This window comes from Seriola aureovittata, chromosome 11 (genome assembly GCF_021018895.1).
Source record: "Seriola aureovittata isolate HTS-2021-v1 ecotype China chromosome 11, ASM2101889v1, whole genome shotgun sequence".
NCBI lineage: Eukaryota > Metazoa > Chordata > Actinopteri > Carangiformes > Carangidae > Seriola > Seriola aureovittata.
The window spans coordinates 8,666,819-8,810,997 of NC_079374.1; the positions used below are offsets into that span (position 1 = coordinate 8,666,819).

Genomic DNA, 144,179 nt, shown 5'->3' on the forward strand with positions numbered 1-144,179 from the left:
GGCTGCGGTTATAGTTGGTTAACACTGAAAGACACTCTGTCAGGCTTTACTTTCGTCTGCAGAAATGTTTAGGAGTTATTTAGAGGAGAATTTGCCTCTGACAGAGCAGTTAAGACATTGCTGCCATCCTGTGACTTCCTGAAGTTACAACACAAGACTTTGCGTACTGTAAACAGGTGCCAAACACAAACCTTTGACCTCTTTTGTTCTCCATTACTCCAGTATGTGTGATCTGAACCTCACCAGCTGCAGTTCTCTTTTCTTGCCAGAAGAGAGAACTGTTCCTCTGAGAAGAAGTTTTAGATGATAATGTTTTTAAAATGTTATAAAAGGGGGGGGGAAGGATATTTTTGTCAATGTGATATTTTAAATGTCCAGATACAGTTTTGAACAAATTCTTATGGCGAGGCCCAGCAGCAATAAGTGGAATAATGGCAATAACATAATCATTACAACAACTCCTCTGCTGTAAGTGGAGCTAGTTTCCACTGATCCACAGTAAAAGGTCACTGCATTTACATGAACGCTGAGATGTTGACAGGGCAGTTGGAAAACTTTAGGACAGTGATATGTTTGTCATTGCTTAAGGTTTGTACACTGACACATTATGGAACCCTCATCAAGAGTATAAAGTGCTGATTTTAAGGGCTCTATTCTTACAGTCCAATGCGCATGGTCTAAAGCATGTGGCCCAAATGTCTGTCTCAAGATAGTAGATAGAATGCTGAAGATAGCAATGTGCCAACAATGCGCCTGACCACACCTCATTTTTAAGACCCACACACCCATGGGCACAAGTGTATTTGTTATTTAAACAATGTGGGTGCTGGATGGGAAAATGACAACTGTGTTGCTCTGAAACTAGCAAAGGCACGGGTAACACTTTCAGTGGTTTAGAGGAGAATTCATAGCTCTTTGTATAAAAGGGGCTAGATCTCTGCACAGTTCATCAGATGTAGATGTTGCCAATAACTTTCTATTTTTTTATTTTAAATATGCTGGAGTGCAGAGCCAGCACAACAACAATGTGTCACTGTCCTTACATTCTGTGTGTTGCATCATTTGGTCTGAATGTTTGCCCAAACCTGCTGCTAATAAGAATGAAAGTGGAACCCAAAGTAAAATATAGACAGAAAATATCATAAAACAGTTATTTAATATAATTGCAGTCCTAAAAGCAGAAACACTTGATGATGCATTCATTAATTAACTGATTTGCTGTAAACTGTTCTTTCAAATCCTATCAATAAAATCGAGCGACGTAAACTTCCATATGTCAGTAGTCTGATGTCAATTTTGTTACCCAACCAATGTTTTTCTAAAGAAGAACAACAGCCACAGAAGTTTCCTGTGCCACTGTTGCAATCTTATCTTAACTGTGTATTGAAAAACAGGACAGGCCTGTAATCACGCTATGTGATGCTGAGTTCATCAACATGAAGTCAGCACACAGTGGTACACCGTAAATACACTGCGTGACATTTAGAGGGTTTACTGCAACTTTGTGGTAGAGATTAATTCAGCCAGCAGAGTCACAGAGCGATCAGACTGGGAGTATTGACAGCAGCTGTAAAACCGTAGGCATATCAACCAACTATAAATGTACAGAAAATAAACAAACAAACAAAGGGCTACACAACAACACTACCACAAGAGCACTTCAGAACAGATCTCTTCCCTTCACCCACCTCCTATATAAACTACAGGCAAGCAGCATTAGCTAAAAGCTACAATAGTTCCAAAATATACCACATTTCAACGGGAACAGATAAAGAGGATTTCCTCTTGAAGTTTCTCTCTCACAATGTTCTTATACACAGGATGTATACGAAAAACTGATGAGTATCAAATGCTTTGCTGCAATGCCAGTATCTCACAGTCCAACCCACAGTCTTTAGTCTATGCAGTATCATTATTATTATTATTATTATTATTATCATTATTATTATTATTGGCTGATATCTCTGTTTGAGTAAATGTAAAGAGATTCTGAGTGTCTTTTCTTTGGTATTCAGGCCCATTGTCTTCTATGAATAGCCATGGCAGAATACCATGCCTGTTGTCTGTCAGCGATGGGTGTGATCAGGCCGACTGTAGCCCAGTGAGTCAGACCCACAAGGCCAGGCCATGAGGAAGTTACACTGCTTCCTCTGCTTGTTTTGAACAAAGGAGAGTTGTGGCCAATATCATACTTGTAAGTATACTTTATTTGTTATTTTGTTGCGTTTAACATGTGGGCACAAGTCTTCACATTCCTCTTACAGTAAGATTTCTCTTGTGTTTGTTGCACTGTCTTGATTTCAGCTGGGAAGTGGATACTGTGCATATCCATCCATTTAGATGAATGTGCAGGTAAATGTTTACACATGCCATCATGCTTGTGTTATCATAGTGTATATCCCAAAGCTGAAAATGCTTTCAAGTAGTGAGCAGTACCCGAAAGGGCGGGAGTTATTCAGTTGTGTGAAACCACAGGAAAAGAGTCCGTGTACAAATGTTATGTATGCATGTAGAAATTTCTGATGCAAATACTGTCAGGCTGCTTATTGGGTACATGATCATCTTTTCTTTTTTTCTTTTTTTTTACTTTTTAACTTAATAAAGTGAATGAGATTTTTGTATGTATGTATAATTTTTTCATAGTCACATTCTCTTTAGGTTTTTTTTTCTAGACCACAAATTATACCTAAATTTGTTTTTGATCTCCACTCCAAACGCTATTTCTGTTTTTACACAGTGGTTCTGCTCTTACATCTATAACCATGGCCTGTAGTAGGCCTTTTGACTGCGAGAAACTCTCACCACAGAAAGTAACTGTGGCGTTTGGGCAGCAAAATCTTAAGATAGATACCTAAAATCACCTCTGCTACGTCAGTGGCATGAATGGCACTCAGTAGTTCAAAGCAAATGATCATATAAGAACTCTTTGTTTGGAGCGGAATTAGTCAGAACTGAGCTCCAGGCAGCAAAACAAAAGGGGTTTCTGGAGCAAAGGGGGAGTTCCTGATTTTGGTCTTAAGGGAAATTTCAGAATAAAAAAAAAGAAAAATTTGAATTCTGGACGATCTGAGAGAATCTTGTGATGTTAATATTGAGCAAAAAATTAGCAACTGAGGCATTTGTAAAACTGGTCTGTTGTTAGAGGTGTCACCTGAAGCCACATCCTCCCATGAGTACACACATGGCACAGCATGGTGTATGAAACCTAGATTTTCTTTTACTGAAATATGTCACCGATGTCTCAACCCCCACCCCCACCCCCACAAATTTATCAATCACAAAGGCCAAATGAAATTTTACATACATCACATGACGATTTTGTTTTTTCCTTTTTTGGGTGCAATCAGTAGTTGTTTCAAAAGTGTGTGCTGAGAAATAGAGAGTTTGAAAAGGGTTAGCAAACAAAAGTGAGAGAGGTAGAGAGGCACAAACACATGCATGGGCAGAGAGAGAGAGAGAGAGAGAGAGAGAGAGAGAGAGAGAGAGAGCTACAACAGGATATTTTGTCACTATAGTTACCGGCAGTAGATACAGATCTTGATTTCTGTATGTCATACTGTTCTCAGTCAGTGCAGTGGGGTTGTAGTGCTGTCAGGGCAGCTCTTATAATTGAGATAAACTTTGCAAAAGAAGTTTGATGCCTTCTGGATCAATGTGGCTTCAGTAAATCTGAGGAAAAACATATTCTGTGAGGTAAGTGCTTCAAGCATTCTGATTACATATAAACGTGTGTGTGTGTGTGTGTGTGTGTGTGTGTGTGTGTGTGTGTGTGTGTGTCTGTGCGTGTGTTCTTTGACTTTTAACAAAAAGATAACTGTTCAGTTTTGCAGTTTACCTTGTGATGGATTTATGTTGTGAAAAATGTGCTTGTTCCAGAGTGAGAGTCAGACCAAGCCATTTTTCAACGGTACATCATCATCACACCTTTACTATAGTTTAAAGGCAACGAATACTGGAGTATGAAATAACATTGGTGCTTAAAGAGGGAAATTCAGTGCTAGACATACATATTAATACCAGAGTGAAAGAAATCAATCCCAGTTGTGACACCCACAGTTTGAAGGACATCACTCTGATACCTGTTTGTGTCTTATTGGAAAAGTATGTTACTGATTGATAAGAAACGTGTTTTGAAAAATACTGTTGTTGCATGTTTGAGCCAAATATCCCTTCACTTTTGCCGATAGGCCAGGAAATGTGTTTCTCCGCTGCGCAAGAAGGTTGCCAAAGCAGGAGAGGATTAGAATTTCGTTTCAAACAATATAACTTTCCAACTGCCTACCACTCTTAAGGCAGAGCACCCTGGGGAAGCAGACTTCCTCATTTCAAGGCCGTCTCTCAACACCACGTTGTTTTGCAGTATGAATGTGAGAGTGTTGCAGCTGCGTTCAGAATCACAGTAAAGCTGTTATTGTTCACAGACTTCCTTCATGTCACTTTAAGGTACAAACATCATCCAAAAAAAAAAAAAAAACTGAAAAATAACCCATCCATGTCCTGTGAGTCAGATATGAACACCTGTGTGTGAAGGTGCTAAGAGAACATTTTGAAGGATGGTTACTTTGTTTCTCCCAACACATCAACACTTTCTTTACTGTCGTCTTAAGTCAAGTTGGAAATTTAATCTCAGTGATCAAAATTATGATTTTGATTGAATCATGCTCTTTTTTTTCCTATGTCAAACTGCAGAAACAAAAAAGAGCTTCGTGCATGTTGCCCAATGATCAGTGACAAAAAAAAAAGTCTAGGTGCTTTACAGCTTCAGTCAGATGTCAGTGAATATCAGCTTTTTTTTCACTTTCACCTTCTGTTTTACTTGTTTTGCTTCACTTTGCAAACCCTGGTTGGTGAAACTAAGGCAAAAGTGAAGGTGGAGTGGTCTCTGCTGCGCTGTGCTTGAAAACCGCCACAAGGTGGAACCACACTCCACACAAACAACTTCTGCTTGACAGGACAGGATGTGTCACCTTATCCGACCGAGTTATTAATCATAAATGAGCTCAGAGTTCACCTGCATGACACACGAGTCAGGTTTGGTTAACAGAGGGTGAAAAAAAATAAAATTACAGTTACTGTTTCACTGTCACTGGCATCAAAACATGTTTTTCTTTTATTTGTTTGTTCGAATTATTTCATAATTAGTTTTAATTCAAAGAAATCATTTATGTTAGTAAAGGTCATGTTAATATTGTGATAATTTTTTAAAATGACATGTCACTTCTAACTATTACTATATTAGTTGAGATGAAAACACATTTAAGGGAACAGCTGTTAAACATCATATGTTGTCTGGAAAGGAGTAATGTGAAATACTGTAACTTTTTTACTTCCTTTTTGAAAGTAATGTCTAGTACAACTATGGCACAAGAGCATATGCAGGTTCAAGACAAGTTTCATTTCAACATAGACTAGACTTTTTTTTAAATTTCAAACAAAATGAGTTGTAAATCCCTGAGTTTAACCAAAGCATTGACACATTTTATTTTCCTTTTTGCAGTTACTGGTTTCTAAAATATCAAGATGGGTTCTACCACCGTGCCTATGACTTCAACCAACAACAATGTCTCTACCTGTGACAGCCTGTACAACCACCGGGACTACGCCAGGGTGCTCATGCCCCTTTTCTACTGCACTGTGTTCATCGTGGGGCTGCTCGGTAACTGCCTCGCCCTCCACGTCATCCGTCCCAATCTGAAGAAGATGAACTCCACCACCCTGTACTCTCTCAACCTGGTCATCTCTGATATCCTTTTCACGCTGTCCCTGCCTGTGAGGATTCTCTACTATGCTCTGGGCTTCCACTGGCCTCTGGGCGAGCCGCTCTGTAAGATCTCCGGCCTCATTTTCTACATCAACACCTACGCGGGGGTCAATTTCATGACCTGCCTCAGCGTAGACCGTTTCATCGCTGTGGTCTTGCCTCTGCGCTTTTCCCGTTTTAGGAGGGTTAGCAACGTGCGCTACATTTGTGTTGGTGTGTGGCTGCTGGTCCTGGCACAGACCCTCCCCCTCATCGGCATGCCTATGACCCACAGGGAAGACGATGACTCCATCACCTGTATGGAATACCCCAACTTTGAGAGTGTCGACCATATTGCTACTATACTGATCGGCGCAGTCGTCCTGGGTTATGTCATCCCTGTGGTCACCATCCTGGTGTGTTACTCCGTCTTGTGCTCCAAACTCCACTTAACAGCCAAGACCAACCATTTGATGGAAAAGTCCGGTCGCAGCCGCAAGGCCATTGGAGTGATCTGCTGCGTGTCCCTGGTGTTTGTTGTCTGTTACAGCCCCTATCACATCGACCTCCTGCAGTACATGATCCGCAAGCTGGTGTCGGACCCCGACTGCACTGAGCTCACAGCCTTTCAGGTGTCACTGCACATCACAGTGTGTCTGATGAACCTCAACTCCTGCCTGGATCCATTTATCTACTTCTTTGCCTGTAAGGGCTACAAGAGGAAACTCAGGAGGCTGCTGAAGCTGCAGGTCAGCATTTCCTTCTCCAGCGCAGTGAGGACGTCACCTGAAGGCTCCTCCAAGGATATAATTGATGGCAACAAGATCCAACTCAACAGTACTACTATAGGTACAACCAGTGAGAGACTCACAGACAGGAGATTACACAGGTATGAGCAAGCTCAGGAGTCACATTAGAAGTGAGAAACTTTTATGTCTCAGTGGGCCGACTTCAGTCAGGACAGTGTCCCCGACAAGCCGATCTGAATGTTGAAATGGACTCAGTCATGCCATCATGGACTCCAAGCAGCTACTCAGCATCTGGATCTATAGGAATTCAGTTCTATTGGACCAGATTAGTTTACATAAGGGAAGAACATAAACAAAAAAAAACAAAAAAGAAGGAAAATACAGCATCTTTTCTGTTTATGTTTTCTTATCAATTAGTGAAACGCTCAGGAACACAGAAATTATTACAACAAAAGAAAGAAAGGATGATCCTTTTTTTTTGATAAAGCATGTTTGTGTCCTGCCAATAAACTGATGAGGCACAGCACAAAGCAGAGACTGTCAGAAGTGGACAGTCAACGGATAAAGAGCTGAAAGAGACACTGATGAACATCTACAAGCCGACACATGAAGACTTATACTCACTTGAAAAAGAAAAAAACATCTTGAAACCAACAACTTAATATTTGCAGTCAGACATTAACCTCTCAACGTATCTCATCTACGCAGTGTTTCTTTAAGGAAGTGAGACGTTAAAGTGGAAGTAGAGACTCACAATCAGACTCACAATCTCAGTTTCAGTTCTGCACATAGTTGTAAAACTGATAAACTTCACACTCATTGTCTCAGCCATTTTAGCATTCATTGACTTATGCTAAAACTGGACATTAAAAATGATGTCATTTTATTTAATAGCTTGTTGATTGAGCTTTTTTTTTAAAGTTCTGTCAAAATAGAAATACTATCAAAACCAATTAAAAATTGTCAGTTTGAATTTTATATCAGTTAAGACGACTGTAGTGATATCAATATAGGCTATATTAAAAATCAGATGTCATTTCATTTGCCCAGAATGCTGGATAATATTGAATAATTTCTGTTTGTACAAAAGTACATCATGTGGGATTTTTTCTTTATTTTGGGAATTAGTTTTCATTGCTCTGTAATTCCACAAGTGATCGGCAGAGCAACACATGTGAAAGGTCGCGTGGAAAGCAGTCCTGACTGAACGTGTAAGTATGTAGTAATCCTCAAATAAAGAAAATAACATAACATACCAAAAATGTAAAGAAGCTCACAATGTCGATTGCAAACTGCAGTGAAATGGATTGAGCAGGATATAAATTCACACGTTTCTCTGATAGTTTACTGTGTGATGAGCTTTTATCCCCCCTGACATAGTTTAGACAGTGAAGGACCGTAATGCATCGTAAACGTATCCAGTACACATTTTTTGTTGCAGGATTGACAGTTCTTCACTGATCATCCCTCTCAACTCCTGTCACAAACATTTAGTCATTGTTGTTCAGCTCTGAGAGATGTTGAGGAATTTAAAATTATCTAAATGTTTAAAAACTTGTAGAAACTGTAAGTGAAACTTGCTTTGTTTTTTCCATATTTGTTCTAAAGTTTAAAGAAAAATTCTAAAAAAGAAAAAGAAAAATGAAAAAATTGAGAGAACTCAAAATTTTCAAGGCAACAAACTTAAGCAAAGTTCTGAGTTTGGCATTAATTTAATTTCTTAAGTTTATGCATTGAATGTTTACCTCTGTTAATTTATTCCAGACAAAACATTATTTTACATCAACACAACTCACAGTTTTTAGTTCTGTGAATCTGCTCGTCTAAAATCTAGACAGGTCTACATGTATAACAAGACACGCAACTGTCTCCATCATTTTTTTCATGTGAGAAAAAAAAGGATTTCTGGGGAAGTTTAACCTTAATGCAAAGCATGCTGGGAAGTAGGCCATATGCAAATATGCTAAACAGATTGCTGCTCTTAATTTCTGTTCTGAAAGTGATAATTACATGAATTAATAGAACTTTCTTGCTTTGTGATGAATCACAGGTCAAAATTCAAACTTTTCAGGTCTCAGGACTTTCAGGACCTCTTGACACTTTTATTTTAAATGTTGATAATAATTGTAATGAGGCATGGTTATTGTTACCCTGGTCATGCTTCAAGTGTCTATTCTGGGTCCTGTGCCATTCATCTAGTTAAGTCAATTCTACTGTGATCAGTGTAGGTAATGCAGGACGCATACATTTTTGTAACTTTAATTAAAACACACTACTGGTCCAAATTAAATTAAATAATATACAAGAATTACACAAAACTGTAGTATAGACAAAACTTTTGGCAGAATAGAATATTGGATGATTCCAACATTTTTAAGTTAAGTATTTATTTCTGCAAAACAGCTACTATAGGCATAGTTAAGGTGAAGTGCGAAATCATGGTTGTGAAATATTAAATATAGTTTAGGCACACATTTGGTCTGGGGTTAGTGGAAGTATGTGGTTATGGTTTAAAAGCCCGTTTGTTGGTCTTCGGCAGGGTGTAAACTTTTTTTTATCTACAGTAGACATCACAGACAGTACGTCCGTTCACTCTCCACCAATCATCTCAACCATCCAATATGAGCAGAATTGCCTGTAAAGTCCTAAACTGCCAAGAGAAATACTTACTGTCAGCCTTTACATTACATACAGAATTATATTTGTTTCTTCCCTATGTGAATGTCAGATACATCTTTATGCAGATGATACGGTTTATATCTATGTATTTAAATCAGGACATGGTGAAAATAAAATAACATTCTTTTTGTACTTGAAATCCAGAACTACAGGCCACACACAAATATATTGTCACATAAATAAATATATTGACTGGCTTTTATTGAAAGAGTCACAGAATATATTAAGCTTGAGATTAAATCTAAATCTAGACCACAATGTCAGCAAAGTTTAAGGAAGTCATTCATAGACATGACGCCGCCTCACGTTCATTGCAAAACTCACCATTGTGTTCTTTATGATACTGTTGATTTGTTTGTCTGAAGGATTCAGTCGTTTTCCATCAAATTACTCACAACACTTTAGAAAATGACTGGCAGGCAAAATAGAAACAATATTTGTATCAACCATTCTTCACACATCATCTGATTCATACATCCGGCAGGTCTCAACAACAGCAGCATTCATTTCATTCTGTTGCAGCATTATGCAACACTTCCAAGGCTTCAGCAAAACCACAGAGCAAACATGTGTTCACAGTGAACAAATGCAGTGCAGAGTGCACTCCGTTATATTCCTGGTAATAAAAGTTTGAACTGTACAACAACAGTTATTTCTCCTCATGTTTATTGTCCTTTTTGTTTGTTACATAACGATCTTATGATGAGAAGGTTATTAAACAAAATGAATTTAAGTCCTCAGTTTGCAGGAACTTTGTTGATGTGGCATTTGTGGAAATATGAGCATGATGCTAAAAACACAGTACACAAATACTGGGAATCTGAGGTGATCAGCTTTTTGATAATCAGATAATTGTCTGTGTCATTTTCTATTTACCCTTTTTCACTATTTTCTGACATTTTATGGAAAGTAATGGATTAATAGGAAGATTACACAGTAACTCCTCTGGCTGGTACTTTGTTTGTAAAGCTCTGGTCCATCACCCTTTGATACCCTTTTCTTTCTTGGCGAATTGGCCCATTTGGCTGAATGAATGCAGTTATTACTGAGAATAACTATTTGGCAAGCAGCCATAACTCATACATAACTTGATATTCTTTATTTTACACTTTATCACATTTTCACGATTTTATTTCACTGAAACATGTCCCTTGCTGATCGTGTAGCTACTTATATCGCAGTAAACACTGTATTTCACTCATAATTGCCTTCTGCTTTACATTGGCTTTTTTTTGTCACCCGATTTCTTGGGGATTTTTAAAAAAGTGCTTGTTTTAGAGGGATGGGCTCACTACTATGTATCCACATGTCTGAAACATGAATCACGGGCATAGATACATTCAAATTACCTCATTAAGACTTTGCGGCTTGGAAACGTTAAGTTACTGTCTGCAGCAGTTACTACAGATAAAATGTTATCCAATAAATTCATGTTTTTAATATCCTGGTATTATATGCAGTAACAAGCCACTAATAATTCCAAAGACAGAAATGGTTATTGGGCACAGATTCAGTTCTGTAGTGTTTCTTTTCAGCCTCTAGAGGACAGTGTAAAACAGGGAAAAGAGGTGATGGTGAAGAAAGTAAAATGGGCTTTTTACAGGCATCGTACACATAATCTCAATATTGACAGGCTTGATAAAAGGGATCAATTAATCCTTTTGTTGAAACTGTTCTTTTGACTGTTTGACATTGAAAAAGAATGTGTATCAAAGAGTATAAAATGTATTAAGGGAAGAGACAACAAAAGACAGAACCCAGCACTGTCTAGATATCTGTAAGCCAAACTGCACTTACACTGTTTATGGATACTGTTTAAAAGGGATTTATTATGGTGTGGGGAACTTACTGAGGCAACCACATGACAAGTATCAAGGAGAGGAAAACATCACACAGACTGTTGTCATAACAACATATTGCAATGAACACAAAGTACCATCTGGTATGAGATTTTTAAGACACATTGAGAGGACAAGGCGATAGATAATTATTTCCCGGGAATAAGAATTCGACTGAATGAGCAGCTGAAAATACAGGGGTAAAAATAACGTAGCCACCGTGGAAAAAGGCTTCAACATCAGAGATGACCAAATGGCAAATCTGCATCGTCAAAACAAAATATGTGACAAATAGATATAATCCTTTGCAGAGGTTGAAAAGATAGTCAGAAGGCACAAAGAAGAAATGCTATAAGTTGTGAGAAAGTATGATTCTCTTCCTGTTTCACAAGATCTATAATGAAAGTGAAAACCACCAGTTAGATCAGGTGGAAGAAGTTTTGATTGCACAATGTTCTTTGAGCCAAATGTCCTAATTCATAGTTGTTACCAGCTCACACACACATTAATCACACACATTCATCTGTATTCAATCCAGGTCCAGACTGACCTTGAGCGTTTCACCTGAGGTATGCGCTTTGCATCCATTAAGTCGACGTGGTGTAAAACCATCTCATAGCATCAGCGTGAAGTGTCTATTACCACCATCTTATTTCCTGTTTATATGGCAACTGCCTCAACATCCTGTTTTTAATTACTTCTCTCCAGCAGCAGATGCTTCTCACAGCAACCTGCTGTGGATTACTCCCCTGAGAACTAATGTGCTGTGACAGACCCCACTTTTCCAATCAATAACTCGCCCTAAATCTGCCATCTCTCTGCCTGCCAAACACACTCCCACTTCTAATGGCACATCATTTTCTTTAAGGGGGTGTAATTGCAGACAGTGGAAAGCTGTAGCCCTTTGTGTTCCAACTACGTAGATACTGTAAAGGAATCTAAAGAACAGAAACTACAGCCCACGGTCGACACAGGAAGTGATGGGGGCTTTACACTGCACCGAGTCTCGCCACCATTTCCATCACATTGCCCTATGAGAGAGCATTCACTTCCCTGTTTCGGCTGTTAGAGCAAAGTGCTCAGATAAATCGCTGTGCCGCTTCATAAACCTGTTGGTGCAAGCTTGACAAGATGTTTGTTTGATTTCTGTGGTAAGTGCAGTGTTTTATTGTCCAGGCAAGGCTACCCGATCACTTTGACCTTTAAGATGAAGGGAAAAAGTCAATTTGGCTGTCATGTTTTATAGCTACCTGCTGTACTTGTGTGTTGGCGCTGTGTTTTGGGACAAACTGTTTTAAAATCACCTTGATTGTTTTATTCCTCAGCTTCACAGTAATTGTTTTTTCTCTTAATGATCACCCACATTTCACATTATCTACAGTAGACATCACAGACAGTAGTGTAACAAGGGGGGAAAAAAAATCTTAATTGTGAAACACAGAAGTCACATGATTTCTTATCAAGAAATGGCATCAGAGTGTCTAGGATAACAATCTCATTTCCACATTTTACCCTCACAACAGATACTGTTTCTCTGTTCTTTCTACATTCTTTCTATATTGTAGTGGTTCACATTTTTTTGAACCAGCTATGTGACATTTATGTAATATGTAATAATGAAATGACAAATCTAGACCCATGCAGTCTATTTATCCTCCTCTGTATTTCACTGTGCAGCTGCGCAGCATTTAAAAATAAGTATTCAAATGATCAAGCAGCAGGTTCTGCAAAGTGTAAAACACAGACATGTCCATATTTAGAAGTTGCCTCTGGCTATTTCAACCCGTGTTGCTTCTGGAAACCTGGTTGTTTCAAACACAGGACTCTGCTTATGTTTTATCTTGCTGAAAGGAAAATCAGAATTTTATGGATTTTTGTTTGTTTGTTTGTTTTTTTTTTTCTAAGATTTGAAACTAACTTGGACCAATGAGGGATTATCTCCACATGATGTTCAAAAGTAAGTTGCATTACCTAATATTGCTCCTCACATCATTTGTAATTTGAAACTTGAAATCTTACAAGCCATTTCAGTCAAACATTTAATTAAAGCAGACATCTTTAACTTTTCTGTACTATTTTTGTACCTGACAGTGAGTTACATTTGCTCAGATTTGATTAATTGTCTTCCAAAGAGACACCATAGATGACCAAAAATACCCCTTTTTTCCTTGCTAAGACCTTCGTTGAAGCTCATGACCTTTCAAAATAAGTGACGTCAACTTCATGAAGACAAATGATCAATACTGAGGAGAAATTTGTAAAATAAAAAATTTTGTTTAATGGAAACAAACAGCAGTGACTCGCTGTATAATAATTCACCAAACAATGTTTTTTTTCTTTTTTAATTCCAGTATGAACTTGGATCTGAATATCTCCAACATGTCTGTGGAGTTTGGTGCTGAAAGGCCTAAGCAGGGACCGGTGGAGTACCGCATGTCAGGCCTGATCTTCTACTGCTTCGTCTTCATCATAGGAGTCATAGTCAATATCACTGCTCTGTGGGTGTTTGCTCTCACCACCAAGAAGAGGAACTCGGTCACTGTCTACATGATCAACGTGGCAGTGGTAGACCTAACCTTCATCCTGCTACTTCCCTTCAGGATGGTCTACCACCACCAGGACTACTGGCCCTTTGGAGATCTATTCTGCCGGATCATTGCTGCTCTCACCATTTTCTACCCCTGCATCGCTCTGTGGCTGTTTGCTCTGATCAGTGCTGACCGCTACATGGCTATCGTCCAGCCAAAGCACGCCAAGGAGCTGAGGAATGTCCCCAAGGCCGTGGTGGCGAGCTGTGGGGTGTGGTTCATGACTTTGGGCAGCACTGTGCCCCTGCTCTTCACTCAGCATGACCCTGATCGCATCTCCAACTTCACCACCTGCATCAAGATGCAAGACATCATCCACTTGCGTCATGACAACTCTGTTAACTTTGTGCGACTCATCTTCTTTTTCCTGGTTCCCATATTTATAATGATCGTCTGCTATATCGTCATAGTTGACAATCTGATCCACGGACGCACCTCTAAACTCAAACCTAAAGTCAAGCAGAAGTCTATCCGGATTATCATCACACTCATTATCCAAGTGTTAGTGTGTTTTGTGCCTTTTCACGTGTGTTTAGTGCTTCGTTTGGTGGGGGACGGCAGAGACGGGGGGTTTAGCACATGGGCAGTCTTCACCACATTCCTAATGAACATGAGCACAGTGTTAGACATTATTCTGTACTACATCGTCTCCAAACAGTTCCAAGACAGGGTGATCAGTGTGATTCTGTACAGGAACTATCTGCGAAGCGTGAGACGGAAGAGCAGGCACACACACACGGGCAGCGTCCGATCATTGAGCAACCTGACCAGTGCAATGATATGAAACAACCACCCAAAACTTTCATGTCAAACGACACACCTACATGTACTGTGCACAAAGTAACACTGGACGCATCACAGTGTACACGGTTCATTATCAAAAGGATCAAAACTTGCAATTAATTTCCGAGGTGTAATTTACACTCACAGTATGGGAGTGCTGCTGTTGTGGCAAAAACATCTGTGTTCAGAGCTGATTGACTCACCCATGAGACTTGAGATGTTTTCTGTGCATCTTTGCAACAGCACGGTTGTCTGTGGCTCAGGTGTAATACATGCAGGCGAAAATAAAGCGGCTAATCATTTAAAACATAGCCCACAGTATCTCCGCGTTTGGTTTGTTATTATGTAAAAATAGTGAAACTCTTCTCAGCCCTCTCACAAGGTCACCCAACAACCTTAAAGAATGCGGCAGCCTCAAGGAGGTGGGGTGGGGGGCTTACAGGAAACAACAGTGGTTTCTGAAACGTTGCTGCTTTCTTTTGGTCTGTAACATCGCCTCTGCAGCACATCAACGCTGCATCATCACCAAGTAAATATGACATAGGAAATATATAATTATAGCACACACTTCACAAGCGTCCTGAAAGTTGTTGAAAATTTATTGACCAGGTGATGGCAGCATGGCATAGCTAGATCACATCCACCTGCCCGAGCAATACAAAACAGAGCTTTCTTTAGTTTTCAAGTGGGTAGTGCTGGGTTTTTGTGTCTCTCCTGTAGAGCTCCTCATATATATATATATATATATATATACACACACATATGTACAAACATTTGCTTCTTCGTGTGATTACATTTCAGCTGGACTTACTAAAGCAAACTATTTCAGTTTTTATTCTGTGAAATAACCATTCCACCTCCTCGCAGAGAAGTTGTTAACTGCAGTCATAACAGCTTCCTCAACCAGGAATCAGACTGAAGTGTGTTTATGGTGCAGTGCGAATCATATTGATTAGATGTTAAATGATTCAGTCACTTGAAGTGCATTTACAGTAACATCCTCAAGATATGTCAAGCAGGCTATTTACTAGATTTAAAGCAACCTTAACCTTAAAAAGAGAGAACGTTTTCTGCTCAGGGATACTTTAATGTCAAGTCTCTGCTGCGAGTATAAGCACCACATTTCAAGATCCTGCAATTTATCCTCAATTTATTCCTCAAATGACAGACAAGTGATGAGTTAGAAGGTACTGAATGTGTGACAGTTCTATCTCTGTGAAGGGACTGTTTAATTTAAATGAAGGAAAAAAAAAAACACTCATGTTTGAATGTGACGGTTTTGATAGGTGTCCTGTACAAACATCACCCGAGCTACGAACTGATTTGGTGTTGCCAATCGCTAAAATAATCAAGTTAGTGTGTCTGTCACACCAACACAGTCTTAACTGGATTAGACAGTGAGTCAGTGTAGCTGAGTAACTATGTACTGCCTCATACAATTAGACAGGCAATGCACCCTGTGGTGTAACCACATCTATCATAGCAGTTCTCTGAATAGTTATCGTATGGCAAATCAATTGCAAACACAACTAAATAAACAGCATCATACTGCGCTATTCCTGTAAGAGATTCTGGTTTTATTCATGTTTTCTCGCATTTTCACAAGCACGCCCAGTTAAATTTCCACCGAGATGAGTTATTGAACCACAGTGGTAAAAGGATAAACTGCATTGAGAGTCCATATGGTTCTTGGTTGGGTTGTGTAGTGTTCATTTTCAAGAAATGGCCACACTGACATATAGAAGAGCTAGATTTACACTGTGTTTAACAAGAAGAGGCAGACTACAAGATTTCCATCTCACATGGAATTCTGGGAACTGCAGTTCATCACATGATGATAGCTTTATTGGTCGGTGGACTACAAGTGGATTTATAACCAAGAGGTCAAAGGTCAAATGAAACATCAGAGGGTCATCTATCTGTCCCACCTGTTAGACATCAAAGAAAAACCAGTCACGCTGCTCACAGCAACTGGCATTTAAAACAATTAAGTTTCCTGTCAAGTCCCTGTGATGAATTATCCGGAAGCTTTACCGGCTGTAATTCTAAATCTTCCCAACAAGTGCCTTTGTTGTAGAGAAATTAATGAAAACAAGATTGTCTTTCATAGGAGCTGATCTAACAGCGCGACAGCCAGCTGCTCTTCTTTGGGAATAAAAACAGTCAGCATTAAACACAGCTCAGACAAAATACTTCTTTTTTTTTTTTCTCCTACCACTCGTGTGGAAAACAAATCAGGCGACGAGCGCAGTGGCCATCTGTTTTGTTATTTGATATGTGTGAATACATGTTGTAATGACTTTGTTTGTGAATCACTCTGCGCGGCAGAACACACGAGAGCTCTCGAAGTGCTGGAGTGTTCAAAGCTAATCATATAATTGGACACAATAGTCGATGACAAATGGAGACGCTTGGAGCCAGCCAGCTGGGGAAGTGAATATGTAATCATTGTAAAATCATATCATTTTTGCATATTTGAAGACAGCTTAATAGAGTTTGCATGTCAGCACAGTATCAAATGATGATCAGAGACAGTGTTGCTGTATTTGTTTTTCTAAATTGCGTTCTGCCGGACTATTTATCTTTATCATGATTAAAAGTGTTTCTCAACAGTTTGTTTCTTATATGTTCATTTATGTTTCATGCTATTATGAATGTTGAACAAATTTGGGACAAATGACCCTTCTGAATATGAAAAAAAGGGAATATGGTACAGCAGTAAACAGCCTTTAGCTATGATTGCCAATTCGTACCCCAGCGGTATTTCTGCAGTTGCCAGGAGGTATGTGATGACTACTACATGCTGTAGTGACTGTTGAGAGAGAGAGAGACAGAGAGAGAGAGAGAGAGAAGACTAAATGGCTATATGAATAAATAAATGGTTGAAACTGATAACTGCCAGTAGTGAATAAACAGTTCAAATAGTAAAAGGTACAGTTGTGGATTAATGGTTGAAATAGACAGTCAAAAGTAATGGGTAAATGGTGAAAAGTAGTAGATAAATGATTTAAATAATTACCTAACGAATAAATAGTTGAAATAGTTAGCTAATTAATAAATGGTTGAAACATTTAGCTAAAAGTAATTACGGATTAATGGTTGGAATGTCCAGCTTCCGCCAAACCAAGTGATGCAAACTTGAAAAGATTGTATGAAAAAATTATTGTAACAATACAATTTTATATAATTAAAAGTGTTAAATGACACCCAGTTTAAAATCAGTTGATATGAACATACTCGGAACATTAGTGGCGATGACAATGGAGGGATACTTGAGTTAATTTGTCCGATCATAAAGGTAGGGAAGCACTGGTCTACAGTACAGAATACTGCCAAAGGTAATCTGCTACCTCAACACAACTGAATATCGATAATGCTTTATGTGACCTAATTGACCACACAGATTTATACTATAATGTCAAAAACACACACCTGAAGCAGTGTCTGCCACCCAGAGGTGTTGTTGTGTTTGAAACAACAGCAGAAATACAGTACCAGAAGCACAGTTTCCTACACTTTTACTATACCATTAGTCTTCATATTGTTCCCATTAGAGAGCACAAGGACATGAAAGAGAGCCTATAATGTTATATAGATACTGTACACATCCAGCCTCGCCTGGGCCTCTTCGTCTACTGTACGGCATTAGCAACAAGCAGCTGCCTGCATTTACATCGTTTAGCGTTCCTCTCTGGGCGCTTTAATACAGCGAACCTCTCCCCTGGTAAACTTTACAATAGGATGTTGAAGGATACTCCTGGACTGCCATAGGAAATGAGAGGCACATGTGTGTGGATGTAGCAGTGGGTCCCCCCCTGTGACGCTGAGCTTTAGGGCTGCACAATAAGACTAATGGATTCCTTTTGTGGACAAAACTAGGTTAAGCACATGAGCTATTGTTCTTATCTGTGGTAGATGTACAATGATATCTTATGTATGTTAGGAACAGTGTGAGGTATTCCCTTTGTACACATATTTAGCCGGGATAGCTTCACAGCGGTAATCTTTTCCTTTGGCAATGGCAATCTACTCCTGTATTGTCTTTCGTCTCCATTAAAAGGAGATAATCTACTGCAAGAGTTTCGAATGCTACTAAACTGACTCCAATTGACCCTGTAGTTAGCTGAGAACAGTGGAGGGAGCAGAAATGTATGGCCTTGATTACAGCTGTGTGTCTATTTTAGCAGATTGTTCTGTTGCTGATTCACACACACAGCCAACCACCATTAGCACGTATAAATAATGTAAGACCCTCATCTCTCTCTGTTTTTTTTTTTTTTTTCCAACTCTCTACTCAGCTAAGTGGCTGCATGGAAACCTTGGCCTCCTCCTTGTCAGGTTCTCCATAGATTAGTATAAGATTTATTTTAAGTCTGTAAAGCAGTATGTTCTCGACAAGTGTTCCGCTCAATGCATGTGGGAATGCTTTAAATTGTATCATGTGAAGTGGAATAGGAGCTCCGGTGGGGACTGTGTCAGGTTGTGTTAATATTTAATCCGGTCTCACTTCAGTTTCCTCATGATCCACACTATCGTAAGAGCAGAATAAGAAAGCAACATTACAAGACAGACAAAGAGACATGAGTAAAGACATCGTAGCTCCAGGCCGCTGTCTCACTCAGGATGTAGTGCCGTGAAAAGCTTGTGAAGACACTATTATGAGATTCCACGTGTGCCTCTCTTCTCTTTGCCAAGGCCTGGGCCGTACTGCAGTGTGCCCTGAACAGTCAGGGATATTATGGCAGCTAATGCTAATGCACTCATTTCAGCTGATGTGCATCTAAAGAGAGCTGACTGACAAATTTAATGTAAAAGCAGGTGGAGAGGAAGAGTGGAAGAGTTGTGCGTTTGATGGAAAAAAAAAAAAGCAGGACACAGCGTTAGCCTGTGTGTGCAGGAGACAGGGAGGGAAGAACGGAGGGAAAGACTGAGAGAAGGAGGGATGGAGGGAAGAGCGAGAGAGGCCTTTCACTTCCTCTGTGTGCACATCACGTCTGCTCTCCCTGAGCTCAATTACAGGATTGATACTCGGAGAGGAAACTTCATCATGTCGTACAGATGTCTTCACTGGGAGAAAGAGGGAGACGATGCATCTAGTCATTTAACGTGACATGGTCTGCGTTCGTTCAAAACAAACAGAAACAGTTGGACTATAGATTTCATTATAGGCTAATAATAAATATGGAGTACCAGTAAAGAGCGAGGACTCCTTACTGACGGAGGAATGAACTGGAAGTGGCCATGCCTGCCGGATAGAGAATTTAACAATTCTGCTGAGTGAATTAATCTAAAACAATAACCTGTAAATAATAATACTCTTTCAGTGAGCCATTCAGCTCCATCATAGTAAACATTTTTTATAACCCAGACAGCTCTATAAAGTGCTTTAGGCATCATTGGGCACAACCGTCATTAGTCAGTGCCTGTGTGTAAATCTGAATAAAACCACTGTGTTGGTGATGCTGCGCAGACACAAGCCCATATCTATTTTACAGTGTTTCATTTCAAACGTGACACAGGCAGAGAACACACTCCACAACAATGGCCATGTTTTGCTTTAATTTGATTAGGTTTTGTCTCAGCAAATGCCAAGTCCTGTTTTGCCTCAAGAACATATCTCTTAATCACGTTCCATCCAGGCTGTGTCTTTCATCTAAATCTCACGCGTGGCTCACACCCAACTTTATTTCGCTGAAAGGTAGAAAAAAAAAAAAAAAAAAAAAAAAAAAAAAAAGCACACACACGTATACACACACCAGCACACACACATCCAACAAGGGGGAATACAATGACAAAAGCCTAGCTCTCATCTCTGTCACATAAAGTGATGTTTTGTGTTTAGCTGTGTGCAACTGAGGTGTGCGTGCGTGTATGTGTGTGGTTGTGTGTGTATGTGTGTGTGTGTGTGTCTGTCTGCAGGGCTCAGATCCATGTTGTTTGGTTTGCTTCTCCATTAAGAGAGCTGTAAAGGAGAGGGAACAGATGGCTGCTGGCCCGCTCTGTCCTGCATCCTCTCACAACTGCCACACTTCCTGTGCGTCCATTAATCTTCTCTCACTACTCCTGCAGCACAACTTTATTAAAACAACTCAGGAGAGAGCGAACAACAAGCCCGTGCAGCTGTCAGGAGCAAAAGACAGAACCATTCGTCCACAGAAGAACGACCTCGGATTTCTAGACGCATCTGTAAAACAGCCCGAGTAGAATCCGGATGGCTTTGAAGCGGTCTCTGCAAAGCACTTGGTGTAGTGGAGATGCAATAAATGCTCATTAGAACGCAGCTGGAACTGCTGTTGTTGCAGAGTTCATAGCTACAGTTTGTCAAACTTAAACATGTGAGGCTCTAGCTCCCTGCCTGGGACAGACTACTGTTTCCTCCTGCTCTAAGAACATGTGGGGAATGCTGTGTAATAGTAAAGTTTGGCCTGAGTGATGGCTTTGAGTGCACAGAACCTCATAAACACTAAATCTACGAGCAGTCTGTCTGTTAAACAAACTGTTGAGATTATACATCTGAACTTTGTGATTTGGCGCTGTATAAATAAAAATATACTTGACTAGCTCTTAATGTGACAGAACAGGTTGGTTTATGCTTGTTTGTTCTCGAAAATAAATAAAATGGTTCCTCTAGTTAATTAGTGGGGACCTATTAAGGGAAGATCAGTAACACTACATAAAGTGAGAGATAAATACTTGATGCTACTGTCCTGTATAAACACAGGGACTGAATTTGTTGTCTTGCCTGTTCGTTCTCACAGGATGAAATATCTAACTATTTAGGTGGCCTGTGCAAATTTACATGTAGCGCCCTGTCATGACAAATATTCTAGGAACGTAGCTCTATTTGGCCCTGTGCTCTGTGTCCATAGCAGTCAGCGGGTACATTGAAAAATCAATTCCAATTTAAATTATTGGAATAAAGAACTCCAGGAGCCGCAGATAAAAAAAAGAAAAAGAAAAACCCTTCTTCTTCTAGATCCCCTTTAATTGGAAAGTCATTTCTTCAGGGTATTCTAATGGTTCTGAGGGAAGATTGCAAAATAAAGTTGATGAGCTGGGGGGAGGGGGGGGTGAAGGGGGGGGGGGTTAATAGCGCACGCTTGTGTTTGTGTGTGTTCGCCTGACCCTGTGTGTTTTCTTTGCTCTGCCACACAGTGCTCAGTCTTCGCCTCCCTTATGACAGAGGCACCAAATGAAGACTAATCCAGTGGGCTCACACACACTCAGACACACACTCCCTCACGCCTGTGGTCACTCGTCTCATCCATCTGCTATCTGGGGGAGTGTCTGGGGCTCTTGGGTCAAACTAAATTAACCATCCCTCGCTCACAATTGTAAAAATGTAATTGACTTAATATAACCAACCCTGGCGATTTGGATACTCTGGCTGTGAGTAATTTTACGAAAGCTTACAGAAGCAACTTCAAAGTCTAATATTGTACTGATGTATCATGACATAAAGTGGTTGATTAAAAATTCTCAAGTAAGCTTTGTGATTGCAGCTCATTTAAAAAAAAATGACAGGAGAATTATTGTAAGAGCACTCTCAGTAATTGATATTGAAACAGTGATTTTTGTTGGGATTTATTATGTGAATTTACTCGCTTTTCTGCTGTTTACTTTGATAACAGATTAATGCTAATTTTATATAACGAATAGCTTGTTGAAATCATCTTGTTTCTTGCTATGGAAATATAAAAAACTACAACTATAATCATCTATAATAAATTTTTATATTAAAAATGAATATAATGACCACAACCACCAGCTTGTAGTAATGAACCCACACTCAGAGCTGTCATCTGACTTGGCAGTTCTCCTTAGTTCTACTGAGAAAGATGAGGACATCTTTCATTAATATTTTTGTCATTTTTTTCACTGTACACTTACAGTGGCTTAAGAGCCAGATATTTCCCTTAGGAGTTGATAGAGACCAAATCAGAGGTAAAAGACAGTAATATGACAGAATATTGACCAGAAACACAACTTTGAATCAATGTTAATGTTGGTTTGTTTCTACCCAATTATCCAACTGCTTGCTACAAATTTGCCAGATAAACCTACAAAGGTGATAATACTGTGTTAGTGTTGGTTTTGCTGCCCTCGAGTGGCCAAAAAAGGTTGCACGTTTAAAGTTAATGTAGAAGATCGTCGCTGGCACAAGATGTCGCACTACACCACCAACATCTCAGACCAAAACAAATGCTTCGTCTGCCGTACTTCCGGCCTCCGTTCGGACCACAACTACCTCCTCCCTTCCCCTTCATTCACTCCCTACTCAGACAGCAAGAAGCCCGGTGAAAGTGGCCACTAAACGCACAACAAGAAGCAGACCCGACTAAAGTTACCCCGTGTACACGAGAGCCAACAAAAAACAATCTAGCCACAAACGTTAGCCCACGCTAACACATAGCAACATTTGCCTAGCAACATAATACCGATCACAGCAACTTAGCTAACAGTATCATGCCTGCTGTTTCCCGGTTACTAATGAAAACAGAGATGTAACATTATGTAGCCATCAGTTACCTACAGGTGAAGAAGAAAAGCCAGTTCTGAGTCACGCTGGAGCTCTTTGGCAGCACATAGGGATCTCCATCTTGGTAAAGCCAGACCAGCAAGATCGGACTGGGAGAGAAATTCAACCTTTGACCGCTGGTTCTGTTCACACGACTGACTAAGCTGGTAAAGACACTGATGGAGGCGGTAAAAAGTTAAAAAACTTATGGATGTTTTTAGGTCCACCAGCTGACCGGGGTTTTAGCCAGTAGTCCCAATGGCCAGTCCGCCTGTGCTCTGGTTTTATCTTTTACTCTGTCAGAGACCTTTTTAGACAACGGGTTCTTCAGTGTAGGAAGTTCTGGCAGGTCACTTTCACCTGAACACTGCCTACTGCTAGGTGCCATCTTGCGTGTGGGCGGGGGACATGCAGGGGCGCATGTTTGGAAAGGTGGGGAGGGCCAACAGTTTAACAGGATGGACTCACATGCACTAACGTTCTCACGCTGCCAAACCGGATACCAAAACAAAAAACAGAGAAGCTAAGATTATGACACATACAGAGGTACTGTGACTTCAATCTCTGCTCAGGATGCAATTACTCCACTATATCTTTGCATACAATAGAAAATAGTTGTTTGCAGCAATATCATTACCGTCGTCTACAGAACCTTTTGCAATGTGCACATTAGTTGTAGCCACAAGTGATTATGCAGCATAGTGGAGTGACATGTGAAAAAAACAAAAAAACAGAAGTGTTGTCTCATGACTTCCCTTAAGCCTCTGGCAGTTGAACAAGCTGTACTTTCGGTTTAACCCTCAAAATAAAAAATAGGTTTGATGAAGAAGCTAAACCGTGGCCAGAATTACAATATATAGGATTTTAATACAAAATAATATAGAATGTTCATCATGCAGTGAGGTCCAAAAGTCTGAGAGGTCTCATCGAAGTGGTGGGAAAAGTGGTGTAAAAGACCCTTATCACCTACATCATTCCTGCTGTTAAACCATTACCACTTCAGAGTATGTGTAAGCCTTGAATTGGCATGTTGCCCTCCACAGGGATCAACATTATGTCATATGCTTGCATTAAAATAAAATGAAAAAATTAGTTTAAACTTAGTTCAGTCTTGTATTGTATCAACAGGGTATTATAGTTCATACAATCTTGGGTAAATCAATCTACCTTTCTTTTGGCCCCTCTCATGCCAACCTGGTCCGAGACCTTTCTGCGCTGCCTTGTTGACATTACAGAAGCACTGTGCTGAGACATTTCCATTCAAGAAACTTGTTGACATAGTTATCAGACATCAAAGAGCCTTGTGTCATTTTGAAAAGGCCTTACACGAGTAATGGAGATGTTAAAGGGCGTGTTGGCCCCAAATATCACAAAAGGATGAGAGGATATGAACACGCTTTGACTGAAAGACTGAAAGCAGAGCGAGAGAGCATGATTAAAAAAAAACTAAAAAAACACTGAGATACATTCTCTAGAGAGAGAGAGAGAAAGAGAGAGAGAGAGAGAGAGGGAAGCGCTCGGCTCCATTTCCGCCTAAGAAGCGCAGAGTTAAAAGGTGGCCCCTGTACAAATGAAACTCAATTTCACGCCACATTATCCCTCCCTGTTCTCTTTCCTGGCTTTCATTTTCATTAAGACCAGAGACAATCATAAATTAATAATTACTGCCGAATGTCTAAGCGCAGGCCGCAGTCCTATAGCCCTCCCCTCGCCTCTGTGGTCTTCCATGTTCACGCTTGCAAAATGTTAATTTAGGTAATGTGGCCTGGCCCTTGTCAGATAAAACTGTTTTGTAGTTTCGCTAATACATAATGGTCTATCTGATTAGGTGACATTAGTCCTATCTTTCAGACAATCAGCCTGCACCTTCCTAATGTCTCTCCACAGACTCAGGGCACCACTGAGTTATCAAGAGACATGCAAAATTACTGCTTTCACTAAATGGCCATCTCCTGGTCGCGATGATGAGCAAAGAATTAGCTTGGTCGGGGTTAACACTGCAGTTCACACTACGCTGAAATATAAATACAACTTCATTTCTCTCTTGCGAAACTTTTTTTTATTTTTATCCTTAACGTGTTAAAAGAAATCTGTCAGCAGTGTGTGAGGATAAACACTTTTCTTTAGCTGGTCAAGCAAGCACAAAACAACAACAAATTGTGCAATGTGACATCAGGCAAGCAGTGACAGAAGAGACAGGATCATGCGGAATAATCACGTCTGGATGATGTCTTCATGAGCACATCTCCGCGTCAAGCCGAGTAAATAAAGCACACAGCTCACACGGCTTTCAATGCTTTGAATATGCAATCAGCACTGCGCTTTCCACACTACAGTGAAGTGAAATGCAACAACACAGCTATAATGCACATTTGGTATTTAAAGTCTTTGTGCCTTATGGTCATATTTGTACTGAATTGAATTTATTACAAAATGTGCAGTGATATGAAACATGTAGCTGCAGGGCCTCTTCTCTCAGATGCCAGTGCAGAAAAAGGCATCAGATAGAGAAATAAACAGAATATCTGAGTAATAGCAGTGAACAGCTCATGTCTCACAAGCTCATTGGAGGCAAGTGGAGTGAATCTTTCACTGCAGTAAGAAAAAGGAGGAACGATTGAGTCATTAGATGGATAAAGTGGACGTGATGTCACAGTTTCTTTCACTTCAGAGTGAGCTTAAGTTTCGAGAGGAGCTGCGACAGTCTGAACTCAACGAGAAGCATGGTTTCATGATTGATTGCCCATTGTGTGTCATATTGTTCTTTCAAGGTTGATTGAAACTTTAACCTCATTTTTAATAAAAAGAAGAAATGCTTGAAATATTTCAGGCCTTGAATTTTTACAATGCAGCATTGAATTATGCAGCAATCAGTCAATTATTCATCTCTGTGGCTGTGTTATGGCCATGCTTTAAAAAGCATGCAAAAAGGGAATGGGCCAAGCATGCTGTGTCAACACATTTCACTCAGAATTGCTTACTGAAGAAATTCTTCTCTCAATGTCGATTTCGTGTTTTTTTCTTTCTTTTATGTATTTGAAGAGCTTGTACCTGTTACAGTTATTCTGAAATGATACCTGTGCATAACCACTGTGTCATTAGAGCCAAATAAATAATGTCACTGAAGAACAGTCGGTGCAAATAATCAGGAGGAAATCTGTATGAAGTGCCACAATAACAGACAATGTCTCATTTGAAATAAACTATTTGAAAAACACACCATTTTCAACTCCCTCAAGGCCCCAGTGTTATTTGAAGTTAATATTATGATGCATGACCCCGCAGCATGTACAGCTGGTTAAGTTGTAAGTGTTGTTTATTTTATGGTGAGATATTATGAATTAGCGTCATACACGTGAAAGTACACATGAAATAATTTATTTACAGTGAGCTTGGTCACACCCTCATTTAAACATTTTTTTCTAGGAATAGCCGATGCAGTTAAAAAAAAAAAAACACTCACATGCAAGTCAAAGGGTTCTCACACACACTCGCATCCACACTCTTTGAAAAGAAAGGAAAAACTTACACAAGATATTCGCATCATTTGATTACGCATAGTTTTTTTTTTTTTTACTGCAATATAAAGGGAAGAACAATATGTTCATTTATTTTCTACAGCACAGAAACCTGCAATGTTTTTTTAGGCCATACATAATACATAGAAATGAGTTAAAAGACTGAGGGCTGATTGTAACGGTCTCAGAAACCAATACGCTGAAAACACAACAGTGATTTGCAAAGAAAGCAGCTGCCCCCCCCCCCCCCCCCCCCCCAAAAAAAAAAAACAAAAAAAAAAACCAAAAACAAAAACAATTGGCTACATTTCTTTCAGATCATCTTGAACTGTTATGTTGGGCTGTCTCAGTGGGTGACAATCTCCATGTTTATGTGTTAAATCAGTGTCATGTGGCGACGTCGGGCAACATAGTTAACTCACAGTTTATCATCAACATGTTAACTTTATTTGAATTTGAAATACAATGAAGAGATGATTCGAGAAGCTATATAAGTTATCAGTGACAACAGACCTAGACACGCCATTGAGAACAAAAAGAACAAACACATTGTGAACATGGGACACTCCCCCTCCTCCCCCCTCCTCCTCCTCCTCTCTCCTCCTGACTGTAACACATAAGGTCTAAACCGTTTTCAGTTAAAAGGACTGACATCAGCTGATGTCTAGAGAATATACACAGGTGTTTCAGCACCGAAATTCAGAAGTCTTTAGGGAAAGTAACAGGAAAATTATAAATTATGAGTTTTTTTTTTCTCATTAGGATATCATGAAACACTCTTTAAAAAAAGAAGAAGAGTGTGTTTGTGGAGTTTCAACAGGGATTTGAGCAATGTAATTAAATGGCATTCAGATCCGAAAACATTGTGTCATGACTGATTGTTTCTCAAGCTGACACGTGATCATATTTAGTCTGGATATTTTTTTTTTTTTTTTTTTTAAAAAAGGTATCGAGAGGTGCTGATTTTTGTGTGTCTCATGACAAATGTACAGTAAATTCCAAGAAATATTACCTCTGTTACAAAGATTACAGTACTATAGACAGCAAAAGTCTTCATTTTTGAAAGTGAAATGTTTGATAATTATGTTTTCAAAATCATCTGGGCTTGAGTGAGTCAACCCTAGTATTTGTTCAGCACAATATAGGATTTATTAAATATCATAATTCCAGGACAAACATTTACATGCCTGCATGCTTTCTCACCAAAATGGCAGCTATAGGAAAGAATGATGGCTCAGAAATAGAACAAAACAAAACTGTAGGTTTATATAAATGGTGGTATTGTTTGCCTAATAGCTCTACTGCATACACAATACCTCTTAACGTTATATACACATACCTTATCAATCCACTCGGGTTCGATAGAGTGAGTTTTCCTATCATTTATCATCAGATCTTGTATATACAACAATGGTAAAAAGGAAACTTGATTGTATTGTCATCTAATTTAGAAAACATTAAAATCAAACATCAGTCTTCTCTTTTGATGAACACATGGATAGATTCACATTTTTTTCTTCTTCACAAGGTTCATCTCCACGTGTCATTTTTAGCTTCTCAAAATTCAATTTGAAATACAAAACAAAACTTCAGTCGAATTTCTTTTTCGAAGCTTTCTCGCTGGCTGAGATACAGTATAAAAATCTTCAGTGCTGTGAATTTATGAGTTATTACCAACAGTGTACCATGGGTACATTTTTACTGTGCTCAATATATATGTTTATCCTTCACATTGGCCAACCCGTTAATGTGAAAACCTGCTTTATCAAACTATTTCATGTTGGCCTCTGTGATGAAAAAAGACTTCTTATTCTACATTCAGACACAACCTCCTCCAGCATTTGGGTGAACACAGCATTTCCATTGAACTCCTACAAGCAGCTTGACTTCTTCCACTACTAAATCAGCCTGGATAAGGGCTCTTGAGAATCTTCATGGGTTTTCTTTTCTTTCTTTCTTTCTCTCTTTCTTTTTTTTTTCTTTTCCTTTTTTTTCTGAAATTTTTATTTCCTCCAGCTCCTCTCGGCCTTATCAGTACATCACTGTGGTTTTCAGGAACAGTCTTCCATCTGCAACAGAGGACACACAGGAGCCAAGGATTAGCCAACAGCTAACATCCTGCTGACGCAAATGTACTATTCAGGATGTGAGTGTTGATGAAACGTTAACTTTGAAATGTTGCCCTCTAGTCTTTCAATTTCAGCAGCGTTATTATGGATTCATAAACTGATTTAAGGATAAGATAAAGTTAGCAACCATGACAAATATGATTAAATATCACGTACAGTAAAATACTTTCTTAGTAGCAACACAAATAAGAAATAATCATGTAGGAACTATGTCATTTAATAAGTTAATTCAAAGTAGTTTCAGCATTGTATTTAAGATCATACAGTACATCAGTCAGGACATACAAATATAATTACACTGTTACATGTATATTTTATTACCAACAAAGCACACACTGTAAAAGCAGCTATGATAACCACACTCAAAGCATCAGATCTGTGTGCTGCATGTGTTTGAGACATCTCTACTGATACGCTTGTTTGAACATATTACTGCACTGATGATGTAAAGCGTTCTCAAAGTGACATTTCCTGCATGGAAATAGTGTTTATTGAAAACAGCAGACATTCCTCTCCTGCGTTATCTCCAGACACCTCCAACCTAACGAGCTTTGTCCATTTCCAGCGAACACTCTTGTCTGAGTGTTCGCCTGAGCGAGCAGTGCTGCACCGACGCTGAGCTGGTAAAAGCATCTGTTAGGCACAGCTCAGGAGCATGTTTGACGTTTATTACCTCCACATTTCCTCTGCCGGAGAACGCTACGGTAATGCCTTTAAGAAGCACACCTCTCTGTGGCAGCGCGCCTAAATAATTCAATGTTAAAGAGAAACGCACACAAAGACATTTAGCAGCACAAGTTGTCAGACATGACACAAGCCGCGCAGGACATCAGAGAAGACGCTCGCGTCCTATTCTTCAGAGACATGGAGAATACACCTGTTACAGTCTGAGAGTATCACTGCTCTGTAACACACTGAAGCATCAGGTTATTTCTTATAATTAAAAAGACATTTTATTCCCTGATTTCCTCTACGTTTCAACTTGTTTTTGCTCCACTTATAATCGGTACTCATTACATTATCAATATTTTATCAATCAGTCCTTTTCTCTCTGTGTTTTTTTGTATAGTGCAGAGAGTGCGGAGACAACAAAGGCTTGTTGTGTGTGTGTGTGTGTGTGTACAATATGTGTGTGTGTTGGGGAGGAGGGGTAGGGGTGTACAAACACACAGGCTAATTACCCAGCACTGCCGTAGGTCTCAAAGGCATTGCACTCTGGCTGCCTCTATTCAAGCAACAACTACTGAGTTCTGTGTAAAAGTCATTACAGCATGAATGCAGTGCTATAAGAGAAGAGAAAGCAAGGGGGGTGGGGGGGTGGGGGAATTGGGGTGGGGGGGTGGGGGGGTGGGGCTGGGGGTGGGGGGTGCTGGCTGGAGAGAGCTAAGAGTGCGGGCCGGGATACACAACTTGATACACATGTGCATGCCTTTCATAACAAGAGCAGATGAAACATCACACACCCGCCTCACACCCTGCCTGCCCTGCTTCACAGTTGGAGCAGTTTATAGTTGTGTTAATGAAAACGAAGACGATCTGGTTATTTGACGGATGGCAACACTTAATGCGTTGTCAAGAGGATGTTAGATATTGCAGCGTTTTACTTGATACAATTATCATGAAAGATAGGGAATAAGTGAGCATAGGCTTGATGAGCAGATCTCGCTGCTTCAAATCCATTTTCAGACAAGTGCAAATGTTGAAACATCTGCTTCATATACGCCAATAGAAAAACTGGTGACGTCTTGACACACGGTTTTATGAAAGACTGTCTCATTAAAATATGTTAAAACTTTAGTATTTTTATATTCAAATCAAGATGAAAAGTTCATTAAAGAGAATAAATATTTCATTAGATGCTAAATAAAACAAAGGGAATTTTTGGCTTCTCTCAGCATAAAATTCCTTTGAAAGATTAATTAATACATGTAAATTATGCAAATTATGCCCATGCAAATATTTTATGAAGACAATTAAGGGATCCATTAATTACAGTCTTTTTTGCTTCAGTGACATTCATTCATTTAATTTTAATTTCACTTTAACTGTTTTGATGTTTAATCTTGCAACAAAGAACTTTATCTCTGTGCACAGGGTCGTGTAAACTTGCCGAACACATCGAGTGGGAAGCGGCAGGGAACCAGAGAAGATACTGGGGGAAGATATTCGCATGTGCACCGTTGCCAGGCAGTACTGGCGAGGTACAGTCCCAGTAGCTTGCCTGCCTGTGAAAAGAGCCACGTTCCCTCTTGGACCTGATTCAAAACACTGTAAAAGCAATTAATAAACACAGACTGTGTTAATATCGCAGAATTAGAGAAGTGTGACAAAAGACAAATAGAAATAATTAGTTCTCTAAAATTATGCCCTCATTATTTTTTTTTCCCCCTCTCTCTCTCTCTCTCTCTCTCCACTCGCCTCCCTGAGTTTGGAGTTGAGAAAATACCCACACATTTCTCTCGGCTTTCATGCGAGTGATAGGCTTGTTTTTTCCCCTTCTGCTTGTGTAATTTATCAACATCATTTTTTGCCATTTGAGGTTAATTATACAGCTAGGCTTGCAGAGTAGAGCAGAGGAGACATGGGTGGCAGACAAATGCTTCTCTAATTGAACAAAAACACAAAGTGCAGCCTGTTATTCAGTTTCCTCCTTCATTCTGCTCTTCAAGGCAACGATCAGAGTGATTGAGAGACCTTAAAAATGATTCCAAGCAGGGATCAGATTAAAAATAAAAAAAAATAAAAAATCTAATTCTGCTTCATTTCAACCTAAACTATACATTAACGCCGGCCAGTGGCTGCTGTTATTGTAAGTTTAAAGCTTTAACACATTTAATTTGATACAAATACACTACAAAGAGCCAGCTCTTCATATAAGTGTAAAATGTTAGAAATTAAAGTGGCTAAATATACTAATCTGGTATGAAATAGGGGGCTATAATTATGCCGTATCTGGAAGTTATCTTTGTATTTAAATGATGACATATGGATTTCCTTTTTTTGGACATCAAACTGTTTCAGATCCCCGCAGTGACTGAATGACATTTAATTAAGGAGGAGTCATCATTTCACTTAGTACATTTTCTTTCTTTTTTGCCCTTTTACAAAATATCAGTTCAAGTAGACTAATCAAACATTAAAGAATTAAAAGGGACCTAACTTATTCTTGCATACAAAGATGAATATTTTCCACTTTTCACAGCAAATTACATGGAGCATTTTCCCAGATAAATTGGGACCTCTCCCACTGATAAGGGCGGTTCTGAGCAGATGCAGCTGAGGCGTATTAAAGGAAGACGTTCGAGTAATAATGAGGATATTCAACCTCTGCAAGGTGTCTTGTATCTGGGTAAACACAGATAGCAGACAGTCTACAGAGGTTATCACGAGAGCGCCCTTCCCCAAACACATACTGCACCCCCAAGGCTAACAAACAAACAAACCATTAAAAATGTACAAGGCTTATTCATAAAATGGATTGATTTGCCGCGTTTATTACTATCAAAGGGGGGATTCCACTGCTTTTTGTGGTTTTATGACTCATTAATGCTTCCTGAGCTGTAAACAAACCACTTCTTTTATTCTTTCTCTCCATCCTTATAGCTTAGTTGTTGCACTGTTTTACTTACTGCATTGTTTTTTGTTTTTTTGTTTTTTTCTAAAAATGATCTGTTTCCTAAAGGGATCACAGCCACTAAAAGTCAAGTAAAAGAACAATATTATTTCAACAGAAAACCAATGATCTTGACCCAGTGCTGTGGCCCAGATGGTGAGTTGTATGCCTGAACAGCAGGCACAGAAACACTAATGTTCATAAACTGGAGCTGTGTGTGTGAGTGTGTGAGTGTGAGGGAGAGCGAGAAGAGGAGGGAGGGGGTGTGTGGGGGGGGGGGGGGGGGGGGATGTGGGGGGGTGTGTGGGGGGGGGGGGGCAGAGAGAAAGAGAGCAAGAGTGAGAGCCAGAGAAAGAGAGAGAGATTTATTGTCTCATCTGAGCCCCTGTACCTTGTATTGTCCTTTCAGCATCTGTTCTTCCACTGCTGCGGTCACTCTCCATCTCAGGGGTCAGAGAGTCTGAGAGAAGAGAGGGATCACCGCCGTTAAACATCCCTGACATCCACCTATCACAATGCCAGTTTCACAGCATCGTTCATTCAAAACAAGAGGCTTAGCCTTCAAGCTACGTCTCCTCTGCATGTGTGTGTTGGAGGAATTGTGCGATTATAATCAGTGGTGAATAACAAGATACTCAAATCCTTTGTGTTACACTTTGGAATAATTGTCCATTAAAAGTGTCACCTTGCATTCAATTGTTTGCTTAAATAAAAGTACAAATGTGTAGTAGTATGTATAAATGGTAGCAAAAGGTGTTACAGGTAAAATTGAACAAGTATTAAATATTCATAGTATTTTGATTTTGTACTGGCCTAATGATTCCATACTGCACTGTAAACTGCTTGTGGCAGACCTAACCAGTGAACTAATGATGAAACATCACTACAGTAAATGTAGGAGATGTTCCTGTAGTTTTAGATTTTATGTTTAGAAAATGATCTGCACAACCAACTACCATGTTAGAATGACATTTTCTTTGAAGTCAGCACATCTGGCTGGTTTGAAATAGAACAGTGGCAGTTATGGGCTCGTCTTGTTTTCTATGGAAATCCTCAACTTCGCAAACAAGTAACTTGAGCTGTCAGATTAAAGTAAGGAACAATAACTGTATTTAGTTTCAGTACTTGCTACTTATTTGTTTTGTACCTCTACCTGCAATTTAAAGTTCTTGTAAATATGTATTACATTGAATACTCTCTGCACATGACACCGTGATGTTTTGCAAAGAACACTGAACACTCAGCACTTAAGAGCTGAAACAATTAATCGATTTGTAGATTAGAAGGAAAGTTAATTACTTGGCAAGTATTTTTGATAACTAGCTAATTGTTTCCATGCAAACATGCCAATCATCTTGTGGTTCCTTCTTCCCAACTGTTTTACATCATTTTAACTGAAGCTTTGGACTGTTCTGTTTTTTTTGTTTTTTTTTACTAGTTTTAGACATGGCACAGACTAAACGATTAAAACAATCAACATCATAATCGGCAGATGAACTGATATGAATATAAAATTATTGTTAGTTGCAGCCTTTGAGCACAGGGTGAGAAAATTCATAGGACATAATGAGAACAGACAGCAAATGTGTATTTCAGCAGTGGGAAAGTTCAAATGAGATATGCATCATTTGACCAAAACACTGTTGTACTTGTTGCTGCTATTAATGCAATTAATAATATGGTTAAAGCTGTTTTATTAGCACTGTTTATAAAATAATTATTGAGGGGAGAGTCTCAATATTTCCTTCAGGTAACATTTACCTCCTGAAAAATCTTTGACCCATTTGCTTTTGTTCTCCTCATTTTGTCCCACTAAAACTCACCATGTGGCTGAAAGACCTGGAAAGGAAATGTAATAGTGTCTCACTGTGGAGCGCCTGACCGTTGAGTGAACGCATGCTGTCAGAGGGCGAGGGCTGCTTCAGAGTCTGCTCGGCCTGCTCTCTCCTCTTGGATTCGTACTCCAGAGCTTCTTGGAGTTTCCTCTTGGCCTTCTTCTCCTTCTTGAGACGCTTCTGAATGATTGCTAAGATGGGGAAAGATCACAGTTAACAATACATGAGCTCTGGGGCAAATTAGAGGAGACTTACTCTGACTACAATCTGATTATTGTAGAAATCACATTCTGGCAGCAAAAGACGATAATCACCTCATTTAAAAAAAAAAAAAAGCATACTGTTACAAACCAATTAAACTTAAATATTTTATAATACGTAAAGATCTTCCCTATAAAAGAAAATCTTACTGTGGTTTAGCAAACTGCTAGGGGGAATTAAAACAAATTGAAAAATTTATTGGGATATTTTTCATGAATTTCTCTCATTAAACATAAACGGCACAGTTAGCATATGAAGCTGATGCATTTAACATGAGATGGAGACTGAATTTCTCTAAGTTAATGTGTATTTCCAATTATGATAACTGACTATTAGCAAGAGAGCTGGGACTAAGCAGATTACTGTATGTGTAAGCAAGGAAATACACAGCGACTTATGTCAGTGTTTCAATAAGAAACATTAAACATGCAGAAACATGCAGAACTGTGTATGTTCATATCATGTTCAAATACACACATTTAAAACATGCCCCCCCCCACCGCCTCACTCACACGCGCACGCACACACACACACACCACACACACACACACACACACACACACACACACACACACACACACACACACACACACACACACACACACACACACACACACACACACACACACACACGGCTGACAGAGAGGATTCAGTGCCAGGTAGTCATCAGGCAGTACCTCTGTTCTTCTGCTCCATGGCGAGCTGCTTCTCCAGAGTCTCCCTGAGCTCCCTCTCTCTGAACAGCTCCATCTTCAGCTCCGTCTTCTCCAGCTGCACCTGCTTCTCCTGAGCCCGTGCGTTGTCAATTGCCACTTTGAGCAGGCCCTGCACACACACACACACACATACATACACACACATGAGTATATACACCAAGAGATATACAGAAAATGGGGGAGCAGAGAAAGAGAGAGTGATGCGGGCTATTTAAGAGCTTCAAGAAGAAGTGACGGCAAACCACACTGAAAGTATGTCACAGCAGTTCTTTGTACTGCCCACAGTAGTGAAGCAGAACAGGAGGCCAAAAGCTGACTGCTGCTATATAGTTCTTTTCAGGCGCGCTACCACCTTTGCTGGTCCTTTTATCTGTGAAGATGTCATTATCTGTCAGCTGCTCCACAGCTCGCACAAGATCCAGTAACATGAATTGATCAACAGAGTGTTAGTAATAATCTTCTTTTTTTTTTTTAAATAATGAATGATAATGATAGCTAATAAAGTGAGAGAGCTGGATATGTCTGACCCCTTTTGGTCAAAGCTGTGTAATACAAGTGGAGACAGACTGAACATGCTGGGGCTGTGGGAACCAAACCTAAAATAAGTTTGCTTGATTGGGAAAATTCAAGAAAGAAACAGGAAACACTTCAGCGCCTTCAAATTAAAAGTTGAGATGAAGTAGTAGAAGTTTTACATGGGCGAGATCAGCTTCTTCACGCTCCCTTTTTGTTGTATTTTTTTCATACTGCTCTCTGTCAACTCCACAGCTGACAACTGTAACTCGATTGGTATAAAAACACAATATCAGTCTCCGTGGCACATTTTCAAGCTCCTCGCAGCGCACAGCAGGAATGAATAATATGAATGACAAGTATCTCATCATGTATCAATTACATTAATGCCATTCCAAATACACTCCTGACAGCCCTAAACTGAGAGATACAGCATTCTCATGTGTGAGCTGTACAGTACTGTGGCCATTTTCATCACAATTATTCCCCATCCACACGCAATTATATCAAATGCACTGGGCTATATCTTACTAATTGTTGATTCTTCTGACCCCAATTTATTCTAAGTTGCTTTATCTTAATTTTCTGCTTGGTTTCATTTTGTTGATTTGTATATAAATATTCAACACGAAGATCATTATCAAAAATGACTTAGTGGAGTGGTGGGAGCCTGCGACGGGTTTACTTGTGGCTTTCTAATTACCACGCGGAGCCAAAGGAGAAGCAGGACTCTGATGCCAACGGTACAAGTGCAATGAGAAGGGCAGCAGTGTACACACATCATTACACTCAGACAGAAGGCGAATACATTCATCTTTCTGACTGAGGGTGTTTGAGCTGAAGACTTAATGGCAGGCCGAGTAGATGGGTATTGTTAAGGTATGCAGATTTACAAACTGAGTGTATCTGTTTAGTATCTTGGGAGGAGGATGTGGATGATGGTTACTTTTCTAGTGTTCAGAGCTCTGGTAAAAATAGCATTGAAGAAAATCAATAAATGAAGAATAAATTCATATATAATGACTTTGTTTTTTTAAATCATGAAGCCAGCATTCAACTGGCTGTAAAGACACCTGCTTAGTTTTTTTTTTCCTCTTTTTTTTCCTCTTTTTCTCAGTGGATTTGAAAATTACCCATATGAGCATTTTTGGCTCAGCCATATCTTTGGCGATGGTGCTGTTAAGTTTAGACGACTAAAACTACTTGGCCAAGTTTGACAAGCAAAGAAATGTTAAATCAATATTGTCTTGCTAGCTATTTCCAGAGCTTTCAATCGTCTGTCACAGTCTTTTTCACTGGCTGGAGTTCGCCCAGTTGTCAAGGACAACAGTGGTTGAACACCGGAAACAAGCTAGTAAGTGGACCTTGAGTTAAGATATTTTTGTCAAAGTACCATTTCCATGAACGTGCATGCTCTTCTTGGGTAATGTTTGGAAAAGATCCCGGTGATTGTCACATTAATGGAAAGTTCATCATTATGGTTAATGAAAACCAATGTTTACTGTCTTACTGTCAAATAGCAGCTTTAAACATTCAAAGTACAAAGGTTGATTCCTGGCTACATGAGGTGGAGTGTAAAACTGTTCTACTGTGTAAACCGTCAGAAGATGATGAAGTCACTTCTAGCAGTGAGCCTTTTGAGGAAGTTGTGTCAAAGTGTGTTAACTCTGTCTCGTTATGAGGACATAGGTCAGGTCGCAGGTCAGCTGACAATACCTGTATGTTGGTGAGGAGAGTCTCTATTGACGACAAGCCGTCTGGGAAGAGGAATGGTGAGGGGAAGCCAGGAGGTAGAGCCTGTCCAGCCAACGACAACCTCTCGTAGCTATCTCTTGCTGTTGGGGTACACAAGGGGTTATCATCTGCAAAAAAAAAAAGTAGCATTGGCAATTGATGAATCATTCATAAAATCTACTATTTGGGCAACAGGAAAACAAGCTAAGTAGCAGAATATGTGAACTGTTGTTGGCCAAGGTGACACATATTGACCCTTACTTGAACTGACAAAGTAGCAAACAGTATTGCAAATCCCAGCTCTCCCTTCTTCTTAGAAATATAGTAGACTAGCTTTTTGGAGATTCCTTTGTATCGCCTCTTCTCTAGGCCTGAGTGTGGGGTTAAACAATATCAACTAGGACATAAATCCAGCTTCCCCCATTTAAGAACTGTCATGTGGACTCCAAAATCAGAAGCAGGCCTGCAGTTCTACCCCAGAGGCTCGCGCTTCCTTTGTGTATGCACGCACGGGTGCCTGTCAAACCTAAGATGACATCATACTCCATTCATCACCGGCAGAGGGGTAGGGCCCTGCCATCTGCTGTCCAGCCTCTTCACCAGGCCTCAGAGGAGGAAAGAGGAGCAGAAGAGGGAGGGAGAGAAAGCAGGAGGCAGACCGACAGACACAGATACAGCCTGGTCAAACTAAAACAGTATGTCCGACACTGCCGTTTGCTGCCCCATCAGATCTGACACATGTTTTTGTCCAGTGAGCTTTTATCACGCCAACAATTTGTAAGTGCTACCATCTTGCAGAGAGACAGTTTATTAAACACATCCAGTCTAAAAAGGTCGCCACAGGAAGTCTGCACCATCAGCTGTTTAATTGTTAATTTAATGAAAGGGGGAAAAGTTTTATTTGTAATGTGGAGCCCTGGCTGTGTTGTGCACAGCACCTCTCTGCTCTCATCCAGTATTCATATCTGTTTATGTGGCAGGCTGAATCTTGTACAAACAGCGAGTGGAGCTGAACAGCCCTGCCTCTCCCTCCCATCAATATTCACCAACGCCAGCCAAGTGCTGGGAACAGCTGGTCTTACATTAATTAGTTTAAAGTATTTATTTCACCCATCCTCAGAGCAGATTGAGCAAAAACATTGGAGATTATTTCAAGCATCTGCAAATGCCCTGGAAACATCTCTGCGCCAAAAGTCGAGTGTTAGGATTCACAGTTTAGGTTTGTAATTTGGAGAACGTTTTTTTTTCTTTTTTTTTTTTTTTTTTTCTCTCTGAGAGGGGAAGATGGTGAAATATGCACCGCTGGTCCGTGGAGAGAGTAAACAACCTTTCTCCTTTTTCAGATGGAGTTCACTCCTGTTGATTAATTAGAATGGATGGTTGCCTAATGGATTAAAATTTGTTTATAATTTGACTTCATAAAAATAATGAATTGCCTACTTTTAAGAAGCCACTCCTGTGGTAATTTGTTTTGTTTGGTGCAGTCCTGTCTGCATTTTGAGGTGGGCGTCTGGGTGGAGATATAAAATGCACTCTCCTTATACAGTGGCATAACATGAAAGTCCCATTTTATCTCAATAAAATAACTAATCAAAGATCAAAAGCATTACAGTTGGCTCCAGCTCAGTTTGATATAGATGTATTGCATGCATTATATGCATGCATCACCCACCTCCAATAAAATCACCATAACAACTAGAGACGTTAGTAGACCTCGGGGAAAGGTCTGCTGTTGTAGCTTTGTAATTGATTTGTACTGTAGGCACTTTGTCCCTTATTTAGTGTTGGCATTAATCATAAATCATTGCTTTAACAAACTCCGGCTTCCCACTCAGCAGGCCTTCCCTCCAACACAATGTTGGATCACACAGAATATTTGATGGCTTTGTTGCAGGGGAAACAACCTGTCATGCTCTGGGAAAAGCAAACAGCGTGTTTTGTTCGACAGACTCCAACTACCGTACAGCACCTCTTGTCAGATAACATTTCCACCAGGAGCTATGCATAAGTAGCGGCATTTTGAAAAAAAAAAAAAAAGAAGAAACAAACGGGAAAGCTAATAAGTGACTAATTCAATCAATATAATCAAAACTGGCTTAATGAAACTCAAATGTAAATTCAAGCGAGCATGATCAAGATCTGTAGTTTCTCTGCTTCTAATGTTATCACCCAGCCAAACCCCCCCCCCCTTTTTCCCGGTGCCTGGCTGCAAATGCTGGCATGTGTTTGCATGTTTATTTCTCACCATCGCTCCAGAATCATTGACTTCAACTTAATTACAGCGACAGGCGTTGGAGTGATGGGGGCCGGTGGAATGGAGTACTCTGTTTCCAGGTGATATTTCTCCACTAGCAAGGCTGCCAACAGCAGCTGTGACAGCCTCTTGTGCTTACCGTACGGTAAAGGTACAGTTAAGGCCCCGGCTATGAAATACTGTGTGGAAAAACACTCGCAGGTCACCCCTGTCACAAATAACATTTCATGCACAACTGTTTCGGCGGATAATAGGAGCCACAAATAAAAATGGGACGCTGTAAATACAATGCATTCTGAATGAAATGCCATAATTTAAAACAACGCCCCCCTCCTCTCTCCGTCCTCCTCCTCCACCTTGCTCTCAATAGCTGCAGAGGGAGTCCTTGACAGTGTGCTAGCAATGATGAATCACCTATCCAGTTAATTTTCTCACTCCTCATGTGTTGTGCTGCTAAAACAGGGGCCCAGGAATTGACTTGACAAACTATGAATGTAAAAAATATCACTTGGAGGGATCTGGGCTTATCTCCAATTTACATGTTATTAGATTTGTGTTGCAAGCGGCACTTGGACCTCGCAAAGCTGAGGCAAAAAAGATGGGGCACATGATAACCGGAGATAAAACATGTCTAAAACCCACTTGAAAGCCTTTGAAATATTTGATGGAAAGTTGCAGGGAGTGGAGAGAAGCAGAGGAAACTGGCCTGATTTAAAATGTGACAGACACACATTGCAATCTGTGGTAAATCTAGAAGAAACCTTGGGAAATTTAGCTGCAATCTCTGGATAAATAGCTGTAATTGACCTTGGGAGTTGAAAATGTGCCATATGTTTCTGGTTCCTGTGTTTGAAACTGGGTCCCTCAGGACATTTCAGCAGAGTCCTCACATGAAGGCAGTGTGAGCAGGAGCAGAGGAAGATACAGAAAGACACACAAAAAGAGAGAGAGAGAGAGCGAGAAAGAAGACGAGAAGGATGCCAGGAATGAGAGATAGATGGTTGAAGACAGAAGATGGATGGATAGATAGGTGAAGCAGAGTCTGAGGAAGAGGAGGCTGGAATAGAATGGGTGTGTGGAGAATGAAAGACTGACAGAGAGGAAAAGAGATAGGAGAGAGAGGGGGAAAGAGAGCGGGAGTGCAGAGGTACATTTGGCCGGCCAGTCAGTGTGATATATTGACAGGTGAAGCCTTTGTCCTTGCAAACCGGTGTTCCTCCCAGCAGGAGAACTGAATGCTAAACCTGGAGGTTGTCAGCACAGCCAACACAAAGCAAGGCACTGCTTTTCACTGCACAATTACATTTGATTTGACCTGCCAGGGCTGCGGAGAAACCAGCCTCCTTCAAATGGAGTACTTATGACCTCTCGGACAGCCATTAGCAGCTAACACAGCATTATTCCACCTGCACTTAAAGCGCTGGATTTGGAAAATCTTGTCAAGGGAAATATCTGTCTTCTGGTACAAATGCAGTGATGCAGAGCTGGGCAAAAAAAAAAAGAAAAAAAAAAAAAGTAGTTGCATGCAATTTGAGCACTTTAAAAAAACATGAGGCTGGCTTATCTTGCAAATGATGTCTGCACTCTGAGGGGTCTTTCAGGCAAAATAAATTCAGCTTTAACTGCCTGATAGTTTTAAACAGGTACAACAGTAGGTCATAGGCTGGATATATTATTTTACGTCTCTTGTTTTTCACAGTTGTGAAAGCAGCTTTTCAACATGTTAACAAAGGTTGAAATGATTCACAATACCTGGACAGAAAAATTGTACACGATAGTATATAATTTAACAACTGGAGGGTTAAAATTGACTTGCAGGCATTGCATGCACTTTCCTTAAAGAAAAAGCAAAAGAAAAACCTGCAGGACACACTATGAGAATGTGTGTGATGATCCATACAAGACAAATTCCTTTAGAGTGACTATCACTTGCATATGTTGCACATATGTGTGTGTAATGTACTGTATACACTGCAAAGCAAGAGAAAAAACACACACACGCACGCAGACGTATGCAAACAAAAAAACAAAAAAACAAAAAACCTTCAAACGCAAACACACCCATTACACACATGCACGACACACACACTAATGTGCCCTCATCACATTTAAGCTAATTTCCTTTTCATCACGGAGAGAGGAAAATGAGTGTTTGCCCCATCCCTGCTGGGGGACAAAGTCAAGAACCCCGGTCGGTTTGGGCTAGATTAACAGGTAACATTTGGCTCCCACTCTCTTATCACAGCATGAAAATCAAACCGCGTGTTTTCCTCTATCGCTCTCTCTTTCTCCCCTCCCTAATGTTCCCTTCACTTAGAGATGAAATCGCTTGCTGCACAAACCCATTTGGAGAGAGGAGAGAAGGTGAGCGGGATAATCAGGCTGGCCACTGGGCCGTGTTTCCTAAATGCTCTCCAAAACATTACTGTGCACAGGCATAAAATTAGCGCCGGGACCTTAAAATGTTGACATTTAGCATGACTTTTTGGAGAGTGACACCCTCATATTTTCTTGTAGGATATCATTAAATTTCAACTGCCCTATGGCTGTGCCTTTCCATTAATAACCAATTCAGTGTGTCACTTCTCTCTCTCTCTCTCTCTCTCACCCTCTCTCTCTTGCCACCTTTTTAAAGTAATGAGTCCATTGCTTTGCCTTAATAAATTGAATCGTATTCTCAAGGCCATATGAAGATAGAGCCACAGATGGACAGGCTGCATGGAGGAAATAACCATAAATCCTTTACTGTCAGAGAGGCGGTCTGAGGTGACAAAAGAAGACAATTGCGATGCTCAATTGGGATCACAGTGAGATTACAAAAGACACAGTGAAAGGTTGATTCTCTCTGTTAAAACTGTCTTTTCCTGGCATGGATAAAGAATTTTTTTTATTGCTTTCATGCTGAGAAAATTCCTGCTAATGATTAAATGTATAAGAACTTAATCATGCATGAAGATTAAAATCCAGACAGACGATTGTCCATAATATTCTGCAATGGACTTTATGTATGACTCTACCAACAGCACAGAAAATTATGAACTACAAATTGTGCTTTTGGAGCATAGATTACAATATTATGGGTGCAAACAGTTAAAATAGATTTCATCATTTGTTGAACTGTTAGCTGGGGGAAAAAAAAGGGAGAGAAAGAAAAGTGAGAGAGAGAAAGAGAAATGGAAACAGAGAGAGCAAGAGGCAAGGGAGTAGAATCCGTGTTGACTTCCATTCAGGAGGAAGATATCTTGTCTTTTTATGCGGCCCATGTCATATTTATTGCATAAAGGTCAGAGTGTTCATTTGTTCAAAGTCAGCGTTTTCCCTCTCTCCTCTCCTCCATGTAATAAATGCAGGGGCTATGTCATTATCGGACCTCTGAGGATTACAGGCTTGGCTGACTGTGATGACTGCATAAAAGCACACAGGACTTTTGTTTCTGCCAGCGCACACCTTCAAATGAGCTCTTAAAGCGAACAGTAGTGGAGACAAAATGGCATTTTGTAGAGAGACGATCACAGTTAGAGTGGTCGAAACGGAGCGGGGCAAGGTGGTTGGAGGTGAGAGATCACAGCGCTAAATCCATGACCTTAGTTTTTTAGATAAACCAGGAGGCTAAAGCTCAGGTTGGAGGGTTAAAAAAAAATACTTGTGGCTCAAAAGAGGGAACGACAGCCAGGCAGACTTGAACAGGTTTCTGTAATTCACCTATTGACTACCAGCCCAAACTGTCAAGAAGATAACACTTGGAGAAGGACATTATAGTGAGGCACTTTGAAGGTGTTTAGTTTGTCTTTGCATATTGACTTCCGTTGACCAGGTCCATTTATTGACAGAAGAATCCCAGAGATTAAATTGGCCTCAAGTATTGATTGAGTATTTTGCCTGAATCATTCCCATTTCAGAGGGGGATCATTTGTACTGTATACCCCACTAATCTCTCTGACCCACTAATCATCAAGCCATTTATTTCTCACTCTTTGTTTAGTTCTCCTTTGTTTAGCATTTATTAATTCATTAGAGCAACTTCTCATGCAGCTTAACTTAGACAGTGACTGGGGAGTCCTGTTTCTACCCGATAGCAATGTGCATTCCAGTAAAATATGCCACCGAATATGCACCCAACATCACAATACACACGCCAATTACATATTGATAATTAAGCATTCAAACAAACAAACAGAGAGGAAATCCCCCGTAATCACCAGGTTTTAATGGAACAAGTATTAGCTTGGTGTGGTTGGCCAGATAGCCTGCTGTTAGATCAGAGCTTCGCTGGGTTTGAGAGGGGGGTTGGGGGGGGGGGGGTGTGGGGGGGTATAGGGAGACACATTGGTGTCATTGCCTGGCATTGCAATCCTACAGGGAGAGGCTCTGCTGTTCTGTTACTGCTGAACGAGCGTCGGCGATGGCTGGCGCTAATCCAGACTGGCTATACTGAGCTGCTTTTAAACGAAGATGAAAGAACAAAAGAGGAAATGGGAAATGTAAACTTTAAAAGGCCTGGCTTAGGAGCACTTGCTCCATGGCTGCCTGGTATAGAAGCTCAAAAATGGATGCAAATCCATTAGTAGTCCTGGTTTCACAGTTATAAAAATACTTAAGGGGTTTTAATAGGAGCGACGTGTTAAACGTGTGGAAATCTGTTTTGATAACATTATTCATAACACTGGCTTTGCGCTGTGTGAATTAATAACACTTCATTTACAGACGGAAGAAAGCTGGCATGGTATTTCCAGTTAAAGAGATTAATTTTTAAACACCTAATTGACAAGCTGGGGTTAGGCAGGATAAGCAACAGACTATAAGGCTGCAGCTGCAAAGTCAAGGTGACTGGAATACTCAGAGAAAGGCTTTCAAAAAGCAGAATAGAGAGCAGAGAGGGAGGGAGTGAAGAGAATTAGTCCTCAAGCACTTTTCCCTCCGCCCCCTATTCTTCCTCTCTTTATTAGGAATGATTTACTTTCTCAGTGAAAGGATATAAAAGCTCAAGTATAGCAGCGTAATTATCGCAGAGTGAAAATTTAAAGGTTTGACTCACAATGTCCTCAAGTCAGCGAGCAGACTGCCAGACGATAAGAGTGACTGTGTTCAACACTCGGCATCCAATTGGTTGTGTTTTATGGGCTTTGCCAAGGAAGAGCACACAAACAACACTCAGCTCTGCAAGTCTGTAAACATGATGGACTGTGGCAAACTACCAGGGCTGGTGTTTACCTTGGCAGAGCCTGGCCCTGGCATGTCGGTAGCATCACTTAATTACTGTTTACATGTAAATATTAAATTATACAAACAACCACACAGAATGTCTCCAAAAGTACAGAAATACACACTCAGGGTCAACCTTATCTGTCTGCAACAGTTGCTACTGCGAAGATACGAATTGTTTTGAATCACAAATTTTCTGCATTGTACATAATCTTCATAATTGTTTAATGCTGTTGTCCAAGGGCATTCGGGTAAATATGCTCCCACAATCTGCATAATAGCAGATGCTCAGATATGTAAAGCACACCTTGTGTTCTCAGGGAGGGAGAAACAAAAAAAAAAGAAAAAAAAAAAAGGTTATTGTTCAAAACAGTTTTATCAGGAGTAAGGACTGTGATCATTAATGTCTCCAGTCAAGACCAATAGATGATTGCTTTGATTACAGACCTGTTTCCTGACAGTCCAGAGCAGCATATATAGTAGAGCACCGGTGCCTACTGTGCATCTCTGGTATGGCTGAGTAAAGCACTTGTTCATTTGCAGTGAAGGGTAACATGAAACAGGCCTCAGCCTTCTGATGGACAGGGAGATTTCACCTTCGCCAGTGAATGATAATGCATTATTAAATTTGCCTCTCTGCTCACTAGATACACTTAGCTGACCACAGCATATTTATCTCCCCATCCGAGGCTCACGTCTTGGCAGGAGAAAGCATTCTGTCACTTTTGAGGCATTTCAAAGATTAAAAAGAACCTCTCTCTTTTCAACGTCCCTAAAAGCATCCCCCCTTTTCAGTGAAATGTGATTAGCAGGAGATGGTGTCACGCAATGGAACATTCATGAGGGGGAGAACAAATATCCAAATGAACTCCCATGTCCTCGAGGAATAGCCCCTCTCTGCACCATCAGCAATCTCGCTCACATGGGCTGGGGAAATTTGATTGATCCTCTATTGAATTATTTTTTTGCACTCTTTCATTTCAACAGGACGCACTGACAAGTTGTTTGATCATAAAGCATTATTGTCTGCCAAGTCACATTTCAGGGTTGTGATGGCTAATGATCTTGCCTCCTGACTTAGGGAAAGTCAGGTAGTCAGCATGTGTTTGAAGCTTGCAACGCCAAGGACATCGAGAGGACTGAACAAAACACTATGCATTAAAGTCAGAAAGATGAAGAGAAGGAGCTTACACGGAACATATCGAACTTTTAATGATACTGTACGCAGATACCATCAATGTCAGTGAAATATTTACACCGCGAAAAGAGCACAGAACTGATGCAGAAACTTTTGCCTGACCCAAAGTCCCTCAACTTCCTTTTTATCATTGCAAATGCTTATGCACAGAAGGAACAGAACAAAGACTACAAAGGCTAAAAATCACTTTTTTGTCTTTTTCATCTTTTTTCAAACTATATCCCCTCTCTCTACATGAGCCCAACAGCGTCCACAGTCTCTTGCCCAAAGCAGCTGTATGGTAATTGACTGTGACACTTGTACCTGCTCCGCTTCCTCATTCAGACTGTAAACTGGGACTGCAGACGACGCACAGCGCGCCAGCCCCTCAGCCCATCAACTGGACATCGAGGCAGCATCCATCCCGACAAAGACAAGGCGTGGCAAGTCAGCTTCGTCCATTGTGGTCACACCAGCACTGGACGCATCAGCGATTGCTCGGTTGATAGCAGGTATGAAAGGAAGCACCTCTAGGTGACATAATACACCACAAGCTTCCATTTGTGCTTGGGAAGACATTATGAGTGCATCTCCTGTTGTGTCAACAAGGATATATAACGTTTACCAGGGAAGTGCCAATATCATATTACCAGTGATTCACCCGCTTTTAAAATATGGTTTACAGAATCAGTTTACATGCTGTAGTTGCCTCTGACTCTACTGTCAGGCATTTCAGCTCAGCGTAAAAGAGATGTGGCATGCTTAACTGCAGTGGGAAGGCTGAGGTAAAGTGGTGAAATTTGTTGTTGGCAAAGTGCTTGCAAACTGCCACATGGTATTTAAAGAAACTCTTAGACTTCAACGTACATGCATATGGCTTGTGTTTCAAACACCTTTTCCCCAAGGAAATAAAATGATGTCAAGTGTTTGATGTCCAAAGTGAGTTTACAGCCAAAGGCTTCCGTACCTTTCAAATTTCCCCTTGTTTGTCAGCTACCTGCTGTTTCACGAGACAGAGGCTTGTCGGAAGCTATCGCCACAGACTTTCTGTTTGAAGCAATTCAATTAGTCACATGTGAGATAACACTTAGCTTTCTACTAGCCTTTTTTCTCACACATCATCTAATCTCCCTTTTTTCACAGGCAAAATTTGGACAAAAAATAATCAAGTTCAAACAACACCCCCCAAAAAAAAGACTACCATCTGGTTACTCTGCACTGGGTGACACAACTTTGGAAACAGTCTTTTTTAGATGACAACAAACAGCCTTTGTCCTTCATCACCAGAGATGACATGAAAAAGATGAGACATGTTCATAGGATGTGAGTGATGTGACATTATAGTGGTCGTCTCTGAGGTGTCTGGCTATTTAAATAGCCTCCATATGAGCCGGGGCACTGCATCCTTTCTCTGCGCTTACTGTGCTCTCTTCTAAGAGTGCATTGCAAGAGATTAATTTAATGCTCTGCCAGGATCATAAAGATCAAACAAGTGGAGAGATATCATTAAACCATTGGAATGTTATCTCATTTATCTAAACAAACTGATGCGATGAACAAGCCTAATTAAAAAGCTCACCATAAACAAAGCTTCGGATGGTGAGGCCTCTCCCCTCTTTAACAATGGAACACATTTATTTTATTAATCTAATGCATCATGTATCATATCATTACAGTTCAATATATCTATCATTAATTTTATTCCCTTCACTTAAAGCTTTTATTGGAATTACTTTGGTTATTAGTTGGTTCTAATGTATTGGTTACCTCTGAATCTGGCTGCTACAATCTCTCTTATCTCGCTGCATAAACCTGTGCATGTTATTCAAATTGCCTCATTTATTATGATAGCTTCCTCATGTAAATTGTGCTGACTGCTCGCCCTTGCACAGTCCTCATTAGACTAATGAAAACCTTCAAACGAAAAAACTAAACAACCTGCCAAATAAAGGTCTGGGGTTATTATGAAAATTACAACTGTGGGAGCCGGGAGAAGCTCTCTTCATTAATTCATGCTCAGCAAATTGGTAACTAATTTAGTTGCACTCCTCTGCATTAATGGGTTATTTTATAAAAATGTTTTCCACAGCCTGAGACCTCTGGTGCACACACTGGAGAGCTCAGAATCCTAATCAAGTCCAGTGACATATTAGGAATTGACAATCTCAAAGATAATACAGTGTGTGTTTGCAAGTGGATGTGTTGTGGGTCATCCATCCAGAATTGGTGTGGATTGCCTGGTCATTTGCTTTCTCCTCTAATCCTACGAAGAAATTACAGTCCATTTGTGTTGATTATCTGTGTATGGAGGAGGCACTTCAGTGAAGATGCAAGATCTCTGCTGCTGAGGAAACATTCAGTTGATTTACTATGTGGACACTTGGTTAAACCTTCTTCTTTCTCTCTGTTTGTGCTGCTATGTTTGTTTGGCTAAATCGTTTCTTTTTTTCTTTTTTTTTTCTTCCCCACACACAAACACTCTTAAACACACTTGCACACACATACTCACACATGTGCACAGACAGTTAGACAGTTTGTGACCCACAAATTCAGCCCCTGATCCTGCTAATTATTACTATTCACTGCTTCACACCCTGTGAGTGAAGGTCTAACACTGATCTTCACGTCAGCCCAGCCAACAGGGAACATACAGCCCAATGATTTCCATAGTGGGTTTAATATCATTATCAGCCTCACCCCACCCTGCATCACCCAGTACAGCACATCCCAGCTCCGCTAAAACCAACAGAGAATACTAAAATCTATTATTTGCTTCATTTTGTATTTAATCCGCCACGCTTAGTAGATTTCTATCCGTTTCTTTCATTTTCATTTTCCTTTTCTTTTTTTTTTTTAATGCCTGGCAAAACTATAATTAAATAAGCCCAGCAATTAATAATAAAAAAACATTTACTCTGGACATTGTGATTGAAGTTAACATTTTGAATAATCTTCCTGCAGATCAGAGTTTGTGGGGGTGATAAGAAATAGCACCACATGTAGGGCTGATTATAAAATATAAAAATATAAGTGCTAATTTGGTATATGTATTTAAAGAAATCTGATGTAACGCAAAATGCAAAATCTGTCTCAAAACCAGATTATATGAAACCTATTTCTAGTGCTAACAAACCGTAGCAGCACTGTTTAATGTTTTTGTAATTACTCCAAGAACTTGGAGACTGAGCAGCATAATCAGTGGCTCTACTTTTTTACTGTCCCTTTTCTCCCCTTTTTGTTAATGTAAGAATATTCTGGGCCATCCACATCTGTTTACTGTAACTGCAGTGAACAGTGTCCTGTTACAGCAAGGGGCCATGGGTTCATGGGTTCATGGGAACATAAATTCTGAGTACAAATTTGTGGAAAGTGATGAGAGCCTTTCAGAAAAGACATGTATAACATGCAGAACATTGTTAAAAAGAATCCACTTCACCTATAGATTTTTTGTGGAAGGTGTCACATTAAATGTCATCTATAATGGCATCTATAATGTAGGGCTGACATGTGCTGTAAATGTAGGGCATCTGCACTAGGTAGACACACCTAGACTCGACTCTGTGGAGTTCCAAAATAGAAACAAGAGCAAGAAGAATAAACAGAGAAACTGCTAATCCTGTATTCACAAATAGTTTTTATCAGTATTCAGGACCTTAAAAGATTTTCTAAAATGTTTCTTGTGTTGAAAAATTACACTAGGCATGCAGAGTATTTTCTGACAGATCAACAACTGATGAAATTAGAGTTATCTTCCGTTGCAACTGTTACAAAAATATCCTTTACTGAAGTTGATTAAACTCAGTTAGAAGACATATGCCACTGTTCATTTTGCAGTGGGAATATTGAAAATCCTTGTTTAGACTACATGACTTTATCATAGATTTTCTTTTTAATGAAACTTGGCTCACCTTTGTCAGCGTGCATCCTCTTTGCTTCATGGCTCATGTCGTGGGCCAAGTCTCCCTCTTTAGGTCCAGGTGGAATGTTGGGGGACAGGCCTAGCAGGGCTTGGTTCATGGACAGGCCATTGTGGTGTGCCGCTGGATGGAGATAGATTTCTTTAAATAGGACGAAAAAGAACAACAGTTTTCACAACATGTTTGGCTCTTGATCTGCGTGGGGAGGTAATAGAGAGACGTACGTATCCTGTCTGAGGAGCTTTCTGTGTGTGCTGGGGAGCTGGACACACTGCTGCTGCGGTGGGACGATGGGTGACTGCCTGGCCTCCTGTTGTCTTCTAAGGAAGGAGCAGGGGAGGGACTGTCCGGCACACGTTCCTGAAACCCCAGCAGCCACAAAAAAAAAAAACACACACACCCAAAGTAAATATCCAGTGCAGGCTGAAACATTACACCTACCGGGAGAAGCGGGTTACGTTTAAACTGTCTAGTATTAAAACTTTGCCGCTTTGTGCTTTAAAATTTACCTTTATAACAGAGGTGACCATTCTGGAGGGCAGACTCTGACCCTGTGCTGCGGCGGCCATGTTTGCGATGGTGCTGAGGTGGTTCATCTGGCTCATCGCCATGGTGACGGAGGCTGGGGGCAGGCTGACAGGGATCAGGGGGTGTGGCATCATCATGAAGGGGAGTTCCAGGCCTGAGACACATGAAGAGGTCGTTGGTTACTCAACGATGCGTATTATGAGTGCGATATTCACCGGGGAAACTTCTGAGTCTCTGTCTGAAAACTCAAAACCTGCCGCTGTTCAGTCAGCAATCAGTCATTTCCATCAGTGAGATACCCTTTAAAACTGGTGTCCAATAACACTAAAGCTTTACACTGCAATCCATCAGGAAAAAAAAAATTGGAATAATTCAAATTAATTGCTTCTTGGGTATCCTTACCATGTTAACATAATACACATAAATGTTTTACAATATATGTTAATAATAGATTCTACTGCAATAATAATAAAGAAACCGGGGATGATAACTATATACACAGTCATTCAAAGACCAAAGTTTACACAGCAGTAAAGTTGCATCAATTATTCTATGATGAATAAAAAAGAGCATATTATGGAAATTGTCTCAATATTTACATATAAAAAATATCACTGTAAAAACAAAGGCAATCTTGAAAGCCATTACCCAAATGACTAGTTAAATGTGCTAATGACAAACAAGTACCGTCAGACTACAGTATGGCAATGACTTTAGGCTAATTATAGCAGCCCATATACCAGACCAGCGAGAGAAGAAGAAGAGAGCGGCACTGAAAAGAGTCACTTTCAGCTCGCACAATAATGGGATTTTCATTTCTTTCTCTTTTATATCCACACAAATTATTCCATTACAACATCAGAGATATCTTACAAATGTTTTAAATTATTCAATTGCTGTCTGGCAATAGACGCCTAATTGGGAAAACTGAAGACATTAGTAGTCTGAAAATGTAAAGAATGTCTAATAAAGATACCATAGGGGGTTAGTAGTTAGTCAAAATATGGCCCTGCACTGTGCTTCTGAATGGCTTAATGAAAACAAGCCAACTTTCAAAGGACATGAGCGCAGACAGAAGGTCAAAGCTAGGTGTCTGTACCCGACCAACCAAGGCACACCCCCCCCTCTCCCCCTCTCTGCTCTATGGGGACTTTGAACTGGCAGGATCAAAAGTGACTGGGAACAGTTTGGTCTCATTCCTCCGCCACTCAGATGCTTTTCCTCAAATGCTTTAAAGAAAACCTCATAGACACTATTGGATCTGATTGAGCCTCTCTGTTGATTTTTCACTTCTTTTTTTCCACTCTCTCTTGGCAGCCTGGTTCAAGGTAAAAAGCTGCGTGAAAGAAAGAGGGAGAAAAAAAGATACTGCACTACAGAAAGCTGATCCACAAAACAACTCCACTCTTCTTTTCTGACAAAACATCAGTAGCCAAAGGGCAAGGAGATCTGCATGGCGAAGCCTCTAAAGAGAAGGACACTGGTTGAAAATGAAAGGACATGAGAAGTACTCCTCTCTGTCATTCCCCTCCTTCCAAAAGAAGCATTGATTTCCATAAGAAAGATGGCATGCAGTTTCTCAGTGGCGAGTATTCCCAAACAATATAAAGCAGGGGAGATTAAAGAAAGACGGAAGCCAAGCAGCACCTTGTATCAGCGCCTCTGCTGTAGCTCAGACTGAATCAATTACTACTCAGCAGGCTAAGCTCAATTAAAAAACACCACAGAGGGCCTGATTGCGGAGGTACTTACTGTAGGACAACATGAAGAGGTCTAGGCTACCTATCAGCCTTTCAAGGCCACTCAAGGGCCAGAGTGAAGAGACTTATTCTGCCTTTGAGGTGGATACATTACACCAATTCAATCAAATACGGCTACACGGATAAAGACACATGGTCTTAATCGGTCAAATCAATAAAGTACAAAAAGAGGTGGGGAATCAAAAAAAAAAAAACTATCTGTAACTCACTTTATATCTACTTGTTGGTTTCTTTGTTGTCGCTTGTACTTGATGGTATATGTATTTCAGCGATGTGTCTCCACCTGAAAGACAGCCTGATGGGGAAACACTGGACCTCTGTTCCCTCCAGTGGGTATTAGTCTCGCTTTCAGTGCCTGTCCAGCCCCTTTCATGTCACCCCATCCTAAAGCGGTGTTTCTCCCATAAAGGCCCATTCAGGCCACTGTAGGGGAATGTGCCACAGACCAACGAGGGTCCACCAAATCCCTTTATTTGTAGCTGAAAGGAGCCAGGTGAGGAGGATATTGGTTTATTCAATGAATCTGGCATTTTCGCAAAGACAAGTTAAGTGTTCTCGTTTCATTCATATGCAATTTCTTCCCCATTGCTTTTACTCTTGTTAAATGAAAGGATTCAAAATAACATATATGCAGGTTTTTTTTATATTTCTTTTCTAAAAAAAGAGAATCAACAAAAAACTCACTCAGACTCATTAATCACTTGGATATTGTGTAGATATTCCAGTGGGCAAACCGTCAGAAAGATATTTGTCAGTTTCTGTTTATCTCTGATACAGAAGTTCAGACCTGATGAGAGGTGAATTCCCACAAGCCCCCACCCCCCTCCTCGCTCCTGAAGGGCATAAACAATACATTTGGAGTAATTTACCTGAAGGAAGCCTGAGGGACCTGCAAAGGTGAACTCCTATTTACCATCATTAAAACTACAAATCACTTAATACCAATATAAACAGCTCAGCTATTATGTCGTGCAGTGCTTGGGAGTTCACGCATGGATAAGCAAAGATCTGAATCGCGGAGGATGAATTGAATGAATTAAAACAGCCCTTGGTAACAACATGATTAAAAAGCTGTTACATCAGAACCAAACCGCGCAGCTGACGCTAAGTCCGATACTTAAAAGAATCACGCCGAAAAAAAAGATTGAATGTTGAATGTTTTAAAATGATTAAAAAGAGAGCAGTAATTCATTTTGATGACAGGAATGATAACCTACGGTGATTTGCGCTGCACTTAATCTTCATCTAAACAGGACTTCAGCCTTTGTGGCCATCTAACCCTACAGAGGAAAATAAGAAAAAAAGGAACTAAGCCATTGTCATTTAAAACGGTATGGAGGTAGCAGCCAACCCCTTACCCTTAACTCTGTTGTGGACAGATTTCCCCTGACAAAAATTAAACTAGCTCCTACTTGGCACTTTATTATCTCTTCAACTGAATGATTTATTGTTTGTGGAGCGAAAGAACCAAAGAGAGGGGGAAGATTACATTTCCAGCCAAAGCTCAGGCCTGATCTCGTTTTTTACTCCCTCTGTCCAGGAAAAAAGCTCCCGACAAACAATAATGTCAGCTGTAATTGATCGGAGGTCGCCGGCTGGGCCTGCAGTAAAAGCACACTATTTAAGCGACAATCGGCCCCGCGCTCTTCAGACGCTGGCTAATGAAGCTGTCTGTCTGGGCTATTTACCTTCTCTTAAATGGAAGGGGAGAGATGTACTGTAAGAGACAGGGCTGGAGAGGATCTGCCTCTCGCTCCCGTGAAATAGGACCTGCACATGCCTCAGGAATGTATAATTGGTTGGCGGAGCCAAAGCTGTGGATCCGGTGCTAATTAAATGACTTGTTTAAAGCCTATCTGTCTTTGTTTGGGAGGCTCTGGGCTTCAGAACAATGCATTGTAAATGCTGTTGTCAAACAAACATTCCTGGTTATCCTTTGATTTGAATTGAACAAGACAAAAGGCTGATTTGCTCTGTGCTAAGCCTTTGGTTTTCATGGTGTCGAGATATTTTTTCCTCTTCTGATCTGTCAAACTGAACAGGACCATTCCAGTCAGGCAGCTAAATGGACTGACTCACTGCACAATGCGTACGCAGTCTGCTGCTGCAAAACAATCTGAGTTTTCCTCCTAATTGCGCTTGTAAAATGGCCCCATGTCGTGTATGTATTTCTCCAACAAAGGTGAGACGGTGGTGCTACACACATGGAGTCTTTGTTGTGGTCATATCAAGGGTTTGCACACCAGTCCCAAAAGGAAATGAATGGCTCATGAAAAAGTGTCTGTCATGCAGCAAGACATTTAGAGGTCTCTCCATAGCACTAATCAGCTATTCATCTTTACTATAACTGTTAATCTCCAAAATCAGAAGCCCTGGCATGTGAGCTGGAGGGAGCCTTACAGCCATTAGATCAAACATAAGACACAGGCTCTATAAATATGCTGTCTGGCATCATGGTGCCACTTTATACAACATGAATGTATGCTTACATATACACAGAAACACAACTGCTCTCACACTCACTCACACACATGCAAACAAGAAAAAACAGACACACACACAGATGGCAGGTTCAGTCAAGGCTGGTGAGTCCTGTTTCTCATTAAAATGGGGGGTGGGGGGGGGGAAGGTATTGAGCTTTGATGTAGCCACCCACAGCCCCTCAGTGTCATTGAATGAAACTTTGAAGCCTTTTGTGTTTACGCAGTTAATGTTGATAATAAAGCAAACATCTTGTCTTTGTTAAATACCTGCCGCACAACTCACGTATATGCACACACACACACACACACACACACAAACAGTCACATAAAAAGAATACATCTCGCCGTAACAAGGAGAGGTAAACATGAAAACATATGGGTACACACTCAGACTGTGATACAGTAGAGATAATTGTGTATAGGTGTGTACACGCATGGAGCCAGCCAGACATAAAAACACATGCAAACAATATGCTTTACGTTCCAAGAGCAATGATGACTGGATACATTTCAAGCCCATTCTCATCAACAAACAAAATGTGTTTAGCATGCCAGGATAAAGAGATACACTTTCCAATGATTCGGGTGGGCAAAGATTTTCCTGCCAAGATGCCTAATGTAACATAATGTAAGAGAAACCATGATAAGAAAACATTTCTGGTTTGATGAGGTAACATAATTGCTTTCCTACCCAAACCACTGGAGTGTAACATGTGGTAGAAATTATGGAGGAGACAGACAGAGGTGTTTGTCCTTTAAGTGTATAAAATCTAAAGCAGGCAACTTTTATAGGATAATTTAAATCCTCAGCTCTAATGGCACGCATTCCTTATGAAATTGAAAGATCAATCATCTCCATGACAGATCTGTTGTGAAAAAAAGTTCTTCCTATCTTTGAAGAGAAAATGCTAAACACGTTTTCGCCATCGCCATCGCCCCCACCCCCCACCCGCGCTAGCCCCCGTTTTAGCTGTCTATTTGTCTCTTTGCTGAAAATGTTAACGAACAGGGCAATAATCAAGCCATATGCTTGCATGTGGCAAATCTCATTACAGTAAATGACCTTTACCAACCAATGCCAACATCCTTGTGCTTGATAACACTGAGCGTATAGAGCGGGGGAGACAATGGTGGGTTTAGTTAATGCAATCATGCATATGGCTGGGGGTGGCCAGTACAGCCAGGCCTTCAGGACACATTAACAAACAGCATTCGCTTGTGTAATTTGGGTCAGAACCAGGCTCACTTTACATTTGTCACACATCACTCTTGATAAATACACAACATCGGTGTGAGAGCACCAACATCCGATCACTGACAATAAGCCGTGGCACGGAGAGTGCTGTGAACAGAAGAGGAAAGCAGAAGGAGAGGAGAGATATTACTAGCAGCTGTTACTACTGCGGGTGCAATATATTCAAGCCCAATCAATAAAGCTCCTACAGACAGTGACACCCAAGCAGACAGAGGAATCATTTTCATCTGATACTTAGCAAAGGCTCCCCTTTTAAAAAGATTGCTTTCAGTCAATGACAACCAGTTGTCATTTGACTAAGGCTCCTGAAATGAAATATATTGACGAGCGTTATCAATCACGGCCCACTCTGTCGTCATATCACTTTGTTGGAAGAAAGGGTGGTGGTGGTGCGGAGGGGGATCAGTTTGCATGTGGTCATCAGATCATCCGTTTTAATTACAAAATTAGCATCACTACCTCCAGCGCTCTCACTTCCTCCATTACAATCACCTCGTGAGAGAAAATCAGTAATGTAGTGTATAGTTTATAGTTGCAGTGCTAATGAGTTCAAGGTGAACTGTGTGATGTATCTGACTCTAATGTGAATTTTATATCACAACAGTCCAGGAAAATGTAGGTGGTTTGGATTTAATTACATCTATGTACGCAGATTAAATAAAAGAAAAAAAAACACTTTGTTGAGGTTATTTCAATTATTTTGTTGGTGTGAATATTTTCTTAGGGATTCTAAACACAATTTATCCTCAAATGCCTTCCTCTGTTTGTTCACACTGTGAAGGACATGCTGAGATTGTGAAATTCCTTAACATTGTTTGAACTTGCTTGCTCTCTCCCTCTTTATCTTGGTCCCAGAGGAGCGGCTGTGTGATGGCGAAGATGTCTGGGCTCAGTATGGCTGATAGCTCTATTTGGATGAAGGTTCCCATATCATAATTGAGAAGAAACACCTCCCGTTTCAGGCAACCGACAGAGTGTTTTTGTGGAACAGAACCAACTACTTCTATCACCACAAAATGCTCTTTGATTCTCCCCCTGATTGCTGCACAGTCGAGCAGTGGAACATTTTTACAGAATAATCACAGTAAAAGAGATTGTCATTTTCTTGTCGTCATCTCTGTATTGTCATTACTGTTATTGTGTACACAGTAATATTATTACTCTATGCTAATGTGTCCTCTTAGACAGTAATCATAGTGAAATGAGAGCACATGATATCCAGGCTTTAATGCTGCACCATCGTAGATGTGTATGTGAAAACTGCTCCGCAATCTATGCAATTACACGCTGTGTATATTTCACATTACTCCAACCTGCGAAAGCTCATCATCACTGAAAGGTTGAATGTCATTTATTACACGTATCACATTTACACCAAGTGACATTGTCTTTTCAAATTGTGTTGTCTCTTCACTTTCAAAGGTCAGCCCCTTCCCTGGCTAAATTCAACCTGACAGAGAATAGTGAGGAGGGGACAGCCGAACGCATGCATCACCCCCACATCAAAGCGCTCCAAATTAATCTATCCAATTAATGAAGAATGAGGCCTAATGTTGATGAGGGATGACAACTCGACTGGTCAGTTGTTTTTTATAGCTCTGCTCCTGCTATTGTGAACTAACCACAAGAGACAATCAAACAAATATTTCCGTGACATGAGGTTTGTGTAGCGTGTTGCCTCTCCTCGCGTCTCCTCCTCTCTATAACGCTGCAACTCCGCTGCCACTCAAAGATGATAGAACTTGATATGGATCATTACAGAAATAATGTTTAATCAATTCCCCGAGTTATTGTAATCTATTTCTGCAGTTGTCTGCGTTCGTGTATTTTGTAGCTACATCAGTGTGCCTCACAATTTCCCAATCATGCATATTCAAGTATTACGCTGATGCTTAACAGCCGACGCAACTGGAATTAGAACGAGGACATTAGACTTCATTAAAAAGAGAAATCATTATCAGGTTTATCTTTTGAAATGTCTATTAAAATGTGTGTGTCGTTCTTCACTTATCTGTCACCTGGCTCCCATGAGCCTGGCAGACTAATAGAGAGATGGTGAGGGCTAAAGCCCAAGAGAGAGACAGAGACCCATCAAGCTCTTCACTCAGGCTGGAAGGCTGTCTGTCTGTTCTGCTACTCTCTGTCTAGCTCAGTGTGTCTGACTCAGTTACCGCCACTACTCCCCCCCTTTATCCCAAACACTGGCAGCTTAAATGGACCCTATTTTGTCCAGTTCAGCCTCGATACCACACGAAAGAAAATCAAAACAAACCACATTGTAATGGCATAAATCAGATGAAACAATAGTGCGTTACAATGACAGAGGTGTTGGTATGTTCGTGAAATGAATTCTATTCAGCCTATGGCTACAATCTAGTCTCTCTCAAGAGCTTCGACTGACAAAGGCTCCCACAAGAGAGCTAGAGAGGAAGATGGATGAAGTTGCCCCTAGACACTCATATCAGGTCAGTATGTGCTTTATCCCCTAATGGTTAAGGTTAGGATTGAGTAGGGGGTGATACTAGATCTGAGCCTGAGGGCCAATGTTCTGTCTAGAGGAGCAGGAAGTAGCCACCATCCTCCATCATGGCCCACATTTAGCTGCGCTGGGCCACCAGCAATAGTGCAGCTAGCAGGTTGGCGAGAGCGCAGCTAGCTAGTTGGATGTGTCCTTCCACCCAGAGAGCTTTATTATTAGAAAGGACATAAACAGACTAATTAAATCGCCGCAGTGGAGCTGGGCTGACAGCTGGCGCAGAGAGTGTGACCAAACAGATCCCTATCAAAGTGCAGAAGCAGTGTCTCTATATGTGTCCTGCCTTTGTGTGCATGACTGTCTGTGTTTGCTGACATGCATGCCTCTAGGTTCTGTTAGTATACATATGTGTTGGGCTGTTAATTTTACCCATTTTAGACGTGCGTTTATTCTATAATTGATGACTATCATTTTTTCCACTGTAATTTCATTCATACACACTGTCATCTTAATGTCTTATTTATCGGTCTAGCGCAAAGAACATTTACTCACTGATATGATCCAAAATGGTACAAATGCTATCCAGCAGAGCAGTAAACACTCCAGTAATTAGTGCATGGTCTCCAGGCTGACTCCACTCAGCTCTGCAGCATGGCCAAGCACGGACCCCATATAGAGAGGAGCCTAGTTATGCATTGATCTCAGAAAATTAAGGCTAACTGTCCCAGATTGCGGCGTCTTGATGTACCTTCTGGATGAGCAATGTACTATACATGTATTGTTTGTAGAGTAAACAAGATGATTTGGGCTTGCTGTGCTTTAAAATGAATACATCTTGAATAATTAATGACGCCCCTTAAAGCGTTGTTATCTGTGTGACCGCCAACGCAAAACCACTGATGATGAGAAAATATGGTTTTAACAACTCAATAATGGTGAGTGCAACAGGACCAGCCTAATCAATGAGGCTGCAACGTTTGCAAACAAGGACTTGAATTATAACGCCAATAATTGATCTCTTCCATTTTTTTCCTCCCTCCTTTGTGTGATGTCATTGTTTATTGATTGTTTCCTGTCAGTGAGGGATGATGGGAAGTTTCGGTTTGTTTTTGCTATGACTTTTGCCCCCCTCTCCCCTTCCCCTCCACCTTTCTCTCTCTTCCCCCCACCCCCCTTCCTCCATTTGAAATTTGCAAGCTGTAGCACCAGCTTAACCAAAAAGGATTAAGTCCCATACCCAACTGAGAACACAGATAATGCTCAGTAATTGGTAAAAAATGAAGATGAATGGGACAGCTAGATAAGGACCAATTAGCTGCTGGGAGTGTACAGCTGTGGTCTCCTCACAGAGCGCTCTCAGGGGCCAAGGCCCCCTCATTCTCTCTCACGCGAGCATGCACACACACACACTCACGTACGCACACTCACACACATGCAAACATGCAAGCGTGAGGGTGGGGCTCGCAGAAATTAGCCTGATGACCCTGGGAAGAGAGAGAATGATGCTTCCTCATCATCTCACCCAGAACCTCTTCCTCTCAACTCTCAGTCAGGCAACACTCCAGGTACCTGTCACCACCCGTCCAGCCTCAGCCTAGCATGTGGCTCCCCCACTCCCTGTTGGGCGCAGGCAGCCTGGACTGAAGCCACAGATGCGAGACAAAGGGCTTTCAGGTTTTTGAAGTAATGCTGCAGAATGTAACTGTTTACACAGCTCAGTTATTAGGACATAGTTAAAATGTACAGCTAACGTCCGACAGTTAGTGTTAGTGTGCGTCTTCTTTTTCCTGTGGCGCTGTCTGTCGGCGAGTTGTTTGGTTGGCATGTCATGGCATCATCTGGCCGATGACAATGGAATTCCCATATCTAATTACAAACAAGATTTCAGCTCCATTAGAGTTGTGTGGTGAGGAGTCAGATGAGTGGCAGGGCAGCACCCAGTGGCCAAAGAGAGACAGAGGGTGAAACACAGGGAAGTAAGTGAGACAGAGAAGAAAGGAGACAGAGAAAAGAGGACAGGGGTGAACGCTGCCCTATCCTTTCTTCCCACTGTTTTTCTAACGTTTTTTTCTAAGAAACACTTTATTTTCCTTCTGCAGCTGAAAAAAAAGCAATTCCTTCTCTTGAAATTGGCAGGTGTTTGTTAGTGGGCAGCTGACAATATTTTCTCTCCCAGTAATGAAGGTTGTGGCTGGGGTCAGTGCACTGGGAGGGAATGGCGGGCTGTTTATCCCCCTCAAGGCCCCGCGCCACACGTGTTTTGCTTGGTTTGTGATCTGTAATTGTGGCATTTCCTGAGAGGCGCAGGAACAATCCACATTGTGCTTTGAGAGGGCCCTGTCTACCCAACTAAGGAGTGTAAGAAAAAAAAAAAAAAATCAAAGAATGACGCCCCCACACACCACTCATTCGGTCTCCATACATTTTTATGTCATTATATGTTCATCTTTTCATCTGTCTCTCTCTCTCCATATACTCCTACCAAAAATACCTGTTTCCCTTCTCTCCCCTCACTCAGGATGTTTGGTTATTTTGGCTGAGAGTTGAACTGGCTGTTTTTTCCCTTATAATTAATAACATTGATGCAAACAGGAAGGTCTAATTGTGATGAATATTTAATGCGAGGCAGAAACATTAGCCTGTTCAGTTTACATCAACACAAAGACAGCGACGGGCAATCCAACTCTACAAACAGAACAGAGTGTCCTTCACTGGCTGTCTCTGCGGTGCTTTGCTTTAAGCACTTCACAATACAAGATATGCTTCTGACAAACACTGAGATGAGGCACCTGTATTTTAACCTGAGGAGGGTTTTTATTTTTTATTTTCAATGGGTTTATGTAGTAGGTCTCTCTCTGATTAAATGGATCTACGTCCTTAGTGGTATTATGAGAGGCACGCTCATTATCATATCAATTCCTATCATGGTTGGTAACATCATTTGTGTAAGTAAACACATCCGCTTGTGTGAGTCCTAGTTTAAGCTGGGTGATTATAAAAACTCCAGTCCATTTCCTGAGAGCAGCTGTGGTCTGAGTCTGTTAAAAAACAGCATGAAGTCATACCCTCAGTCAGTGCTATGAGCCACAGCCAGTCCAGTCCCAACAAAGCTACAGCCAAATACAGTTCTCCTCCTGCCCACTCCACGCTATATCAGTCAAGTGATTTATAAGTTTAGATTGCTATTGGATAATAGGCTTGAGAGCTGGACATATTAGGCATTCGGAGTCCAAAATAGTTTGTGAAAACAGGCCAGAGTGAGACACTTTTGGAATGTTAAATAACCTTGTAATCATGCTTTCTTTTAAGTCGGTCTTCATATTTTTGCGAAATTACAAAATGCTTCCATTAAAAATAAACATGTGAGTGTAAGCCTGGGGCTAGATGAAGAAGACAGCACACTGCTAGCTGTGTTTCATGGCCCTGCAGTGCAGAGCGGGCCATATTTCTCCAGCGTATTATCAGGATGACTCCTGGTGGCCACCCTGTCACAGGAGAGTGCTTGATATAAACAAGAGATTGCTGCGACACCCAGTAATCAATATTAGGATGGTTTCAGTACCAAACATCATTTGTCTCTGCAACCATTCCTTTGACCAAACGAAGCATTAATTCAAATCATAAATCTGAGCTGATTTAAATCCGAGGAGAGTGAGGGAGAGAGAGAGGCCCCTGTCTGACTGCCTGCCCCTAATGATTTATTTTCTACATTTCTGCGAGCGAGAGATTTGTCCATACTCACTGACAGGTCACCTTCAAACGCCAGTGGCAGACTGTTCATCACCATGCAGACGAGCATCTCATCGCTGCGAGTAAATATTAAAGGAAAAGAATCCAATTGATTGTGGATGGGGCCGAGAGGCGTCACTGCCATATATTTCACTCAGAGAGCTAATGCTGTGGCCCATGCACCCACACCTAGAGCTGCTACCCCTTGCCAGAATTATGATTCTACCGGGAGCCTGTGTGGCTGGCTGTGGGCTCAAGGTTACAATTTAAATTGTAAAAAGATAAAACAGTTTCTTATTAGCTCCATTGCCATAGCCTTGCAGTTGGTACTCACATTTATCTTTATTTCCGTGACCTCGTATGCTCGTATTCTCTTTTTTACACACTCCATTCTCTCAGAGTGATGACCTCACACTTTATGCATTTTGCATTGTTAAATCTGCTTAGAAACACATCCTGTTTTCATCCCGCACGCCATAAGCTCCATGGTGTCAAGTATTACTGTTGAAATGTATTCAGGAGTCGAGCCATTTATTACTGTAAATGAATCAAAACCTCCATTTAGCAACCAAAGCTACAGGGATTACATTTGGTCTATAATTTGGAATGGGCTCATGAATCCGCACTAACATACATTATCTTTCTCTTTAATACACTAAGTGGTTCTGTGTGATATTACAAAAATCCTTCTGCATTTTAGGGCTAATAATTAATTGAAATGGCACATAGTGAAAAAAACCAGTGCTCTCACAGCAATTCAATTAGACCTTGTTAAAAGCTGATAGCTTTGGGAAACAGTTCACAGTTTCACTTAGCTATTAAGAACGTTTTTTTTTTCCTTCTAAAACAAAAGTGTAACACTTCAAGAGAAAACAAGACTTACCTTACCAGAGTTAATATTCACACTGCATATAAAGTGAACAAAAACAATATTTCACTATTTTTTAAACAAAAAAGCATTTAGGACGAGCTATATGTACATATACACATACATGTGTATATGTTTTAGTCTTTGGTCATGTAGGCGAAAGCTGCACACATTCACTCTCAGCAAACCTGCAAAAGGTGATGTTATTCTACCTTTAGGGAGTGCTACAGAAACTTGAAACTTACAAAAAATGTTACGGCCATTACTCAGTGGCCCTAAGTCTGACTCACTGGAAATTCAGTCTTCCTAAAACCTCTAATTTTGTTCTAAAATCTGCATTATTTGTCAGTCTTTATTTGTATTTTGATGCAGATATGGGTCAACATGCAAATTCAAAGTTCCTCATTTAATATCTGTGCAAGCCCACAAAAAAAAAAAAAAAATTTAATGATAGTTTCATTTTGTTATAATTGGTTGTGTTTCTTGTAGGCACGGTCTATTGGATGTAAACTGCCACAACTCTCCAACGCATGGACTGCAGCTGAAATCAAATTTAATCGACGAGTGCACGCACTCACTGCTAGCTACAACTTGATGGTATTCTGCCCGTAGGTGGTGCAAATGAAACTTTCAATTTTAATGGTCGTAATTCAAAAGTCACGAGATTCACTTGAAATTAATTCTTCTGCAAAATAATTTTAAATAAAGGTTTGGGATGTTTTTGAAAAATCATGACTGTCATGAGCAAATCTGCATTTGTCTATATTCAGTATTATACACATTCTGATGCAGATGCAGAGTGAGATGCAAATTATACTGTCAGTGTTTAAACATTTCTCTGTCCATCTATTATTAAAATATAAGATGTGTGTGTTTGTCTCTTTGTCTCTGTCTCTACAGGCACAAACAATAGTTTGCAGCAAGCATTTATGAGAGTATGGGTGTGTTTGTGACAGTGTGTGTGTGTGTGTGTGTGTGTGTGTGTGTGCGTGAAGGGCATCCTCACCAACGCTAGAACTGAGGTCTCCATTCTCTCCGTCGGCCCCATGGTGGTTGGCGTTGCCGTGGTAGCTGCTCATCGCCTCCAGCTTGATCTTCTTGACCTTCATGGCCTCTGCGATGGCTGCGTTGGCAGCTGCTGCCGCCGCTGCTGTCAGGCCTGGAGAGAGGAGGCAGAGGAGACAGAGCGCTTACAGACCGCTACATGTCTGCTGGGGCTGAGCCACTGCACCTGCAAAACCTTTCACAAACCTGCCCTGACGGGAAAAAAAAAAAACAATGAAAGAGGAATTTTGAAATAATAAAACAATGAATAATTTTATACACCATGCGGAATAAGCATCTATGAGATCACGGCTTGGTTTTTCATCTTCTGACAGGGGATATCTTCACAGCAGGTTATCATGCTGATGGGATGGATCCCTGTGTGTGTGGCAGCATATGATTTTTATGAATGTTTCACCAACTCTGGCATTCCTCGCCACTGTATTGATGTATTTCTACCTTGATGGGAATAGATGCAGTCAAGATAACAGTACATGATGCAAGCATTTTGTGTGTACAACTTATAATGCACAACATATGCGTATATATATATAAGGGAGGCATGGTGATACAGGGTGACACCGGAGGGTTCAGGGAGAGAAAAAGTGAAACAGGAAGTGAGACAGGTTCAGCATGTGAACGAGTACAGAGCGAGAACTGTGTCTTAAAAGACCTCTTAGCAAGGGTGTTTCTAATGTATTCATCATATCCGAATCACCCAGAATAATGCCTAACATTGGTATTCAAATTCTTCACAGCTATATACTGTAGTGCTTCATAATAAGAGGGCTCTTCTGAGAGTCAAGGCCAGTCATCACACAGAATGGAAAACTATAAACAATGTACCACGGGTTCAAGTATTTTATTCTTTGATACTTGAAAATGGCTTTGAGTTTATTCAGTACTTAAGAGGGCCATGTATGAAAATTAACTAAGGAATATGATCCATAAAAAAAATAAAATAAATGAAGCAATGTATGAAATTCATCTTCATTTAAAGGACTTTTGAGGTGAGAAAATAATGAGGTGGCAACAAGAGCTCTAAACTTTTATCAAGCGAAAGAAAGGCATAAAAAATAAAAATACATTTAAAAAAAAAAATCACAAAAAAATGAAGACAGATTGTAACATATTTCATTGTGTTTGTTTGAAAGGCATTTTTAAGTTTTTAACTGCCCATAAAATCCTGTCTGAGAGTCAATAACCTATACAAATGTTTGTACAGTTTTATACAATGCAACCATTATAATACATTCTTTAATATGCATATCACTTTCTCATTTTCCATCAATTTCTGACAACATGTCAAATATTTTTGAGAATTTGAATGGATTCTTCTCAGGCTCAACGCTGCTGTCTTCTTGAGCAGACTAAATGACTATTGACATCACATTTTAAATAATCATTCCCATTTCCACAGCCACCTCTGAATATATACTGCAATAGCATTATTTTACATGCTCGTCCACCTCGATCAAAACTGACTTTATATGATTGATATAGTAAGTCTGCGATTATAGACATACATATGCTTAGCACACTGCAGAGACCATAAAGCACTGGTTTGTCATTGTGGTACTTCCAGGGTTCTGGTGTATTGAACGTGACTGACAGCAGGGACAGATAGTGGTAAAGCTCCTCTAGGCCTGGTGTGTCTCAGGAGAGTCCCACGACTCTTCTTGCCAACCCTAGCAACAAAAATCAAAGCTGCATGGCGAGAAAAAGATATGTACCTATTAGCGGAATCACTCATATCCACAATACGGTATATCACCTGCCCTTTCACAGAGGCTGCTTATACTTGATATGCAGGTTTGCCTTACGTTTGATGCAGAACAAGGCAACGTCTGCGTTTATCATCGCTCAGCTGTCACGTCTTCATGATGGGACTCAAGAGCGGCTATTAGCCATGCAGTTGAGGGGAGACACAAGTACAAGGAGAGGTAGAAATCAAACATGTGGCTTTAATAGATACATGCAAGCATGCACGCACACAGAGGCGCGCACTGAGAAACACGCACACAAGAACATACCAGCCTGGGCACCCTCTCTCCTCTCATCCCCAGCTGATAGGCAGATGGCGAGAGTCACTCTGAGCCACTGACATGGAGGTGCATATAATTTAAAGCCTTGTTTGCATCTTAAAATACATCAGTACCATATTGACGTACAGTATACATCATGTCAACGAGGGCCCTCTCGTTTGCAATGGGCCCTGGCTGCTGTTCCATATGCATAGGCAGAGCAGGGGGAAAAAAAAAAAAAAAAAAAAGCCATTGCCTCATAAGAAGGTGATACTTTTCCACATAATGAATGTGGCCTCTGCCCAGTCTGAAGGTCAGCCTTCATTTGTGTATAATGGGCAAGAGTCAACTGTTTTCCAAATGAGACGTATGCAGAACAGACTGCCGAGTAAATATTGAAATCACCTCTGGGCTGTTTGTGTGATAAATTCCCCCCACAAATCAGGTGCCGCTCAAAGGAGTGCCGCAGTGGTGCTCTCTGATGCTCTCTAACTTTGGCTGTGAGAACACTGTTGTTTATTGCACTGCGGCCTGTGTGTCCTCAACATTTCTTTTTTTTCTTTTGTAAACTGGACTGAGCTGTAAAAAAAAAAAAAAAAAAATTAAACAAAAGAAAAAAGTAAATTAATCCTTGCAGAAGAAAGCAATAGATTTTAATCAAATGTTGAGGTAAGAAGTGGATTTGTATTACAGTGAAATGATCACTTTTCCATTTTTCATTTATCATTCTGCTGCAACCTCCACCCTTGTGTTTGACTAAGTGACAAACTACATAAATCGAAATCTTTGTTCTGATAATTGTTTCATTTCAACAGATCAATTGTCATATCCACATAACAAACACCTCAATACAGTGGATGTTATGAGGTAGCCTGGGAGATGCTGGCGCCCAGCAACAAGTCTATTAAGCCACTAGAAGTCTAAACGTCAACAAGACCAATCCCACTCAGCGCTAATCTGCATTCATTACTATGCAAACAAAACAATCCAGCCTCATATATTCTTTCAAAGTCACCTTTAGATTCAGACACTTTCTCTCATATAGACACACGGTCAGAATCCTCCTGAGCACAAAACAAACAGCGCATCACGGCCGCATGTAGAGAGCCACACCAGTCGGTGAACAGAAAAAGGGAACATTTCAACAAATAGAGAATAGCATGGCACTGTCACATGGGGAGCACAAAACAGCAAATAACAGAGACAAGGTCTGATGGTAGCCCTTGGAGCAGCTGTCATATTAAATAATAATGAAGGATCTATTAATATGCAAAGGAAGCAGCAGCCGACTGGCTTAACGCTGTCATGCCTCTGCATATTGTCAGGATCTTCATCATTAATTAACATGCTAGCTGCCCCATACCTGCGCCAGTGTCAGAACATTCTTACAACAAACACCCCAATGCCTGTGCCCTCCGCAACTAACTCGTATAATTAAATTAAAATCAGATTAACTTCACATCAGTACACAAAAGACTGACTTTTATGACTTTCTCTAGCGGTGATAAAAAAAAAGAAAAGCAAGAAAAATAACCAGAGCTTATCTGTTGTGTTTCTGTTCTGTTCTCTGTTTGGGACTGCACCATGGGCAACGAATGAAAACACACTTTATTTATCAGGCAAGCAGGATAAGTAGAGAAGAGACACTCCATGTCAATGAGCATGGCCGCCTAATTTAATGCATGGACTGGTGGCAGCACAGCAATGACAAACTGGGGTTGGGAACAACGCGACTCTTAGGTACGCTGCACCACTTGAACTGTGCTATCCACATCATGACAAATTTAGTATCAATTACAGAGCGCGCTAACCTTATGACAAGCAGCGAACTGATAGAGGAGGGGTAAAGGCACAAAGAACTGACACTAAATTACCTGGTGCATACTGGATCTATTTTAAAGCAGCTTGAAGTGGCACCAGATTAGATGATCCACTCTAGAAGCTGACATGCTAATTGTACATCAAAAGAACATAAATATTACAATATGTCTCCACCTACTATACTTGTAGGAAGAACGGGCTCTCAGAGGCACTGGTATCTTACACGCAGTCTTGTACAGTAAGGCAGAGGCGTCTAGCATTAGAAAATATTGTTTTTATCGGTAAAGTACAGGATGCACCCCGGTAAGATGTAGGTGACATTCATTTCTCTAATGGTAAATGCAGTACTCTTGCGTTATTCAAAAGGTTGAAGCCATATCCAGGACATAAATGAATTATATTGAAGCTGCTGCTTAAGTAGTGGCCAGAGTGTGAGTGGAGGCCCTCTCCACTTTAAAGGAGATGTCATCTCAGTGTGGTGTCAGTCCACAGCAAATAATCCGATTTGAGGGCCAATCTGCCTGTAATGCATCAGCAACTGGAAAGGCTCCAGAGCAAACCCCCCACCCCCCACCCCCACAACCCACCCCCACAACCCACCCCTTCCCCCCACCCCCCTCGGGCATGATACTAGCATGCACGCATTCAAGACACTCACACATACACACGTGTGCTTTCACACACATATGAGGGTATTTCCTTAAATGGAAACCTAAGCATATTAAGATGTACTTTTCTAAATGGAACTGGTGTCAAGGGCAAAGATACATATGTTAACAATGTGTTTCACATAGGCTTCTCTGGTCCTGTTAGGAGTGTGAAGAAGACATCTTTCCACTGTGTTGAATATGGTCATTGATTTTAATCTAATGTGATTTGAGTCTATGTCTAATCTCCATGTCTAATAACTAAAAACACTAAAAAAAAACATTTGATGGATCATGGTTTGCATGATGAAATTACAGCAAACACAATTCCTTAAAACAGGGTGAAGTGGAAAAGGATGCATTGGTTCTGTCAGCTCCTTGTCCCATACGAGGCTAGAAGATTAGATAATTGATTTTTCTTTTTACTTTTGCCAAATTTGAGCGTGAGGCAACCACTCCTGAGTCAAAAGGGGCTGAGGGAGAAGTACCTGCATCACAGATTTACACATGCAACACCGGGAGAGAATTGACATTCTACTGTGAACAAAACATTTCATGGAGTATTTGGCTCTTTCTCTGCAGCCCAAATTAAACTGTGCTATGGCTTTTTTTTTCTTCTTTTTTTGTGGCGTCTTGGAGTATTGGTGAAGCCGTCGGCCCATATTCCGTCTGTGTGTGCAGGCGCTAACTCATCTGAAAAATGAACTAATCTGACATGACATGATAGTGTAACTATTTAAGACAGTTTCTCAATGTTGCTTTTTTATCATCAATCAGTACATTTCGACATGACAGGGAGATCAATTAGTCGCCTACTTAGATGCTAACTTCTGTGTGGTCAATTATACTTCATTATTAATCTGTCAGAATCTGTAACTTCCTTGACGTTTAATGCTTAATACCATCATCAAAACAATAAATGGTTTAATTATAACACAGAAATTGATGGAAAAGTTCTGTCTCGCCACAGTTAGGAAGCTTAAGGCAGTTATGAGAAGACCAGAAAACCTCAATTACTTTATCTCTGCCCCTTGAATACCCTGACTAAATGTCAAGATCATAGAGTCCCGCTGGGCTTAAAAGGGGATGATATCAAAAGGCTTTTCTGTTGCTTTATGTTCCACTAAATAACACGGGTCTTTCTCAACTTTGTCCTCCTCTGTGTTCACTTCGGCCTTTAAGTTCGCATTCTATACTACAGCGCAGATAGCCACTGACCTCACCCTATTCCCAGAGTTCAAAGCACTAGCCTGTGAGCCTCCATTGTGCTGAATCACAAGGATGGCCCGATCTGTGTGCAATACTGAATTTCAAACACCTCCCAGACGCTGCTTTGCTGAAGAAAAATTAAAAAAAACAGCTGGAGACTGTGAGTTAAGATAATTTCTAGTGTGTTAAAATTGCTATACACCAAAGATCACAATGGAAAACTACCTCTTTGTAAAGAACTACAGTTAACAGTTGGTAAAATACAATGTGTACTGTATGCTGGGTGAGCATTCAAAGAGCTCCTTTCGACAGTACAATATCATTAAATACATATCAAAAAGGAGAGCAAAATATGCAAATCAGAGCACTTACAGCCACCAACATCAAAGCAGTCACAATGAAGCCAGCCACAAATAGAACAAAAGCATTAGTTGCAATAAGACTTGGCCCAGGGGTAAGTTAGGGCACAAATGGTTGTTGTTGATTCTTGTGGCGATAAGCTTGCTTTAGCATCACTAGTGCCTATGTACATATACCAGTGGAGTGGATTTAATCGCACTAATTAGAATGCACTCAAGGCAAAATGCAACATCTACTGGAATAATCTGAGAGAAAAGATCTCCACTCCAATTTATTCTCCCCCTTTTGGTTTCCGGGGGTTGAGCAGAGGATCTGTTTTTGGTAAACGAGTGAGCGGCTGGTGTCTGGTGGTTGGGTGCATGTGTCACTTTGGACTGGTTGCCATTTCGAGGACAAGCTGCAGGGAGGCCACTCGTAGGGAGGTTTTGTGCGTGTGTGTGTGTGTGTGTGCGTTTGTGTGTATGAGTATGTGTGTGACAGATAGAAAGAGGGAGATAGAAGAGACCCAGACAGAGCAAATCAGAGCCTTAGCAACAGCGACGGAGCGCCACAGACTAAGACCAAACCATACCTGTGGGTGGGATCATGCCAGGGGACATGAGGCCAGGGACTGAGTGGGGCATGATGTGGGGGTTCTCTGGCGATGTCACACTCTGGGTCCTCTTCGGAGGCCGGCCGGGTCTGGAGCTAAAACACCGGGGCAGAGAAGGAGGAGAACGCGGGTGAGAGACATGGAGGAGACTGGCAGAGGGAGGAGGGGGTTGTGTGGGTGGTGATGGTGGCAGGGGGGGAGGGGGCGGGGGGGTGTTAACATTTGGAGCACTCCAGAATGCAATTCCATTCCAAAGAGCTAACATGTACTGTAAATAAATTTCTTTTCAAGGACAGTTGCTTTCTGCAGCTCAACATAATAGACTTCCATAACTAATTAGATTACACGGTGAATTCATTTCCTTTATTGAAGATCAACCACTTTTTGATGCATAATTCATAACCCGTACCTCGTTACCTGTTCCTCCGTATTAATATCCCCACACTATTTGAATTGCCTCGTTTGCATATGCTAAAATCCAGTGCGCGGCCCTCGGCCTGGAAATTACATGTTAACTTGTTATAATTATTGCAGTCAGGCCACTATTGATTTATGAGACTTTTAAAAACCAAATATGTGTAGTTCTGGTAATGAATGATATTTTAAGGTTCTTCAGGAAATTAAAAGGCAATGGCTGCCTTAGGAAATGTTCTGCTTGCTTGATTTAATGCGTGCCTTAGCTGGAAGGTGGTGTGACAGAGTGATTCAGACCTGTTGGACGGTTCTGATGGGGGAGTTTTATTACACCAAACGAGGGGCACAGATCCAGCCATGATAAATGACTGTGCCACCTTACTGTGGAGGAGAAAAGGCCTCCAAAGCAGATACACCCCTGACTTTCCACACATCTTACTCATTCACTTATTAATACAGCTTGGAGTTGCAATCAATACCTACTTTGCTGGCTTATAGTTACAAAGAAAAGCCTACAGGGGTGAAAAAAAATGCAATGCGCATATAATGAGGGGGCCAAGATCCTATAGACGTATATTCTTTATGAACAAGGAGCTGGATGTCTCGTCTGAAGATGAATTATGGTGACTTGACACAGGTGACATATTGGCTTCATACATTATTTCACATACAATAGTCCATTTCGAGCTTAACCAGGATACTAAGTTCTCTCCAATATGAACTGCGCTTAATCCATCTTTAAAACACCGAAGGGTTTCCGTAGTCTGCTTGAACTATGGGAGGAAACCTGAACAAACATGGCGTTTGACGTTTTACATAAAAAGGACAGAGCCAGAAATCAAACCGGGGAGATATTTGTTGAGCCGATGCATTCAGGTTACATATTGATCTGTTAAATGGGTGTGCTAACATTATTATATGATAATGTTGCTGTGAAGTTTGTTGTAAGGTGTGATTTATTTATTGTCTTTAATCCCGGGCAAAGTCTCTCCTTACCCACATCGATATTAGTAATGATTATGCTTTTGTCATGAAACTGTAATCATGAAAGGGAATTTAATCTCTTTATTTCCACTGATGACACTGACTGTGTTGTTTGCTCTCACTGTATGTAGGTTTAATGTGGCAAATGTTTTTTTCTAACATGATCGCTGACTCGGGGTCAGTTTACAAGCTGTTTGCATCCAACAAACATTTACCGTTAAATTAGCAAATGCTGCCAAATGATGAGCTCTTCTGACTTTTTCAAACAATGATGACTCCTTCTGGACTTTATGGACCAGTACAGTATATGAGGCCGCTTGTGTTACAGTAAGTTTCACTACATTTCCCAAAGGCAGTATCTACAGGGTGATGCGGTGTTTTAGTTCAGATAACCGCGCCGCCTTAGTAGTTGAATTTATTCAGCCGTGTCTTGTGAGGTTTATTTACCTCAGTCCTGCTAATAGAGTGCACTCGCTCTATCTGTCTGAATGTGCTGACTCTCTCATATACCAGCTCTGGAGGTTTTAGGACTAAAAGCAGACCTTCACTCAACTGTGTCCCTTTGGAAGGGAAAACACACAAGTGATAGAAAGAAGCAGGGAGAGGGAGAGCGAATGACAGAAAGTAAGAGGAGGGCAGTGCGAGTGAGAGGAAGAGAGAGAGAGGAGCAGAAAGAGAAATGAGTGCCCGCTCAACCCACCAACGTCTGGAAATGTAATTCCTATTTCTATAGAAGCACCTCTTTGATCTTATGAGAGGGAGAGATCGCAGACAGTTTTGCTGTCATCACTTTCACTTGTACTCTGGCTGAATTATTTATGAAAGACCTCAATAGAGGATATGTGATGGGTAAAAGGCTTTTTTACCAACAATACTAAAAGCAAAAAGGACCTCAAATGGACAAAAAAATGTCACATCAACCTTAGATCATGTCAAAGGATGTGAACCCCAGTACAAAGACCCAGTTAAGTAAAGGTAAAGTTTAGATAGGCTGCAAGAGAATCTGTCCGTGTGTTTAAAGGGATCACATTTCAGCTACTCTCTGCACACATATAACGCTGGCTAGCCATGAAAGCAATACACCAACTGAAAAGAGCTTTGAACTGAGGGACCTCCAAGCAACAGGAAAGCCTCTCAGAAATTAATGTTATTTTTTCCTTTCCTCAAGACTGAGTGGGTGTCTAAATTTACAGAAATGGCTTTACCATAGAGGGGGCGCACTGATTAATTTCCTCCATTTTTTTTTCAATGCCTTGCGATTCGTGTAGTTTGGCATAATGTCCCTAAACAATACGTAATTTAGTTCCTTGAAACGCCACAGCTGAGGCACGATGCTAACATCCAAACACATCCGCAATGGTCAGAGCCATCCAGGCTAGTAAGCTGGGTCCAGAGAGGAACTCAACCTGGCCTCAAACAAAAGAGCCAGGCTATTTATCAAGCAGCAGATGCTGATTCCCTAAATAGCCTGGCACAGAAACTGCTCCAAACTAGGCCATTATTGCAGGAAAAAGATAGCACAACTGGATTTATGGTTGGAATTCTGGTACTTTTCATTTCTTATCCGCTGTTTATTTTTTCAGAATTTTCTCACCTTACTTTCATTTTCTCACCTCCGCTTTAAAATGTTTCAGAAAATAAGAAGCTGAGGGTTTTAAATCAGACTTATTTGGACAATATTATTTCTGTATTGGAGGTCAATCATGAAAGAATCTTGTTTCCTGCTTTATTTATATTTATACTAAAAGATATTCGGGCCCGTGATATCTCTGGCTTCAATTAAGGAAACAAAATAGGCCCCACCAGCTTTGGGCTGGGGCCACAAATATGTTACACATCTATTCTCTCTTTCTTGTTTTGCTGCCATGGTGAAAAGAAAATAGTGGTGAACTTTCCCTGAACCAGACTTCCTTTAATGGCCCGGCCGTGTGTTGACCCAGCAGAGTCGGCTGGAACCTGATACTATCCAACACACTACGCTGCACAGGCAATCAGATTACATGGGGCCCAACAATACACTCCACACGAGTCCAATTTCAGAGCTACAATGCAATAAAAGCACAATAATTAAATTCGCGTTCTCACCCCGTTTTACAGGAAGCCAACACAAGGTGATAGGTATAATAAGAGGTATAATATCGCATGAGATCAGGACGGTTTTAGATCTCGCTGCAGAATTCTGACATCTCACTATCAGACTCTTTTCTGTCGACGGAAGCAGTGACTGAGATCTTATTACCCAGAACGACGTTAATGCAGTGATTATGATCTGTTATAAATCAATTGAAACCACAAATGTAATGTTTAGCCCAAGTGAGCACACTCCCTTAGTGGATTTAGTTACACACAAAAAAAAAAAAGAAAAAAAAAAAAGAAATCATCTGCTCCTCCCATCTTTGGATATCTTTAGGAATTCAACCTGATTATGTCAATAGTGACTCCAGTTTGCAGAGAAAGAGCATAATATTATTTCCTGCTGGTTATGATTGAGCCATTAACCTTTTATCTCAGGCTTTTGTTTGACGTTTCTAAAAGGTAAGGATGAAGATATTTATTCCATTTCCGCCCAGTCGGCCAAAACAAGCGAGTGAATCATTCCGTCTGGGGCTTGTGTAAACAAAAGGCCTCTCCAGGTCTCTGCCAATCAGGCCTTATAAAATATTAACCCAATGTCATTGCCCTTTTAAAATCTCTCACCTAGAATTCCCTAATTGTTCCTTTTCTTTATCTCTCCAGTGCAGAGAGTAAATAAATTAACAAAATAGCTTTTATCGCCCTGAGTAACCTTTTAACTGAAGGATTATCTGGGGTTTATTTTTCATTTCTCTCACAGCGATAGCAGAGCATGCCCCATTGATTGGTTTGCTGGGGTGGTGACCAGCCATGAAAACAAGGTCTTATTGATAAAACAAAGCAGCTCCTTACCTTTTAAGTGCCAGGTCAGACAGAAATTCAGAGGCCTCAGACCATAGGGGGCTTGAATATGCTGAGTTTATAGTTTTCTTTTTATTTGGTATAATCAAACTGTTTAACAATATGCGCACAAATCCCCTGAGAGGTTAACTATGTCTGTTGAAAGACAGGGGTAACATGGCTGGAATTTATTCCTACCAATTTAAAATCCCCACAGATAAGATAACAGCATTGCTTGAGTAGAAAAGATGAAATGTTTAACTTTCCTGAAAATTCTAGAGATTAGTTATTTTAGAAGCAAACTCTTCGGTTTGTTTTCGTTGTTAGAAAGTTAAAATAAAAAAAGCTGCCTTACAGCAATAAAAAGGAGACTGACGTGCAAGTATTGGCATAAAAATGAAATTTAAACTGCAGTGTGGAGTGAAAATGAAAGGATACTGATATTCCACCATGGATTTGTGGTGATAACATACATGTATAATTAGTTATCAGCTGATTTGAATGTGATCACAGTTCTCGGGCTCCCTTCATGATCAGCTGCCTTAAATAATGTTAGCAAACACAGAAGCACAGATAACGCCACTTTCCATGCAAACTAACTGATGAGGAACCAAGAACTATTTTATTAGTTATTTAAATGTTTCCTTTTAATCTCTTCTTCTTTTCTTTTTTACATTTCACAATGTTAAACATTAAGAAATAAAACTATGTCAATAATCAATTAACCATTCTAAGAATTGCTTAAAGAAAAATGTCTTCTTAAGCTTCTTGAATGTGAAGATTCACTGATTTTCTCTATTTTATGTCACTGACACTGAATATCTTTGAGTCTATCTTTCAGACGTGTCTTTAGGACATTAAGTAAAATCACTGATATTTTTTCGCTTTTTTCATATTTTAAAGACCAAACTATTAATAAATCATTTCAAAAATAATTTTCAGATTAATTCATAATAAAAAGAATCATCAATTGCATGATACATTACGTGATAGTAATGTGAAATAATAATCATAAAAAAAACAAAACCACTGAAAATGACATGAATATACGTTGCCTTTGACAAAAAAGATGATTTATATTTCCTGCTGACCTTGACAGTCTATTGGTTGTGATGATCATGATCTCAGAGTCACAGTGTGATACATGGGAATATATCCACTCATCCATCTTTTTCATGCATCCATCTATCCTCACCCTCATCTTGTATCTGTATTTGCATTGAACCTATTCTTGGATTATCTCAATCAGCTTCCCCTTGCACCTGTCAAACACTGCCTCGCACAGGTAGCCACATCGCACTTATCTGATCTAGATAGCTGGATTACAGCGAGTTTGTGAGCGCGAGGAGGGGAAAAAAAAAAACACACACTTTTATTTATTAGGGGTAGGAACAGCTGCATCCGCCTGCAAACTGTGAACCTTTGTTACGGAACAATATATCACAGATCAAATGGTGTGAAATCAAAGGCGAGAGAGAGTTAGCATCAATCCCACTAAAACCCCTTTTAAAGTGCTGTCTGTGCTCTGATCCCTGTGTGGACTAATATGCGGGGTTGAGATCAGTAGTAGTTGGGAGAGTGGGTGCCTTCCTGGTGTCTGTGTCTGGGCTCAGGCCTGATTAGAACCGCACTGGGTGAGCCAATCGCAGAGTCAGACGGCGCGGAGGAACTTGGAGCAAGTCAAACTCCTTCAACTGCCCTCGAGCCTGTGTCATGAAACCACAGCCAGGCTTCGGGAGAAAACCACCGTTACAGTAGCTCCAAAGAGCTAACTCTTGTAATCACATTCTATTAGAGCTGTTTGAAGCTTCTCAGCTGTGAAATAGAATCTAAAAAAGATCTAAAACACGATAAATTGCTGATTATTCCCATGCATCATTAATGTTAAAAGCTGATTTCATAATTGTATGTCCCATAACTACAGAGTCTTAGATTGTTTAGTATCACATCAACAGCCTCTGATAATGAGTAAGCAGACTTCCTACATCACGGGAACTGATGAGGAAAGCCTAATTGGTTGACTTTTCCATGCCTAATGGATGATTCTCTTAATTAAAAAGATACTGTACCAAATGTTAGAAATCAGATAGCGCTTAAAGTAAATGCAGTTAATCAAATGTATGAGAATGAGCAGTTCCAGGAAAGCCTAAATGAGATTGGTAGATATGATTTTGCTCCAATATTTATTAATTGCGAGTGCCTTTGGTTAGCAAAACAGAACAGGTCTTATCTTAAAACTGTGAGGAAATTTCATCTAACCACTCTCACTGATCTCTCTTTTTCATGAACTGCGATGCATATGAAACAAGTCTTCAAAACAAGGCTTTAAAAACTTACCCAGTCAGGGTGCCTTTGAGGATATTTAATTAAAATCTAATCCTGCATTCATTAAGGCTCACATAAATTAAGCTGTCATTCATAAGATTTATGGATTCTCATTTGCATATTGCATACAATTCATCAATTACTCAAGTATGAAAGGAGCGCATTTCCCTTGGAGCTGCCTGCTAGCCTGCCAACATTTGAAATGAGAGAAAGAGCACGACTGTCAGGCATTCACTGCAAACTTTTCCCCACAATGTCTGTGCACTGATTAATCTCATTTTCTAGGCATCCCTTACAAGATTGTACACAGTCCAGCTGCACTTTTCAATTATTTCTCCTGTCCTCTCAACTAACTTTGAAAGCAGGACGGGCTAAATGTGGACTGGGGGCTACTTTAGTCTTTATGTATATAACATGTCTTTTTGCCAGGGTAATCATAAATTAGAGAGAGGGGCTTTAGTGATCCTAATGGAAGGGAAATGTAGTAATTTTATTGCAAATCCCATCAGGCAAATATTCTGCATGCTATAATAGCATATTTCCTGTCACATTTAGAGAGGAATACATCCAGCAGGCATTCTGACAGAGGGGGGAAAAAGAGCGAGAGAAAGATAGAGGGGGAGGGCAGACGGATGAGAGAGAGAGAGAGAAAGAGAGAGAGAGAGAGTGGCAGAGAGAAAACAAAAGAGAGGGGGAGAATCTTAGTGGTAAACACATAAAAACTCCCTTTTTGGACGTGAGGCTATGGGAAACACAGTATGGAGTAAGTGCTTAAACCAAGCGGAGCATGAACGCATCTAAGATAAAAGGTCAGGCAAAAACAAACAGACCACTCGTGAGGACGAATGGAATTAATTGACTCATTAATATGCATGGCTAATAAAGCTCAAAATCCTAAAACAAAAATCATTGTCAACCATTCCCTTTTAATGGCTCTTATTTTCAGCTTGAGAAGAGCTCGTCTACAGGGTGTATCAATCTTAGGAGGGGTGGAGTTCTTCCACCAAACAGACTTGGGGTAACCTCAGTGTTGTATGCTCATGTCCTCCCCAGCAGACAAAGGCAGAGTTGTTCTGGTGGAGGGATTAATTGAGAATTAATCCCAGTTTCTGGCAGTGGAACAGACCGGCAGTTAGAAGTGAAAGTCATCCTGAAGGGTAGTTAATTGGTTCCCCATAGCAAAAGCTTTGGAGAACAGAAATCAAGCTGCATTTTCATTAATCCTCCCCATTGTTTTGTGAAATTGTTGTGGAGAGTGACTTCAGATAGAGTCAATAGTTAAGGCTTTTAATTTGCTTTTAATTCTGCCAGTGGGGTGACAATTAACAAACCCCAAAGAACAATAGCTGTGAAAATTATGCGTTCGATTGACTCTAAATGACTCTGAAATCATAAACCGATAAGCAATTAATATACTGTACTCTACAAATGGTAAGTACCTCCAACATGCTTGATGCGCTCCATCTCGCTCTGTCTCTCCCTCCATCTCTCCCGCTCTCTCCATATATCACTCTCTCACCACTAAAGCTTTTGAACTTTGGGAATAGCACCACCAGATTGTCGGATGTGATTAATTTCAGGTCTAAATGGACACAACAGACAGAAAGGGTGATGTAATCATAACACGAGGAGACACAGTGACTAACAGCAGAGATGGAGGAGGACGGGAAAGCAGAGAAAAAGAGAGAGAGAGAGAGAGAGAGGATGAGGGGAGAGAGACAGAGCAGAAGATGTAGACCGAGAGACAGCGACGACTCACAAACACACTCTGAGTTCAAGCTAAACAGGAAGACCATGGTGATTAGCATTAATTGCACTGAGGATTGGAATCCTGTGTGAAACATTAAACAAAAATTATCTACTGTTTATTCACTTTTTTTTCCTGATTTTCTTTTTTTCAATAATTAATGAAAAGTAAATACTTGGAGGAGTCCAAAAATGATCTAGGGAGGAAAAGAAATGTTTACATAATCAGAAAAAATGTTCCCGTCTTCCCTCTCTCTCTCTCTCTCTCTTTGTATACATGGAAAGGTTAGGGCTGGGGCCTGTTTCTCACTGTTTCCCCATCAGAAGTAACAGTGTCTGTTCCCCTGAGTGTCGACTGCTGTGAGAGTGTTTGCATATTTAGATACAAGCAGCCCCTGTTTATGCAGCCCCACTCTCGGCTGCTCAAGTTCACTCCAACGCAAGCCCTGATCAATTTGGCCAGCTGTGCTTTAAATGCTGTTTACAACAATAACATCGCGGCTAACAGAGCAGAGCTTAGCGTGCGAGCACACACACTTCCCAGAGAGAGGAAGAGAGAGAGAGAGAGAGAGAGAGAGAGAAAGAGAGAGAGAGAGAGAGAGAAACAACTTCAGAGGGAGCCCCCAGCCTGCACATTCCCAGACGAGCGTTTGTACTGAGTTAAAGACGAATCAAAGCCCGACTCCTCTGCAAGAGATGGAAGAATTGGATTCCGTCTGTGTATATCTCTGTGATCCTTCCGGAAGAATCTCTGACTGCAAGCAAAGAGAGGAAATAACAAGAACTCAAACTAGAGTCCCACCCTGAAGTGGGCCAAATTGAAGGTGGCACGTACCAGTTACAGGCTTTATTCCCGATGAGTGACTGGCATTGAGCGCAAAATATAATGTCAGGCTCACTAAAATCCCCACATACATGACAAGTGCTTTCGACAGGCCGCTGCACATTTCATAAATAACTCTGTTTGGGTGAGATACTACATTCCTTGAGCCTTCAGATTTCTCTTAAAAGCTTCATAAGAGATAGAGAAAACTCCATTTAAGCCTGGCAGGAGAGCAAATAGGCCTACTCAGCAGATAGCAGTGAAGCTGCTGGTGTCCTCTCGCTTGATGATATAATTCTTAATGTACAGCCTGACTAGACATAAATCTTACCCAAGCATCACCTCACCTGAATTCTTTTCTCTCTCTCTCGCTCACTCTCTCTCTCATGATGAATTGTTTGCTACATCTCAGAGACTAAAACCCTTCAACCTCTTCAAACCCGGGTTTCTAATAACGCGTAGGTGCTGGGGAGAGGTGACAGCATGATGAATATCACAACAGACAGCTCCAATATGGGACAATTTTACCAGATCGATATCTCACTGCAATATCAGAGAAAAGGAGCTGATATTAGTCTACACAGTGTATTACAGATGGGGTACATTTCTTCTCTCTGCACTCCCAGTGAACCTAGGCTATATTTCATCCATGTCGTCAATGGTTTACACACTCACAAACGCTCTGGAAACTAATCATAGCATGGTAGCCACGCCAGATGCATCTGCTTAAAATTATCCATATGTGTGACGCATCCATAGCCTCTTGTTCAACACGGCGATGGACTTGCAAATAAACTGTGAATCACATTAGAGGATGTTACAGACCATTATTTCTAGTGAGAACAAATGTTTTGTCACATTCTAATAGAGAGATCTCAGGTCTCATGTGGGCAGATGCAGCTTTTTGGTGGAAAGCTGAGACAAAAAGAGTTTCACACGTTCGCAAAAAAAAAAACAAAAAGACTACAAGACGACAAGATTAGACAAAGAAGTGTAAAAATGTCATCAGCAAAGCAGAACACACGATGTTTGCTGAACATTTCATTAAACTATTCAATATTTAAGCGACAATTTCACATCTAGTATGATACGCATGCAAGTAAAACCATGCAAGAGATATTTTAGAATGGGTTATGAGACATTGTGGACAAAGAATTCTTATTCTAATAGTGTCACTCTTTCTGTCTCACAAAATTTTAAAAGGACTGGTGAAATTCCTGTATGACATTTTTTTTTTTGATCGTGTCACTACAACATTAGTGCTTATTAAATCTTGGATATGATATAGAGTTTTTTAATCACATGGTACAAGCAAATATTCGTACGTGTGTCTGCAGAGCGGAGCTTTTGTCTCCCCCTTCTGGGAGTGAGAGTAATTACATAAACACCAATGGTAACGCCAATGCTAATCCGTATTCATCCGTACTTTTTTTTTTAGGTTGTAATCCTTCCTCTGAACACAAGTTTTTATCTGTAGCATTAGAAAAATGTCGTAGTTGCTGTAGCCTACTCGGTCTCTGTCGCTGCGGTTGCTCCCCTCTTCAGCTCTGGCTAACCGGTTGCCGGTTAACGTAAAACATATCGCTACCGGTGCACCAGCGCAGGAATGTCACCAGAGTTAACACTTTGGTACAAAGAGATTTACCTGCCGCTGATGGGCTTAATCAGCATCGTGTGTACTCGTTTGACGAAGGCTTGAAAGTAACCTACGTTCATTTATATGTAAAAGTCCCACACTCAATCTTTAATTTGGTAAATTACAGTTCAGAGGCTTCATCGCAGTACAAACATTTGTTGAGCCCTAGATGAATAAATCAATCACAAACACTCTCTGACAAATTAACTGACACTGTTCTCTTTGTCAGGCTCCACACTAAACACTGTGGTCAAGTAATGTGTGCCTGAAGAAATAGAATGAGACACCTTTTACTTCCAAGGGAGACAGATGCATATAGGGAGAGAGAGAGAGAGAGAGAGTGAGAAAGAGAATGACAGAGAGACTCAGGGAGGGAGAGCAGACGTTACTAACGCTTAATATCTTCCCTCTCCAGGGGGCCGGGACTGAGGGCCCCTCTGCTGTCAGCTGCAATAGGACCAGCCTTTTTGTGAGTGCCCAAGGTTCGTTAAGGGCTATTAATGGAACACAGTATCCCTTGTGCAGGAAACTTGTCAGTGTTTCATTAGAGACTGATAAACATATAATACGTAAGTGTCAAACACAGTGTGTGTGCAGTGTCTTCGCAGTGCAATGCGGCGGCAGGAGGGGAAAAGGATTTTGGGATTGCAGTGCAACAGTCATTCCCATGCTCTACACTGACAATATTAATGATTTCATGAACGGGGAGGAGTGCGGGGGACACGTCAAAGCTATGGAGCACGCTGTTGGCATCATACAGGGGAAGTCTATAACTGGGGTGCAGCCTGGCAAACACTGAACTTTATTATAGTCTTGAACAGTGTTCTAAGTAAAGAAAAGTATTCTTGGGTCGATATCTAGCCAAGATAAGACAAGCTGGCATGTCTCTGTTGTTCTCTTCTAGCAGCCTGGGCCCAAAAGTACAAGAAAAAGAAATACATCATATTCAATTAAAGTTCTTTTTTCACCACTACTGAACAAATCAGCCCACAGCTGGGACTCTGGGTCTAGTTCACAAAGTCCTTTTGATCATTATGTGGCAGTAAGAGAGTTTGGAGTCCCATGGAGTATGGGACCAAGCTGATCTTATTATGATAATTGGAATACATCAACTTCAGATAGCACTAATGGAGTGAGATTTCAGTGATCAAGAGCACATATTCAACTGTAGAAGCAAGTCCACTTTTTTAGAAGGAGGCATTATGCAATGCTCTGGTTGTGTTCCCAGTAGGCAGCTACTGAGACCGCCAGCACAACCAAGAGTATGCTTTTAGCTTTGGTGTTGGAAGCGATGCTACACTCTGTGATGTTTAGCGCAGAAGAGAAGTGTTACTGCGGTGAAGTTACATCTATTTCCCCATGAGTGAGTAATTGGTTACCATGACCATTAATCAGTTAATCTTCTCTTTTTACCCCCTCTCTTCAACAAAGAAATATCAGAGGTTCAATAATTAAAAACGTGTCAGGTGAAAGTCCAACGCGCTTCCTCACACTGTATGTTCTCACATTCCCTGCTTTGTTCATCTTATTAACCTCCTCTCCACTCGCCGCGCCTTTAAATGAAATCTTTAGCCCTTTACATGTGAAATTAAAACTGCCCTCCCTTGAGCGCTTTTAATTATTCTTCTTGAGGAGAAACTTCCACTTCCACTTTTGTCAGAGCGGCCTTCTCTCTTCCCAATCGCCCTTTCCTCACTCCCACTCACTGCCCAGGTCTGTCATGCTTCACTCCTCCCTCCAGTCCGCTGCTCCCTTTTTTTTTTCTTTTTCTCTTCTTCTGCGGGTCTGTTTAATTCTCACCTTGCGCTGCCCTTGTCATCAAGCCGTTGAAGCACAAAGCCAGGAGCAAGGGAGTGTTTACTCATTTCCCCACTACATTACCCCTCCTATTAATCACTGCATGGAAACTTCTGGACACTGAAACATCTCTGCAGTCGCGGCCCCAGCTGTCCCCTATGCTAACAGGGCCGACCTTAAATAACTGGCATTTTGAATATTATCTTGTATTATTTTAATGTTGCGAGCGAGTCCACCGTGAAACTTGTGAACCACTTGTTTCAGTAAACTCCCTCAAGCCAAGACTGTCATTATGTTGAAGGGTTCAATATGTCAAATGGTTTAAAATCAGTTTGTTTTCTTTTAAATGTCTCACATAATGCCTTTGTTGAAACCGAACATAATGATGGTCCTTGATAAACACAAAGTTGAAGTAAACATGGGTTGGTTGACATTGAAATTCAGGATATATTATGTGCACGCAGGACGGGCAGAGGTTAGTGTCTCTAATTAATCAAATTTAATTGCATGTAAATTGTATTTTAAATGCAGATGAGGAAAAAATAAAAAGCTGTTTTTTTGAGGAGGAGAACGCACCCTCTTGTTACTCTTCACTTGTTCTATTTGCTGAGATCATAGAGTTGAGAAATTAACAGTTTATAAAAGTAAGCCATGTCTCTAGCTGCTGTTAAATATCAAGGTTTCTATGGAGAAATGCTTGATTTTGCTTCAATTATATCTTTCAAAAATGAGGAAAATACATTTTTAAAAAATAGAGATGAGAGAAATTCATTCAGAGTCCTACGCGTCCATACTGCCCTGTGAACAAGGCAAAGCTGCTGCAAAGGATCCTTATGAAATTCAATTAACCCACCAACAGCTTTCCGTTTTCTCTCCTGCCCTAATTCCCACATTCCCACTGAAATGACTGCATTCTCGGCGATTATGCTAACCGCTTGGAGTGCACTATAAATTCACAGGTCTGGGAAAGGCTGTAACGAGAGCTCCTTAAATATGGGAAGGAGACGTTTGAGAAGATGGATCGCCGTGGGCTAGCGGTAGACCGGCAGTGGGCAGGGGGAACTTGTTTGTGAAACACATGCTACTAGCTGCTATACTGCTTCTAATGAGGCTATGGACATAAGCGGCATTATCATTAATGATTGAACCCCCTCCTTTTCCTGCTCTTTCTTCATGTGCTTTTTTTTTTTTTTTTTTCCTTTTTTGCCACAGCCCCGTGTCCTTTTGCAATTATTGTTTTACTGGATAGCCCAAGGCGGCAGGCTGCATGTGTGTCGGCTATATATGGGAAAGCAACAGAACCCAAAATATTTGAAATTCAAATAAATGAGTAATGTAAATAGTTTTGAGAGAGTTTACCCAGTGAACAATGGCCCCTTATGAGACACAAGTGCGACAGAGGGAGAGAGAACAGGACTGCTGGTGTGGGGATCAGAGCGGTGGGGGTTGGAGGGATGATCCAACACAATGTGGCCCTTCTCCTAAAGCAACTTGTTATCAGGCGCTACGCAGAGCCCCCCATTCAATCTGCATTTAAATACATTTCGGTCCACTCACTCATTTGCATTCATTTCTCCCATTATATTTGAAAATGGCCAAATGTCTAGCCAGCACAATGTGAGAGCCTATCACCGGCCAGGGGAAGCCCACACCTGATGCCAATTTAGCCTGCTTGGATCTATTCATTGCCATGGCCTGATCTGACAACTCCAGCTCTTCCCTATCCAGGAGACTTTTCAATTGGATCTGCTTGTGGTGACAAAATTGTTTTGCTCATTGAGTTTTTTTTTTTTCCCCTTCTTCTTCTGTTTCCCCCCCTTTCTGTCTCGCTCTCCCTCTCTCATCGTCACTCCCTCCGTCTGTGAGTCTGGGTGTCTATTTGGGAGCCATGGGAAAAGGAGAGGCAAATGATTCTCAGTGGCTTCTGATTTCCACTATTTGTTCAGCATTAGGCCCACTTATCTCTGAAAGAAAAAGCAACATGTGGAGAGAAAGTGACAGGCAGAAACTCAGCCTCACTAACAGGCCTATTGTGTGCTGAAGATCTGCATTCAAACACGAGGGGCCCTCTAACTCTTTCTCTCTCTCCCTCCCTCTCTCTCTCTCTCGCTATAAAACGCGCACATACTTGTGCATAGACCTCTGTCGCAGTCAATTACTGCTGCTAATCTGTACTGCAATGGAGAGTAAATATTTCATTACTTTTTCAAATAAACAGTTGGTCTGAGCCCATGAAGTGTCATCTATCCTGTGAAAGGAGCGGTGACGTTCACATTCAATTACACCATAAAACCACCGAGCTTCTGAAGTGGACTTTTTTGTGCTGAGAGCACACTACTAAAATCATTAGACTTGGTAGCAACATCTTGAGATGAAAAGCTGAGTTGAGAGCCCACCATTTACACAACAGCACCTTTTCTTCGGCCCAAAAACATTCTGTGAGCGCTGCCCCTCACCCCACCCCACCCCGCCCTCCCCTTCCTCTTCCTCCATAGTGCTCTCTCTTCCCCCTGCTTTTAATTCCTTACAGAAAAGTTCATCAGAGTTGGTGCGCCTAAGCAGCTCGACAGAGACACACAACACTGTCTTCTCCGCGACATACTAACTAAGTAGTGTTGTGTGAGATTAGTAGATGAAATAATGCGAGGAGGGCAGGAGGGGAGGGGGACTGGCGGGGGGTTGACAGAGAGATCCCAGAGTCTACTGCTCATTAATCACTGCAGCGTCTTTGACCTTTCATTTGCCAAGGGCGCAAAGAGAGGAGGAGGAGGGTGGCCGCCACTGCTAACGCTGCCCAGGAAAGAAGGAAGGTGAGGTGGAGTGAGAAGACGCAAAAACATGACCACGAGACTGCGTGGTGCTACGGAGATACGCTCAAGTCCAGAGAAGATGCCACAACACATTCTTAATGAAGAGTGAAATTAATCAGCTTCACGGGCTGTTAGATGAATCAGGCGTTTCCCAGCCCCTAGGTGGTATCAGCTGCTCTGCTCCGCTCACCAGGCCTGATAAAGACCGATAGGCCCCTTGCCCATTTACACATGTTATTAAAAGAATTACAAAGATGTCTGCTCGGCTCCCTCCCTTCACACCAGCCTGGGCTTTGGGAACCGGGTGCTGGAAATGGCAAGGGGGTGTGACATTAGCGTCAGGCGTATTTTTAGCGTCTGGCTGCTCAGCTCTTAGTTACCAGGTGGGATGTTATAACTGAAGGCAGCCAGGCAGTGGTGGTGGTGGTGGTGGTGGTGGTGGTGGTGGTGAGAAAAGCTTGACACACCAAAGCTATCAAAGAGGAGAGAGTGTGTACCTGTACGTGTCTGTGTGACAGAGAGTGAAAGAGAGGAGGATAAGTGAAAGAGGGAGGGAGAAGTTGTACAGCTGTAAAAGCTGGATTGTGACCCCGCTTTAGAGACTTGTGTTGATTGATATGTAAAATGATGCCTGTTATACATCATTACATCTCTATTGTCTATTGTAACTTGGAAACACACTCCTGTAATTAGATAATGAAGTCTCAATGTTTCACAACGCGAGCGCGGTAAAAAAATACTCGGTCTAAATAATTAAGCTACAAATAAGCATGAGAGAAAATAAAGGATAATGCAGGCTAATCAAGTGAAAGTAATGCCACTTACGGAATCAATACAGAGGAAATGAGTGATACAACTCTGGAATAGTTTAGCATCAAATATGGTGGGCAGTTATTAATATACATTTAAGCTTATTTTTAACCCTAATTGATGTTCAAGGTTAATCTAATCAGACCAATTGTACCTCTGAAGAGCCTGCTCCAATTTAATTGGCTATTTTTATTGCCTCAGCGAGATTTTAATTGAAACCAAAGGGGATCTAACAACAACTGTGACATGTTGATGTCTGGGGGATAGTTATAAATATGTGACAAAATATGTGCATTATTAATGTGATTTCTTAATGCATTATTGTAATGTGTCCCCAGAAACATGGAGATATTACTTTACGCAACATGGAGGTTGCAGGGCACAGAAATCATTTCATCCTGAATATGTCAACAAAATAATACAGAGACATTTTCTTCTGACTCCAGGCAAATCTAGAGATTTAAGTTGTTAACATTGCAAAGAAAAATTTGAATTTGTCAAAAGAAAAGCTAACAGTGGCACGAACTCTGTATGTACATCTTGAGAAAACTGGCCTTCACCCAGTTGGTACAATTGAAATGTTGATGAAAGTGTTAACTCAGCTGTCAACGTGTTCAAAGCTTTTTTGCTTTTTTTCTAAGGCTACAGGTTGAGTGATTCAAGAACAGTGTTACCACCTAAGTTGGAAAAGCGATGAGACCATAAAAAAAAAAAAATCTCATTGATTCAAAAGAAGAGATTACATTGTATCTGACACAGACATGAACATTAGCATGAGACTCCTGGATCAAATTCTGCACGGCAGCAGTTGCCATTGATGATATCGATCACAATCATGGCTACTACGACAATAGGTGGACCATCAGTTGGCTCTTTGAAAACAGGCTTCCTCTCCTCCAAATTTATGGGATTTTTTCCCTTTATATCTGTATGAATCCCCCCCCCCCCTCCTCCATTTGGCAGAACTGCGATATTAGAGGTAAAAAGCTTATTAAATGTATGCCTGCTTCCTGCTGACAGATCCACTGAGAATTTAGAGGCACACAGGATTCAGCGCTGTTGGAGTGTTGTTATTTGTCCTCTAAGGGATGACAGTTACTCTTTACCAGTGCTTTAAATATCAGACCTATTTCCAGACCTGAAATGACAGAGGTTAAGATAAGGAAAGATACAGGGGGAAGCAAATAGGGAGACTAAGAGATACAATGAGAAAAGGTAAAAACTTAGCACTGCTCTGTCCTCTGCGAATGAAAAGAGTCTAAGGGAGCCATAGTCCCACAGTAAGAGTGGAAAACACCACCTACTCAAGCCTGACATCTGTATAAAAACAAAAATAATCTGCTGTCAGCAGAATGTTCAATGACTCCTATCACCCGGGTGCTGATAAAGACTCTGGCCGCTGTAAGGATTGGGCTGTTATGTGAGGGGCTCAGTGGATTGGAATGCATGCTAATTGCCATCAGAAATATGTGGTGAGCCTTACAATTTCTGGCATTGCTCCGCACCTTGGCGAAGGACATGCCAGAAGGGTTCTAGCAAAACAAAGATTAATGAACAGTGTTGAATCGCTGTAATGCCATGTCAACAGTACCATACATTTCATTACAGAGGTCACCAGTGCCTCTGTGTTAATGCCATGCGAAAAATTTTCACAGCACAAGTCTTAGTCCTTCCAGCAAGCTGAAAACGGGAGATAAATATTTTACTTGTTGGACGATATTATACTGTTGATGTGATTACATGGACCCATTTACAGTGGCCAAATGCACATTTACTCAGCCAAAGGTATAAAAAAAAAAAAAAAAAAAAAGGGGCTTGGAAAATGTAAAAGTCCACAGCATCACTGCAGTGACAGTAGGAAAATATATTCAGCGTGTCAGTATAATCCACTGTGTCAGTAAAACCTGATGTTCTAAACAGGAGCAAACCTCCCCTTTTAAATAATTGATATTTTCTGATTAAATGTGGCAGTTTGGAGATAATGAATTCTTTATAGTGTGCCTTGAGCAACTCAACAGCTTTGCCCTGCATGACAGCTTTATGGGGCGTCTTTTTGCCCAAATTTTGAAAGTTTAACCTATGTAGATCAATGTGCTTCCTTAAAAGAGTTTAATAAATTAAAGTGCAGGGGGCTTTTTTTCCTCAGCGAGCAGAAAAAGCTGATGAGACAGGTTTAGTTTAATCTCAGGCAATAGAAGTCATTAACCATTCTCCCAGGAATTAAAATATAGCTTGCCCTTTTCTTCTCTCACTTATCATTAGCATCACTTTAATCTCCCCACGTTTCACACTGCTATTTTAATCATTACTTACTGCCTTTTGACAACTGAAGAACATGGCTTCTCCCCGCTCAGGCAATATCCTGATTTTAGCTGACAAAATGTAGGACATCATTTAAAAATATCTAAATTTCCTCTTCCTTTTTTATTCTTCTAACTTCCACTCTTCAGACCCCTGAATGTCTGTCTATTTATATCAAAGAAAGCACAAAAGACTAGAAGAGATTGAAAGGACGACATTCAAAATGCAATTTGAGTATGTTACAAGGGTAACGAAATATAGAGTATAGTTTATTTGTATCTATCATGTTATTTTAATGGATGGTGAGCTGCAACACTGTTCTATGTGGGTCATGTAGGGTGTTGGGGGGTATATTTGTCTGCCCTTGAATCAATGAACATTTACAACAGAAACCACATATCTCCAGAGCAGAATATAAATAAAGTATTATGACCAGTCTCTCAATGACAATGACAGATGTAGGGCAAGCAATTTCTTCAACTTTTGTTTCTTTATTGTTACTGGTAACAGTAAAACCGAACAATAGGAGTGGATCTGGAGCATGATTAATTTGGAAATGATGAAGAAAAAAAAAAAAAAGGTTACAATGGCCTACAGCTGATAGTGTATTATATTTCTAAATTTGGTTTTGTGTGAAATTTGTAGTTTGGGGATTTCATGATCCAAATTCAGCTAACTTCATTTAATTTTTTTTAACAAAACATTGTGTGGCTACTGTTGTAAAACTATTAATGTGAAAAAGTACAGACACCATACCTAATTCCCACGATTCAGTTCTTGCTGTTAATATACAAAGAGGAGCTTCATACAGCTGCATGTTTATGCAAAAAGATACATTTTTGCGTCATTACATTTCATTTGACTGATTCAACAGTAATCCATCTAAGCTAGTGTAGTTCTCCCCTAAAATACATGAAATTGAACTAATCTGCTTTTCCCTCAGTGACTCAGTACTTCACTGCCTTTTCTAAAACTGTGCCAAGATTAAAGGCATTACCAAAGAACAGAAACCTCAAGTCCTTTAGATTAGTGTTCAATTACTTAATCCTTTAATAGAATTTGAGTTTTGTCCAAAACAACAAAGTACCTCAAATGCACATTATTACTGCTGTCAAAAGCAACAAGCAGATTAAGTATAACTGTTACAGGAAGGTTTAATTCTTGAGATCGCTTTTACAAGTGGAAAAATATAGATATAACGATCATTTAGTGAAACATATGGATGGCATGTTGTCCTAATGAGCCAGAAGAGCAAATGCAGAGCTTGAGACTTTGGAGTAACTTGAAGACTGAATCTAAGAACACTCCTCTATTGAGGGGAATAAAAGCCGTTGTTTTCCTTTCCTTGTCATTGGGTGCACATGAACATAAGACCAGCACCCTCCCTCCTTTCCTCTCTTCAAACCCTGCACCTCCCTCCCTTTCTCCTGCCTCAATTTAAAAATCAACACTGAGCTTGTTCTCTAAACGGTTGGAAGCAGTTTATGAACATTTCAACAATAAAATCCCCTCCTCTTACATCAAAAAGAAGCTAGATTCATTTCTGATCTCTATCCAAGTTCAAAGGCTAAGTTAAAGTGATACTTCAAAGAAGCGTGTAATCAAAGACATGCAGCTGTTAAAACAATCTTTTGTTAGTACATTGTCTTCAAACCAGACTCTTCACAAAATCCCCAAATGAAGGGAAGCAGAATCAAATAAGTTACATTAAATCATTCTGAGTGGGAAGCTTTGGTGTCATGCAAGAATAAATGCAACACTAAAGATTTACTACTATTTACAGCAGCTGAAGCAGTACAATAAGCCTGGTATCCTGCCGCAGGAAAAACTACCATGGTCCTCTTAAATATGCCAAGGGCTTGAGGCACTGTAAAATATGCCCTAGACAAAAATGAGGCATTTTGACAAATTAAGCACCTAGTTATGAAGGCTACATTGTTGTATTTGATGTTGTATCCTTGCCTCCTTTTTGCAAGGCTCTCTGGGTCTGTGTAAGCAGTATAATGTCCTATCAGTCTTTCCACTGTGGCCTGCTGCACTGTGTCATTTCATTTCCTTCACAAGGGCAAGTTGCAGCTGTATTAACAAGTCCCTATCACTACTTGATGGCATTGAAATTTTAATGCTAGACCGTCCAAAAGGAGTTACGTGGAACAGAGAAAAAAAAAAAAAAAAAAAAGGGGGAGAAAAAAGGGAGCTTTGCCAGTCCACTGGCTTGGCTTAATTTTTTAATATGCGTTAGCACCTTGCTTTAATCCGACTCTAATGTACATCGTCAGGGGTTACTGTTGAGATAGAGAAAGGGGCTGTCAATCAAGGCTTGGTCAAATTATACCCAGACTCCATTAGGTTTAAAATAGAGCGATGAGGTCTAGCATGAGTCAATCAAATCATTTAAGGATGGCTGTTAGGGTTATTACGTTCTACTTGTTATGGAACCTACTCTTACCTTTATTGCCATCACTGGCAAGTGAAAGTGAATGATCACTGAATTGCACCTGTTGTTTCATGTGAAAAATGCTCCTGTACATTGTCCTGGAACTCTGCTTTATACTCTGTAATGCAGAAAAGCCGTACACTGGCAAGCCATCTGTCTCTATATGTATTATATTACAAAGTGAGTGTCTCTTTGTGGTTTATGAAAGCAGAAGGAATGTAATAAGTTGGCAGTTTGAAAGTGACATAATATGAAAATCTTTTTGAAAATATAAGCAAAAATAATCACTTTAATAATATTAAAAAATATTAAAAAATAATATATCAGAGTATTAACTGTAGGTGTAGCTAGGTGTACTTTACATTTTGGCAGCATAAAGATTACTAACCTGTACATCAGAAGATCCAAACAGGACAGGAACAGGACACCACATGGAAAAAAGCGAAAGAGAAGGGGAAAGAAAAAGAGAAAAATTCATTATGATGATGAAAGAAACCTATTTTTCAGACAGTATAACTTATTAACTGTATTTACTAAGAGAACGAGAGGAACCATAATGTGTTTCATCTCCAGAATAAAGACTTTCACACTGTGTTTTGCTTTTTGGGCATAGCTCCTTAGATGAGTGTAATTGCCAAATAAGACAAAGCAGATGCATCTGTTCTGTGAGGCGTCCACAAATTTTTGGAGGGAAAATCTGTAAGTGAATAACAGGCCAACTGACAATATGTGTAAAACGAGAATACTGTTGTGAAACATTTTCATTTGGACTGTTTGTAAACATGACATGGGCTGTATAACTGCCAGGCAGCTCTTAACAGCCACATTTCCAACTAACAGAAAAGTGGGGAAAGACAAATTGCCAAAAATGACATTATCATTTCCGTATATGTCACAAGGCAAGTAGATCTATGTCAGCCACTGAAAAGAAAGTGTGTGAACCTGCCTGTGAGTCTGTGTGTGTGTGTGTGTGTGTGTGTGTGTGTGTGTGTGTGTGTGTGTGTGTCCTTTTGCATGTAAGTGAGCGAGTCTGTGTGTGTCTGACCTGCTCCATCTGGAGGATTCGAGCACTCGGGGGCTGTCACACAATAGGGAGACGAAAGCCCGCTGAAGGATAACAAATGACTTCATGGCAAAACAGCCATTGAAATTCTTTCAGTATGTGGCATTAAAAACAACTGAACAAATAGAGATAAGAAGGTGGGTAGGATTTGAAATGAGATTTTTTTTTTTTCACTCTCCCCTCTCCCTTCCTCTCTCCCTCAGCTTAAAAGCTAAACAAAACAAATGGAGCTTATTACTGCAGATTACCTTACACTGGACAGATTCACCGCATGAGGCCTAGTGTAAACAATGTCTTTCTCTCCGTGTACTAACTATGTGCCATTTATAACAGTGCACAATCATATCCACGGTGCCCATAGATAAAGCAAAAAATATATCCTGGCCAACAGTTTAAAAATATAATTGTTTAAGGGACTGTTTCCATGTGGGTTACCATAGCAAACACTGATAAACCAATTACCCTGTTATATTACTGCTTATATTACCTCTGCATAAACAGCGGCTGCCATAGGAAACTGACTGGGTGTCTATGAGTCAAGGGAAAAGCTGAGCCTTCCATCCTTCTCACTGTGTCACTCTGGAGGTGTCAGACCTCTTTGTTACCACCACAACACCCAAAGAGTCTTTTTGATTTTCCATTTACTAATTCATTTTATAAAAAACAAAAGCATTATAGTATAATAAATCTACAGTCCTACATTGCCTTTTTGTCTTGTTTAACTGTAACTTTACTTGTGTCTATAGGCAATGAATTCAAAATAAATATTCAGAAAATCATCAAAAGATATTGTAAATTAACATGTGTTTCCATCCACTACTGTTCTGCAAATACTAGGAGTTGGGTGCATCGCACAAACAGCTGGTGGAGCTAATTCTCCATTTCGATGTCATTACACTATGGCTGAAGAAGAGGGCGCAACGGGATGATGTAATTAAAAGACTCAAACCTCAAACGAATAAAAACAATGTGGAAACATCATGCAAATGTGGCATTTCTGTTTTAACAGAAGGTTATCGTTCACACAGATCTAATGTTTTCAGTGGATGTTCAACTCACGTGCTTCATGTACATCAAAAATAGTCCACTTTGTAGGTTTCCATTTAATAATACACGACTTTTCCACCTCAGCCCATTTTCCAATGTTTCAATTTTTTTTTTTTTTCAAATTTCAAATTCCTTCTCCATTTTTTATGTGCAAATTGAAAATGCACATGAAAACAGGTGCACACAAAGACACTTGATGACTGATGTGAAGCACCACCTTCTTATCTAGAGATGGATACCCTGACAATATTGAGTAATAATAGATTTTGTGAGGCAATTTCCTTTGCGTTTTCTCCAGTTAAATAGCTATTATCTACACTGGGCGTAAATGGTCAAAGGAGTGGAGTTTAAAGGCAGTATGATTCATGTTAGGTACAAGGGGCAACAAACACAAAACTATTGCACAGAAACAACCTGCTCAAAATTTATCATGCGACCTAGTCGGCCTAACAATCAGGCGTTAAAGAGAACAAAAGCCCATTCCAAATAAATTCCCACTGTATTTGTGCTGGGATTTGATTTACTGGCCTGTGGGGAGGCACCATTTGGTAGCACAAGAAGAGGCGGGGAGAGGTAGGTGGTGTCTGAGAGGAGAGTGTGAGTGTGTGTGTGTGTGTGTAGGTTTGTGTGTGTATGTGTGTGTGTGTGTGTGTGAGGGGGCTGGGCACCAGGGGATGGTGGGTAGGGGGGTGCTCATGTGCCAGAAGTGTTTATTGTGTCATGGTGATTTATTGAGTGAGCTTCATTTCACTGAATGTTCTCAGATATTTATTTCCCTAAAGGCCCCACAAAGATATGAACAGGCCTGCATCCACATATGTCATCATTGCCCATTTTACAGCGTCAGGAGATTTCTCTCAAACTAAGAGTGGGAAGAAAAAGAGAGAGGGAGAGAAACAGCTAGTGGCGATCAGGGCACCTCTCCATCAAAGCCCTGTAAACAATGGTACCTCAGCAACACGGAAATGGCATTTTGGAATATGGCTGACGACTTTTCAGCGTTCATCCCTCCTCCTCACCCCACTCTTTCCTGCCAAATACATACTTACAGAGCATACATAATTTAACTCAAGACTTTGAAGGCCCAGTCAGCAAGACTGGTTCAATGTTAAAGGACTCCTTTAAGCTGTAAGTTTTCATTACGTTACAGTTTCTAGCTCCTTAAGTAGAACTTAAGAAAGACTCATACAGCTTTAATATCGGCAAAGAATCAAGGATAAAACCACCACCGAAAAAATCAAATGATCATTGGACATCATAAAGTTAGAGGCTACAATTTCAGACCTCTGTGGAGACATTTACAGATAGCCATCCCTTAAATTCTGCACATCTGGAAAGCACTGGTTCATAAAAAGAATTTAATTATCAGTAAATTTGCATTCAACATTTCAACATATTTCAAAACTGAAATATGATTAGAAAAATTTGCTTTTTATTCTCTTCATTCTCTGTTTTAAAGTATGGGGATAATCTTATTACAAAACTTCTCTATGCATAATTCAAATACATACTGTAGATCTGAAAAGCGAACACATGTTTTCCGAGCAGATGTGAGACTGATTTAAAACGTAAGACAAAGATGGAATTAGTAAATATCAGGTTGGCAGTAGAATGAGCATATGTTCATTTTAAAGTCTGATTTTAACATATGATGGCTTGACGAATGAGGGTCAATTCTATTTTCACACACACACACACACACACACACAAACACCCCCCCCCTCCCAAAAAAGACAAGGTGTACACACAGCAAATCAAAAACCTGTTTATGAATGTCGACAGGCGTTTTTTTTTTTTTTTTTTTACTTGAATGTAGTTTTACCTGACTTTTTTTTCTGCAAAAGGCCAAGGAGTGTTACGGCAAAGTACTATCTGGTTGATTCTTATTCTGTGGGGGTAGAGTGTGGGTGAGGCAGCCAGATGGTAGGAGTCTTTGATTCTCCAGATGGCTGTTCTGTGTGGTGCTCAGTGACACTGGGCAGGCTCATTGACATGCTGCCTCCCTCCCCTCCATCTCTTCGCCTCCTCTTCCTTCACCTCCTCCTCCAACATAGTCACTGTTACGAAGATGGATACCAGCCCCCTGGCCTCTAGCTGCAGATCTTGAGAGGATGGGCCGGGGCTTTCCACTTAGCCCACCAAAGAAAATGTCAATGTTTGGAATCATATTGATGGCACCCATTTGCCACTGACAAATCTACCCAAACTGTCTACGGGAGGTCACTGCTATTGAAACTAAAATGATTTGAGGGATGAGCAAGGGCTGTTCTGAGGTCAGTCTACAGGGTAAGTTTTGTATTAGGGTTTAAAATGCAGCTCTCGGTTCTGGACATCTTCAATCTCACTTGGTAGCAGGTCAAAGAACGTATGTTCCTCTGGGTGATAGCTGTTTGGCGTTTATGTGATTTTTTATTCTGTTTGGGAATCTAACAGTGCATAATAAACTTTTCTAGTTTTATATGAAAATACAATAGACTACCACATTATTGTTATTAGGTCGTTTTGTCAGTGTATATAAATTATTATATCAGGCGTTGACTGCTGACATAGAGAAAATTGTCATCTTGACCCTCATCATTATTTTTATGGGGGAAGAAAACACACCCTAGCCATACTCACTGCTGGAAACGAATCTACATTCATGCACATCTAAATTAGCCAATTAAGCAAATCTTGGCCTAATTTGAATTGGACCAGTTAAGACCGTGTTTCTGCAGATCAGCCAAGCTCTGGCATTAAACGCTCCCTGCTTTTATTCCCTGACCCCTGGTGCACCTCTCCTTTTGAGGTCATATCATCATTACCATAGTGCAAGCTCAGAGACTGTGTTTCTGTGTGCCTTAATTAATGTGTGTTTATAGGGGGCCACAGGAGTGAGTGCACTTAATGAAACATTGCTACGGTAGCCTCCGGGGTCCAGAAGAGACAGCTTCTCTATTGTGCTGCTTATTCTTACAGGCTGTAAACACTTAATTGATCTGAGGAGCATATTTCACTGCACATTCTAGGGAAATCCTTTTCGAATTGGGACTGGTCATGATTACTTTTTAACTTCCCTTTTAGGGAGCTGAAAAAAGAAAAAGAAGAACGCCATCTGATGTCTGTTTATTTCTGCAAAACACGGGTTAATTAATGGTAACGCTGTACGCAAACTGAAAGCTAAACAAAAAAAAAAAAGAAGGAAAACAAGAGGGTAAATAACAATACAGGAAGAAACCTAGAGAGAGATTGTGAGTATCTACCTACGTGTGCGTGTGTGGTTATGATACCACTGAAAATGATCTCTGATTGTTGTGATGTCACGTCTGGGAGTCTGAGGGGAAAGTATTGGTGCTATAAAAAGGCCTGGAGGTCCCTCTCCTGTGGTGGATTGCTTTCCTCCAGCAAAGAGTGATCTGGTGTGTGTGTGTGTGTGTGTCTGTGCGTGTGTGCGTGTCTGCGTGCGTGCATGTGTGTCTGTGAGTGCACTGGGGCCGATGACAGGGGCCATGGCCTCCACACCCGGGGGACCGCCAATGAGAAAGAAGCATTTCCTCTAACATTCCATGGGTCACAAAAACAATTTGCCCAGAGAAAAGTGGCTAAACAGCCGCAATGCTACTCAGTGGAGCTGGGGGGGGGGGGGGGGGGGGGGGTAAAACTAACTGCCAGGTTTCCTTTCTCTCTTCAACTTTAATGGGAAGAAACCATGTGCAAGACCTTACAATTAAGCGGACAAAACGACAGCATTTAAAAATATTATTCTGCTGGCTCAACAGCGTTGTATAATTAATAAGTTTGCTGCGTGTGTTCTGAAACTGTTCTGCATTTCAAGAAACAAATTCATTTTTCACGCTTCAATTGCTTTGTGATTACTGTTAATAAAGAACACAGAATGATTCCCTACTTCATTACCTTGCACACATACCATGTCTGCTGCAAAAATGTAACTACGTGACTGACTAACCCCTCTGAAGTGTCCCCATCCCAGCAATTCCTATTCTAAATATGTCCACTTCAGTTGGCTCCATTATCTAAATATAAACATAGATGATCAACAGCTCTTTCTCTCACACACACACACACACACACACACACACACACACACACACACACACACACACACACGCACGCACACACACACATACACACACACGCACGATTATCTGCTGTCCTCTAATCAGCACAGAGTCTGGACCCCCGGAGAATGTTCATGATGACATAACATCAGGTCAAGTGAAACCCGGAGTAGGAATGCCAGGCTAAGCCCACCACAAATAAGCCATAGCTGATAGAGACACATCAGCTTGAAGGCTGCTGAAGCACACAGATCACTTTCTCTTTCTTTCTCACAACCCACATGGGCTGACTTCTGGGACAGGTACAGGGAACAGAGCGGACATTCCTCAAAATACTCCCAATCTAGGACAAGTGAAAAACAGACAATGACAAGTGGCTGGTGCAGTGTTACTAGGACAGTAATCTGAGGACAGGGGAAAAAATAAATAAATAAATAACCTTTGTCAAATGACCCTGAGGCTTGCTCATGATAAAGTGCCGTGGTGTGGGACACCGTGCGTTTAGGGAAACAGCACAGCTTGGCTTATCCTTTTCACTCATCCAGATAAAAGTTGGCGAGAGTGTGAAGTGGAGTTCTCTCGCTGGCTGAGTATGAAAATGTGTTTAGCGGCAGTCTTAAGAGGAGTTGATTGGGGGTGGAGGATTCTCCCTGAACACAGTGCTTTCCCTGGGAGAGTGAGGCCAGGTAGTTAATAGGGGTCAGAGCCAGGGCTGAAGTGTAAATTGGCAGGGGTGCATCAATTAGAGGGTGGCAGAGGCTAGGATAAGGAGAGGAGAGAAGAGCTAGATGGAGCAGGAGACAAGCATATAATCTTTATCACCACTGTGAGATGCTGCAGGAGGTCTGTACAAAAAAAAAAGAAGAAAAAAAAGAGAAAGCTAAAATACTGCACAAATTAATGAGACAAAGCACTGGCTTTATATACGTGTCCAGAATGAGATTTGAGTAATCACTCTATCGCAGAGTAGCTTGTCAAGATTCGCATGTCAGACTGGATATATTCTGCTTAGTCTTTTTTCTTAAGAAATACAAACAAGCCTTTTCTGCTTCTGAAGTATCTGGCCTCTATTTGCGTGGAAGGACAGAAGCAACCACCAAGCCCACCTGGATACAGAAGCACTTCAAGATATGTAGACTTACACAGAGCCTCAGGAGAAAATAACTCAAGTAGGCTCTTTTCCCTTGCAAAGGGAATCTAAATGGATCTGTTTTTGTACATATATATGTGCGTTTGTGCGTGTGTGTGTGCCAGTGTGCCCTCTTCTCCGCTAACATGCATGTCCTTGTGTGCATGTGCAGGAGTTATTCAAAAGGAGAGATATTTGATTATATTGTGTTCACCTATCCAAGTGATCCAAATGATTTGAACATTGAGCATTGGAGCAGACGGGCACTACAGAGCTTACATTTGCAATCTTATACCGTTTAAGTGTATATTGGAAAAAAGACAATCTCGCTTATTGAACACATTCACCCTGGAGGGCAAACTGCTACGGTAATGAACACCACACTCTCAGAGAATTACAGTGTCCTTTATCCTGCTGTAGTGGAGGATGAAAAAGGATCTGGCCGACACGTACACACAGACACGCACGCACACACACAGAAAGAGGGAGAGGAAAGGAGGAGGAAAAGTAGAAGAGAGGGGAAGAGAACAAACATGCATTTCAAGACCCCATAAACCTGTAAACAAAATCTGTGGAGCAGATAAATTATAAACGGCACAATGCAATTAAAGCCAAATTCAATTTGAGCACACACTGTCCATCTGTCACGGTGAAACAAAAGCCGAGAACCTCCATTATTACCAAATCCCTGCTCCCGTTAATTTGCTTGCTGGGAGATTTTTAGTTTCTAGGAGCGGGCCGTACTTAAATGCCAGGGTTGCTCACTCAGGGTACGTCCTCTGAAAACAGCCTCCAGATGCTCCCAATCAGCCTTCATCAAACTGCCACCTCTTTTTCTCCAAGAAGAATATTTTTCTTTTTTCCCTCTGATCTTAATGAGGTTTTTTTGTTCAACAACAATACAGAAAAACAAGTACACCTCTGGAGAGAGGCGCAATAATCTGCATTCTCCAGCATCTGCTAATGGTGCAACAGAAATCATCAATAAAACAACACAGAAAGAAAATCGAAACATCTAAATAAGAATTTTGTATTGGTGTGTGCTTTTTAAAAAAATGTTCTTGTGATCACATCAGCATGTCTTACAGAGGATGTCTAAAAGCCCCACTAACAGGTGAGAAAATAACAGCTGATACAGTCACAGTGTGCATCTAAGATCTTTAGTCAAGCTCTGGTGAATCATTGTGTACGCTTCCTTGGTCCTGGTGAAATAGAAGCGCTCCTCTTCCTAATCCTGTTTGGCCACTTTAGAATAAGAGATAGAGATCTGTGCCCCAGAATCTGACAGTGGGGTTCAAGGGACTGAGCTTTCGCTGCTTTAAGCCAGCGGGGAAAAAAAAAAAAAAAAAAAACTATCATCTTCAAAGGTGGAAGAGTGTGTCAATTTAAAATCAGAAATGTATCTGGCATCTTTATGCTTCTTAAACTACAATACATCTTGGCTGATTAAAGCACATCAAAGACGGCTCATTCATTCCTCAGAGCAATGAGGGGAGATTTTAATTGCAAAATGTTAAACCTCACAATTAAAGGCTTTGTGCTACTCAGAACTAACCCAAACACAACCATTAAGGACAGCATACAAATTAGCCCCAGCACGAATGAGATTCAGGGATAAGGATGCTACTAACAAGTGTGCTGCGCAAATGATAATCTTCCATCAGAACCATCTCAAGGCACCGTCCTCGCTATTAGAGAGTGAGGATACAGCTGGAGATGGGCTTTTCATGATCTCTCCTTTTCTCTGTGACACTTTCTCTCGCACTCTGAGGGGCAAGCCTGCTAACAGGAGGAAGAAATAAATTGAGTCTCGTCACTTCAATCTTCTTCTTAGACAAACAGCCTGACATAAATACGAACATAAATTAAAAAAAACAAAAAAAAAAACTATGCATAGACATTAATATAATTTGCCAACGTAGATGTATGCATGCAAACAAGTGCACCAAACATACACACAGATACGCAAACACATACACCATTGAGGTGTCAGCGTGTCAGAAAGGGCTGTGCCTGCCATGATAAGAGGCTGACAATGATACTGTACAGCTATTAGGCTGGAAATAGCCTGCCAATACAAACAGTTGTCGGGCCAGCCCATTGTCAGGCTCTGGATTTACAGTGAAGCCCAAAGAATTCAGTCACCTCCACTTTTGTAGGTAGTTTCCTGAACCTATTCACAACATTGTTTTCCCTCAAAATATTGGAGAATTACTAAGGAAAAATAAACACCTTGAAAAGGTGTGACAGTAAGTGAATAGATAAAGCCTGCCGTTACCTTGCACACACACAATGCGCACACATGCCTCCTTGTAACAAGCACAGAGCCCCCTTTTACAACCCCTCAGAGTAACAATCGTGTCTAATTAAAATTCACATTTCAACCAAAAAGGGAAAACAAGCCATCTTTGAACAATCCCGTCCGTCCTCGCCCTGGTCATGAATTTCAGATAAACACTGCGATACACCGAGAGTAGTGCCACATTAATTAAAAGCCTTGATAGACGCGGCTTCCATCTAACAGACCTATCAGGAATTAAATTTGTATCAGCGGCAGAAAGAGCAGTTGAGGGGTCCCTCAGGGGGATTAATGAAACAGACTTTCATAGAGGAGTCATCAGAGCCCTGGGCTGAGGGGAGGAGGCAGGGAAGAAAGGGCCAGCAGCAGGATGTCATGTGTGGGACCGTCGCGTCACTGACCTCTCATTTCATACTTTAATAAAGTCGCACCCAGGTGTCCTTGATGCTTTCCAGTCGCCTGGGGCTCTGGGAAAAGCTAAACAGGAGGCAGCCATAACATAATTCTGAATGCTCACCCCTCCCTTTCTGTGTTCCCTGTGTGGTGTTGTGTTATACATCCATGGGCATGCACACACAAGCACTCCTGTAAGCGCGCACAAACATACGTTACAGACACTTGCAATGGTTGTGTTATGCTGCGTGTTATCTTGATTGTACAGATTTTAGGCCTTTTATCAAGATGAAACTGTGCTTTGGTTGAGAAACATGGGGCTATTTCCTCATTGAAGTATTTAACTCAAGTATTCAGCTTGTGCAATACAAAGTAACAGTGTTACAGCAATTTCTGCAGAACAAGCCTCAAATTCTGTTGAGTTGGTACAGCGTTTGCCATGTCACTTCAGCCTCATGATTTACTATCGTGTGCAGTTGGTTACAGGAAATTGGAACGGCGCAGACTTGCTTTTGAATTGTGGTCGAGACAGTTTTCTGTTGAAAACAGAAGCAGATTATCTCGATGAGAAGGCAGCAGATTCGAAGATGTATAGTATGCAATATGTTATCACAACGCAGTCAGCCCAGACAGCTGCTATCTGTCATAAACTCTGGCTATTGTTGGCCACACTACACAGCAACATGTGACCTAATCTAGATGAGCAGCCACTGAGCAAATACATGGAATGGTGTCATTTTTAATAAAGCTGTTTTATGGACTCCAGTCAACAGAGCCAGAGGAACAGGCTGAAACTTCCTTGTGCAAATGATATGGCAGTAGGAGTTTCATAACTTCCTCTGCTCAGACAAGCCTGTGGCAAGTCTCCTAACAGAGCACAGAGCAGCAGTCAGAGAGAGAGAGAGGAAGAAAAAAAAAATAACCTCAGCCTTATCAAGATTTTACAGAGACATTTCTTTAATTAGTTTTAATATTTCTTGTTTAGATAATGTCAGCCAATTGACAATTCGGTCCCAAACGGAACAGGGGGGAACTCTGCACTTCTCTGATACAGAGAAAATGGCTGATTAAAAAGATTGCTTACTTCATTTGATTTTAAATGCATATGCACATTTTGGACAGGAATCAAATACCTTCGCATGCACAAACTTTCAGTGCCGATCTTATCATTAATGTCTGAATGGTATCACGCTCTAATATTTGTTAAATTCACAAGCAAGTTGTTGAGGAAAGAAAGCTATCTCCGCAACATTAATTGTGTAAACAATAGCTTTATGCTGTCCTGGTGTTACGTGCTCTTATTTGCTGCCTGAGAGACGGCTTGGACATGAGGAGTTCTCACTGGTGACGGAGTGGTGATGGAAAAATAATTAGCGTTGCTGAGGAAAAGTTTCCTCTCTCTCGGAGAGCTCAGACAAATACGCTGGGCCTCAACCCCAAAACAACGTTGATCAAAGCACGTAAACATCTGGAGCAATGAGACGCCTGCCTTTGGAACAAAGATATCTATTTATATTTTTCAAAGATAACAACTTAAGATAACCAGACTTTGCACATAAGGGAACATTTAAAATACCACAGGTTTCGAGTGTGATACTGTAGCCTACCTGCATATCCCCCACCTGTCTCTCCTCTAATCTTTGTTTTTTTACAATCCTCACTCCCACATTAACACATTCTCAGGCTTTTGTACTCACGTCGTCTCTCCCTAACCACCTATCTCTGTACCCCCTCCCCCCCCCCCCATTCTCCCTTGCACACACCTTTTCTCTTCACCGGGCAGCAGGTGTTGAGTGGTTGTGTTTACTCCCCCCCCACCCACCCACCCTCCGCCTCCCTCCTATCCTTCTCTCTCACTGAGGCTCTCTTTCCCTTTCTCTCTCTTTCTTTCTATGTGTGTCTCTCTCTGGCAGCTGGTAGGAGGAGGGAGGAGGCTATAACAGCTGCACATGAGGGCGGGTGGAAAAAAAAAAAGCACACAAGGCAAACAGCTCCAATCCCCTCAGGGTTGTCAACTCCGATCCCCCCAACCTCTGGCGTTTTTTAAGCAGGCAAACAGAGGGAAAACTGTTGCAGTCGGAAGACATCAGGGTCCCCATTCCATCAGCCTGGTGATCGCAGAGTTTACGCTCCCAGAGGGTCTCTGTACGGAGCGGTCTAGGAGCCCGCATGAGAAGTATCCACTTAATTCCACTTACTACCATTTAATAATTTTGAGTTTGAAAAACATGTCGCTTCCAAATGGAAATTGTGCTCGAGGTACTTACATCGGTTGGAGGAAAACACAAAACAACGGACACCATCAGGGTGCTTTTTTTTCTCTCTCTCTCTCTCTTTTTTCATCCCTCTCGAAGTCTGAGCTGTGTGTGTCGTTTTCACAAACAGCATCAAAATACATGAGATCAGCTCTCGGGCTTTGTTTGGCCCTGGCAAGGTTAGGCCAGCCTCATTCCAAATTTCCTGAGGGGGAACACAGAGAAAAACGATTCCATGCAGATAAATCACTCGCACAGATCAAAAGACAAATCAGTGGCAAAGACAAAAGATGCTGACTTGCAGAGAACAATGGAGACAGGGAGACGTAGGTATCAGAGGAGCCGGCCCTAAGATCCCCGGCCCCACTCAATCAAACCTGCTAACCAGGGTTTGCATACTAGGTCAAACAAACTCTGCTTCTGCAAGACAGAAAGTGTATTTAAACTGATCTTGTAGAGCTATTTTTTTCAGGGGGAAGGGCTGCTGAGCTCTGAGTGTTTAGTTCTGTAGAAGTACAAGTAGGATTGTTGAGAGTTTCTGGCTTTGCGAACTCATCTTCTAGGTTTGATTTAATATCTACCCCAAGAGTGGGAGACGCCCTGGTTAGAAAAGAAAAATGGGAAGAGAAAGAAAGAGAGGGGGTAAACTATTTGATATAGAGCATTGATGTGTATGTGTATGTGTATGTGTGTGTGTGTGTGTGGGTCACTGTGCACACGCCACGTCTGTGTGGTTTGATGTATGCGATCAGCCCGGCTTTCTATAGTTCTGCATCTAAGACAAGAAGTCCTGTCCCATGCAGCCCTTCACGCATCACAGCCCACAGTCTTCTATTAACTTCTCCAATACGAGCAATAAATAAATATATGGAATCCACAACTTTTTATCATCCACTCATTGCTTTAGAGGAGCGAGGTGTCACAGAGAAAAGAGCCCTTTGGGAAGCAACGTGTAGGAGACAAGAACCGCCAAAGCCCCTCACCAATATTAGCTTTTGATCAAACCGCCTCACAGATATCAGAGGAAGCAACACATCACTTTTACAGCTCTGTTCTCTGTTTAAAAAACAATTCTCAAAAAGGGAAGGGTCATATGAAAAGCACCTTGTGACTTAGCTTTAAAGCGTACTTTATAATGTAGAGGACCAAATTATGTTCAAAAACACAGTTCACCATGCACCACTGACAGTCATTATTTGATCCCCTCCTCTGAGATCCATGTATGATAACACATCAATTTAGATTAAGGTGATATGAAAGAGAAATGTAAAATAGATTTCAAGGGGGAGGAGCTGATGCATTTGAGATGAATAAAATGATATTAAAATTAACATGTTGAGCTCCGGCACAGTCACAATTGACCTGCGAGGTGTGCTTAAGAAAATATTTTAAAATGAAGCACTGGGTCCAGATAGGCTGTAATAGCTGCCCATAAAATCTGCTGAACTCGTCAAAAAATGTCACACAAGTCTTGACATCAGGCTTTACTCAAATATCAGGGGGGGATAAGGTGGGCGATAGGGTCAAAGGATTTACCTAATAGATTTGGAGAAAGGGTTAGAGCCCCATTCAGGTGTCATGAGGAAGATTAACATGAAAATATAAACGTTAACCCGAGCTGGGTCGAGCCCCCAGTGAAAATGACCCACGTTCCACACTCCATTCGCTATCTCCAGTCCAAACAAGTGAGATTTGATACTGCTGTTCAGGCCTGGAACAGAGGGAAAAAACAAGCCCACTGCCACAACAAAGACAGGAAATTCAGCATAGATTCCTACTTCTCTCTTTTCTCCTGCCTCTCTATACCTAACAATGCTGGTAATGGAGAGAGAACAGTGCCCGGAGCTGGCAGAGACACCTGCGACATATTTTCTCCCCCACACCGCCTCCCCCCGCCAACACCCCGTCCACCCTCCCGCTCTTCCCACCCCCTCGACATTAAAGTCCTTCACAGAAATCAGAATTTAATAAATCACCCCAGAGCCTGACAGAGTTTATCTCCGGGGGTCGCCTCCACTGTGCGGAGACTCACAGACAGACAAAGCCTGGCCCGATAAGATGTGAAATTAAATACAGTTAGCAGTTTGAGACAAAGGAGGGAGAGTGTCACACCGAGCTTTGTACGGCGTAAACGGCTGGCTGCTAGTCGGGGCACATACACACACGCGCGCGCACGCTCACACAAACGCCACAGAGACAGCGGGGTGATTCATTTCAGGTTTCCTCTCACATTTAGCCTCATTTGCATCATCCACTGTCAACATATCGCCTCTCCCAGATATGTTCAAGAGCTTTCATTAGACGTCCAGGGATGACATCCTTTTTACCCAGATGCACCATTATTAATCACTAGCTCTACTCCTATGTGGACTCATCTCCATCACAGATCAAACGCTATCTGCCTGTGTTTCCTTTCATTCAGCAGACATCCCTGACACCAGCCATCACTACAGCTAAAGGAGACTTATGGGAGTGTGTTGGGGCTCAGACGACCTTATGAATGCAGTACATAAGCATTTAGTACTGAGAGGATATAAATGTGAGGATTTGTTCGACACTGGTAGGATCTGTCAGAGCAAACCTCCTGCAGCCTAGCGCACATACTGTACAGCATACCAACTGCAGGGCTCCGTGAAATAATTAGCGGTACTTTAAAAAAATGAAACGTGCAATATGAAATCGGCGTCTGGTGTTATAGAGAAGCATGATTGCAATGCTTTCATATGAGTATGAAGCAATATTTTTTTCAATTAGCTGTGGTCTCCAATTCACATCAGGATATGGCCGACCTCAGCTGTTCAAAGCTGGTTTTTTCCCCTCCTCGGTAGTTAAGAGAAAGCACAGTCAGGTTTCAAGGAAGAAGCGGTGTGGGTTGTTTAATAGGCTTAGCCTGGTCTTTGGACCTGACCTTTCCCTTTAACAATACTGGGGCCGATGGGCTTGGGCCTACTCTGGGAACACAATGACCTGTGGGTGAAGCCTAATCTTCTCCAACTCCATTCTCTATGCTGACCAGACGGCCTTCATCCACAGGCTCTCTGTTGCTCCAACTGATGTCTTCCTGCTGAGACAACAGTGCCAAGGAACTGTCAACAGGCCTGGCCCAGCATGGGCCCTGACTGGGCCTCTCACACTGAGCCCTTCAGGGTCCACAGGCACCGACACTCCATGCACAGAGTGCAAGTGCCGCTCAGCAGAATGTCGAGAATGACAGGAATGCTGGGTGCCATCATGCATCCTGATAACATTTTACATCTAAGAGCATGATTAGCAGTCTCTGTATTCAGCCCGTCTAAGGATGTGATTGAAAAAATGGGCTGCTGGGTATTGTAGGCCTGTCATTACAGTGCAGCAGCTTGTCATTTTGAATAACCTGATAAACTTCCCACATCACACATATAACCATTAGCTATAAATTGTGCCGCAGTAGCCACATTAATGCAGAATCATTATATGTGTAAATTGGGGCTTTAGGAGTTAAGAGTACAGTAAGTACAGCTCAGAAATTGAACATTAACCAAGTGCAGTGAACTTGAGATCTTATAACTACACACCCATTTCATCTAAAGCTCTGCCATTCTTTTGTTTGGTCTAATTGTAATTACATTGCATTGTGAAAGGTTTTTTGATGACCAACGTCAACTGAAATAATATTAGCCTGCCTAACATGCAGCAACAGGACAAGCAAACAATACAGGTATGTAAAAAGGTTCCTATTATACTGTATGTCACTGATATAGTGTATAATATAAAGAGCAGAGGCACATACAAACACACACACAAGGTCAGAGACACACTCAGGAGCCCAGTCCCAGATGATTATGAATGTCCTCAAACAAAGCCCATTGCTGTAGCAAGAGCATATCAGATTAAGTAAGAAATAAAGCAATGCCTCAGATCCCTGATGCATCCGTTGCTGAATCACTTTAACTTTTTAAGTGTTTGATCTGTGCAGGTGCTGACAAGGCAGTTCATTCTTTTCCAAATATTTTCTGGTTTTATTTTTCCTATGTTCAAATGATGGGCTGTGAAAGGTTGTTCTTTCTTCTCCATGCAAGTAAACTATACAAAGAGGTGTTTGATCTCTGAAATCCGATCTGTATTTCTAGCATTGTCTCCAGTTCCTACTGTGGCATCTTAAAGGTCAGGAGTGAAAGGCCATTTGATAACTACAGAAAGACCTTTTGGCTTTATTACACTGCCTTTCATCTCCTTTCCTGCGGAGGTTAAAACAAAGCATTGCATCCTTTGAAAAAGAAAGGATAAAATGGATCGCTTTGGAGCCTCAAGCCCTTTTTTTTTGTCACTGGGGGAAGTCTGGCATCCAGTGTACAAGGAAAAGTCTAGTGGGATATGTTTCTGAGAGAGACTAGTCTTCTCAGGCACAATTAGCATATGTCCTCTCAACCTTCTACCAAACCTCTCAATGAGACCCTGAAATCCTATTGAGATATTATTACCACTCAAACAGGGCATTACACAAAACATCTAAAGCATGCACGCACACACACACACTCATACAGGTACACACACGCACACATACAATCAAAACTCAATGACAACCACTTCCCACTGAATATTCCTTTCTTTTTAATGGTAACCTTGGGAGACGGGCTGCACCAGCGCGACACTTAACAGCCACTAGTCTGAGAAAAATGTTTTTGATATGCTTGTGTCATTTAATCATCCACATTCTGCCGAGGCTGTGCAGGACAATTTTGCAGGATATTAACTCCCAACTAAACCCTGGCTTGTATCATTTGTGGGGCCAGTCAAGCAGGAGTCCCAGGAGGAGCAGAGACTTCCTCCTCACAGTCGTAGTAATCTAAGCTTGACTGGGCGCACGCACTCACACACACACTCACTCTCACTCACACACACACACACACACACACACACACACACACACACACACACACACACACACACACACACACACACACACACACACACACACACAACCACACGCTGACAAACACACAGCTAATAGACAGGTAGAATGAACCATAAAGGAATAAAGGTATCAGGAAATGTATGGTGCAAATGAAGCCCTTTACTGACAGTCACAACAGTAAAAGGATGAGTGTATTTGTGATTTGGGTGATCAAGTAACAACAATAATACAGCTGATAATATATAAGTTGTGGTAGAAAATCCCTTTGCATGTGCTGAAGATATACACAGTATACATATACATATATATATATTCAGAGACAGTGAAATTACTTCCTTTTCTTTTTATTCCCACACCAAAGTTAGAGATTGAAGAGTATTCGTAAAAATGTCACTTTAACGCGATCCATTTGGACAGCTCACATTGCTTAATGGGGTAGGAAATTCATTTTTTCTGCTGTGGAACAGACATAGTGGATGATGTGATTCTATGCAAAATATATGAAGCCATTACTAGAAAAATGCATGAGTTTCAATAGTTGCAAGAGGGGGAAAAAAAGTATCTCATTGCATGGAGGCTATCCCTATTCTTTACCAGGGAGCGTCACATACACACACACAATGCAAAAGACAGCAAAGGCAACTGATGAAAACCATTTTTGTTCCATCACAAAGAACTAGGTCACCCTCTCATAATTGTCAATCATGCAATAAATCTCTCTGTGGCACAAATGAATACGGCATTGGAAATGAGACAAAGCTTATTGGCATGCTATGTCAGCTTGACTCAATTCATCCTCCTTTTCACACAAGACCATTCATATGTGAAGTTGTGCAAGGGTGTCTCTCTCTCTCACACACTCTCCCTCTCGCTCTCTCTCTCTCACACTCACACTCACACACACACACACACACACACACACACACACACACACACACACACACACACACACACACACAGCATCTAACACACAAGCAAACACACTCACACGCTCCTAATGTGAAAGTTACCCGGGATTAATGTATGTGGACAGACCATTTCAGCCAAGGGCTGCTTTATTATCATAACCATGTTTATTTCCATAGAGAACATGTCTCACAGTATTTTCTGCATTGCTGTGGAATTACTAGGAACATACTCTGTTACAACACATTGCTTTCAAGGCATTAGCACATGCATGGTCAGAATCTGGCAACTTCAGATCACAATTAAAGTGATTCATATCACACAAACTTTATTTTTCTGTTGAGTGTTTTTTTTTTTTTTTTTACATCTGACAACAGGATCTATGATTCCTTTAAGGATAGGCAACCAGCATTCACTTCAAACTATGAAACTGAACCGCACAGTGATTCCTGACTTTTCTGCTAACCTCATAGCACAGAGGTGTACCAGAGGTCTGTTCCGTGCTATCTGATTGGCTAGGAGCATTGGCTTGACACAGCACTACAGCTCCATCCACAGAGGTTTGTGTCACGTCTCTGAGGACCCAACTGTCACTCTTTAAGAGGAGGGTAATAATAGCCGGGCGCCACAGCAAGTGGTGGCACAGGCGATTTTAAAGAAACATCAGGGAGACGGTGACATTTGAGTCTACGAGGAGAGAAACCCAAGCGCTGCAACCAATAAAGACTCCCACCGATATTCTCACTAGGCTTAGAGGGAGAGAGACAGAAGCAGAGAGATGGCGTGAAAGGCAAAGAGAGATGTCAGTGTTAGATGAAAATGTGTTGACCTGGTGATATTGATACCCCTCTCATAACCTCTACAGGTGTGCAATGCCGTCAGGAAGCAGCTCTGGGTGTGGCTATCTCTATGGATAAAAGCCAGAATTGCAGACCTTATCGTTTTACAGTACACCGAACGAGCTGCCTACTTCACTTTGAACTGCTGACAACTGAATGACTCTGTACTGAAAAGCACAAAAAGATCTTTCTCATTTGAACATTTTGACTTCTTTTTTTATTTTGAACCTGAATCTTTACTGCGCGGGATAATGCTGTTTACAAAAACTAATATACAGTATCGGCTAAGGAAAAAGATATTTTTTTAATTGACTGTGCGGAACATCATGCTTTTCTAATTTAAGAAATATTCAGATGAGAATGACCTTCGGATTAACAACTGATTGAGCCGATTTAGCAAGGTTATAGCGATTTTTTTTTCATGATTTGAAAGACAGATCTGGAGCAACCTGCTGATCAGTGTCCAACACAGTTGCAAGAACTAGTCATGTAGATATGACCTATAAATGTAATAAGAGAAGCTTGGTAATTTGCCATTTGCGGCAACTGGTATTAGGACACACAGATCTTACAAAAAATTTGTGAGGAGTAAAAGCAATGTGTCTCAGAAAATAAACTAAAAATAATCAGGAGTATTGTCCTCATAATTATTCACTAAGACTGGTCTAGTTTATATAGTTTATTCAGTTTTTAATTTCTTTCTACAAACCATCTGGTGCCTGAATTGAAAACCAGACTCTTTGAAACACAAAAAGCAGTTTTGTGTCTACCCTGCTGGTTCAACAGGAGCTCACTTTATGCACATTGTTAGTTATAATTCAATGCAACAAATTGACTGCATAAAGTGTTTCTGGTGTCTAACTGAATTCAGACTTCACATAAATAGCTGTGGGGCCGTTTTCTTAGTTTTTCATCAGAAGGTATTGACTGAGCAGCTGCTTTGAACCACCACAGAATGTGCTGCTAGTCTCAAGTGTCATTAGCTTCAGGGCTTTTCCAGCTAGCGCCAGGTAAAGATTAGATAACAATCAGCCCTTTAATAGATACTGTTGGAGGCACTGGAGCCGTTCCTGTGCTGTGCAGTTCATCTGAAGCTAACAACAGAAGAAGAGAGAGTGGAAACCGATGTCATTTCCTCCCTGGTTTCTTCTCTGTGATGTACCGCTGAGCCCAGCGAAGGAACAAGGCTGTTGTTAAATTACATGTAACTGTTGGCTCAAACTAGTGTCACTGTGAGTGTGTCTGTCTGTCTGTCTGTCTGTCTGTCTGTCTGTCTGTCTGTCTGTCTGTGCTTGCGCAGATCCAACTGGAATTTAATGTGGTACATTTCTAGTGTGAGCTTTATGAAACAGGAATACACTACAATTCAAGATATTTGGAAATCAGTTTGATATATTTGATTATTTTGGTATTAAAAGTTTTTAATTTGAACCAAAAATGATTCTTTGCATCACCTGCAATGTAAACATGACAGCTAACTTTATTTAAAGGCAGGTGAGTGTTTCTTAACTTTCAGTACAAAAAGAGAAGTTGTGTTATATGATGTGCGTTACTTCACTTCACTTCACTGAAATTCCAAACGTACAAAGGACTTTTTGTTGGAGGGCATTCCTTCCTTAATATACTGCAATTATTAAGGAGGAGTCCTTTGTATTGAGTAGAGAGCTCTGAAAACATTTGACACTGGAGAAATAACATCTGCATGTTTACTCAGGAGAAGATTCATCCCTGATAGCCCCCACGAAAATGAAGAGGGGGACAAAAAACAAGTGGAGGAAATTTGTGGAATCCCATCTGAGATTGCTTCCCTGATGGATTCCTTTTCCTGTCAGCTCAGACGAGAAATGAAGCCAGGGAAAATTAACTCCTGATACAGCTACGCTGAATTAGACAGAGAGGGAAGGAAAAAAAACCTACACACTTTTTAAGGATTCCAGCCTTGTCATTTTCAATTTTCTGCTCTTTGGACATGCTTGTATTCAGATTCCCCAACATCTATTCGCCATATCAATCCTAATTAGACAATCTGGGCCCACGAAGGATGGGAGCGGAGTTATTTGCATAATTTAATCATAAATACTCAGTGATACATATTTCCAAATGCATTTGTACAATTATCTTTTCATCCTTGGGGCAAAAGTATTAATATGATTAGGCAATAATTCTTTAAAAAAGGGGGAAAATAGGAAACCAGCAAGTGTGCACTCTTTTTTAAACTCCAGCTTTGGGCTATATGAAAAATTAATTAATTTCTGAAGAAAATCAATTTCTCTATGTGACCATATTAGACAGAGCCAGGCAAGGGCCTGCATTCCTTCTCCAATCAGGAAATCTCATCTGCTCCCTCTAACTTCTGTCAGTAGCATTTAACATCCTGGTACGAGCATCAGTGACTTTTGCTATGCTCCCTAAATGTGCTGTAATGTGAAGGAGCCCGTGAGTAAAGACAAGCCGGGGAGCTCTGGCTGGGGAGAGAGGAGAACAGAAATCAGAGTGACCCAAAATCTATTGCTGCTCTGTCAGGCAATCAGTCTCAAGTGCAAAATCATCAGGTAAAATCACTGTTAACAAATCTAGTTTAATATGCTAGATAAGTCATATTGACAGATATATTTCAAACAGCTTAAGTCTGTTGTCTATAAAAATCAAAGCTAATACCCCATTATGGTTGGTGAACATAGTAAAAAAATAGGTCATTTTATTATACTGATCAATGTGGAAAAAAGACCTGATGTCGATTTTAAACCATTTCATTTTGGTAGAAGAATTAATTGGTAATTCAATTGCTGTTGCCGATCCAGTAAAGACATGCAAATAAGATAGGAGCTTGGACAACTAATGCATCCGACAGGCAAATTAACAATACAGGCCTCTTTGCCATGCAAATAGCCTCTAAATCCACAAATGACATTAGACAGTGTCAAACAAAGCCTCTTTAACAAGTGAAATCTGTGGTTTCGACAGTCTTGGCTCAGCATCATTGTAAGCTACAACGAAATGATCTTAAAAGAAAATGAAGAAAATTAATGTTACTTTTTGTCAACTGAGCTCGTCTGTGGATTTTTCTAAAAAACGTTTTAATTTGCACTTGTTTCAGCTGAGTGAATGTCAAGTCAATAAAGCAATTCTGATTTTCAAGGAGACTATTTGCAAAAAAAAAAACACCTTGCCGCCATCTGCCAACTGCACAGTTGACTTGAGCACATGTACTGTACCTAATCAAATTTAGCAGAGCCCCACAGAAGGATTAAACATGTAAAAAAAAACAAAAACAAAAAAAAGAACTTTAAATGCTTTTTTTTTTACTTCGATAAAGAAACAACACACAATATGAGGGCCAATTTGACTTTCAAGAAAGTACTTGAATAGATTTGGATTTTAAACAGCTTTGTATACCATTATCTCTCTCTCCCCCTCTCTCCCTCCATCTCTCTCCCTCTCTCTCTCTCTCTCGCTCTTTCCCTCTCTCTAATCAGGCATCTGTCACTCTGTTTTTGAAGTTATTATCGCCCAAGCTCCCTCTTGGATGTGGTTGCTGGGTGACGGGTATCTTAGCACCCACTCTGACTGGGAATGATTTGAATGGAATCCAGAAATCTCCCCTGAGTACCTGTAAACACATCCGTGCCTTGTAGAAAACAAATATATTATAAGAGAGCTCAGCAGAGGAGAGGAGGGAGAGAGACAAGCTGGCACCCTCAGTGGCAGCTCACACTGAGCGCTAAACAAAACAATTACCGTCATTTGCAAATATGTGTGTTTAGGCATAAACACTCAAAGTAAGAACAAGAGAGGTGATAGCTCTCATAACACTCGCTGTCATATCAGTATCAATTAGATATATTTGTTAAAGAAAAAAGTCGTTTCACTGTGACCTGTCACTCGTAACATTTCAGAGTCAGATCTGTTTGACTGAAACGAGCCAGGGAAAATCTATTTAAGAAGGGCATGTAAGTGAAAAGCCGTCCCATTCCCAGTGGTGGGACATTGTCTGGGGCGTGTGGTTAACCTTCAGGGGTAGACAATGATTGTCAATTAACTGCTGCATTTCTGCGCCCCAGCATCGGATAGCCTGCCTCCACAAAGCAGACCAATGAGAGATATGCGATATCTCTGCACCGCCCCCCGTGTTATAATAACCTTTCAGAGAGTTCAAGTGTCACACAGCAATAAGAACCTTTTCCATCCCACCGCAGGGAAAATGAAAAGGAAAACAAGTAGCTGGAACAGAGGGCTCCTGGAGGGCTCCTGGAGGGCCAGAGTCATAATGTAGGGGAGATTACTGAACCTGGATCAGTGTGGGAGCAAGAGCGAACACTGCTAATCTGGCACAAGAGTCCTTAGGAAAATGAAGGGGTCGAGAATGACTGTATTCCTAGTATCTTTAAAGATTAACAATAATTAGTTTAAAAAAAATATGTCACTTACTAGGCAAAGTACACATAGTTCAAACACTCACTGTAAAAAAAAATGTAAGAGGAATCATACATTTCCATGTCTAAATCCCTCACTTAAATACAAATGAAATAAATAAGTAAATAAAAAATCCAACATCACAATTCGAAAATAAAATACTCTTGTCTATTTAATGCGCTCAGAAAGTGTTATGCTAAAGTAAGCATAGTTGGGAACAATTTGGCTAGAGCTTGTTTGTGTCCACATCAAAACTAAACCAGCGGGATGCAGCGGTGCTCTGTGATGCTATTCACATTCACACTGTGTGCAAAATGAGAGTAGTGTTGTTTTAACACAATAGACCGTGGGAGGGGAAAAAACAGCATGTGAAATAGTAAGACCCATTGTACAGGAGTATTATTCACTTCATTGTTACTACTCTGCCACTGTATAAAAAGAGTAGTGACATTGTGGTAATAGGGTGAGATGAAAAGCTAAACTATCTCAGGCAGCAGGCTGTTGTTGTGTAACCCGAGCGGGTTAACCGGTGAACTCAAATTCTTGTTATCTTACAGTAAGTCGGTACAAAAGGGAACATCGACTTTGGAGAGGGAACTTGTTTTCACCTACTGGGCAACCTGTGTCCTGTTTACTCCGACTGATCATTCTGTCAGCAGCAATTCAATGACAGACGGAGTAAAGCACACATCCCAGCAAATAAAATCAACTTATTCTAAGTAACAGAAGCCTTTTATCCAGCGGATGCCTCACTGTTCCATGATGTAATTCTCCAAATGGGGCAGGCAGGCGGGCAGGCCGGGTCTGAGTGATTGATTTCAGCCCAGCACCGGGAGAACCTGGCTGCTTTCAGAGACAATTACAGTCCTGTCCATGTGCCCGTAATAGCCCAGCACTTTAGCGTCATTAAAGCGACGCGAGGCACTGCATTATCCTTTAACCCCATCGCTGGCCATCCCCCCATTGACAACCCAGAGAGTTCAACCACATACTTTGTCACCTGAAGCCCCACGACAGGCTTGAGAGGAGGATCACCACACAGTATGTTTCTCTCTATAGAGAAGGGGGGGGGGGGGGGGGGGGGGGGGGGGGTGTTCTGCTCCCTTGATGCTTTATGTAAATGATGCTTAAGCACCTAAGTGTACAGGTGAGTTGTCGAGACGATTGCTACTGGAATGGAAATGTGGAACTGCAGCATATTCATAAGCTCCAAATGTTGTGTGTAGATGTGTGAGGCTGACTGTTTTGAAGGATATAGTGTAAAGAGAAGAGAAACTGTGAAAACTGCAGGCTACTGAAAATGTAAATAAATGAACTACATGAGAGAGATTTAGAATTAAAAATGTTCAACTGTGATAATATCTCTCTCAAGTTTCCCTTACTTGATTTTTTGCATTTTCTGACCGGACTTTGAGGATCAAATTGTATTCAACCTCATCATATGTATGGATCTTAATGACTGTTTGCACAGCAATTTCGGAGTGCGTGTGTGTCTGCATTAGTGTTTGTGATTTTTCACATGCGTGTGATACTTAAGCGTTCATCCAAAAAGTCAGAATTAAGTTTAATCTCACACTATAATTTTCCAAAAATAATGTGTGCTTTTAAACTGAGACTCAAAGTGTTTATTGTTATTCCCCACTGATGCGAGCCTTTCCATCATATTTGCATTTCCAACTCATTTCTGGCAAGGAGATCAATATGGAATCAATCATAGTGACAGGTAAGATGGTAAATTTGACCAGGCTGAACCATCCTGTTAGACTCAGCGATACATCAAAGCTAGGAGCAACATAACAGTAAAAATGGCTTTTAATCAAATATTGATCGCCACTTAAATCACTCCATATTAAAACATATAGAGATGAAAATGTTTGATTTTGGTAATATGGGGTGATGCATTAATTTGCACATGTGGAGATGTTTACCTTGCTCACTCTGTATTAATTTCCTTGTTTTACAGAAATCAAGGCTATTTGATTTAAGGCAGATTCTGGTGTGTGTGTGTGTATGTGTGTGTGTGAGAGAGAGAAAATTATCACTAGAATTTACAGTGTGAAAAAAAAAAACTGGCTTCATACACGCTTTTTCAACAGGAACCCTGAGTGTATTATAACCTCTTAAAGAAATGTGCTGGCTATCAATGCGATATAAAAAAATATTCCATGCCATCAAATTCTAAGAATCTGGGTTTGTCTTGTTTACTTTGTAAAAATCTAACTTATCACAAGTGAAATCATATTACCCCTGTGGCAAGGACATATAATAAGGCATAACCTACTTTTAATTCCATCATTTAAAAATAAATTTGAGCTGGTAAATTAATAAGAGGAATTACAATAAAGTGTGGCTCATAAAAGATGACAAGGCTCCTGTTTCTGAAATTATCTTTGCAATGGCAGCTCTACACCTGAAGTTTATTCAACAGCATAGTGAAACTCAGCAGAGGTGTAGTCTACATTATCGATTCATTTGCTCAGAGGCAGACAGGCTATCCATCATGGCACAGCTTTGCCCTGCACGTGTTAAAAACTTTCACTAAACTTTTCCACTGATGTTGCGCGCTGGCCTCTTCCCGTCCAACAGAGAACTAACTGCCAGCACGTTACTTGAATGTTTGGGATGGAGTTTGACAGACACGCTAACGCACATCCACACGCACCTACACACGCTTAAACAATCGATTATGAAATTCGGCTGATAAGTTAATCATGTCGCTTGAGCCACTTGTTTTATAAAGGGAAAATGTCTCCCCCTTTCTTGCTCCTGCGCCTTTACGCACGGCTGTCCGCAAAGACATTTAAACCAAAATGCCGTACACAGCTCGCCACTAACCTTGCATTGGTGCAGTCGTTGTACAGAGTCTCGAAGTCTTTTCTGGAGATGAGTTTACAGCGGTTCACCCCGGGCTGGATGGCGCCGAGTCCTCTGAGGATGCGGACCTGCTCCACATTGCACACCACCGGCGTGATCTCCAGCCGCTTCAGCTTGGTGTAGACCGTGTGCAGTCCGCCGACCAGGTGCTTCAGGAACAGGTCGAAAGCCTGAGGAAGGCAGATGAGCTCGCAGCCGTCCACGGTGAAAGAAGCCACTTTGGCACCGCGCAACTCGACCATCTTGCACTCATTGTTTTGCGGTATGTTTTCAACAGGCGACGGGGTCGAGTACACGGGTTTGCTGGGGGGAAGAGCCGATGTCGGGATGCCCGGGCTGCTGGTGGCGAGGAGCTCTGATCTGAACAGGTTCTGTCCGGGTCCGGATGGGGGAGCCAGGGATGGAGATGGTGATGAAGTTGTCGACGGCGGGGACGTCGTCGCAGAGGGAGTCGAGATCGGAGGCGGTGGGACCAGAGGAGTTGGTGGGATCAGAGCAGCCGGTACGGCCATGGTCACCTACAGGAGGGGAAGAGAGTAGCCGAAGTTCAAAGTATAAAACCCAGCCTGCCGAGACACCCCTAAATGAAAGAATCCACGAGAGTTTAGCTCCTCAGATAAGTTGGGAAGTAAAAAGAGCTGCCGAAAAAAGGCGTGCTGAGTGAGGGTTTTGGGGGGGCTGAGCGGCGGGACAATGATCAAAGATAGGAGGAGGAATGACAGGAGGAAAATGAGCTGAAAAGTGCAGCTCCGCTCTGTGGATGAGTTGTTGTTGTCACACGGTACAGAGAGGGAGGAGCTAGGGGACAGTGAAAGCCTTTGAAGAACAGATAACTGGGTACTGGCTACCACTGAAATGTTTCAGGTCTGTTAAGATGTTGCCTCGTTTATTCCACGCATGAGAGATCCGGTTAAATCGGATCATGATCGTGTAAAAATTTGCAGGAATTGTTTTTTTCCTTTCTGTGGTCAAAAACAACATGCACTCACCGGGTATGTCTGAAATGTCAGGTATTAGTTATTAAACAGGCATACAGGTTACACCTGCTATCCAACGGTATGCAAATCCACACAGTGTTCATGAATGTGAGAATTAATCACTCTATGCACCAAAATGTTTCGAAAACTCGTTGCACTTTGTGGTTGCTTGCATTCTGTGACTATTTACAAGCATTTTTGCAAACTTGTATATATATATATTTTTTTTTCATTCAGGCATTAATACTGAAATGTTTTCATAACCTTAATTCTGATGTCATATTTTCTGACTGAGCATAATGACTCACTGTTCAAGGTACACCCTATCTGTGACCAGGGAAATATGTCTGATTTAATTAATCCTGTCTGGTTATTGTATTTACACAACCAAAGTGGCTAAAGCTTTTTGTATGAAGTAAGAGCATATCACAACATGAGGTAATGGTTGTTTTTTAGGAATGGAAGTTTTGTATGCAAACTAAAACACTGTTTACATCACAATGTATACTGCATATATAAGTACACTTACTAATTAAAGTTTGACTGTAATTCTCCAGCACACTTAGTTATATCATTATACAAGTTATATGGTACTACACATGCAGTGGTTCATGTCTTCTGCTTACGGTCCATTTCAGGTGCAATGTCAAAGATAACTATTATTTTACTATATAAGAATTACAGATGAGCAGATGAACATGTCAAACAATGTGTCCTCAGGCAACATTGTTAAAATTGTTAATGAACTCCAATTTGCTGTAGATAAAGTACCTGAGAGAAGCCGAAACCTTCATATTGATAGTGCCAATTACATTTTGAGGTGGTGTGAGAAAACTACATTAGGTTAAAACCTAAAAAAAATAAAATAAACATTTACACACTGATCATAAAAATTGTAACTGTTTACTTTTAGGGATGTCTTACACAGTGATGTAGTGTCAACTCTAGAGATGGTGCACATACTGCATATCCTCCAGACAGAACACCAGCTTGTTCAGGGGTTATAGTATTTTATGATGCTGAATAGTGCACCAAGCTTAACCCAGCTCGAACGTGAACTCTCAAACTTTCCCTCAGTCTCAAACTCAGACAGAAGAGGAAAGAAGGATAAAGGCGGAGAGGGAGGGATAGACGCACTGTAACAGGGGTCAAGTCCGTGTACAGTAAGAGCAGCTTATATAGAGTTTACACTCGTATTTAGCCACGTATTTTCTAACAAATCAGTCAGGTTGGTGTAACTCTACAGCATGTAAACATGCAGCAGAATTATCCCAAGTCAGACAATTCATTAATACAATGCATCCCATTAAGATCAGGGCTTTAGTATGTTAGATAAGACTTGTAAACAATACTCAGCTTTTATGTTATTCAAGGTACGGCAGAAAAACCGCGAATGGACTTATCAAACTGATTTGCAAGGCGCTTGTTTAGAGTTTCGCAGAAATTAAAGTGATGTTTAAGAATCAGTTTGAGTCAGCACAACCGTAAGGGTTTTTTACTTTCCGTCCCCCAACTTGGTAGTGCTCATTTCCTTAGATTTCCAATTAACTGGTGGGTCTGGAGACGGGTAATATTAAGGTGTAAGTCATCAAGAGGCGCGTTGCTTATCACAGTCAGCATTTGCCTTAATATTCTGTGTATTCCTGTTGTCCTGTTGTGTCAGATCAGCTTTAAGATAAGCAGTGTGCCATTTCAAAATTATCATTCAGGGAAAGAGGTAGCTTGTAGTGTAAAATCAATAGCTGCTTAAAATTCATTGCCAGGCAATCCATTTGCCCTTTATGTTGCTAACCTTTCACTTAAATATGCACCATATTAAGATTTCATTATATACAATGAATGTCACAACAGTTTGCCCACTATTTCTCTTGTTTGCATGGGTTAACTGCAAATCATTGTACTTGTAATGTCTGAAAAATGACTTTCATTAACACTATGCAGGGGAAAAAAGGAAAATATGAGGAGCCTAATAGGTTTTAAAAGGCACCACAGGATATGTATGATGTTTTTCGATACAAAGGCCTTTCAACAGACTGGGTGGGCTGCATGTGTTTGACCCCAGTTATGAAAACACAGCATAACACAAAAATAAAGTCTGTATACTGGTACAGTGATTTACACCACAATACTTTGTTGATATAATTCAGCACAAATGCAAAATCATTACTGCATGTAAAAGTCATGGGTGGGAACCTGTCTTGGGAGGAAGCAGCTTACTAGGAAAACTGTTTACTTGTGACAAAAATGTGCCATATATTTCCTTCAGGCATAGTGGAGCTTAGTAGCGGCAGTTTAAAATTGTCCTTGCAAAAATAGTTGGAAATTAACGCAGTGAATGAAGTTCCGAGCGTGACTGAACTAAGTCACATAAACAGTTAAGAGCTTCCCTGAAAGTACACAGAGGTACAGTACATGTGGATGAGATTGCGGTAAACAAATGACTATGTCAAAATGTAATCACCCAGTATGATGTATGGCATCAGGAAAGTGTTTGAAAATGTACAGATATGGGACAAGACTTGTGTATGATCAATGACACAGTATATTGTTTGATGTAATAATTTATTCACCCCATAAAGCTTTGATAAAACAATGTTGAAAAGCAATTTAAATTGAATTCATTTAAATGTCAATTCTCATGGTTAGGATTTTTCTATAATTGGCTATTTAATTAAAATAATTTTCATAGTCATTAATACAGCCAGCAACTTGTAGCGCACTGACGTGTTTTAATTACATGGTATTAACAAAATTGATATGCTTTAGAAAGCATGGTGAATAAGAAATAATTAGACCAATCATACATCATCCTCTTATGGACATTAAGTGTATCACAATATAATTGATGAACTTAAAAAACGAGAGAGATAAATAACTTTAATTGTACAGAGTTGGTGTACAGAGCTTGGAACAAAGAATCATACTCACGATGTATTATATTTCAGAGGCAATTCATTATCTGTAACATCACTTAGCTCTCTGTGCCCAGCACTCTCCTCTAACCTATGATTACATGACATTTGGAAGCAGTGATACTGTGTAGTCTTTTAAAATGTCCTTTTACCTAGTCTGCATAAATCTTCAAACTGTTTTTCTGCATGGGCAAATAAGTGGAGGGGGAGAAGCAGCTTCAGACATAAGAATCATTTAGATGCTTGGAATAAAGCACTTATTGATCATGAATATTTGTTTCTCAAAGGTTACACTGCCTTGACCCCATCTATCCTTAGACACCGTCCAACACAAACATGCCACTTGGGGTAAAGGGGTGATGTCAGAGAGCACTCTGATAGTCAAGGCTGTGTGATAATATTCTACCCTGGACACATCAATGTCTTTCCAAAAACAATGGCTTCCCTCTTACTGTTAAGTTACCGAGTCTTAAATGATATCGCTGTTATATTCTGATACGAACCACTAACTTCAAAGTGCAAAATAAGATCCTGAGACGGTCTACGTTACAGCTGATATAATTAGTTGATAAATCAGTTTATATGCAAAAAACACTCTTATGCAAATTCTTACTTGATGATTCACTGTTTTTTGTTGTTGTTTTATTTGTTTGTTTGTTTGCTGAGGGGTGTTTTTGACCATTTTCTTTTAAAAATAGAATAAGCTGATTCATCCATAATGAATATAATCATTACTTGCAGTCTCAGTCTACTTAAAACTGCATTTTTACTTCACAGCTGTTGCTTAGACATACTTCACCAACCAATTCTGACTGTATAAAGTGAAAGCTAAGTCATCTTACGTATGTGTATGTACGTATGTAAAACAACACATTAACTAAAGTGACCAAAGATGAGAGAAAAATAGATAAGTCGAGACATTTAGTGAGACTTCTGGGAAATTAAATCTACATCAGCGACAAGTATATCATTGAGGTTCTCTACTTTGTATGGAATCCCAATTTCCTCTAGTGCGATTGCATTATAGAAGGAGATCATTTACAACAAACAGTCATTTGTACACTTACAGTACAGAGTTAACCTAGACAGGTGTGCACTGTAAACATGGGTGAAGTACGTGCACAATATTCCACCTCTTGATACGAGTGCAAAAGGCAGGACTAGGATTCAGATTAGCTAATAGAATGCCCCTTCACACAAGCTATGTAAAATAACAGCTTTCTGGTAATATAACTGCTCAAAAGAGGAGCAAATGGAGCTCACTTAATTTTCAAAGAGCCAGCCTCACCGATAGTTCCACAATTAGAGTAGTCACGGCCCACATCCTACAGTACTTCATTTGATGCCACGCAGCTTCCAATATAACTGGGGTGCAAGAAACAGAGAGATTTGTGGATATCTAAATTGCTAAAGCAGAAACCTGTATAAACAGCGGTAATTACCGGGCCATTGACAGTCTCTCAGTGTTGTGCTCATTCTGCCACAGCCGCAGTGATTAAAATGAATCCTCATCGACTTCTCCATTAAAGCGCTGGCAGGAGCGATCCCGTGACCTTTCCCCATTGATTGAACATAACAATCACAATTCAATTGTAATGCAAAGAGAACATTTGTTATAATGTACACGAGATGCATGAGCCATTTCCTGGGAGCGGGGAAGGGTAATCAATGGAGTGACTCTTGGCGTGATGCAAGGAGAATGAGGCTGTGTTTGCAGGCCCTAATTCATACAGCCCGCAGTGTATGATGGAAGGCAATGATATGCATGTAAACACTCTGATTTCTCTCTGCTCATCGTTCAATAGGATAACAACAAATCCTGATTTCTATATCCATATAACGGCCCTGCGCTGCTATGATTGGCAGTAATGTGTACAAACAGCCTGATACACTTCTGATTCAATCTGAGATCAAAGTTTGATTCATGTATCGTGTCACGTGGTGATGTCTCTTTCAAATTATCTCTCAGAAAACGACAACTGCCATCTTTCAAGAGGAGCGACTTAATGTAACATATGACTTCAGGGACAACAGACTGTTGCCATGACACTCGTAGAATTACTAAGCAGAAGACTGAGTACCCACATAAACCTATATACTACTGGGACAATCTTAAAATGCAGCAGTACTGTATGTTCTAGTGACAGTCAAGCAAGGACAAGCTTGTAAAAGCGTAATTACTAATGATTAGCTAAACTCAAGCAAGTAAAACCACAACTTGCTCAATCCATGCACCATAGAAAAGAAAAGCATGATAGGCATAACAACCCATCACCATTCAGTCCCATTTTAAAAGCTGCACTCGATCATGTCTTTCAAAAACTGTCTTATGAAGAGTGTATGCGAATGATGTCCTTAAGGGATTTCTTTTTAGAATCAGGAGATTATAGTTTACACGGACATTAAACAGATTAAACCAGCCAGCTCTCTAAAGGCAGTTTATCTAATGGAGAAAATGTGGTATGCTAATTGAGAAATTCCGATGGTAAAACTATATTTAAACCCCTCTCCCTCTCTCTCTCTCTCTCTCTCTCCTCACTCACCCTTTCTCTCTCCACTAGAGGATTTTAGTTTGGCTTGATGAAATCAAATGGCTAATCACAGCCATAAGCTGCGAGACGTTAGCTGAGCGAAACAGTGTTTGCCATGCTAAAAGGTAATTGTCTCGGAAAACTTCATCGATGACAGATTCAATTCCATTTAGTAAATGTTTAATAAATGCTGTACAAACAGGCAGGCCTATCTCGTTGTGCTTAGAAAACAAAGGGAAACTTTAATTGCTTTAATCATCCCTAGCTTTGACGTTGTTATTGGCCTTAAAAATAGCAGTTAACAGAAACTGTCCTGCTGAGGAAATTGAACCACATTTGGAAAACGATCCGTAATTAAGATAGGGGCATCCCGAGCAGCTAGGTCCAGGCGAATTGTTGTGACTAGGAAAAACATTCCAAGTCATACAAAGCTATTCAATTAACAGAAGGACCCAAGGAAAACAACCTCCCTATTATGTATCACTTACTTTAATCAGATTGAAAACGATTGTATTCCTTTTTGAAAATCCCTTAACACAAACATGTTAATTAACAGATAGGAGGGTGGAAAGATGTATTTTTCATTAGTGGGTGAAATAATGTTCCCCTTTAACATCAAGGAAAATCAACTGCTTACTGCAGTTAAACCAGTCAGCGGTGTAAATTCCCTGCCAGCATTTTTATTTAAAACCTCATTAATGTGTTTCAACCCAGCATAGCTGTACCTTTAATCTGCACTAAAAGGAAATAATGCGTTTCCTGCTTTATTTACCAGCCTTACTTAACAAGTGTTCCTGTACAATTAGAATTGTTAATAGATCTGGAAACAAAAGGACTTTGAAGGTGGGAAAGTGCTGACATTATTTCACAGGGGAAAAACACTCTTGAGAAAAAAGATCTGCTGTAAATGTAGTTTCCTGGAACACAGGCACACTGCAATGTTGGTCTCTCTCATTAGAAATGCCATGCACAGGACATAAATCAAGGCCCGTAAAACATTTCATTGCCACACAACACTAAATTACACACTTGCTGGTTTGCCATACTGATTGTGTTTAAACATTGTAATTTTACTTTATTCCCATTAAATCTATGCAGAGTTTTACAATCCATAAACAGAGTATCTGTAATAAAAGTTAATAAATGTCAGAATTTGCATTTGGAAAAAAACACCCTGCTACATTTTTGCAAATATCAATCTATGAACCTTTCAACATTTCGTCAAACAAAATGCTAATTGTACCTTTAGGAATTTAGGCGACAAGTGACAAGAAATGAGATGCAATGTCCTTTGGAATCAAGAAATCTACTAAGATGGAATACATTAGGTGAGAGGCCAGAGCAAAGTGGAAAAGGACTGTTGGTACAGAACAAAAGAAACAGGATTATATAGTATGTTATAATGAGCAGTGGCAGGATATACACTCAGTTGTCAGTTTATAGCTACATATAGCTAACACTGATGCAGTCTAACACAACTGTCTTACAATGAATCCTATCATCATAAAGTTATAATGTTCGGTTTTTTGTTGAAACTGCATTAAAGAGGTGTTGACTCAACTGCATAATCATTTTGGATGGTGTAGTTTGTGGTGCTGTTTAACTGTCCCGCATTATACAGAGAGGTGTGTCTGTTGTTAAGCCCATCCTCATTGGTTTGAATGCAGTAACAAAATAATAGGAACACCTCTCAACAGGCAGTGAAGTTTGACAGTACCACAGATTTTTCTACAGTTTTTTTTCACAACAGTTTATATGTTCAGGTGTAATTTAATGGTATTTAAATAATAAAGACACAATTTTGCCATTTGACCCTTTTGTTTGTCTACCTCCTATTAAATGATATTGGGATAAGATACACAGAATTGTTCACGGCAGTGTTACACATCTGACATTTAAAAAGGCTGTCCTCTCCCAAAAAAAAAACAACCCCATAGGTCAACTGTGCCAGCAGCTTATTATGACCCATAGTTAGCCATAGTTGGTTTGATTATTAGAGATCGATGAAAAACCGAAAAAATCTTGTGCTACTTATGAACTAAAAATCGTCCAAGCCTTGTTTTAGTCTGCTGATACTGATCAAGGTATTGGTCAATCCAGAGTATTGATCTAATATTGGCACTTTGTTTTGATTTTTAATTTAAAGTCTGTATTCCTTGTTATGTGGAACAGAGAGATTGAAAAAATTACTGCGTCTATCTATTGTGACAACATGAGGCAGTACATTTTAACTACACTGTACAAAACAGATTTTTTTTTTGGCCAGTGGAAACGAGTTGTAAACTCAAGACTTACATACCATCACTCTGAAGTCGATAAAGCTAACTTGCTCGCAAACAGTTATTTGTTTACACATTCATAAATTAAGGAACAAAATAAACATTAATTTTGAGTCGTGTTTCTGGCCACCGAACAAATGACAAAGTACAATACTCACTTGTCTTATAGCTCCATTTTTGTTCTCTACCAACTCCTGAGGGAAATATTTTGATCTTGACCCTCTAAATGCTCCACTATATTCACCTGCTAGTCACTAGCTCTTTAATATGAATCATTCATGCCTGGCAAAAACCAAATTAGTTAAGGTCAGTATCAGCACTGATGCCAATCTAGGATATCGGATTACTGTATCATAAAAACCGAGCTAAACGCAAACTGCTCACCACTTCAACAGCGTCAACAGGCTGTAAAATTGTAAGGAATCAGTGATGTGTAGTCATTGTTAGTGTGTCACATGGTCATGGGCATGTTTATTTATCATGATCACCATATGATACTATTATTATGGTGCATGATATGATACTAAAATTTATATTATGAGTTAATACAAGAAGCCATTCTTCATTTTAGTATCAAAGCTGCAATATATCAAAAGTCTTGGCAGGGCAGCACCATGTGCTATAATATCTCTCAGTTTGCAGTAGGTCACTATGCTCTGCTGACTTAATAAACTATGCATCCAACAATAATGATTATTCATGTCATTCTTCAAAGATCCTTGAGAGGATCTCGATGCAACAGCGTTTCAACCTTTTGTATTAATTCAAGCTTGGCTAAGAATGTACCATCTGGGCCCTTGTACTTCATGATTAATGCCAAAGAGTTGATTCATATGTGCAACTGGAGTTTAATAAACAAGGATTTCAGAGTTAAATGGCACATACAAATGCTTGGGATGAACTCATTCATAGTATCTAATTTGTGTTCTTGGTAATAAAGCCCACTCATAATTGCCCGCTCCAATCAACTCGAAGATACACAAATATGGGGATTTTGTGATTAGCATAATGTGCCTCTTCCAGAAAGAAAATAATCCTACAATTCTAAGATGCCTTCAGACATATGTACATAAGATTTTTTATTTGGTCCAAATTAACTTACTACTGGTACAGCATGATTAACACTGGCATAAAAAATAATTACTGCTCATCATTGTACAGATTAAGCACCAACAAACTTTTCCCTTTTAAAACGATGTTTGTACTACACATTATGGTTTGGCAAACAAAATCAACTTTGTAATCCTTCTCTTGCTCACATACTTCGTTTATTTCAATGTCACAGTGCTTGCTGTAGTCTCCATAAAGGAAGGCAATTGGGCTGTTGATAGTATCCCAGAGTGACATGCAGGTAACACACAACAGTGACCTCTACAGGAACACAGAACACATCAACTGCAATCTAGTTCATGCTGGTTGTAATACTATCTCATGACTCTGCCTGTCTCTTAGATGTTTTCAGGTCATGGATCCCAAATGGACACATGAAGCCAAAATTACGATCTTTGTTGCTGATACAGTATTGAATTTTGTTTTATTTCCTATGCTTTCACACAGCCAAAGCATGGAAGTTATTCTTATAAATGATTTGATTTTATACTGTATAGTGTATACAACAATTATTTCTTAATTATTTTGGGATCCTTGGATCTGGCTCAAAGAGCAAATAGGACCCAATGACTGGTTTAGACAACCTTAAAAGATAATCTAAATATTGTTTTACTTATCATTTTTACTTTAAAGTATGATGTTGTTGATGTCAGTTTTACTATAAGCTGCATATAGCAATACACCAACATGCAGACATTATGGCAAGGTGTAATGCAAACAGGTGAGGCTGCTGCATATCAAAAAAGTAATGCCCTCACAACCCCCCAACCCCTCTGCTTTTAGCTGAAGACAAAGAACAGTGCAGAGCAGTGTCTTTAGTGTGGTAGAGGAGGAATGGGAGGGTGCCAAGCCACGCAGACCACAGCCAAGTGCAGGATCACGGAGGAGGAATGAATGATGCTCAGATAAGGGACAAAGTAAAGAGGGCAGACCAAACAGGAAAACTAAGAAGGGAGAATGTGCGGGGCGTTGCCTGCCTGAGCAGGAAAATGCGCTGATACGAATATGTTGCATTCTTTTTTGTTTTTTTGCTGTGTTGTGTAATGTTGCGCCGTATGTTTTTTTTTTTTTACTGAAGTAAACATAGAAAACATGTTTCACACGTGTTCAGTGATGCACACAGACAGTGCATATCTCTGACAATGCAATCATTACAAAAAAATTTAAGACACTTTCAACAAATCCTTAAGCTCAGGTCTCTGTTAGTTTTACGGCTAACATAAGATAGTCTTGTATCAAAAAATCCTACATCCAGAGCATTACCCAAATCTAATCCATTGCTCCTTGGCCCACATCCCATCTGTCTACCAAATTTTGTGCAGATCTGTTGAGATATCGAGCCGACAAAGAGGCAGAAAAACGAACTAACTAGGCGGAAACATGTAACTTCTTTAGTGGAAGCAATAAATCTGTGCTGAACACTTTTACTGCAATGCAATGCATCTGTAACAGATTTGTGCAGTGGTAATGGATACTTTCATTAGAAATAAATGAACTACCATTGAAGAGCAACACATTTGACACTTAAAGTGTGGTGAGTGGGGCTAAAATAAGCAACTGTTGAGCGGATGTACTCACGACACAATTACAGACCTTAAAATGCAAAATTAGTAATTGAGAATATAGGGCCAGAGTAAAAAAAAAAAAAAAAGAAAAAAGAAAAAAAAAAGGGAGTAATCTGCTTCTTTTCCCACACAAGGGACCAGGAGAACACAGGCTATGCTGTACCCCCCTTTCCTTTTTACCAGAGTTCTCCTTTATGCATTCAAATTCACTTCAGCAGCATAAAATTCTCCCAAGAGACAGCATTGTCCTCCTGCTTGTCCCTTGGGCTTCCCATCTCTCAGTAACATCTCTTCACTCCACACAATTTAGCCCTGCACCTAGCAGACAGACTTTTTCCACAGTACCCTCTTTTTAAATAGTTCAATGCAATTTAATGAAAATTAATTAAAATGCTTTTAACAGCCACCACTGAATGCACAGAATGTTTAAAGGCTTTGTGCAAATTTTTCCTCTTCAGTCTTTTTTTTTTTTTGACAAGGACAGTCTGAAACAAATGTACTGAATAGCCTTTCACTGGTTTTACCCCCTGAATAATAATCTCTGTTGTGTTATTATGTGCGAAAATAAAGGGTACACACATTTTTCCCTCTCTCTGTCTGGTTGCATTCAGGAAACTTAGAATAGCAAATTTTACACTGATGGCTGAGTTGCAATTGCAGTTACAAATGTACGAACACTATACTTTCATAATAACGCGGTCCAAATGTTTCAAAAGGCGCATAGGTCTGCTCTAGTGAACTTGAATGTGTGATCCTTGGTGCATAAAGTAAGCATAAGGCCAACTCTATAGCAATGAGGCTTTACTGAATGAAATGAAAAGCCTAAGGCATCAGAGTTAATACATTAACATGGGAGGACTAACAGACAAGAAATACTAAGAAGTGAAATAGAACAAATGACAGAGAACACTGCTGAAAAAATGATTATTCTGGTTTATATTTTCAAATCTTTCTCACTCAAGTGGTGATCATGAGTTAAACTCTAAAAAATGTGGCTCTGTAATGTTGCAGGAAAAAGAATAAATTCATACAAAACGGCAGTGTGGGTTTATCTCTCAGATATCATGAGGTGGGCCAGAGGCTCTCGCGGCAGAAAAATCATCACATAAACCACTTTTGTGGGAGTGATTCCAAAGTATCACAATATTATCATATCTATTCACTAGTAGCATGATGCAAATAGGCTCAATGGCAAGCTTGCCTCTACAAAACTCTCCCACAGGGTTCTAATAAAACATTACAATTTCCCACTCTCCATTCTCCCTCAGAAACGTACCAGTCTGCAGTCCTGTGATCTGCGATAGACAAAATGAGACGCAGCAGCTACAACAGAACTGAGACGCAGTCAGAGTATTCCCTGTGCTCCTTGAATAGATAATGCTTTCCCTTCACATTCCTTTATTCTTTCAAAAAGAATGCATCAGAGGCCAAATATTAATTCTTCTCGTCATATGGAGGAGCTACGCAAGTGGCATACTAGGATGGGCTTTTGAATGATTAAGGGAACACATAAAGGGTTTCTTGTGGTGCTTTGAACTTTCTGCAGAGTTCTGAGCACTCTCAACTTATTCCCCACTCTGCAGGAGACTTGATGTTAAAAGACAACATTAATGAAAGCTCTGTAACAGGTAGAGACAGAGGGATTAATGCAATCTAAACACAGCAAGCCGTACAGAAGTGGCTCTGGCTAGCAGGTGAATGGGGAAACACTTTTCCTTACTTTTACCCTTTCCTCCCACCATGAATCTCCTTTAAAGAAATGCCAATAGATCTGATTGCCTAATTCTCTATTCCCTCCCTCCCTCCCCGAGCCCATGAAGATGCACGTGTGGGGGAATCACTTCAAGGAATGACATTGACTGGGGAAGTGCTGACTTGCACCACTGTTTGTCTTTTGATGTGAGAGATCAAATCAATGTACACGGCGTTCTCCGAGCAATGCACAGGCAGATTAGCATTAGCCTGAAGGTGCCTGCTTGCCCTCAATCATTAGCGTTTACGTCTGACTCTCCAAATAATCAGGATTTACTCAGTGCTGTTGTGCGCTGCATTGATAGGTGCAAAAACAGCATAACACTCAAGATGGAGGATAATGTAAGGCTGTCATAATGAGACTAACACCTACATAAGCCGTAGACACTGCCTGACACTGACATTTGTTATTGGTGTGAGCTGTGTTATTTGTCACTGGTCTGGTGTGCAATGGTGCCTTCACATGGAAAATACCACAATGAGATCTCCTGAGTGCTTAAGTCAGATGGATTGAATGCTCTTGAACACTGATAAAGGTTGATTTCAGGTTGTGCTAACATTATTGTGGGCAAACTAATGCAGAATAATTGTCATATTTTTTCCTGTCAAAACCCAGAACAATGACATATTTAACACTCTGAAGTTTGACTTTGCATCACAAGTGAGAAACTAGCACACTGTGTCAATATTTGAATATATTTAGATTTAGATTTAAGTTTACTTCCTCACAAAAGCATATCCTGACTGTCGTATCAGTGTTGAAACACAAGTGCTCAAACAATAATTGCGTAAAGAAACTATTAAGGGGTACAACTTTGAGATTAAAAAGGTATAAGGATCTTGGCAGTGCATTTGAATTCATACTGTTTGCCTGTAACTTCATGCTAATGATCAAAGTTAAGGGGGGGATTCTCCTGAGTGCAAGTTATGAAGATGAGATGGGGAGAGAGAGGGAACGGGAGGGGGAGAGAGAAACTGCTTTGCTGCCCTGCTTTGAACACTTTTACACTTTCCAACAAGCTTTGTTTTTTAATTGGCTGAAATTAATCTTAGGGATGTAGATGCCTGATTTGCATTCATTAAAACCCAACCAAAAGAAGTCATGCTTAATTCCAATCAAATTTGCTTAATTATGCATGGCGAGATATTCCCCAATGAGCTGTGGATTTTTGTTAGACCCTTTTTTTGTTTCCTATAGCAAATAAAATGTAATGAAGCTGTCTTTTTGTGTTTTACTGAATGTTGAGGAGCATATGAGGAGCACCTTGAGCCTGGGCTGAAAACAATATTACTGCTAAAGTAATTATAAGAATCTGCATTTTTCATTGTTAATTGTGGATGTCAGCATCATTAATTTTAATTTACGGCAGGCAATAAAATTAAGAATACTTTGTGCTGATGTTTTAAATCATGCCTGTGAAGGGGACACATAATGCAACTTAAATCTCAAGTAGATATTGATTGGGGTGGATGGTCTTTTCTATGAATCTTAAATAGGCAGACGCTGGGAATCTGCTTAAGACTTCACTTTTACGAGTTAACTCCAGCACCAGATAGCACAAGTGCAATACAATTAAAGAAGTGTCAGTATATGCACACACACATATGTCCGTGTGCACACACACGTACTTAATCAGCAAACTGCGTAACAGGAAGATCATAAAGAAGCGAATGCAATCCACTGTAATCTAACCGTGACTAACTTGAAGAGTTTAGAATAAGAACACGCCTACATATCCAAAATCAAGTAAATCTGAACAATTTTCAATAGTCCTTGTGTTGATATTTTGACAGTCATATTAATTAGTTTGTCGGACATTGTCAGACTGTTTGTATAGACAGAATGAAAGCAGAGTGGAGTAGTTTGAGGTGCGGTACTGTACAGCACGTGGTCTATGGGGGATGACATTATGTGTTTCTGCTCCAACACTTGATTTATAGCTTCATTTGGACTGTGCTTGTACGAAACACATCCTGCTGCTGCAGGAGCTTTAGTGCATTGTAGTCTGAAAACAAAGGAAGAATAAAATTGATCTTTCTGGACACACACAAAATCAATGAATGGCTATTTCCTGTTCCATGGCATGTTAGTCCAACTGACTTGCTCAATCCTTGAACTTTGCGTTGTGTCCTCATTGCTGGAGAAGAAAGGTCTTCAGAGTTCAGTGGAAACTTAAGATGATCATTTCAGATTCTCTGGATCAGAGAATTTTGGTTTTCACTCTCTGCTTTGACCCTTACAGAGAAAATATTGGAAGGACCTTGGTTTCACATTTGTGCTAACCTTTTCTTGTTTGATTATTATAACTGACAAGCTTATTCAATGTTTTATATTTGCAACCTGGTGACTTTTGCTGTATCCAACTTTTCAATAAAATAATAATAATGTAGCTGTTACAGCCAAAGGGAAACAAAACAAAACTTATTCATAAATGTATGTCTTGAAAGGTGTGTACTGATTTTGTTCAATTCAGCGTCCTTGACTATTATTCCAGAGGATGTGTTTGTACCTGTTGTACAATGCATTCTGTTCTCCAATGAGGTGATTGTGTTTCCAACACAAAAAGACTCAACAGTGATGTTCAATTGTTCTCTTTCAGGCTGGCTGTTAGCCAGTGGCTCCTTCATGACACATGGAGCTGGTACACTATCAGCTCCCCTCTCCTCTTCCTGTCTCCTTTCCTGGCGGTGACTGAAGCAAGTCACTCTAATGCAACAATGATGGTGATTTCACTCTGCTTATCGAAGCGAGTAAGTACTTAAGCAGCTGCTTGTACTTTGATCCAATTTACTTCCTGAATGTGTGCTTCCTCATGCACAGTAAACAGGCCTGCCTAAACTGTCATTAGTTCAAAGCCAAGGCAAATAGTTCACATGATTATTGTTTGCTCCTTTTTTTTGTTCTGCTTTGTACAGTAGCTCTGTTAACAGAAGAGAGTTAACTTAAGTGACAGGCCTTCTCACTATGGGGCATATTTCAGGTATCAATTTGTAAGTTATGGCAATGGCTGTAATTCAATCTTGCCAGCGGAGCTCTGGAGGTTGAATGGGTAAGCCATAAGTTGAATACCGCAACCTTTAACATCATTGTGTGTTTGACTCATCTCCAAGGACAGGACAGATAAAAGATGATCAGTAAGAAAATTGATAGCACTGATTTAATAAACATCCTCAAAATGATCTCTGTGACCTGCAGGTAGCGTGGCAGTCACTCGTACTTCTCCTAGGTTAAAGAATCAAGTGAGATGATTCATTTGAGTGACTGAGGTAGTTGAGTTTGATGGATCATTCCTAAAAGCATCATTGCTAATCTTCAGCTCCTCTTTTTTAGGTTATTCACAGATCAGTGAGTTTTCCGGCTAATCCTGGACCTGACGCTGCTCTTGTCTGTGTACATGGTATTCATCATACGCTGACAGGGAGAGTCCTTCAGACGACAAATAACCTTCAGAGAGGGGAGGCAGGCAAGCAGTAGGTGTGCAGTTATTTTGGATACATTTCACAGTGGAGTAGGAAAGCTGCATGGGGAGATGTATGGTGTCCTTGTTGGGTGCGGAGAGATGGACCCTTCTCCGTTTCCTAGCATAATCATTCTGAGCCTCAGCCATGCCTTCGACAACTCAATCAGACAGCCCTCTACCTGTAAAGTGGCTGGGTTGATTTGATTGCCATTTTTATTGGATCCCGGTCACATAAATCAAACCAATGGGGACGGCTGTACAGACGTGACCACTCGTCATTCGCTAGTAGCCTTGGAAACATTGTTTCGGGGGCCGCGTGGCTGTCATCGGAGGTAAATCAGGGGTCTGAAGTTTCTTTCCTCCAACACAGGAGCAATGGAGTTAAATCATCTTGAAAATTGATGTCACTGTGCCCAAGTGTTTTCACCTATCCCTTGGATAGAGTCTCATCAACTGGTGACAATGTCAGCACTTTTACCCTTCTCTCAAAAAAAGGATGCTTCCTGTCCTCAGGCCTACAGGCCTGTTGTGCCCGATAAGAGCTGTTACAGCTTTGACCTTTTTCATTACAGATTTTTGTCTGCTTGTTTAAAATGTGATAAAATGTTTCGCTGCCAAATCAAACAACTAGGAACTTTAACATTTAATGGACAAATATGCAATAAACTTTTACTAGTAAATTAGTTGCCATTTTTTGATTTATATCCTCAGTTGCAATCAAGACAACTACATCAGACAGTTAGCCTATTTGTACTGTGAGAGTAATGTATCCTGTTAAATAAAATAGATCTCTCTTCTAGGTAGTAAGCTCAGAGACCCTGTCTTTGAAACTTAATACATTGTTCCTCGCTAAGCACTGTCTGGTGAGCTTTTTGATTCAGTGTGAACTGATTAAGTCTATCATGTCCACCAGCGCTTACAGTGGGAACATATTAGATTAAATACAGGTAGCTAATTTCCTCCTCTGCATGGGTGAGTGGGAGTATGAATGAAAGTGATGTAAAATTAATTTAGACCTCTAAAATTTTGATCACGCCTAGGCTATTTTGGTGCTCATGATGACAAGTAATAGGACGTTGTTGCTTTCTAACCTCACGATATTACCACGTTTGCCTATAGGGCTTTCAGGATCAATTTCATTCAGCATAAATATCACTTGATCTGTAAAACAAATTAGAAATAATAAAAGCCATAAAAATGCACCCAAGCTTTATTGAGATGTCCCTTCTAGCTATGTGTCAAGACTGAAGACATTAATGATACACGGAGGAGAGAAAATTACCATCTAGGATACGTCCGAACCAGTAAACTAGTAAACAAGCTGGCCGTTAGGAGTGGGGATGATTTGAATCAACAAGGGTGAACAGATATGGATACTCGGCGCATTAGTGTTAATAGGAATAGATTATGGAGGGATTTCGTGGAGTGACCTTCAGTGCACTAATTGAAATAGTATTCCGAGTCAGCAGTGGAGTAATCAACTTAAACACAGAATCATAAATCATCATGAATAGCGCTGTCACAACCAAGCCATTAGCCTCGTGTTTTTTCCCCAGCAACCTCATGAAAATATCTGCCACACCGATCCGTAGGTTAATAGGAACAGAAATGGCATTTAGAGTCTATTTGGATCAAATGTACTGTGAGCTTGAAAGTAGAACTTTGCTAATTTGCAGGTAATGTGAATTGATGTAGTAAGGGCTGAAGATAGTTCAGGCAATGAGTCAACACAATAACTCTGTGGAAAAGACGCAAGCGATTGATAAAGCCTCCATCATAACATGGCTCTGTGACAAGTCCTCTCTTCATGTGACCAAGGGGCCCGGTAGAAGCTAGATATGTTATCAGGCAGGGGTTAGGTAATCATGTTGGCTTAGTGTGACCTTTGTCTTTTGTTATTAATTATGGCTGACAAAAACGCAATAAATTGTGGGACCTTAGAGCCACAATTGCTCTCTCCAAGAATGTGCAAGGAGCAACCTGGGTGATCACCGCACAATTCACCACAACACTGTGTTTGTGTGTGACATTGTAGGTTGTTAGTAAGAACTGTCTTTATTAGGTCTAATCCACATAATGCAAATTTAGTTACTTATTATCACTAAATGCCACATTTATTTCAAGTATCGATGGAGACTGCTTTGTCAAAGTTTACAACATCTATATTAATATCAACAAGTGCTCCAGCAGTAAATAGCTTTTTAATTGCAACTAAAGTGAACGAATTAGATACTAAACAGTCGGTTAGCGTCAGTAAAATGTCTTTCACACAACAATACCCAGCAAACTTGTCAGAAATGCTGATAAGAGGGCCGATCCTGAGCGCTTACATGGCATTAATCAAATAGCAGGTCTAATTAAAAGCGCTTTAAACAAAGCTTTTTTTCTAAATGTTGCTCAGGTATGGCAATAATTTTTGATCAGTCAAGCCTGGAAGACAAATAATTAGAACTGCCACAGCGGCCTGATGAGTGATGTCAGCATCTCCGAGTGACCTTCCCCTGCTAATTAATTTTCATTCCAGGGAAAAAAGACCCCGTTGTTGCACATTATTAATTGAGTTCATGAAAAGATGCACCTGATTAATTTTTGTTGATAATACTTGTCATTCTGGCCGCCGTTCGTAATCATTTCATGGGTTTTCATCTTAGTGTTTTTCAAAGTTGATCTAAGTCATCTTTACTGGAGATTAATTTGTCCAAAGTAGAGCTGCCCCGTCCCAACAGACAGCAGGGCTTCAGTCTATCTCACTTAGATGCCTGGAAAAACACATGGTTTCTCTGTATCAGCGTTCATTTAGTCTTATTTACCCTTACACATTTATAGTGGGCACATTATGAGAGTAAGTGAGAATAATCAAACTTAACTGTTAATAATTAACTTTTACCACCAAACCATGTTAGGAATGTATACCACCACTACAATACTAAATTGAAGTTAAGGTGCTTTGTAAAATAAAGTTAAGGCATCAAAACACTTAAAACTTATCCACAAGGCCGTTTGCTCGATATTTCAGTAGAATGCCATGAAAACCTAACAAGAATAGAATACATGAAAATCTAATGTAAAATTGCAAACCATTCACAAACATGAACAGGAGTTTTCCTCTGGAATTTTGTGAAATGTAATCTGCTTTCACAGTGGATGGGCATCCAGACGAGTGCACAGGAAATACAGTCCAGGAAGCCCAATTTGAGTATTACAGTAGACTGATGAGTCTGAAGGCTTATCAGATGCCAAAGCACTACACAGTGTTTTATAATACTATGAGGCGGGATTTTACAACTTGCTTCCAAGGTTAAACTGCAGAATTACCCCATTCAAGTTACACTGTGCTGTGGCAAGAGCTGGGCCGGGTTCAGCTTTACTAGGAAAACAACCTCACGTTTTCTCTGCTGTGCCAACACAGCGGCCTCATTCTGGCTGGTAATATGATGGAGTTCAGGAAGAAGCCTGCACCAGCCTGCACCATGTGAAACTGATGTGCTGATGCAGTCTACACATCTTTTTCCCCAGCAGCAGCCTCTGCTTCTGCTGTCGTAAGCTGTACTATTTGTCATAGAGCTAGCAAAGAGTTCTCTTAAGAAAACATTAAATGTGTATGACAGTTACAGCTGAGGTTAAATAGTTCTACTGTAATATACAATATCAAATCTTCTTTCTAGTGTTAGTAACCGTAACAACATAACAACTGTTACCTTGACTTGAGGTCAACTTGTCATCATCTTGGGAGTCGGAGCAACTTGGCAACATTCTCAAACCAGGAGGAGTGGATGGACTGTAACGACAAGGCGCAGCAGCCACTTTGCTGGTAAAATCCAAAACACTGCAAATTCAGAGCATGTTGTCCCATTAGGCTGTTAGTATCCCCCATATCATGCACACACACTTAAGTTTTAGCTGTATTTTCTTTCACATTGCTAAAGTTTAATCCACTCTTCTGAGCATTCTTACTTGTCCACCATAACAAGTTCACAGAATGGAAACAGAACCTGGACAGAATCACATAACACACACATGGGAATACTACAACTATTTCCTCTTGGTTGTACGCCTCCGCCAACCAGTCAAGTTGCAGTTTACATCCATGTCTGTCCAGACTCATATATGTAGTGAAGACTTTAATAAAAAGATACTAAGTGTATTTTCCAGCAAAGTGAGGCACGTAGTTGTGTTGTGATATAGGGGTATATAAATAAAACTGATTTGAGTTGACTTTGATAAGCTTTGTTGTTCTTGTTATGATGTATGTCTACTGTGTTAGTGTGTATTGAGAGAAGCAAAAAACTGAGTCAAATTCCTTGTATGTGTTCACATGCTTGGCCATTAAATTTGATGTTTGATAGAACACAAAGTTGTAGTCATGTCAGTAGACAATGCTTCAGATATGGATGTCGCTGCAAAGCTGCTACAAATTTGAAAACGTGGATGCTTAACACACATCTTCAACCTGGCAGCACAGAGGATCTATACAATCACAGCAGTTTCAAGGTGTGCACCCAAGATTAGTGTCACCTATTCAGTAACTGACCAAATGTGAAATATAGTCGCAATCTCCCCTTCTGTTCCCGAGTTACAGCATTGAATAATGGTCAGAAAAGTGTTCGTGCAGAACATTATTATGTCAAAGTGAAGGTGACCTTTGACCTTTTGAACATAACATGTCACTACTTCATCATTTGATCCTATTGGACATTAGTGCAAAACTTTGCCTTAATTAGCCTATGAAGTCTTGAGTTATGGCCAAAGGTGAGGTCAGTGCCCTTGACTTTTGACCTTTGACTACCAAAATCTAGTCAGTTCATCCTTGAGTCCACGTGAATATCCGTGCCATATTTGAGGAAAAATGTCCTCAAGGTGTTCCTGAGATATGGCATTCATGAGACTGGGACAGACAAACAGACAGAAGACCTGCAAACATAATGGTTCCAGCAACGGCAATGGCTGCATAGATGAATGGCTTCCAGTTACCCATAGTAGCACAGACAAAAACTCAATAAAATATTCTAAATACACTTTATAAGTATTTTTCCCACAACTTATTTCAATAGGGTTGCAACCCCTCGGTTTGCAGGAAGTCCCACGTGAATAGAGGCAGATGACATATACCATTGTGGCCACATGGATTCAGAAAGTGTTATTTGAGCTTAACCTAATTTGAAGCCATTTGATTCATTATTAAATATAGTCTCTCTAGTAAACTTTATAAAAAATTGAGTCAATTCTTGTCTAATTTAGGCTGTATTAAGGTCTGTTGTGGTAAAAATGCCATGGTATTTTGGTGAATAAAATTTTTTACCAGTAACATAGTACTGCCAGTAACAGCCATGCCAGTGTACTTCCACGGATCAACAATGCCGTGGTATTTCAGCATCATGTTATTTACTAAATTACCATCAACAGGTTGCCAAAATGTTTCTTTGCAATATGGTGATTGTCACTCTCAATAACTTTCATGCAGAGAAACTTTCCCTAAACCTATAATCAGTGACTTTTCCCACAGGAAATTAGTACTGCGGTGTTGTCAGGGAGGTGATGGTGAACTGTCACTTCATGCAGTGAAAATGGGGGTTTATCACCCAGTAAAGTATCACAAGCCATAAATGTGAATCAACACCTCATTGAAATAATCTCAAAAATGTAATATTTTAAAGATATCAAATTAAGTTTAAATTTAATAAAAATAAAAAATATAGTTTTACCACATTATTTAAGGCTGAGATCTTATACTGGGTGGCATTAAATTGTTTCTTGACGGTGACAGTAAAATATTTGGACAGTAAAGTGTATGTGCGTTTGAATTTGGCCAATGTTTTTATACATCGTCAATTCATCTAATCATCCTGTCCGAGCTCTCAGCAAATCCAGTAGATTTCACTGTATAACAAGCATTAGCTGCCCTGTTCCCTAAAATTAGTCTGATAATGCCTTTTCTAATCTGTGATTAGCAGGGAAAAATGAAACAGTGAAAACACATATTGTGTACATCATCTACATACCAGAATTTTGCACAATTATGGCATGGCAGATCCTCTACAGGCATTTTTGCAGTGTGCCTTTTGCTTTCTGTTGTGGGTGTTGCAATCCTCAGAGTCCATTTATTTTCACCAAACCATGAGTGGGAAAGTTAGTCCTTGTGGAAGTCAAATAGGACATTGGCCATCACCTAAAAAAAAACAAAAAGAAAACAATGCCATTTTAGGTTTACAATGTTCAACCCCTTGCATTACTCAAGTCTGACAACTTAATGAACTTTAAGAAGTGTGGGTACCCTTGCCTAATAAAGTTTTACACATATTAGCCCTGTCACAGTAGGTTAAATTAGCTTTATCCACCCGAAATATCTGCAATATAGTACCCTTTACCTCCAAGTTAGCTGCCTGCTAACTTTAGCTTTTAGTCGACATTCAACTGACATGTTTGAGCTGCATTAGCTTAATGTTAATCTAACGTTTTTAAACGGACGCTATATTAGCTAACATCGGCTGAAAACCCCCCTCGTATTTTGGTCGGGGATGTTAGCTTTTTATGCTTTTTAGTCTTTAAGCTAACAAAAGCCGAGACTTGTGAGATAATGTTTTACGGCTACTATCAAAGTATTGATGCATTGTATTGATTAGTAAAACCGGGATTTACTTACCGTGCGTTAATATGTGTGACGGAAGCTGGAGCTGCTCAGCGTCAGCTGGTTCCTCCTTGATTGGTCCGGTAACAGGACGTCAAACAGCACAGTGGGGAAAAAACTCAGACAAAGCTTAAAATAAAGGTCAGCAAACAGTAACGGCTCCTCTCATTCACCATTGTTGGACCATGTTGTATGTCTCACAAATAGTAATCTATTTACACTATGTATTATTTAAACACAAAACCACTACGTACAATTCATGCAATCATCAATAGGCCTGCAACAAAATTGCAATGAGTATGTATTGGGTACAATAACAATGGTACAGTGGTAAGAAAAACTATGTGAACCCTTTGGAATATCTTGTTTCTTTGGAATAATTGGTCACAAAATGTGATTTGATCTCTATTTAAGTCACAATATAGACAAACAAAATGTGCAAAAGTTAAGAACACACAAATAATTATAATTTTAGTGTCTTTATTGAACACACCCTATTAAATCCATTAAACATTCATAGTGCTGGTGGAAAAAGGAAGTGCATGGCTTTAATAACTGATCGAATCTCCTTTGGCAGCAATAACCTCAAACATGCACTTCGAGTAGCTGCAGATCAGACGTTCACTATGTTCAGGGGGGATTTTGGACTATATAACTGTTTCAGCTCAGCCATATTCTCAGGATGTCTTCAGGTCATTCAACAACACTGGGCCAGGATTGACTGGGCCCCTCCAAAAGGTGAATTTTCTTAGTTTGAAGTAATTCTGTAATAGATTTACTTGAATGCTTAAGGTAGGGAATGTGTCATTGGGCAAGATGCTGAACCCCAAATTGCCCCCGCTGTGTCATTGGTGTATAACTGTGTTTGTAACCGAATAGAAAAAGTGCTGTGTGAATGAATGAGTGAGTGTGGCTTGCAGTGTAAAGCGTGTTGAGTGGTTGACAAGACTAGAAAAGTACAATATAAGTTGAAGAATAAGAAAAATTTTAAGTTGGTTTAATGGAAATTTTCCACTACATGTATAAACCTTTCAATGCATGTAAAGGTATATGTGGGATTTATTTAAATAAACATAATAATGTCATGATAATGAGAATTTTATCCTCAGTTTGTCATCCTTAGGAATTAATAAACTGCCAGCTGTCAGTGCTTTCAGTCTGTTGTACAGTACATAATACACAATTACATGCAAGGGTCAGGGTTTTTCAAGGAGGTAAGGCAACAATGTTCTATAAAAGAGTCTGCAGCTTGAGTTTTGTGAAATGTTACCTGTATTTGAAGCTAGACATATTGACTTTCATTCATCATGCTGCTATGTTGTATCCTTTACCACTAGAACCCTTGAACGGAAACTTCAACAATGCATTGCAGTTTTTTTCCCCATCTTAATGGAAAATACCTTTACAGCAACAAAAGCCTGCTATTGTATGATAAGCTACAAATGTAGAGAGGTGTCTGAAAATCCATTTAGAATTAATAATACCAAAACCATTCCTGTTAATGAAAACGTGTAATTTATCCAAAGAGGCTCTGAGCCATCTTTGAAATGCAAGATGTCACTGAGCTGGTATAAATGTAGGCTGTAATGGATACATTGACAGTGCTGCAGTATTGTTCTTGACAGTAGAAAATGATGTGAATAGCTTTGCTTGTCATTGTTGTGAAACTATTAATAGATCTGTAATTATGGTGGGCAAATTGTTGATTTTTTTTTTTCCTCTGTGGTATTTGATATGCTCAGCACAATGAGGAGATGAATTAGGACTAATAAACAGGTCTCATGATTCTGTCTCTAATTGGAGGATCATTATATCTCTTCCAGAGAGATGCCCACAGCTAAAGCCTTTAACAGCACTATTTCAAACAGGACACAAAGGCCTTAATGAATACTCCTGTGACTTCGCACCATCTCTCACAAAGGGAAGCACATATTCTGTTTTTATCTTACACATAGTTTCCTGTAATTGTTGGATTGAGGTGCAAGATCAGCCCCGCTTCCCTTGGAAATCACAATAATTATACCGAGGTTGGATTTAGGTTAAAGAGCTAACGGATCTTTTGAAAATGTGTTTGCAACTTCAGATGGCAGTGGCATCATACTGTATTTACTTTAGAGGAATGCTGCAGTGAATGTGTGTGTGTGTGTGTGTGTGTGTGTGTGTGTGTGTGTGTGTGTGTGTGTGTGTGTGTGTGTGTGTGTGTGTGTGTGTGTATGTGTGTGTGTGTTTGTGGGAGGGAGGGTGCTGAATATAAAAGAAAAAAATCAGACATTGCTATGGTGTAGTGTCAAGTGTTTTACAATGTCTTTACACGCATACATGCATTACCATTACAACACAATAACGGAAATATGGAGAGCAAATGTAATGCCTGCTCAGGGAATGTGTTGAAATCTCTGGGTGCCATTTGCTCCCATCAGTGTAGCTGATAGAGTCATTAGAGAGCTGCTGCGGCTCGGCTCTGGGGTCTCTCTCCTGTAAATGGCCCTGTTGGATGGGTGAACAACCTTCACGTGGCTCCGTGGCCTCAGAGCACTTCACTAAAGCTAATAGGTCATAGCTGCGTAGATGTTTGACAAAAGCATGAGTGTTAACAATGGATAATGTGAGAATGGATTGCAGTTATCTAGTGCTTTCTGTGTCTTGTGATTTGAAGTGTTTGACATTGCATCAAGTGAATTTCAAGTGTAAGTCAGATTGTTTTTTTTTTTTCTCTGACTGCAATGGCAGCGAGGTTTGTGATTTTTTTTTTTTACATAACACATATGACCTCCATGCTAATGGAGGAGCCTCTTCTTTATCTATTAGTGACTAACGTGATCACCCCTGGACGCCTGGAAAACCAAAAGTGCTGAAATCGTCTAAATGATGAGCTGAAGGATCTGTGGGTTTTTGCATATCACACCTCCTCCATGGCTTTAAGAAAAAGGGTGAAAGAGGTCAGCTCAATATGCATATAATTTGGGGTTACATTCAAAGTTTGGGTTTTAAGCTTCTTGATGAAAGACAGCTATGAATAAATGTAATCTTTTCTCTCACATTTGGTCATTTGCTGAGGGCTAGGAAAAAAGTCTTTGTATGCGCTTTTGCTATTAACATTCCATATTACTATTCCTTGAGATTCATTGTCCTTCTAAAACCCCCTAAATAATTGAGCAATGTCATTGATTTCAGATATTTATTTACAGAAGTAAAGTTTTCACAGATTTGTGTTATCCATTGTGGAATGAGAAAGCAATAT

General features: G+C 40.5%; 3 protein-coding genes across 6 annotated transcripts; 2 read left to right on the forward strand and 1 right to left on the reverse strand.

The window, feature by feature from the left end:
• Nucleotides 1–2,119: 2,119 nt before the first annotated feature.
• On the forward strand, nucleotides 2,120–9,816 carry gpr183a (G protein-coupled receptor 183a). 2 transcript variants are annotated; one of them, XM_056390284.1, is made up of 2 exons: nucleotides 2,120–2,194; nucleotides 5,498–9,816. In XM_056390284.1, the coding sequence occupies exon 2, from the start codon at nucleotides 5,521–5,523 to the stop codon at nucleotides 6,655–6,657; it is 1,137 nt and encodes a 378-aa protein (XP_056246259.1). In that variant the 5' UTR covers nucleotides 2,120–2,194; nucleotides 5,498–5,520; the 3' UTR covers nucleotides 6,658–9,816. The 2 variants fall into 2 exon arrangements, with proteins under 2 accessions (XP_056246259.1, XP_056246258.1); XM_056390283.1 differs by lacking the exon at nucleotides 2,120–2,194 and adding an exon at nucleotides 3,522–3,693.
• Nucleotides 9,817–12,044: 2,228 nt separating this feature from the next.
• gpr18 (G protein-coupled receptor 18) lies at nucleotides 12,045–16,989 on the forward strand. Its single transcript, XM_056388491.1, has 3 exons — nucleotides 12,045–12,157; nucleotides 12,912–12,963; nucleotides 13,358–16,989. The coding sequence occupies exon 3, from the start codon at nucleotides 13,359–13,361 to the stop codon at nucleotides 14,376–14,378; it is 1,020 nt and encodes a 339-aa protein (XP_056244466.1). The 5' UTR covers nucleotides 12,045–12,157; nucleotides 12,912–12,963; nucleotide 13,358; the 3' UTR covers nucleotides 14,379–16,989.
• Nucleotides 16,990–26,257: 9,268 nt separating this feature from the next.
• Nucleotides 26,258–119,495, reverse strand: dachd (dachshund d). 3 transcript variants are annotated; one of them, XM_056389201.1, is made up of 11 exons: nucleotides 117,688–119,495; nucleotides 70,540–70,655; nucleotides 63,870–64,022; nucleotides 50,274–50,446; nucleotides 49,989–50,124; nucleotides 49,756–49,887; nucleotides 37,197–37,342; nucleotides 34,929–35,076; nucleotides 34,023–34,181; nucleotides 32,547–32,615; nucleotides 26,258–28,482 (listed from the first exon to the last, which is right to left on the reverse strand). In XM_056389201.1, exons 1-11 carry the CDS (start codon nucleotides 118,236–118,238, stop codon nucleotides 28,445–28,447), a joined length of 1,821 nt encoding a protein of 606 aa, XP_056245176.1. In that variant the 5' UTR covers nucleotides 118,239–119,495; the 3' UTR covers nucleotides 26,258–28,444. The 3 variants fall into 3 exon arrangements, with proteins under 3 accessions (XP_056245176.1, XP_056245175.1, XP_056245177.1); XM_056389200.1 differs by having other exon boundaries at nucleotides 49,756–49,905; XM_056389202.1 differs by having other exon boundaries at nucleotides 34,038–34,181; nucleotides 117,688–119,493.
• Nucleotides 119,496–144,179: the final 24,684 nt, after the last annotated feature.

Coding starts and splice junctions, on each gene's coding strand:
- dachd (XM_056389200.1), bottom strand. CDS start 118,238: ATGGCCGTACCGGCTGCTCTGATCCCACCAACTCCTCTGGTCCCACCG. Junction 64,023..70,539: donor TGGCATGATCCCACCCACAG/GTATGGTTTGGT, acceptor TCCTCTCTCCAG/GCCTGACAGCAGCGGCGGCA. Junction 35,077..37,196: donor CTCTCCTCACCAACATACAG/GTATTGTCAGCT, acceptor GTGTGTGTGCAG/GGCCTGCTCAAAGTGGCAAT.
- gpr18 (XM_056388491.1), top strand. CDS start 13,359: ATGAACTTGGATCTGAATATCTCCAACATGTCTGTGGAGTTTGGTGCT.
- gpr183a (XM_056390284.1), top strand. CDS start 5,521: ATGGGTTCTACCACCGTGCCTATGACTTCAACCAACAACAATGTCTCT.